The 144,179-nt window shown below is 37.3% G+C and overlaps 2 protein-coding genes across 12 annotated transcripts in view; both read left to right on the top strand.

Moving 5' to 3' along the window:
- LOC150086675 (G protein pathway suppressor 2-like) overlaps positions 1 to 26,785 on the top strand; it is a 152,268-nt gene extending 125,483 nt beyond the window's left edge. For 4 of the 7 annotated variants that reach the window (XM_090371514.1, XM_090371516.1, XM_090371512.1 and 1 more), the window contains exons 10-13: positions 3,698 to 3,786; positions 10,651 to 10,728; positions 15,219 to 15,386; positions 26,673 to 26,782. In XM_090371514.1, the coding sequence (XP_090227640.1) occupies positions 3,698 to 3,786; positions 10,651 to 10,728; positions 15,219 to 15,386; positions 26,673 to 26,744 (407 nt within the window). In that variant the 3' untranslated portion in view covers positions 26,745 to 26,782. Of the gene's footprint in view, positions 1 to 3,697; positions 3,787 to 10,650; positions 10,729 to 15,218; positions 15,387 to 26,672 lie in introns of all 7 variants that reach the window. The other 3 variants (XM_090371517.1, XM_090371519.1, XM_090371518.1) reach the window with 3 other exon arrangements.
- Positions 26,786 to 41,342: 14,557 nt separating this feature from the next.
- On the top strand, positions 41,343 to 141,974 carry mlt (tubulin folding cofactor E like protein mlt). Of its 5 annotated transcripts, none has more exons than XM_090372680.1 (6): positions 41,343 to 41,494; positions 84,428 to 84,703; positions 106,569 to 106,744; positions 121,448 to 121,790; positions 133,700 to 133,851; positions 141,184 to 141,974. In XM_090372680.1, the coding sequence occupies exons 2-6, from the start codon at positions 84,440 to 84,442 to the stop codon at positions 141,500 to 141,502; spliced, it is 1,254 nt and encodes a 417-aa protein (XP_090228806.1). In that variant the 5' UTR covers positions 41,343 to 41,494; positions 84,428 to 84,439; the 3' UTR covers positions 141,503 to 141,974. The 5 variants fall into 5 exon arrangements, with proteins under 5 accessions (XP_090228806.1, XP_090228804.1, XP_090228805.1 ...); XM_090372678.1 differs by having other exon boundaries at positions 41,343 to 41,516; XM_090372679.1 differs by having other exon boundaries at positions 41,343 to 41,528.
- Positions 141,975 to 144,179: the final 2,205 nt, after the last annotated feature.

The raw sequence follows: 144,179 nt of genomic DNA, 5'->3' as shown, positions 1-144,179 counted from the left end.
CCGACCCACCTAACACTGCCTCGATAGCATCAGCAAATATTCTTGCACCCTTTCTATTTAAGTGTATCCCATCCCTGTAGAAGCAATCTCTCCTGTTAACAAGTACAGTCCAGGCTGAAAAAAATTCTACCCCTTGAGCCTTGCACAATCTTTCCAGGGCCGAATTGATCGACAAGGCTCTCATCATATACTCCCTCCTATCGTGTCTGTGCAGAATTGCAGACACTTTCAATTTCAACCCTATTTCACGGCTTTTTTTCAACAGTGACCTGTACTTGTTAAGCAATTCTGCCGGTCTCCTACTCTTGATATCATTAGTGCCAACGTGTACAACTATATCACCTTTTGTGCCCTTAAAAGATGATATCTGCTCTACAACATCATCAACCTTTGCCCCTGGCAGACATACCCTGGCAGGGACCTAATACTGAACCTCTACTCAGAGTAAGAACCATTTATTTACTATTCTTAGTCTTCTATCACATAACCAACCCTTTATCTGCTTTTTTGTAGTACTTTCTAACAATGTGATCCCATTAATGAGGTGTGTGTGCTGCTCTGGCAAAGATTATAATAATAGACTGATAAGGATTCCATCCACTGCAAAACATGCTTTGTTCATCCAACAGAATATGATGGAGCAATATAGCTGCTGTAGATCTTGCACCATTAAACACTGTAACAACAACAGAACATGATCAAGAACCTAGTGTATTCAGTACAAAGTGTAATAATAAATAAATTCAACCAAATATCTTATTACAGGATTCTAAAAGTTGCAGTGTGAAAATCACCTTTGTTTTGTTAAGTTTTTTTATGATTATTATGAATAAGGAAATGATGTTTTAGAGTCCATAATCATATGGACTCCAAAACATTATTTTCCTATTCATAATAATCATTGCTGAACAAGGGGAAAAAATCAGAATATTGTGAACACACCACTATGCTAAAAGTATTTATATTTTGGGTAAAATATTAGCCCACTCACTCACTCTCACTCACTTTCGTTACAAAAGTTAATTTTTTAAAAATGTGCTGCTCTAAATATATTTATATGTGCTGTGAATATAGTATTGCTGACCTGAAAAAAAAAATCTGTTGCGTTATAAGTTTATAATCTTTAAAAATAATTTCTGCTATTATGCACATGACACTTTATTGATAAAATGCTAATTGTAGCATTGACCAGAGCTTAAACAATATTAATGAGATATATTTATAAACACTCACACTATAAGCATTTTCATTTTGCGATATCCCATGTGCCCCGTCATATTTCAAATTTGGAAGTACTGTACATGCCACCCCACCAGGTGTATACTTTACAACTTGTGTTGCTTCCTCTTTCAGATCTGATGTGCATAACAGCAAAAGTGAAGCTAGTTGGCTGGTAAGGTAAGGCATAAGGAAAAGGCAAATAGCACTGACATGCCATTCCAACTATGTGGAATGCAGGAATAGTGAACTATTAATTTATTCTGGCTACAACTTTGTGCTTCTGTGTCAAAAAGTATATTTGACAGCCTGTGAGTAGCTTTTTTAACTCGGATTTCTCTTGTAAGATCATCTCCCCGATGGAATGTACTGAATTAAGAGTCACCTTGTATTTTATTAAAATAAAGTGCTATTGTCATGTTTTGAATTGTTTTGCTGTTTAAGTTACCCATACGTTGACCACTTTTTTTTTTAATAAGCTAAACTAATAGCTGTGGAATGTAGATGGCATAAAGTTTTAAGGAAACTGTTTACATATTACAAGCTATGTCTCATACTAGAAATGGTCCAGTGAAGCAGCTTGATACAGCTTGCAGCACTGCTTGGATATTATTTGGGGGTGGGGGGACACTTCAAATTTTATTATTTTTTTTTTATGGGTGGGTTAATCAAATGGAGGGTTAAAAATAATAATAATAACAATAATTGATAGATATTCTGCTTGCTATCGCTTCAAAATCTTCCTGTCTAACTTCACTACTTGTAATTGCCCCTATCCCATACTAATTTAGGTTTTTCATAATTATTATTGAGTAATGTTTGATACATAATGTGGATAGACCCTTGATATAAAAACTATCAACTATTTTAAGCAAGCAAAACTTTGTTAATACAAAATTGAGGGTCATCAACATTTTAGAATTAATGTATTTCGTGGCTATATATTAATAGTAAATAATAATATAAACAAAGGAAATTATTTAAAAATACATTTTATTTTATTCGATAATGATTTGCATAATTTTTCCATTGCATTGTATGACATTCATTGATTTTTTTATTATATTATTAATTTGAAAGAAACATTCTCTGAACGTTTTTAATTTTGGTGCATTCTGGCTGATCTGTATCCAAGATTGCAGTTTCTAAAAATTGGCAGGTATCATTTTAATCCGTGCCTTTTTGACTCCAAGCTGACTTGGTTAGTTTTTGAAAATGTAAACTAAAAGTATTTTAAAAACTTATAAGTTCAGATTATTATGAAAAAATTGAAATAAAATTCTATAAAACTGTATACAGTAAACCCCCGCTATTCGCAGGGGTTACGTTCCTGAGAAATGCCGCGAATACTGAAAACGCAAATACTGAGTTATGGCTCCCATAGTAATAAAGGGGTTCCGTTCCAAAGTATGAAATATATAAGAAAAACTAATCTAAAATTTTGTCTATGTATGTATTATATGTATCTTCATAATATGACTATGTACATAGACAGTACGTAGTGAAATGCAAGCATGTGGCATCGAAATGAAAATAAGAAACAGTTTAATATTAAATGTAATATTTATTAGAAATTTCAAACAAATCTTTCAAACCAGTGCCTTTTCTAGCTAAAAAACTTATCCCGCCAGTGCTATCACCAGTTTCGCTAAAGTGTTGATAAAGGAGTTTTGCCTTTTCACGAATGATGAGTGAACTTAACGAAATTTTATTTTGAGTTTGGTCTTCTATCTACAGATTTAAAGCCTTTTCCGTTTTTTCTAATTTAACATCACGAGTTACAGAGTAAATTTTTGAAGCAATTAGCACGTTTTCACAGACACTATGCCGGATTTTTTTCTTCCGATTTCTAGATTGATCGTACCATTGACTCATTGATTCTATAATGTTTTGTCACTGAGTAGACACTTTCACCATTAGAAATTTTGTCTAATAACTCAATTTTATTCGCTAATGTCATCACCTTCTTTCATCTTTTCATATTTCCCTTGTTATTCGTAGCCATATTTTTGTACGAGTTAGAAAGAACTTGTCCACAGTAAAGTCACTTTCTTCCGTTAACACACTCGAAAAAGTCTGTTTTACACTGCAAAACAGTAGATTTATCACTTTTGTAAGCATATCAATTTATAAATTTATTCAATTTATAAGCATATAAATTAAAAGCAAACGACGAAACCTTCCATGACAAGCGCATAACACATACTGAACAAGGAATAGCGAGAAACATCCACGCCGGGATTTTGTCACCCCTCTCCCCCCACCCACTGAGCGCTGTTTTGACCGGGAAAGATAATTTTGGCCACGCCCAATTTTTTTTTTATGACGGAAAATATTCACGACGCTTTAAAATTCACATTTTTTTAGGTTTCATTTTATATTAAATCAGCAATCGCGAATAGCGGGGGTTTACTGTCTGTTTATTTGAAGTTTTCTGTATTAAAAAAATAAGTAAATAATAATAATATGATTTTTACAGGTTATGTGGGATCACTGCACCAGCAGCTGGAACATGCCAATCAGAAATCTGGATTTTCAGAAGAGAAATTTTTTGTTCAGCAGGTATATGTGTGTATATTTTGTTTGACTAGTAAGCTCTGTGATTTACTAATAGAGAATGATTATACACTCGTGAACCAAAACATTATGATTACCCCTGTTGCCATGAATGGATACATCTCTTAGCACCTAGGAGTGAAGTCACTGACTAGCACAGCATATATATATATATATAGTGACTGCATTGGTAGTCCCTGTCAGTACAAAACCCGTGTAATTCAATATGGAACAACCTGATGAAATTTGAACGGGAAAGAATGGCACTAGAATAGCAGGGAACAGCATCTTAGCAAACCACAAGCATTGCCATGGTTGTTGCTGTTTGAGAGCTGGCATAGTGAAGATGTGTCAGGAATAGTCTGAAGAGGAACACACAACCACCCAACATGTCTGGACAGGAAGACCACCATTGCTTGACAGTTGAGGTGAACAGCGGTTGACATGTTCTGTCCAGATGACTCACAACCCCTCAATTAATGGCAGAGAGCACAGAGAAACATTCCTGAGCACACCATACAGTGGATGCTCTTATGAATAGACTTGCAGAATAGGCAACTTGTTCATGTGCCCACGTTTACTGACTGTTATCACTACCTCTGCCTGAAGTGTGCAGAGAAGTGCTGTTCTTGGACATTGGATGATTGGAAAAAAATCACCTGGTCTGATGAATCAGGGTTTGAGTTCCAGCTCCATGCTGATGGATAGTTGGCACTGGAGTCCTTTAACAAGAGAATGCCACATATCATAGGCCCACATTGTGCAGGAATGGATCAAGGATCATGCTCCCCTTACTACTGAATTCCCCCTACATCAATCCCATTAAACATTTGTTGGATGTAGTGGAACACTGCATTTGCAACTCCACACCAGTGCCTTGCTCCATTGCCAAACTCCGAGACATCGTTTTGTCCAGATGGTTCGAGACATCTTTCACAGTCTCATGCAGTTGATGCGAACACCTGCTATAGGCAGTTATCAAAAAAAAAAAAAAAAAAAAAAACCAAATGAGCAATTAGATAGGTGGTCATAATATTTTGGCTCATGAGTACATACGTATTCCTTTAATGAGATTTTTTTTAATAATTTTAAAATATGGAAAATAAATATCAATATAACTATTAGAAACATTCCTGAGCACACCATCCAGTGGATGCTCTTATGAATAGACCTGCAGAATAGGCAACTTGTTCATGTGTCCACGTTTACTGACTGTCATCACTATCTCTGCCTGAAGTGGGCACAGAAGTGCTGTTCTTGGACATTGGATGATTGGGAAAAAATCGCCTGGTCTGATGAATCAGAGTTTGAGTTCCAGCTCCATGCTGATGGATAGTTGCATATTCGACAAAATATGCAACGAGACTGCATGGTTGGGTGAAAACAGGCTAGTGGTATCATGGTTTGGGAGATGCTTTCATAGACATCACTGGATCCCCTCATCCCCATTGAACATACCCTCACCTCCAGCTCTGGCATTGTTTTGGACCAAATTTTGTCCTGCATGATGACTGTGTATTCAGATGGCACTGAAGTCTTTAAACAAGAGAATGCCCCATATCGCAGGACCACATTTTCCAAGAATGGATCAAGGATCATGCTCCCCTTACTACTAAATTCCCCCTACATCAATCCTATTAAACATTTGTTGGATGTAGTGGAACACTGCATTTGCAACTCCACACCAGTGCCTTGCTCCGTTGCCAAACTCCGAGACATTGTTTTCTCCAGATGGTTCGAGACACTTTCCACAGTCTCATGCAGTTGATGAGAACACCTGCCATAGGCAGTTATCAAAAAAAAAAAAAAAAAAACCAAAACAAGCAATTAGGTAAGTGGTCATAATGTGTTGGCCCACGAGTATATACATATTCCTTTAATGAGATTTTTTTAATAATTTTAAAATATGGAAAATAAATATCAATATAACTATTAAAACAATGAAAATATAACTAAATAAATATTTATTTTTATTTTAAATTGTATACTGCTTAGATCAATATTATGTAGCAACATGATAAACACGGAATGTTGCCATTTTGGGATGAGATCTATCACCCAGTTACCTTCCATTTCATATGAACTGTTAACTGGCATTTTATATTGAATGAGTCAGGCTTGCTATTGCTGCTTTATTGTTTTCTTTCGATAAAGGTATGGCAATAAAGTTCCCGAATTGGTGCCATTGAGGCCAAGTTCAGTCACCGTTAAAATAAATAGAAGTGGTGTGTTATAAATAGATAATAAACAGAAGTGGTTCAAACTTTCTCCAACAGGTGGTGGTACAGGTCTTGTCCAGTAGGCTGACAGGTGCAAGTACAACAAGTTTCATTAATACCGTTAACGTTTCGTGTCATGGTTTTGCAATGGAGCAACAAACGAATATCAAATTTTGCTTTAAACTGGAAAAATGTGTGACAGAAATGTATGAAAGTTAGCAACTGTTTATGGTGATGAAATATTACATTGTGCTAGTTTCTTTGAATGGCAAGAGAAGTTCAAAGATGGATGTGAAGATGCTTGCGATGATCTAAGAAATCGGTATCTCTCAACTTCTCAAAATAAGGGCAGAGTTGGAAAAGTTCAGAAAATTGTGGCAAGAGCTTGTTGTTTGACCCTCAGAATGATGGGTGATGAGCTGGATGTGAATAAGGAGACAATTTGTCAAATCTGCACAAAGATTTAGGGAAAAGGAAAGTGTACAAAATTTGTGCCACACAGCCTCATGGATGAGCAGAAGCAACGAAGAATTAGCATTAGTAGAGGCATATGATTCAAGAAAGCAAGCTTATGCAGCATCAGCCAAAAAAAAAAAAAAAAAAAAAACACTCCCATTTCACCCCTCCATTCATTCAAATTACCTGTCCAGCTGAGCCTTAAATTTATTTAGACTATCAACTTCCACAACAAGGGATGGAAGTCTGTTCCACCAACCAACTACCCACTGGCTAAAGGCAAATTTCCTCACATCTACCCTACATCTGTCTTTCCTCAATTTGAATTTATGCTCTCTCGGGTGATTATTCTGAGCAAGAGGAAGAATCCCATCGGCATTCAGCATGTTCAAACCATTCAAGGCTTTATACACCTCTATCAGATCACCTTGCCGGTGCCTAGTCTCCAGACACTGTAATTTGCAGAACTTAAAACCTTTCTTCGTAAGAGCAACCCTTTGTTCCATTCACTAATCTTGATGCCCTTCTCTGTTCTCGTTCCAGTAGCTCTACATCCTTCTTGAAATGTGGCCTCCAGTCCTGTATACAGTACTCAAGGTGTGGCCTGACCATTGCCTTATACAAGGAAATAATCACCTCCTTATCCCTGCTAGAAAAATTCCTGTATATCATTGACAAGACACTATGAGCTACTATTGCAGCCCATCTGCACTGCTCAGAAAACTTCATATCTGCCTGCACAGTTACCCCTAGGTCCTTTTCATTCTCTACCACTGTCAGTGTAGTACCACAGAGTGATATGTTGCTCTGGGTTTACTGTTTCCGATATGTAGTACTTTACATTTGTCAATGCTAAACTTCATTTGCCACATCTCAGCCCATCTGCTCAACCTTTCCAGATCCTGTTGCAGCAGCATACTGTCAGTAGTGTCCTTAACAACCCTGCCAATGTTTGTATTGTCTTCGAACTTGGCCATTAAGCTTGATATACCATCATCAGTATCATTTATAAATACAGAAAACAACAATGGACCCAACACTGAACCCCGAGGGACTCCACTAATAACATTAGTCCACGATGAGCAGTGTCCATTGATTACCACTCTCTGTCTTCTCCCACTCAACCATCCCTTTATCGATAGCAGCAATTTGCCTCCAATGCCACACTGCTCCAATTTGTGTGGCAGTCTTCCATGTGCAACAGTATCAAAAGCCTTTCTAAGATCCAAATATATAATATCAAAGTTATTCCCTGCATCCAGTTCTTTTGTGACTGCATCATAGTATCCAATCAAATTGGTCAGGCAAGACTTTCCCTTAACAAAACCATGCTGTGTCCGAGCTATAACTGAAGTCGTGTCTAGATGATCCTGCAGTACTTCTTTAATCAGTGCCTCCATTAATTTTCCTGGAACAGAAGTTAAACTCACAGGTCTATAATTACTTGTGTCAGCCTTTGATCCTCCTTTGTGAATTGGGGGTCTCATTTACACATCTCCAGTCTATGGGTACCTCCCCTGAGTCCAAAGAAGCTCTCATAATTATGGCTAAGGGTTTGCTTACTTCCTTTGCTGCCTCCTTTAATATAACTGGACAGATCCCATCCACCCCGGGTGCCTTTTTTATGTTTATCCTCAATTTCTCCTCCACTTTCCTCTCAATTATTACAAAATCATCTAGCTCACTGCCAGAGTTTACTTCACCTCTGGCATTCCCCTTCCTGAATAACTCTTTATGTGTGAATGTAGATGCAAAATACTCATTTAGTTTGTTAGCCACCTGAGCAGAATGTTATCATATGAAGACTTCATCCAGACTTGTCAAAATTACCCTGATTTCCTCAACTCTATTGTCACTGTAGATGAGTGTTGGGTCAGTACAATCCAGAGACGAAGCATTAGAGCATGCAGTGGACTCAAAATTGTCACCAAGGCCCAAACAAAGTTTTGTTTCCAGTAGTCATGAACAGTAGATAATCTTGTTCATGTTTTTCAATAAATGGTGTGATTCACAAGGAATTTGTACCTGAAGGGGAGAGAGAGTCAATGCTGCATTCTATGTACAGGTATTTCAAAGACTATTGAAGCATATTTTCTGAGTGAAGCAGAAATTTCAAGAGTAAGACAGCTGATTCTTATTCACGACCATGCCCTTGCCCATTTCGCACTTGTTATGAAGACGTTTCTGAAAACATGGTGGTTGATCAGTACAATGCCATGTTTTCACATGGCATTGTACAGATCAACCATTCACCCTACTCTTCTGATCTAGCACCAGCAGACTTTTTTTTCTTTCCCAAGGTGAAAACTGCCTTCAAAAGAAATATTTCAGGATGTTGAGGACATAAAGAAAAACATAATCACTGAACTGAACATCTTTGTTCATTTCAGTGATTATGCTGACTGCCTTTGCTGACTTTTTTTTCAGAAATTAAATAGTTTAATAAGTGCAATTCCATCAGGTAGTGATTACTTTGAATAAAAATAAAACAATTTTTAAGTTCCTTCACTTTATATGCATCCCATGCATTTTTCTTCTCTGCTAAAAGCCTCATTAATTCATCTGACATCCATTTAGGCCTCAGACAGCTGATTCTAAACCTTGAACAGTATTTCTTGATATGAAAAGCCTAGTAGCCTCCAAGATTATGTCCCTGAAGGCTTCCCATTTAGAATTCACTGTTGGTAAAAATCGTCAGTTGATCCCACTTTACAGAATTTAAAAACTGTCTGAGAACCCTGTAGTCACCTTTACGAAAGCAAAAGCCCTCCCCCTTTAGCCTTGATGGTAGTTACATTTTTAAGTAAATCCCACATCAGTACACTGTGATCACTGTCATCCAGTGGTTCTTTTATCTGTAAATTCTTAATGCATGGATAATCACTGCTGATAATCAGATCAACAGTATTACTCTCTCTGGTTGCCTCTCAGATGCGTGGTTGGTGCATTATAACCTAGGTTGGTGTTGCACCAGTAAACCCAGAACCAAACCAAAACAAAAAAGCCTCTCAAACATGTTGCTGTAGAAAACAGTCATCCAATAAATCTGCAAAATCCTTGCTAGCGTGTGAGTGACCAATGCACAAGTTCCAGTCAATATCTGGAAAGTTAAAATCCCCCATTATAAAACATTGATTTACTGGCCCACTCTATTTCTCTGCACAATTGCTCATTATACTCATCAGATTCATTAGGCCTAACACACCCACTCATTTTCCCTTTCCCAGTGCTTATGTCACACCACACTGACTCAACATTGCATTGTCCACCCATGTCAGTTGGATGCACTTCCTTAGATTTTATGCATTTCTTAACTAACAGCATAGTTGCCACCCATTTGGAAAAGTAAATGGCGTTTGCCATAATTAGTAATTTTGTAATAAATTCATAAAAAAAGCCAGAATTTTTTAATTTTTTATATGAAAGCCGAACTTCTAGATCTATTTTCTGTGGTATTAGTCTGTGTATAGCCCCCTCCTTTCCATGGCATTAGCACAGAAGTTGATTTATTTGTTCTCATGCTTAATTGATATCCCTGATGAAATCATCTCCTGCTCTTTAAGAACTTGAGAAAATAATTTTAAAACTCAAAAACATTTTGTCTAAAAATTGCTATAGATTAAGTATACCTCTTTATAAATAGAATGACAAAGAGACTGGCTGAAGGACACTGAATTTGTCATACATGAGTAAGAAGTGATCACAGTCGAGCAATAGCAAATGGCATAAGTGTTGAATATTCTTGAATATATATAGTAAATGTCAAAAACTTCACTTCAAAGGGACTTGGAAAGCATTTTGAACTTTGATTTTATATATGGTAAATCCTCGCTAATTTAAATTGCATTGTTTTTTAGGCTTGTTAATTTGTTCTCATGCTTAATTGATATCCATGATGAAATCAGGGATGCATAATGAACCTGTTGTGAATAAATTTTGCTTGATTTTCTGAACTCAGTTTCAATATTTAGATTTAATTATATTCTGTGCTACTCCCTTACCCGGATTTTTCACTGATTCAGGCTACCCCTTTCCCTTATTAGTCCAAGTTACGGTCTAGGCTTTATTGTATATAAGTAATAGTTATATCATTTTCTTTAGTCTGTATTAAAGATTGTAAACTGAATATTATTTTCCATGTAGTAAGTGAAAAAATTATATATTTTTTATTCATGATTTATTCATAACTTTTATTTTACAGCCAGCAGTAGTTCCTTTGCGAGGAGTACCTGCCTTGCCTACAGTGCAACCTGTTATACCAGTTCAACAACAGTCTAAAGTAAGATAACCTTGTAATATATCTTAATGTTGCAAATGACATTAATATAATTATACCGATATACAGTATTTTGCAGGAAGTTTTGCAGTTTTCTCCAAAGATTTAATGTTAATTAGTAGAAAACCAAGCTCGATAAAAAAATAAATTGTGTTGCACATTCTTGAATGCCTTGAATAATCCAAATTTCTGGAATGCACTCTATACAGAAAGCCAAACGATACAGGGAAGACTTTATACCTCAATACTGGAGGGGGAATCGTGGGATGGTACATCAGAAGAAGCCTTACTGCAGTTCATTGTTTGGCAATTCTAGTTGTCTTGTGCCATTTTGAATTTACATTAGTTCTTTTTATAGTTGTTTTTTGACATTTTCCTTAAATGGTTTTTACCGCATTCTGTTTATTTTTATAGTTTTTTTTTTTTTTTTTTAATCCTTCATTAATTTTTGTTGGTTTATTTTATTGGTGTAATTCTCCTTCCCCACCCCAGGCTACCCACTCTCAGCAATCTGTATTCTCTTCTTTTACTTTATTTATTATTATTTTTTAAACTTAATTTCATCTATTTTTTTTTAAATTTAAATATTTAATATAGATGGTCACTTGTGGGGGTCATTTCTTCCTTCTCCCTCACTCATTCACATGGTTCACATAGCTTAGATGGGTATTTTATTTATTATGGTTAGACTTTCTATTGTTTCTTTTACTCAGTTTTCTAATTTAATTTTATGTGTACTTATTATTAGGCAGTCTCATTAATTTATTGTACCATATTTTATGGTTTATTAGAACTTAGGAAATTTTCAGCTGGTTTTTATTTACATTAACTTACTTTTTAGTATCTTAATTTTAATTCAGTTGTACACTCCTTATTTTGTATTAATTTATAGTTGTTTGGCCCTTTCACTGACTTTTCACCAGTGAATTTAAGGAATGTGTGGGCCTCCCCATAGTTAGTTTTTATAAGGCTCTGTGGAATGAGTTTCTGTGTGAAATTTTGTCAAAATTAAAACTTTCTACATAAATGCTTTTAAATATTAATTTATTCTTATTTTTACTACATTACCCAGAATTAGAATAAAATTATTGTGAAAAAACAGCGTAAAGAGATGGCAACACGTACTAGAATAATTTCGATACAGTTTGTATAAAGATGCATTATTTGAAATGTACATGACCTTGGAAAACATAGATCTATGTAAATACTTGTTAAAAGGGTTAATTAATTGGTTGTATTTTATATACCTATTTATGTATATATGGAAATGTTTAGACCCTCCTTTCCCCCAAACATTTGGGCAATCTGTGCACATGACTAATTTTCCAGCATTTATTTATCAGTTTAAATTAATTCTGATTTGTTTGGTCTTTTAACTGATCTGAATTTTTTTTAATATATTTATGGGCTTAAAAACACAAACAACCTTTAACCTTTATTAACCTCAGCCTAGGGTTAATAGTTTTTTTTTTTTTAAATTCCAAACATGAAAGGCATTAGAACCTGTGGTTATTTAAGCCTTGTAGAACCTTAGTACTGTGCATGGGTTGAAAGCTGAGAAGACAGAAGATACTTTTTTACATTAGATTTGAATTTATTTAGACTGCAGTTTTTGGGAAATGCATGTGAAGGTTGTTCCAGGCAACAGAAGTAGAAGGGATAGTTGAGAACAGGAAAAGTTGATTCAATGCATTTGGAGTTGAACAGTGTATGGATGCTGAGTGGTTCAGGCATACGTTTGGACTGGTTTGGAAGCAACTGAGGCAATTACAGATGCCAATTCAGAAGAATGGTGTGTCCATGGAAACTGAACATCTTTGAGACAGAAAGTGAAGAGACTTTGTAAAAGATGGCTCATTGATTAACCTGACTGCCTTCTTTTAAATAGAATCTAGAAGCTTGAGAGAGGTTTTGGGAGTACTACCCTAGATGTGGGAACAATATTCCATGGTAAAGCAGATCTGAGATTTCTACACAATGAGTAGCTGCTTAAAAGAAAAGTAATGCTGAGAGAAAAAATAGAACGCCAGGTTTTTTTTTTTTTTTTTTTTTTTATGCAGAAGTAGCAGTATTTATGATGTGCTTATGCCAAGAAAGATTAGAAGTTAGAGTAATTCCTAACAGTGATACACAACCTTGACTAGAAATTTCAGTGTCATTGAAGACAAGCAAGAAGCAATAGACTCTTTTTTTGTGAGGAATAAGACAAGACTGAATTTAGAAGGGTGAATTTATTCATAGTATTCATAACAAGAATATACCGAGCTGTACAACATGGCCTTGATAGTTATACATATAACTTAGACTCCCTCCAGTAATTAGCTGTCAGAGTAGAAGTAGCAAGATTATATACTAACTGATTTGGATCCTTTCTAGAAAGTTACCAATAGGCCTGACTTAGCTGAGTGAGTGCAGTAGTACACACTCTTTGAGTGAACCCTGGTTCAAGCCCATGACTGCTAAATACAATTGAGGATTGTATTCGTGATTTATTGTAAACTCCTGTGACCTGATGGTCATGCTGGAGTATAAACAAGATTCCACCCAGTGGACTCTAGCAGCCAGCCTACAAAATACCATTTAAGAGCCGTATCCTCAAAATGTGAGGAATGTTGGATCTTGCCACAATAACCTCAAAAGACATCACTCCTACTGCATGACGAAAGCAATGGGGTTGTTGGAGCTTTGCTCTGGAAACTGAACATGGTTTTTACCACTTTATTGGTGGCAAGAAAAAGCATATTTTGTAGTGCCATGTGGATTATTTTTTGTCTGTGTAATAGATTTATTAAATGGCAGCAAAGAGTAGAGTGGTCTCATCTATTTATATAGTTTTTTCCTAGCCATATCTCCTCAATTATAATTAAGCCATAAAAATGGCAATCATTTGTTTAAAGTTTTTGGGTAATGTGGTAAAAAATAGGATTTTAAAATCTTCATCTTACGTATAATCTTCCAAACTTTCGACAGTTTAAGTCCTGTTTATTGAGACTCATGGTTTCAACTACATTATGATGCCTTTGCTGTATACAGGGTATCTCAAAAATACATGGCATAACTTCAGGAATGAGTTCCTCATATGTAGACAATAAAAATATTTTATGTCAACATAGTTCCGGAAATGCTTGGTTCCCGAGTTATTAACCAGAATGTACGTCTGTACTTCAAATAGGCCTCTGGGGTTGGGTATACTCATACTATGATTTTTAGTGTTTTCCACCAACCATGGAATAAAACGAAAGACGAAAAAACCAAATTTTTAAAAATTTGGTTTTTTCGTCTTTCGTTTTATTCCATGGTTGGTGGAAAACACTAAAAATCATAGTATGTACGTCTGTACGCCTGCTCTGTGAGTTTGTTTGGAAATACGTGGGGCCCAAAATAACTTATCACCAAAAACACCCGCCCAGATGTTGAGGCCGAACCGCTGTTGGTGATGTGATGGAAGAATTGCATGTGGTCTTTCCTCAGCCCATACATGCTGATTGTGAAAGTTTTGGATTCCATCTTGTGTGAACTGTGCTTCATCTGTGAATATCACTAAGGCAGGAAAGTGAGGAGTTGTACCACATTGCTGCAAGAACCACTGGCAGAATATTACTCGCGCAGGGTAATCTGCTGGTGACAAGGCCTGTACTCGTTGCAGATGGTAAGGATACAGTTGGTGTTCTCGCAACACTCTCCAAATAGTTGAACGTTGAACAGTCAGTTGCATTGCTATTCTACGTGTACTGATTCCAGGAGTGGCATGCACAACATCCAAAATCATCTCCTCTACTTCAGGAGTCGTAGCTCTTGGTCGTCCTCTGTCGGCAACACAAGGTGTAAAGGTCCCATGTTCACAAAGGCGGCGATGGATACCTTCAAACGTTTTCCTGTCATTATTACCATGGTACAAACGACGAGCATCCAGACTATTGCTGTCTGCCAAACCGTACATAAAGTGCATATCCGCTTGCTCCTGATTTGAGTACATGGTCGGAATGGAAAACCACCAGATTCTGTCAGTACCTTGTGATGAAGGAAATCACCTGCGGGAGATAAGACATTCCAGTTAATAACTCAGAAACCAAGCATTTCTGGAACTATGTTGATATCAAATATTTTTATTGTCTACATATGAGGAACTCATTCCCAAAGTTATGCTGTGTATTTTGAGACACCCTGTATAATCTACCTCATTACACATTTTAGTTATTAACTTATATTTTGCTATTATTAGTCCATTGTATACATACCTCTCTGTATTTAGAATGGCCTTTTCCACCTTGCACTTCACATCTACTAATTTTTCTCATTTTCAGATAGTTTCTTAATATGAGAATGTTTCCCTAGGTAACTAACTTTATAAGAACTATAATTAGCAAAAACTATACTTGAATATTGTAATGCAAATATATCAATATTAAACATGCATTTTATGGAATTTAAAAGATGTAAAAAGATATAATTTTTTATCATCTTTTATCATCTACATTTTATCATCTATATAGCCTGGTGGAATCACATCTGGTTATCCAGTGAGAGCTCAGCCCCCTCCTCCTCCACCTCCACCACCGCCTCCTCCACCACCACCACCTCCTCCTCCACCTCCACCACCACCACCATCAGTTCCACACTTTCAGTCGCCAACCTCTGCTGCTGCCCCAACTCCTGCACAGGCAAGTTACGGCATATTCTAAAAGCAAATTATATCAGTTTTTATTGAAATAGTGGTGTTTATGCCCTCATCAGTTTGAAACATTATTGTAGAGCTTTTAGTTACCATAACTTATCTTTCACCTTTCTTTGGTTTCATGTAAATGAACTAGAAATTTAATGACATGTGTATTTCATGATTTGCTAAGCCTTTTGCTGCAAAAAAGACAAGATGATTAGCAGTCATACAGTACAGTACAGCAAAAGTCCTTTTATCTAGATCATTAAAACTATCCAATATCAGAATTTTCAAGATGTTCAGATGGATCACCCTACTTTCCAGTTTATTATAAATATTGTGCTCATTATAACCTTTTTTTTTCATAGGGGATTATATTTTATAGCTTGAAATATGAAATTAATATATGTATACCATTAAAAAATGTAATATAATTTATTTAAACTTATCAAAATATAAGCAAAAACTGGCTACGTAATTATCGTGTTAATGTTCACCTCCTTATTATACCATATAGTATATGTAGCTTAAAAATCGCAAACTCACATTGTAAACAGATGAACAATAAAGATGATGGTCTACAATGATAAATTACTACATAAAAATAGTGTACAACTGCTATATATATAACTTGTATGTCTTAATATCCTGGATTAAAGTTTAAAGTTCATTTTACAACAATTACGAATTAATCCATATTACCAACATATACAGCACATCCTGTTATAATGCACAATCTTACAATAAGCATTTCAAGTTGCATCATATTTATCTGTCACTTTGACCACCATTATGCATACTGAATTCATGTGCTGCCATTTTACACTCTTTCTCACTATATCATTTCAGATTATGGTTGCCCATGAGCATGTGTTGCATATTTTGATTTGTTATATATTTTGCATATAAAAATCTATACAGGGTGTCTCAAAAATATTGGTACAAACGTTTAGGGGAGGTAGGTAACATCTAAAGGAATGTGAATCGCATAGGAACCCATAACCGGAAACGTCACCATAAGTCGGTAGACAGCGCTGTTCATCGGTTCGCAAGAGGGAAAATTTCTGGTTTACTCATTCAAGCAGTAGTCGCCGCATGAAGAACATGCATCGATATAGGAACTGTGAGCTGGCAGACATGCACCTGTATGGATTAGCAGAGGGCAATGGACGAGCTGCTCAATGAATTTATGGAGAACGCTTCCTGGACAGACATGTACAGGACCACCGTTTGTTTGCCCCTATGCATCAACATTTGTGTGATTATGGGTCATTTAGAGGTAACAGGAGTAGTGTAGACAGACCACGTTCAACGCGAACTCCTGCCATGGAAGAAAGTGTTGAATGCCGTCCAGAATAATCCTACTACCAGCACACGTGTCGTTGCCTCTGCCTTAGAAGTGTCTCGTTGCAGTGTAAAGCATGTCTGGCATGACAATTCCTTACACCCCTTTCATCTCCAAAGGGTTCAGTTACTGCTCCCCCAAGATCATCCTGCACTTGTGGCTTTTGCACAGTGGTTTCTCCAAGAAACCACTGTGCAAAAAACATAGGTTGGAAAATTCAAGACTTGAATTTTCCAGCCTATGTTTTGTTCACGGATGAGGCTTATTTCACTTGGGAAGGCTTATTCAATCAGCACAATGCTCGTGTGTGGACTCACGACAACCCACACGGTGTGCGCCCCCATGCGGCACAACATCGCTTCGCAATAAATGTGTGCAGGTATGGTCGGTGACTACTTAATCAGCCCATACCTGTTACCATCCCACATGAACTCCGCTAAATATCAGATCTTTCTTGAACAAGTTCTACCAGGGTTACTTGACGATGTTCCAGCAAATGTGAGACGTAACATTTGGTTTCAACATGATGGGGCACCTGCCAATTATGGAAGGTGTGTTCGTGACCATTTGAACAGGCGTTTTGGGCGTCGATGGATTGGCTGTGGTGGACCTGTTGCCTGGCCCCCACGCTCACCTGATTTATCGAGCCTTGATTTCTTTCAGTGAGTGGCCCTCAAATCTATCGTGTATGAATCGCCTGTGGAGATGGAAATGGATCTCGTGGTGAGACTTGTCTGCGTTGCTGCTACTGTCAAAGAAACTCCAGGTGTGTTCGACCGTGTCCGCCAATCCATGGTGCGTCGGTGTCACGCATGCATCGCGTCTCATGGTGGAACGTTCAAGCATCTGTTGTAACATCATGAAATGCATCCATCTCGTACTCCATTGTTAATATTATGTCAAATAAATGTTTGCCACTAATTACTGTCTTGTGTCATTTCTGCTTTTTGTGCCTCTGCTACTACTTTCCCGTGACATTTCCGGTTATGGGTTCCTATGCAATTCCCATTCCTTTAGATGTTACCTACCTCCCCTAAACATTTGTACCAATATTTTTGAGACACCCTGTATACAGCTCCTCTATGTGCATATCCTACTACCCATAATAAGAACAATGAATACAAAAAAAAAGATGAAAATATTTCAAAAAAAAAAAAAAGAAAGCATTAAATATTGAAATAAATATGGAAGTTTTAAAATTTTTGCAAGAGTCGTTTCTGATATGGATCCAGACATTGAAAAGCTGCATGCTCAAAAGAAAATTGGATTATTTGGTGAATAGAAGAGATTTATATTAGAAGAGGAGAAGAGAAAAAAAAAAAGAAAAGAAAGAAAGAAAGCAAATTAGCCATCTAAAATCAAACAATATTGCTCAAATATGTTTTATTCCAATTAACTGTTGTTTAATAACCTCTGTGCTTTAATGTTATTTACTATTACAGCGTAATATGTATTGATAAAAATAAGTTTGAAAATGGGATAAGCATTGATAATTTATAGCCCTGGTTGCTGTATAAAAAAAATATGCATTCTGTAGCACGTATTTTTACTACAGTTTCTGTTGGTTTTTTTTTTTTTTTTTTGTTTTTTTTTTTGAACATATGTTGCACTTTATAACAGGATGAGGTGTACTAAACACAGACTGCTCACAATTACTTACTAACCATGTTGATCATAAAGAAGAGTCACTAGTAATATTTAATGTCATTGAAAATAAAATCAAAAGAAGTGCATCCAGTTGATATAGATGAACAGTGCACTGTTGAGTCAGTTTGGTGTGACATAAGTACTGCTAAAGCAAAAATAAGCGTGGGAGTGTGTTATAGACCTAATGACTCAAATGAGTACAATGAACAATTGTACAGAGAAATAGAGTGGGCTAGTAAATCAGAATGTCTTATAATGGGGAATTTTAACTTCCCAGATATAGACTGGAACTTATAGGTTGTAACTACTAATAATCCACACTAGTAAGACTTTTGTGGATTTATTGGATGATTGTTTTCTGCAGCAGCATGTTCGATAGGCAACCAGAGAGGGTAATACTCTTGATCTGGTTATCAGCAGTGATCATTCATGTATTAAGAATTTGTAGATAAAGGAACCATTAGATGGCCGTGATCACAGTGTACTGATGTGGAATTTACTTAAAGATATAATTACCATCAGGGATAAAGGAAGGGGTTTTTGCTTCCGTAAAGGTGACTATAGTGGTCTCAGACAGTTTTTAAATTCTGTACAGCGGGACCAACTGATGATGTTACCAACAGCAAATTCTAAGTGGGAAGCATTCGAGGAATTAATAGTGAAAGCTACTAAACATTTCATACCTATTAAGAAATATTGTTCAAGGTTTAGGCCTAAATGGTTGTCAAATGAACTAATGAGACTTGTGGCAGAGAAGAAAAATGCATGGGATGCATATAAATTATCAGGCGACACAGAAGCCTACGATATATATAAGCTAGTCTGTAATCAAGTCACGAAGGAGGTTAGGCAGGCGAAGGCAGATTACGAGAAATCTTTGGCAAAGGATGCTAAGAAAAACAGCAAAGATTTCTTTACTTGTATAAACTCTGAAAGGAAGGGGATGAATCTGATTGGTCCACTTGATATCGATGGTTCGACTATTGATGATCCTGCTCAGACAGCAAACAAACTGAATGAGTATTTTGCATCTACATTCACACGTGAGTAATTATTAAGGTTTGAAAATGGCAGAAGGTTAACAAATTGTAGCAGGGTACTTAATGATTTTGTAATAACTGAGAGCAAAGTGGAGGAGAAATTGTTGAAGTTAAACATAAGTAAAGCACCTGGGGTGGATGGGATCTATCCAGTTATATTAAAGGAGGTGGCAAAGCAACTAAACAAACCCTTAGCCATAATTATGAGAGCATCCTTGGACTCAGGGGAGGTTCCCACGGACTGGAGATGTGCAAATGTATCCCCATTTCACAAGGGGGATTGAAGGGCAACACGAGTAATTACAGACCAGTTAGTTTAACTTCTGTTCCGGGTAAAATAATGGAGTCACTGGTTAAAGATGCATGGCAAGATCATCTAGACAAGACTGCAGCAATAATTCAGACACAGCATGGGTTTGTTAAAGTAAGGTCTTGTCTGACAAATTTGATTGGTTATTATGATGTGGTTACAAAGCAACTGGATGCAAAAAATAATTTCAGAAAAGCTTTTGACTGTTGGGCATGGAAGACTACTGTACAAATTGGAGCAGAATGGTATTAAGGGTAAGTTGCTACAATGGATAAAAGGATGGGTGAGTGGGAGAAGACAGGAGGGTGGTAATCAATGGGTGCTGCTCTTCGTGGACTAATGTTATTAGCAAAGTCCAACAGAGTTCGGTGTTGGGTCCACTGTTGTTTTGTATATTTATCAATGATATTGATGAAGGTATATCAGGCTTAGTATTGAAGTTTACAGTTGATACAAAGGTTGGCAGGGTTGTTAATGACAGTAATGGCAGTGTGTTACTGCAACAGGGATGCCTCCGTGGGCAGGAGTGGCAGTGTGTAGCACACACTTCTTGATTAGACCGAGGTTCGAGCCCATGACCACTAAATACAGAGGATGCAGAAAGGTCAGGGAATGACCACCGCATATCCCCGGAGCAATATGGCCTTAGTTGCTAATGCTTCTAAAAACCAAATAACAACTGCAACAGGATCTAGAAAATTTGGGCTGAGAAGTGGCAACTGAAGTTTAACATTGACAAATGCAAGGTACTGCATATGGGTAGAAGTAACCCCAGAGAAACGTACCAACTGTGTGACTACATTTAAGGAGGTAGAAAATGAAAAAGACCTGGGAGTAATTGTGCGTCAGATATTAAGTTTTCTGAGCAATGCAAACAGGCTGCCAGTGCAGGTCATAGGGTGTTGTCAATGATATACAGGAATTTTGTTAGCAGGGAAAAGGAGGTGATTGTCCTTCTGTGTAAGGCAATGGTCAGGCCACGCCTTGAGTACTGTGTGCAGGTCTGGAGGCCTTATTTTAGGAAGGATGTAGATTTCCTTGAATGTGTACAGAGAAGGGCAACAAGATTGGTGAGGGGAATGAAGGGATCCTCTTACCAGGAGAGGCTTAAGTTCTGCAAATTGCAGCTGCTGGAAACTAGGCACCTGCGAGGTGATCTGATTGAGGTGTATAAGGCCTTGAATGGGTTGAGCACGCTGAATTCTGATGGGATTCTTCCACTTGTTCAGATTATGAACCTAAGGGGGAAAAAATTGAAATTGAGGAAGGACAGATGTAGAATAGATGTGCGGAAATTTGCCTTTAGCCAGCAGGTGGTTAATTGCTGGAATAAACTTCCATCTTTCATTGTGGAAGTTGATAGGTTAAATAAATTTAAGGAGGAACTGGACAAATATTTAGATTGAGTGTTTTGTAATTTTTTTTTTTTTTTTTTTGGCTGATGCTGCATAAGCTCATACGCTTGCTTTCTTGCATCACATGCTACTACTACTACAAACTTAAGTATGCTCCTGATTGCATTGGTCTCATATTGGAAGGTGCTTCACCACAAGTTGTCTTGGTATTGTACTATGCATATGGAATTGTCCAGAACATTAGTGTAGGATGAATCATTCACTGAGACCAATGGACCTAGCCAATATCACAAGGGACAGCCTCCCTAGTTATGACTCCTCCCAACTCTGTAGTTGGGGCAACCAACTCTGGTTCATAAGCATTCTTCACTCATCTTCATACACAAACATGTTCACCAGACTAGAGTAGTATATTAAGTGACTCCTCACATTCATGCCATGTTGCTCTCTGTGTTATGGAAACAGCTTCAAACTCAGGTGCCGACCGGGCTAGCCGAGTGGGTAAAGTACCTGCCCGGCAACCCAAAGGTCGCGGGTTCGATTCCCGCCTCGGGCTTGGATCAAAGTACTGCAAAAACCTTAGGAGGTGCAATATGGCCACAGAAGCCGATGCGCCAACAACTACCAAATCAAAAAAAAAAAAAAAAAAAAAATCAAACTCGGATGCTTTAGTGGGTCTGATGGCAAGATGAGGTAACCAGCAATCTTAAGGTACACTGGTCCCCTTAAGTAGGTATTTTTTGCCTACCTGGTTGTTTTGCAGGCCTATTGTCTCCCCTATACTAATTTCTTCAGTGCATTGTCAATTTTCAGCTTGTGAATATTTAATTCCTGAGCAGTAGCATGTATAGCCATGTTACTGCTCAGGAATTAAAGGACTTACAGGAATTTTCCTCTTGTGACATCTAACTGTCATTCTCCTTTAACTCTTTCCATATATGCATTATTTAGCACACATTTGAAAATTAAATTAATTCCAGGATGATCACTGACTGCCTTTATACCTAAAATATCTGTATATTTCGTAGTCACACATAATTTCTTGGGCTGTCCTTCTTTTGGTAGGATAGTGTACATTATTATTTAATTTTGTTTCCTTTGGCATCTACTGATTTTTATTAAGAAATCTTTCTTCTACTTTCATTTGTCTTATTTGATATCATGTTATTTATTACAGTTTGCATTTTTAATAAGATATGTCACTGGGCTTTTGCTATTTCATGGTTTTTATGAAAAAAGGTTTGTACTCTAAATTAATAACTAGTCCTTATTAATTCTGAACATCCAGTTTGACACTGCTCTCTGCTTACAGTGGCACTGCACTCTGTTTCATTTATTGAATAAACAAATTCACCAAATAAAACTGCTGTTATCATAGCAATGTAGTCATAAAGGCTTTTTGATTGCAGAAGAGTATTTTGTGCCGTCGTACTTGTTTTTAGCAAATGTAAGAGTTGATTACCACCATAAAAAGTTAGGTAATAGCTGATGTAAAACAGGTAACAGTGCCAAACTGAATGTTTAAAATTTTCAGATTTTGGAAGCCAAATAACCAGTTTTGTTGTATTTAATATTAAGGTGTAATATATCCACGTATTGATTAAAAATTTTGCAACCCAAATTTTCAGTTTTAATGTATCGTTGACAACTTAATGAAATTTAATTCTGATTGCTGTATTAGTGGCACTAGTCATCCCCATATGTCCAGAAGTTATACCTAACTTTTCATTCACTATCCTGTAGTGTTTCATTTACAGCGAAGGCGGCATATTATTTTATCAGGCACAGCAAATGTTCATAATTAAACATCCATGATCCTCAGATTTTTGTCTTTCAGACTGCTTTTACTGAGTGATGTACACTAACAACCTTCACATATTGGGAGAATTAAAAGAAGGGGCGGCTCGTCCATAGGCGTGAATTAGGGTTGAATTTGAAAGTGTCTGCAATTCTGCCTAGACACGATAAAAGGGAGTATATGATGAGAGCCTTGTTGATCAATTCGGCCCTGGGAAGATTGTGCAAGGCTCAAGGGGTAGAATTTCTTTCAGCCTGGTCTGTACTTGTTAACAGGAGAGACTACTTCTACAGGGATGGGATACACTTAAATAGAAAGGGTGCAAGAATATTTGCTGATGCTATCGAGGCAGTGTTAGGTGGGTCGGAAAACTGCTAGCTTGGGAGGATACAAGGACTAATAGATTAACAGAGCCACAGGCAGAGGAGAAAGTGATTCTTGCACTGCTTCTATTGGAAAGAGCAGCAGCCTGGAAAACAAGATGCAGGGTATTTCAGAGACTGCTGGGAGTCATTGCAGTACAAATAAACACATGGGTTGTGTTAGGGTAGCTAAGAATAGGAACAGGTGCATGTATACTTGCATGTACACCAATGCTAGGAGTTTGGTAAATAAATTTGATAAATTTGAGGTATTGTTCAAAATATCAAAGGCAGATATTGTTGGGATATCAGAGACGTGGTGTCACACAGATATAAGGAATGCAGAACTCGAATTTGGGGAGTACAATGTGTACAGAAAGGATAGACAGGATAGGAAGGGAGGAGGGGTTATACTATTAGTTATACTAATAGCATAACCCCTCATAGCATAAAATCCAAGGAAGTGAAACCAGTTGACATCACTGGACAGTGCATTGTCGAGTTAGTTTGGTGTGACATAAGCATTGGGAGATCAAAATTGAGAGTAAGAGTGTGCTATAGGCCTAATGACTGATGAGTATAATAAGAAACTGTACAGGGAAATAGTGGGCCAGTAAATCAGAGAGTCTTATAATGGGGGATTTTAATTTCCCAGATATTGACTGGAATTTGTGGGTTGGCCACTCGCACACTAGCAAGGCTTTTGTAGATTTATTTGATGATTATTTTCTACATCAGCATGTTCGGGAGGCAGCTAGAGGGAGTAATAATCTTGATCTGATTATCAGTAGTGATTCTTCTGCATTAAGAATCTGCAGATAAAGGAACCACTAGATGGCAGTGATCACAGTGTGCTGAAGTGGGATTTACTCAAAGAGGTAACTACTGTCAGGGGTATACCTATGTAAACTCTAGAAGGAAAGGGATGAATCAGATTGGTCTGCTGGATATTGATGGTAAAACTGTTGATGCTGCTTATGTGACTAACAAACTAAACGAGTATTTTGCATCTACATTCACACAGGGGTTATTCAGGAACGGGAATGCCAGAGGCGAAGTAAACTCTGGCAGTGAGCTAGATGATTTTGTAATATATGAGGGGAAAGTGGAGGAGAAATTGGTGAGGATAAACATAAAAAAGGCACCCGGGGTGGATGGGATCTGTCCAGTTATATTAAAGGAAGCAGCAAAGGAAGTAAGCAAACCCTAAGCCATAATTATGAGAGCTTTGGACTCGGGGGAGGTGCCCATAGACTGGAGATGTGCAAATGTGACCCCAATTCACAAAGGAGGATCAAAGGCTGACACAAGTAATTATACGTGCTTCTGTAGCCAGGTGAGAAGGAGCAGCAGCAGTGCATAGCACACGCTTCTTGATTAGACTGGGGTTCGAGCCCGTCACCACCAAATACGGAGGATGCAGAAAGGTCAGGGAATGACCACCGCATATCCCGGAGCAGTATGGCCTTAATTGCTAATGCTCCTAAAAACCAAATAACAACAACAACAAGTAATTATAGACCTGTGAGTTTAATTTCTGTTCCAGGAAAATTAATGGAGGCACTGGTTAAAGAAGCACTGCATGAATATCTAGACAAGATTTCAGTTATAGCTCGGACACAGCATGGTTTTGTTAAGGGAAAGTCTTGCCTGACCAATTTGATTGGATACTATGATGCAGTCACAAAAGAACTGGATGCAGGGAATAACTTTGATATTATATATTTGTATCTTAGAAAGGCTTTTGATACTGTTGCACAAATTGGAGCAGTGTGGCATTGGAGGGAAATTGCTGGTATGGATAAAGGGATGGTTGAGGGGGAGAAGACAGAGAGTGGTAATCAATGGACACTGCTCATCGTGGATTAATGTTATTAGTGGAGTCCCTCAGGGTTCAGTGTTGGGTCCATTGTTGTTTTCTGTATTTATAAATGATATTGATGATGGTATATCATGCTTAATGTCCAAGTTTGCAGATGATACGAAGGTTGGCAGGGTTGTTAAGGACACTATTGACATTATGGTGCTGCAACAGAATCTGGAAAGATTGAGCAGATGGGCTGAGAGGTGGCAAATGGAGTTTAACATTGAGAAATGTAAAGTGCTACATGTGGGAAACAGTAACCCCAGAGCAACGTATCAACTCTGTGGTACTACACTGACAGTGGTAGAGAATGAAAAGGACCTGGGGTAATTGTGCAGGCAGATATGAAGTTTTCTGAGCAGTGCAGATGGGCTTGAAGAGTATCTCATGGTTTCTTGTCAGTGATATACAGGAATTTTTCTAGCAGGGATAAGGAGGTGATTATTCCCTTGTATAAGCCTATGGTCAGGCCACAACTTGAGTACTGTATACAGTACTCAAGTTGTGGAGGCCTCATTTCAAGAAGGATGTAAAGCTGCTGGAACGAGTACAGAGAAGGGCATCAAGATTAGTGAATGGAACAAAGGGTTGCTCTTACGAAGAAAGGCTTAAGTTTTGCAAATTATAGTGTCTGGAGACTAGGCACCGGGGAGGTGAATCTGATAGAGGTGTATTATAAAGCCTTAAATGGTTTGAGCATGCTCAATGCTGATGGGATTCTTCCTCTTGCTCAATAATCACCTGAGAGGGCATAAATTCAAATTGATGAAAGACAGATGTAGGATAGATGTGCGGAAATTTGCCTTTAGCCTAGCCAGCGGGTATTTGGTTGGCGGAACCGACTTCCACCCCTTGTTGTGGAAGGTGATAGTCGAAATAAATATAAGTCTCAGCTGGACAGGTATTTTGAACGAACTGAGAGGTGAAATGGGAGTGGGTTTTTTTTTTCTTTTTTGCTGATGCTGCATAAGCTTGCTTTCTTGCATCATATGCCTCTACTAATGCTAGTAATGCTAATCGATATCATTTATAAATACAGAAAACAAAAATGCACCCAACACTGAACCCTGAGGGACTCCACTAATAACATTAGTCCATGATGAGCAGTGTCCATTTATAGTATGCTCCAAAGGGTATTAGCGAAATAAAAATCAATTGTGTCAAGTGAGTAGTTATTCCAGTAAATAAATACACAATTTATTTGAAATCATTATTGATGTCAAATACTCTATTATATCTCTTTTCAATTCATTTAGAAAGTAGAGTTTTGAAAATTGTAAATGAAAATGGACTCAATTCAGGTTGGACATCTTTTGTACCTCTTAAATGTAACTTATTTTTCCTAGGTTCGTGAACTTTTCAATTGTACGACCTTTATGATTAAAAAAAAAAAAAAAGGTACTTCTTGCTACATACCACTTCTTGACCTCCCTTTTGTCTTTTCTTTTGTGTAATATCTATGAATTTGTTATAATAATTTAATGTACTTGAATAACTTTACAATTACTAGTTTTTTAATAACCATGTTTTTTTTTGTTTTGTTTTTTTTCTTTTTAATATATATTCTAGAGTGGTTATGGTGCTCAACAAGCTGTTCCAAGACACTCCTATCAGAATCAGCCTACCACAAGGTTTTACTAAATTTCACATTGCTCTCCATAATTTGATTTTTATGGTATATGACTTATCATTATGTCGATGTTTTTTTGCCTCATGTGATAAGCAGTCTCATAACATCATGTTGGTAAATGATATGTATAAAAATTATCAATTTCTAAATTGACTTGTTAGTTGAATTATTCAATAAAATTTTGAAAATCTGAAAATTTTAATGTAGGAAATTTTTCATATTTCTCAGGCAAAATAAGCACATACAAAAAAAATTACAACCTGCTAAAATGAGATCACATGCACAGAATACAGTAATTTTGAACAATTTGTGCAACCTGGCTGAGAGCTGCCATTGCTTAAAAGTGTAAGTGCCTTTACCAACATCGCTGATCACTGCCCTTGTGGATAGTACTGTGGATAACTGTTGATTTTGTGCCAGAGAAAATTAAATTTTATGGGATTTACTATGTTCAGCTGTCTTGCTGGACAAGAAACAAGTTTCAATGAAGAGGAAAACCATGCACTACCTCACCTGACTCTGACTGGGCATACTGTGAAAAGGTTTGGGTTTGAGTCTTATATAGAAGTATTTTCCATCTAGATGGGATTCAAAACCAGGGTTTTTCACATGGTGTGGAAAGATGGTGATCATAACTGCTTTGCTAGCCATGAGGGCACACTGCATGGTATCACTGTCCTTCTACACTTAATGAAAATGGCCAGGGTTCAGCTCTTGTCACCAACCAAAATTTGAGAAATACTTCCCATTCAGGAGAAACTCATATGGGCTCTTTTTGCTCTGTAGCTGAGTGAGTGAATTTCTGGCAGCAGTTTGCATGGCTTTTTATCCTCAAAACTTGGGCTTTTCATCTAGCAACAGGCAAACCAACCACAACTATGTTTGTGGTTGGTTTGCCTGATAACCATAACACCTTATCAGGGATTTCTCAATGGTCTCAATTGTTGCAGTGTAGTATTGGGATTCTTCCCACGAAGTAACCAGTCATTACCCATTTAGAGAAGTCTGAAATTGGTTTCTGTTACTAGACCAGTGTGGAATATTCTTTTACTTTGATTAGACCTGCGATATCTCTAATTAGGGTAAACTGCAGCCATTATCAACCCACCGCAGGATGGAAGCCTCCTCAACAATTCATGCTGAGGGAAATTGACCATAATCTGCCATGCTGTTCCAGTGCGGGTTGGCAGAGCTGTATTTACCAGTAGGGGCTTGAACCCCGATCTACTCAAGGAGTGTGTGCCACACTCCCGCTCCTGACCACTTGGCTACGGAGGAGTGCTGAGTAGTCAGGAGTGGGAGTGCAACAGCACACGCTCTTTGAGTAGACCGGGGTTCAAGCCTCTGACTGCTAAATACGATCGATCTGCCAACCTGCACTGGACAAGCGTTGGCAGATTATGGTCCATTTCCCTCAGCATGAATTGTTGAGGGGGCTTCCATCCTGCAGTGGGTTGATAATGGCTGCAGTTTATCTCTAATTAAGACATGCACTTACCTCAGGATTTTATTCTGTGTCAAGCTGACCTTTCAATGGCCCATTTTCATGTAGAGGTGAGTAGAATTGAGTGAAGAGCCAATGAACACCTACAACATGTCTCTGACAGTTCACTTCTGTTAATTCTGTTCATAAGTAGCCACCATGCAATCCTGCTGGCATCAGTGGCTCCTACAACTCTCCATTGAACTTGATGATTTCTGGTTATTAAAGTGGATAAGTTGCAAGCACAATGCATACAAATACATCACAGATATGAGACTAAGCTACCAGAGTCAAAAATACATGCTTTTGCAACAATAAAAATGTTCATCAGGGATATGGTACTATGTAGAATCTAGAGTATTAAGTACCATTTGTGGGATGAAGAACCTGCACACAGTACTAAGTACCATAGGTTCTAATACCTTTTTTGTTTGGGATTTTTGTAAAAAAAAAAAAAAAAAAAAGGTTCCCTCTCCACAACATTAGAATCTGCTAAGTGCATAATCCCAGTCAGTCAGTCTTCTGCTAGATGTAATCAGTCTTCCCCACTTCCCCACACCATGTGGAAAAGACCTAAGTTGGAATCCCATCAGTGAAAAGGAATTTTTATATCCTTTTTTTTTTTTTTTTTTTTTTTTTTTTTTTTTTTTTTTTCCATAATGTGGCTGAATTAGGTGACCTCAGGTGAGAGGTGCATGGTTTATTTTGTTTGGTAATGAATAGAGGCTTGTACATTCCTCACTGGTAACTTTAACAAGCACTGATATGTGATAGTACAATTATATTATATAAAGAAAATGTTCTTCAATATTTTATCCCCCTAAGCTCCCCCTTGTAGGTATGCCTATGATATTCACTTTTCCTTGAACTTCAGAGTAAACCTATTAAAGCATTTTTGCTTTTTTTATTAGGTAGAAGGAAGTAATATTGTGACTACCTAACAAGAATAGCACCTATCAACATGAAATTCAACTGATGAAATATTACACAACTAAAACTCCATTACAGATAATACTGAGGGATAAAAATTTCAATTGGAAGTGATACAAATGAACTTGCATCTCATTTCATTAACATATGTCTTGTCTGATATATCTCATCCCCTGTAACAATTGTATATCCAATTACAGTTATGAACCGTAGTACGACATTCTGGCCTAATTGTATCCCAGATTGTGCTGTGCTTCATGGTACATTGTTTTTGTTATAGTGGCAATGAAACTGTGACTGTGGAGCATAAGTAAATTATCACTGAATGGCAGGTATTGTGTAATCTGTTTTGCTGGATAAAAAATCTGAGTTTCCAGAAGTGGGGGGGGGGGAGGAAGTAGGAATACTGTGCAGTCCTCACCCAAGATCAATTAACATGGCTATGGTATGAAAAGCTCACAAAATATTCCTCATCTTTACAAATTCCAACCCAATTTTTTTTTTTTTTTTTTTCATGATAAGTACTGTGACATGAACACTAAGGTTCAGTTCAGTTCACAACTATTCCCATGGTCGTACAAGGATTATGATCACCACCTTCCACATTGGATGGAAAAGGACTGATTTTGAATTTTGTTAATCATGAGCAAAATTTTTAGACTTCACAACTTGGCTAAAGAGTTGCACACATGGATTTATTTTCTGAAATGCAGGGTTCCTTGTCCAGTAAAAAGCAAACTAACCGAAGAATACACTGCCGTACCATTAATATTTGGACGCCCATTGATAGTCAGTCACATCCTACCCAGGTACTGTGTGTCAGACACAACTGTAAATATACTCATAAGCCTTTGAGGAGGCAATATGATTGTGAATGCAAGATGGCTTGATTAGTGGAGTTAACTAATCTCACAGAATAATAAGAGTGCCACATAAACAGTCAGTAAGTACATGACATTTCAATGGCATTGAAGATCCTAGTTTGAAAATTGGTGAGGTGACTGCAAATGGAAGCAGATATGTTGAAATTATCATGAAACAGCCTGGAAAACCTTTGAAGCTGAAAAGAACATGACAGGAGAGTCCTCCAAAGGATCATCTGATCAGAATGCATGTCAATGTTGCACTACACACACACACAGGCCTTCAGTGAAACAATTAGGATACATGTTAATCACCAGTACATTGCACTGTGATTACGTGTATCCTGGATGCTGATAATAAGGGTTACTACAGCAGTCATGCAGCTGTCCTCAAGCCATTAATCACCCTAATGCCAGATACCATCTAGCCTGGTGTAAATGATATTCTTGGACTGCAGACCAATGGAAAGCTGTGCTTTGAAGTGATGAGTTATGGTATATGGTCTACTAGTCTGGCAGTCATGCCTAAGTGTGGTAGATGCCCAGAGAAAGCTACCTACCAGACTGTTGTCCTGACAATGAACATTGATAGAACAGTGATGATCTGGAGGCTGATTTTCATGGTTACCTAGGACTATTGGAGGTTTTGGACAAAACCATGAGTGCTGAGGTCCATCTAGACATACTGGACAATAATGCAATACCTATATTATGGTAGCACATCAGATCTTCCATGCCACATAAACAATCAGTACGTACATGACATTTCAATGGCATTGAAGATCCTAGTTTGAAAATTGGTGAGGTGACTGCAAATGGAAGCAGATATGTTGAAATTATCATGAAACAGCCTGGAAAACCTTTGAAGCTGAAATGAACATGACAGGAGAGTCCTCCAAAGAATCATCTGATCAGAATGCATGTCAATGTTGCCACAACCTCTATTACCATGGCAAAGCTTGCTTTGTGATGGACTGGTTTGAGGATGTGGGTGTCAAAACGTTGGACTGACTAGCCCACACCATAATCCTATAGAGTGCCTCTGGGCTAAATAGGATCATCAGGTGAATGTGATGAGAGACTGCCCAAAAAACAGAACTGAACTGGTTGCCCCTTTGAAGGTCAAATGGTGGAAAATATTGCAAGACATTTACAAAAAAATGTGGAGTGTGTTCCACAGCCTAGAGGTTGTTATAATGGCTAAAGGTGGTAGTAGTAGTAGCAAATAATTAAAGCTTATATAGCATCAGCCAAAAACAAAAACACCACACTTCTCCCATCCATACTCTCCAAGAATTTGTCTAGTTATTCCTTGAATTTATTCAGTTCATCCACTTATTATTTTTTATTATTATTATTAGCCATATGGTGCAAGGAAGCCTGAGGCTTATGCTGCACCAGCCAAAAAAAAAAAAAAATTCCGCATTACCCTGAGAGAGAGAGAGAGAGAGAGAGAGAGAGAGAGAGAGAGAAGTAGAAGGGAATCACCAAAAAAGCAAGAAAGAGAAGAATGATGATATCCAGCTCAGGACCCTGGGTTTGCCAAGCCTATACTCACCAGATGTGAGCCCCTGGGGTTAATTTCACAACACATGGAAACTGTTCCAACAATCAACCACCTGACGTCTGAAGGAAAACTTCCACACATCTATTCTGCAACCATCCTCAACTTAAATTTACCCCATTCGTGTGTGTAGGCTTGGCAAAAGGAAATGCCATTCACATTCAGCTTGATCAAACAATTCAAGGCTTTAAACACAATCAGATTACCCTGCATGAGCCTAGTCTCCATAAGAGTAGCCCCTTCACCAATTGGGTTGCCCTTCTCTGCACTCATTCCAATAGATCTACAACCTTCCTAAAGTGAGGCCTCCAAACATGTATACAATACTCAAGATGTGATCTAACCATTGCTTTGCACAAATGATGATAATCACCTCCTTATACTTGTCAGCAAAGTTTCTGTATATCATTGGCAAAACTCCATGAGCTGTTCTGGCAGCATGTCTGCACCAGTCAGAGAATTTCATATCTGACTGTACAATTAACCCCATGTGGAAAAGATCCCAGGTTTTTTTCATTTTCCACTGCCCTGAGTGTAGTATCACACACTTAAGTTACTCTGGGATTACTGCTAACTGTTTGCTGTACCTTGCATATTTCAATGTTAAACTTCACTTCAACTGCTATTTCTCAGCCCATTGACCCAATTTTCCTAGATCTTGTTCCAGTAGCTTATCCTAATTACTGTTATTAACCCCCTGCCAACTTTTGTATCCTCTGCAAACTTTGACATTAAGCCTGATAAACCTTCATTGATAAATATTGAAAATTGAAAACAACAATGGGCCCAGCACTGAACCCTGGGGGGAACTCCACTGGTAACATTAGTCCACGAAGAGTAGTACCTATTGATAACCACTGCCTTCTTCCGTTTAACCATCCCATTATCTATTACAGTAACTTGTCCTTAATGACACATTATTCCAGTTTATATAGCAGTCTTTTATGTGTATCAGTATTAAATGCCTTCCTGAAATCCAAGTATATGACATCAAAATTGTTTTTTTCTATCCAGTTCCTTGGCCACTGCATCATAGTATTCTGTCAGATTGGTTAGACAAGACTGCCCCTTAACAAATCCATGCTGTAACTGCAGTATAATTCTATTCCTGTCCAGATGATCCTGCATTACTTCTTTAACCAGTGGCTTCATTAAGGTTATTACTATATTAATACCACCCATACACCATGGAAATTAATATAGTTTATTAGGCTGTTTGCCTAAATTTCCTGTTTTCTATTGTAACAGCAATCCAAACTTAGATTTTTAATTATAATACTAATTGTAATAATGGTAACGGTAATATTCTAAAACATTCAAATTTGTAACCCTTTCTATTTTCTTTTCCCCCCAACAGCATGGTCTGATGATGGGTATTGGTAAGATGCCTGAAACGTCACCTTAATGTATAGTGATTTAGGCAAACAGCTTAATAAAGCTTAATAAACTATATTACTAATTTCATGTGGTATTAATAACCTTAATGGAAAACAACCACATAGCATCCTTCCCTAACTATGTTAGATCTGGGTATGGACCAACCAAAGTCCGTTTGAATTACGACTTCCTGCTTCATAAAAATGTTCAGAGCCCTCAGCAAGCAATAGGAAACAGTGAATTCAACCCACAATAAAACAGAAGCATGAATGAAACACCAAGAAACAAAAATAGGCCCACATAAAACTCCCTCCAGTCCACCAGAACCAGCAGCATGGTCTGATGATGGGTATCAGTAAGATACCCAAACTAGCCTGCACCTTCAACCCTGATGTCCAGAATATGGGAGCAAAGATCACCCTTGGCTTTGACTACACAAGAACCCCGAATCCAGGATAAAAACGTGGCACAATTCTATTGGCCAGTGGATGTAATCTCTCACCTATAAATTAACTGCTGGCTGGCAGCACCTTTTGCCTGTATGCACATCAGGTTTCTTTATTTTCTTAAATATTAAGTTAAAAAATACACTTTGTGAGCCATGTGAAAGACAATTATTTTTGCACTTCAGGTTTCTATTTTCTGTTCCCCCAACAGTGTGGTCTGATGATGGGTATCAGTAAGATGTCTGAAACATCACGGTGTATAGTAATTTAGTCAAACAGCCCAATAAACTATATTAATTTCATGTTGTGTATATGAGTGGTATTGATATAGTAATAACCTTGATGGAAAACAACCATGTAGCATATTTTCCTAAGAATGACCATTATTTTCCCTGGAACAGATGTTAAGCTAACAGATGTGTAATTACTCATGTCACTAAAATTTTGACCCCCCCCCCCTTTATGAATTGGGGATACATTCACACATCTCGAATCCAAGGATACTCATAGTTATGGCTTGCCACCTCTTTAATATGACTGGAAAGATCCCATCCAACCCAGGTACCTTTTTTTATGTTCAACTTCAACAATTACTCTTCCACTTTCAGTTATCACAGTCGTTTAGCTCCCCATTGTAGTTTGATAAACTTCTGGCTCCCATTCCCCTAAAGAATTCATGTGTTAATGTAGATGCAAAATACTTATTCAATTTTTCAGTAACTTGAGCAGGATCATTGACAGTTAACCAATAGACATCAAGTGGCCCAATGTGATTTAATCCCTTCCTTCTACTGTTAATATGCATAAGCATAAAAATCTTTGCTGATATTCTTTGCCAGAGATGTCTCATAATCTGCCTTGGATTGCATAATGTCCTTTGTGATGTGAATACAGACTAATTTTTATCCAAAATAGTCTTCTGAATCACCTGATAATTTATATGATTATTTTTTCCCATACACTTTTCTTCCCTATCACCTGTTGTCATAGGTGTTAGTAGCATACACGAAAAAGGCCATACTGCTCTACATATACAGTATTGTCTGTAAATTGGTGTGTTGTGTGGTCGATTTTCTGTTTGCTGGGCAAAAAAACCTGACTTTTCCGGAAAACAACCATATTGCCCTCACCTGAGACCAACTAACTGAGCCATGTTTTGAAAAAATTCCATAAAATTTCTTCACGTCATTGATGGGACTCGAACGCAGGTCCTTTCCACGCGGTGTGGGGAGGACAGCGATCCTACCAACAGTGCTATCTACGGGGGCGCTATGTGTTCCAATAGTTCGTCCAACATCAATTTAGGTCTCAGCCTTGAACAGTATTTCTTCTTTGGTGTGAAAGGCCTAGTAGTTTTCATTATTTACTTCACTGAATTCTACCCATTTAGAATTATCTGTTGGTTCACTGCATAGAATTTAAAAACTTTGAGAACACTAGTCACCCTTGCAAAAGCCTTTCCCTTTACACTTGACAGTAGTTATGTCTTTATTAAATTCCACATTAATACTCTGTGATCGCTGCCACCAATTGGGTCTTTTACTTGGAAATTCGTAATGCGTGTAGAATCACTGCTGATAACCAGATCAAGAGTATTTATTCCTCTTGTTGTCTCTGACATGCTGTAGAAAACAGTCATCCAGGAAATCCACAAAGTCTTGCTAATGTGTGTGAGAGACCAACTACAAATTCCAGTCAACATCTGGGAAGTTAAAATCCCCAATTATAAGACATTCTGATTTACGCCCACACTATTTCTCTGAACTTTGCTTTCCAGGCTGCTGCATTTTCCAATAGAAGTAGTGCAAGAACACCTTCACTGTGCCTGCAGATCTGGTTAATCTATTAGTCTGTGTATTCCCCTAATCTAGCGATTTTCCTTTTACCCATCTATCACTGCCTCAATAGCATCAGCAAATGTTCTTGCAACCCTTCTATGTAAGTGTATCTCATCCCTGTAAAAACACTCTCCTGTTAAACAGCACATTCCACACTGAAAAAATTCTACTGCAGGAGCCTTGCACATTATATCCTGGGCCGAATTGATTGACAAGGCTCTCTACATGTACTCCCTCCTGTCTTGTTTGGGCAGAATTGTAGATACTTTCAAAAAAAGTAACTTGCAACTTTTTTCCATCGTGGCCCTGTACTTGTTAAATGTCCTTAGACTTCGTACTCTTAATATCATTAGTGACAACGTGTAAAATAATATGTTTTGTACCCTTAAAAGATGATATCTGATGTCATCTACCTTTGCCCCTGGCAGACATACACTGGTTCTATTTCATCTATCCTTGCACAATATATTCTCCTTTTCCCTGACAGTAGAGCCACTGACAATAGCCACCTCCTGTGAGACCAGTGCATTCTGCCTTGGAGATTTCCGCTGTATTGCTTGATTCACAAGTGTGAGCTCTGGCATTGAGTTGAGCAGCTGAGAGCTTGATGGGTCCCCGTTTTAATTCCTTCAAGGGCATCTACTCTACTCTTCAAATTCTCAAATGTCCATCAGAATGGACATTTGAGAATTTGGTGGCTAATTTCTTCATATTCTCTGCATTGAAAATGCACAAAGACATTTCCATTGGCTATATTGTGTCCTGTTCCAGAAATTTCGTCAAAGATTGCGCAAGTCGCGCATTTTGTTAGGCTGTGATTCTTAAGGCCCCCCCCCCTTCGGTTCTTCTCCGAGCCACAGTACTCTGGTACTTTGTGCCCATTTCTTTGCTATTCTACTCTGGGACGTGATTTCCATTTCATGATACCATTTCATTGAAAAATAATCAATTTAATTGATTAATTGACGATACTGCAATAAGCTAATGGATTCCTAAGTGCAGTGATACATAAACTTGGTGATTTGAAGTACTGATTAAGTCATCAAATGCAGACATTGTAGGGACAGCAGAGACATGATGTCACTCAGATATCAGTGATACTGAATTTCAATATGGGGAGTATAATCTATACAGGAGGACTAGAGGGTTATTCTCCTAGTTAAGAAGCATATTAAATTTAAGGCAGTGCATCCACTTGACATGGGTGACCAGTGCGATGTTGAGCCAGTTTGGTGTGATATAAGCACTGAAAAAACAAAATTGAGAGTAGGAGTGTGTTATAGGACTAATGACTGATGAATATACGAAACAGCTAAACAGAGATATAGAGTGGGGTGGTAAATCAGAATGTGTTATAATGGGGGATTTTAACTTTCCATATGTTGACTGGAATTTGTAGTTGGTCTCTCACACATTAGCAAGACTTGGAGGATTTCTTCTTCTTATTATTATTATTAGCCATATGGTGCAAGGAAGCCTGATACACCAGCCAAAAAAAAAAAAAGAAATTCGAAATTACCCTAAGAGAGAAAACAAGAGTCAGAAGTAAAATGGAATCACCAAGAAAGAAAAATGATGATATCCAGCTCAGGACCCTGGGTGTGCCAAGCCCATACTCACCAGATATGAGCCCCCGGGGTTGACTTTCTACAGCAGCATCTTAGAGAGGCAACAAGAGGAATCAATACTCTTGATCTGGTTATGAGCATTGATTCTACAAGCATTAAGAACCTGCAAGCAAGAGACCCACTTTGCGGCAGCGATCACAGTGTACTAATGCGGAATTTAATTAAAGACATAATTAATCTCAAGGGCAAAGGGAAAGGCTTTTCCTTTCGTAAGGGTGACTGCAGTGTTCTCAACCAGTTTTTAAATTCGGTGCAGTGGAACCAACTAATAATGTTACCAACAGATAATTCTAAATGGAAAGCATTCAGGGAAGTAAACATAGAAGTAAACTAAACCTTTCACACCAAAGAAGAAATACATTTCAAGGCTTAGAGGATTAGATCTAAATTGATGTCAGATGAACTATTGAGAACCATTCGATCGGATGATTCTGTCGAATGGAAAACCATTTTTACGCTATGCCGTTACGAACAAGTGATTAGAACCTTCAAGCTACTTATTTATCACAGTTGAACTCTACGGTTACACTGCAGCTAGTTACGTGTGGCGATATTCACCCCAAAACACCGATACAATAGCAGTACGAATAATAAGCTGTAATTTGCAAAATCACTATCTAAATTCAAAATTAAAATAACGAACGTAGTCTGTTGTTGGCTAGACAGCAAGATTAAACACCCGGATCTTCGGGTTTTTCACCCAGCAAACCAGGAAAATTTACCAGGGAATACAAAAAAAAAGCTTATTTTTAGGCCACCTAAATAATTGAATTCATCTGCCGTGCCGTGTGTCTTATGTCTGTTAATTGCGTGTGTTCTATGGTCGATTTTTCTGTTTTGTTGGACGAACAACAATAGTTTCTGGGGTAAAAACCTTGCTATCTACCCCTGAGATCGACTAACTCAGCCACGGAGTGAAAAAAGTCCATTAAAGTTCCTCGCGTCATCGACGGGATTTCAACCCGAGCCTTTTCAACCCAGTGTGGGGAGGCGGTGACGATACCGCTGTGCTACACGTGCAGACAACCACAAAATACACGCAATTTATGGACATATTACACGTGGGCAGATGAATTGGTTCTGGAGTGGACATATGACAATTTTTTTCAACTCTATATCGTTGCCAACCAAGTATACCGCTTCATGATGACAGTGTATTCAAATAACTCTGACGTCTTTCGGCAAGTCAACGCATTGTGCCACAAGGCCTAGCAGGTTGCTAACTACTTTGAGCAACATTACAATGAATTCGTATTCCACCCATAGCCAATCTCAATCCAAGTGAGCATGTTTAAGACCTATTGGAAATGTTACAACTATCCACTTATGCAGGAATTAACCCCAGGGCTCACATCTGGTGAGTATGGGTTTGGCACACCCAGGATACTGAGCTGGACATCATCATTATATTCTTCTTCTCTTTCTTCGTGATTCCCCTCTACTTTTGACTCTCCCTTTCTCTCTCTCTGGGTAACTCAGAATTTTTTTTTTTTTTTTTTGGCTGCTGCATCAAACGCCTTTGCACTATGAGTTTAATAATAATTACTGGACGATTGCGCAAAGCATGGTCGCACTATCACAGGACGCCCTGCAATACCTTGTGGAGACTATACGAAGATGTGTACGGGCTTTATTACGAGCAAATGTTGGCACCACGAAGTATTGTATAAGTGTTGCTATTCAAAGCAGAGCAGTGTACATACTCGAAAATTAAAAAAAAGAGATATTTTATTAACGAGAGTTCCGTTTCGTAAAATCTTTCATGTGTGGCAAGCGCCAAAGCAGCTAAGGCTATCAAGCTTCATTGTATTCTGTTTGTAAATTGGGTGAATTCTGTGGTCGTTTGCCTATCTTGCTGGACGAAAAATCTGAGATTTGCAAGAAAAGCCCTATAATACTTTCCGGATGCCCACTAACTCAGTCACGTTGAATAAAAAGCCGAGAAAAATTACCAGCGCTATTGGCGGGATTTGAACCCACACCTTCCCCTTCATCCGGTGTGCGGAAGTTGGTGATTGTAACCACTGCGCTACCGCAAGGAAGCAATCATCGTGTCTACGTTAAAATGGAAAAACTAAATAGAGAAACTATTAAATGGATATTGTCTACACGTGTAGCACAGTGGCATCGTCGCCTTCCTCCCCACACCGGGTGGAAAAGGCCTGGGTTCGAATCCCGTCGATGATGCGAGGAACTTTAATGGACTTTTATCCCTCTATGGCTGAGTTAGTCGGTCTCAGGAGTAGTTAGCAAAGTTATTTTCCCCAGAAACTGGGTTTTTTTCGTCCAGCAAATCAATCATAGAACACACGCAATTTACAGACATAATACATATACGGGCATATATAGGAAATTATGGGTGGCCATAATGTAACAGTTTGAATTTTTATTAAAAGGGTTACCAATATTATTGAGAGCGGGATGAAAACAGATATAAAATTTTGGCCGTCCCGACCAAACGGGAAAATGAAAAAGTCAGTTGAGAGAAGTGACTGTTTCAGATTGATTTTCCGAAGGGTACGAAAAGAGTGTTCGGGCAATGATTGAGTTGTAATCATCAAGTAACAGTAAAAAAAAATATATATATATATTATATTTGGGTTTGAGAGAAAGCACTTTAACCCTTATCTGCAACTGTCATTGATTGAGACTGTGTCTCTATTGGTTAACTAGAGTTAGACAACAATGCTAATTTAAGGAAGTAAAATAGATTATGAAGTCTGCCTCTGTATGAAGTATAAAAATAGAAAGGAACATCAGAAGTGAAAACCTCTAAAAATGCCTTTATTTTATTCTTTTTCTAAATTTACCGTTTCAGCTTAAAGAAAACTCACAATCTCATAAAATTTTTGGAATTTTTCATTTCTGGAATTTCTTTATACTTTATTTATACAGGGTGTCTCAAAAATATTGGTACAAACGTTTAGAGGGAGTAGGTAACATGTAAAGGAATGTGAATCGCATAGGAACTCATAACCGGAAATGTCACGGAAAAGTAGTAGCAGAGGCACAAGAAGCAGAAATGACACAAGACAGTAATTAGTGGCAAACATTTATTTGACATAATATTAACAATGGAGTAAGAGATGGATGCATTTCATGATGTTACAACAGATGCTCGAAGGTTTAACCATGAGACGCGATGCATGGATTGGCGGACACAGTCGAACACACCTGGAGTTTCTTTGACAGTAGCAGCAGCGCAGACGAGTCTCGCCACGAGATTCATTTCCGTCTCCACAGGCGATTCATACACGATAGATTTGAGGGTATCCCCACTGAAAAAAATCAAGGCTCGATAAATCAGGTGAGCGTGGGGCCAGGCAACGGGTCCACCACGGCCATTCCATCGACGCCTGTTCAAATGGTCACGAACGCCCCTTCCATAATGGGCAGGCGCCCCGTCATGTTGAAACCAAATGTTGCGTCTCACATTTGCTGGAACATCGTCAAATAACCATGGTAGAACTTGTTCAAGAAAGATCCGATATTTAGTGGAGTTCATGCGGGATGGTAACAGGTATGGACCGACTAAGCAGTCACCGACCATACCTGCCCACACATTTATTGCAAAGCGATGTTGTGCCGCATGGGGGAGCACACCGTGTGGGTTGGCCCTCTGCTAATCCATACATTAGGTGCATGTCTGCCAGCTCACAGTTCGTATATCGATGCATGCTCTTCGTGCGGCGACTACTGCTTGAATGAGTAAACCACAAATTTTCCCTCTCGCAAATTGATAAACAGCGCCTTGTACCGACTTACGGTGCCGTTTCCGGTTATGGGTTTCTATGCGATTCACATTCCTTTAGATGTTGCCTACCTCCCCTAAACGTTTGTACCAATATTTTTGAGACACCCTGTATAGGCGGACTTTATTTTATTTCTTAAAATTAGCCTTATGGAAGCCAAGGCTCACATTTGGTGAGTATGGGCTTGGCAAACCCTGGATCCTGAGCTGGATATCATCATTCTTTTCTTTCTTGGTGATTCCCTTGTACTTTTCTCTCTCTCTCTCTCTCTCTCTCAGGGTAACGACGCAGGAATTTTTTTTTTTTTTTGGCTGGTGCAGCATAAGCCTCAGGCTTTCTTGCAACATATGGCTAATAATAATAATAATAATACTAATAATGGAGCTACACCATCTTATTTGACTTTTTCAAGTTTCATTTCTCCATTTGGTCAGTTGCTTCACGAGTTTTATATATAAATTGAAAAGTATTATAAGCACAACATTTTTGCAGGTGATTTTATTTTATATATTTTATTAATCTTTGCTAATGAATAAATTGCTACTATCGATAATTAATAATTCACATTTATAATAAAAACAATATAATAACTGAGTTGATACACTCTTTGTTGTTATTGTTATAGTAACCACGGTGAGGGGTTTATTTTGGTCATAAATCTTTTTTTCTGATTTGATTTCTAGGTGGCGCTCCACTGACGCTATACGTTTTCCTGGTTAGCAGATCAGCTGTGTTTACAAAATATTTTAGTGGGTCAAGGTGTTACAATATATGTCTGAAAGGTGTTATTAGTTTTCAATAATTTAACATTGCGAAGACATTTACAGAATGTGAACTGTATGTCGTTCACATCGATGCTGTTACTTCAAGTACTGGTTGCGTAAGTTTTGTTGACGACTAAGGTATGGTGAAAAGTGCGTTTTGTTCAGCAGTCAAAATTTAGACCGTTTTATTATTATCTTTGCCATCAGAGTGTAAGGTGGCAGCCGTCTGAATCAAAACAATAAAACTTATGCTGCACCCATATACATATTTGGACAAAGACCATTAACTTTAGGGAATTTGCAAGCGTATGTTGATAATGCATTTGAGATAAAAAAAAAAAAAAAAGCACAAAAATAATTGGCGGTCAATATTACAATGACATTCAGCTTTGTGTAATGCGCATATTTCATTTTTTTTAATCATTAGAATCGTCATTATTTCATAATATATTTTGTAAATGTAATCTTTCTCAAATATAATTCATTCTACCATCTTTATTTTATAGATGATAGTCATTGGTCTTTGCTTCTTTTCTCCGAAACGGGTAACCACTGATCGTCTGCTTATATAATTACTGCTGTTAAACTGTAATTACGGTGTATGATATGGGATCAGATAGCGGAAGCTGACTTTCATACACATATACTTTTCGTTTTTTACTGTTAATTTCTTTAAATTTTTTTGGAGGCTATACGCGCGATCGCACTTGCATATAATAATTCTCAGATGTATTTACATTCGGTATATAGTGATGTGCATATACATTAGCGCATCCACGAATGTCTTTGGTGGGAGAGAAGTCCTTGACCAAACTACAACGGTTAATGCAACAGTTTTAGGAGGACACTTTCCATTTCGCACATATGTACTGTATCGGATGTTGGGGATGGAAATCCCCCATTGTATTAGTGAAATGCATGTGTGCGTTCGCGCGCACACGCACGCACGGTGCTTAAGCAAATTACCTACATGAATTATTTAAGTGGCCTTGAAAATGTTGGTTAAAAAGAATATTAGCAAAAGTCTTGGCCTTCACTTTGGAGTACCAGTAATCTTAGGTTAATTTATCATATAGACAGCAATAACCTAAAATAGTTAAAAATAAGAAAAAAGGTTGATACTGCTATAATCCAAATGGATTAAAGCATTGAACAGTTTTAAGAATTGAATAACACAGAGGTTCCTTTTTCCCTTTCTCAGGCATCACAAACAAGGGGACATAGATTTAGCCTATGATAAGATAATTACAGTCTAAAAAACTTTTTTTTAGCATTAGTAGAGTTATATGATGCAAGAAAGCAATACAGCATCAGCCAAAAAAAAAAAATCTTCCCATTTCACTCATCCATTCACTCCAAATGTTTGTCTAGTTCTGTATTTAACTTGTTTAAATTGTTGACCTCCACTACAACAGATGGAAGTTTGTTCCAACTATCAACCATCCACTAGCTAAAGGTGAATTTCCACACATCTATTTTACAATTGTCTTTCCTCAGTTTGAATTTATGTCCTCTCAGGTGAGTAATCTGAGCAAGAGGAAGAATCCCATTAGCATTGAGCTTGCTCAAACCATTCAAGCACCTTACAGGTGCCTAGTCTCCAGAAGCTGCAATTTGCAGAACTTATGCCTTTTTTTTTGGTAACAGCAACCCCTCATTCCACTCACTAATCTTATTGCCCTTCTATGTACTCATTCCAGCAGTGCTACACTTTTCCTAAAATGAGGCCTCCAGACCTGTATACAGTACTCAATGTGTAACTTGACTATTGCCTTATGCAAGGGGAAAATCACCTCCTTATCCCTGCTAGCAAAATTCCTGTATATCATTGACAAGACCCCCATGACCTACCCTGGCATCCTGTCTGCACTGCTTAGAAAACTTCATATCTGACTGCACAATTAGCCCCTGGTCTCTTTCATTTTCCACTACCCTGAGTGTAACACCACATTTCGCTGGGGTTATTGCTACCCATATGCAGCACTTTGCATTTGTCAATGTTAAACTTCAGTTGCCACTTCTCAGCCCATCTAACCAACTTTTCCAGATCCTGTTGCAGCAGAATACTGTCATTAACAACCCTGCCAACCTTTGTATCATCTGCAAACTTTGACATTAAGCTTGATATACCTTCATCAATATCATTGATAAATATACAGAACAACAATGGGCCCAACACCGAACCCTGAGGGACACCACTAATAACATTAGTCCACGTATAGCAGTACCCATTGATTACCACTATGTCTTCTCTCACTCAACCATCGTTTTATCCATTATAGCAACTTACCCTTAATGCCATATTGTTCCAATTTGTTCAGTAGTCTTCCATGTGCAACAGTATCAAAAGTTTTCCTGAAATCCAAGTATATGATAACAAAATTATTTTTTGCATCCAGTTCCTTTGTGACTACATCATAGTATCCAATAAAATTAGTCAGACAAGACTTTCCCTTAACAAACCCATGCTGTGTCTGAACTATAAATGCATTCTTGTCCAGATGATCCTGCATTGCTTCTTTAAGCAGTGCCTCCATTAATTTCCCTGGAACAGAAGTTAAACTAACAGGTCTGTAATTACTCTTGTCACCCTTTGATCCTACTTTGTGAATTGGGGACACAATTGCATTTCCAGTCCATGGGGATCTCCCCTGGGTCCAAGGAAGCTTCCATAATTATGGCTAAGGGTTTGTTTACTTCCTTTTCTGCAACCTTTAATAACTGGATAGATCCCATCCACCCCAGCTGCCTTTCTCATGTTTAACTTCAACAATTTCTTCTCCACTTTGCTCTCAATTATTATAAAATCATTAGGTTCCCTGTTGGAGTTTAATAAGCTTCTGTCCTCCACTTCCCTACAGAATTCCTCATGTGTAAATGTAGATTCAAAATACTCATTCAGTTTGTCAGCTACCTCAGCAGGTGCATCACCAATCGAACCATCAGTGTCAAGTGGACCAATCCAGTTCATCCTCTTCCTTCTACAGTTTACATAAGTAAAGGAGTCTTACTGTTTTTCTTTGCATCATTTGCCAAAGATTTCTTGTAATCTGCCTTTGCTTGTCTAACATCCTTTGTGACTTGATTACAGACTGTCTTATATATACCATAGGCATCTGTGTCTCCTGATAATTTATATGCATCCCATGCATTTTTTTCTCTGCCACATTTCTTACTATCTCATCTGATGTCCATTTAGGCCTAAACCTTGAACAGTATTTCTTATCTTGGATTTTAGGAAAGCTTTTGATACTGTGGCACATGGAAGACTACTGTACAAATTGGAGCAGTATGGCATTAAGGGCAAGTTGCTACAGTAGATAAAAGGATGGTTAAGTGGGAGAATACAGAAAGTAGTTATCAATGGGCGCTGCTCTTCATGGATTAACGTTAATAGTGGATTCCCCCAGGGTTCGGTGTTGGACCCATTGTTGTTTTCGGTATTTATCAATGATATTGATGAAGGAATATCAGGGTTAATGTCTAAGTTTGCAGATGATACGAAGGTTGGCAGGGTTGTTAATGACAATAATGATAGCACACTACTGCAACAGGATCTGGAAAAGTTGAGCAGATGGGCTGAGAGGTGGCAACTAAAATTTAATATTGACAAATGTAAAGTACTGCATATGGGTAGCAGTAACCCCAGCGTAACATATCAACTGGGTGGTACTGCACTCAGGGTAGTGGAGAATGAAAAAGGACCTAAGGGTAATTGTGCAGTCAGATATGAAGTTTTTTCAGCAATGCAAAAAGGCTTCAAGAGTAGCTCATGGTGTCTTGTGAATGATATACAGGAATCTTGCTATCAGAGATAATGGGGGTGATTGTCCCCTTGTATAAGGCAATGGTGAGGCCACACCTTAGTACTGTATACAGGTCTGGAAGCCTTATTTTAAGAATGATGTATAGCTGCTGGAATGAGTACAGAGAAGGACAACAAGATTAGTGAATGGAACAAAGGGTTGGTGTTACCAAGAAAGGCTTAAATTCTGCAAATTGCAGCTGCTGGAGACTAGGCACCTGAGATGGTCTAATTGAGGTGTATAAGGCCTTAAATGGATTGAGCAAGCTCAATGCTAATGGGATTCTTCCTCTTGCTCATATTATCCACCTGAAGGAGCATAAATTCAAATTGAAGAAAGACAATTGTAGAACTGATGTGTGGAAATTTGCCTTTAGCTAAGTGGGTGGTTGCTAATTGGAACAAACTTCCATCTGTTGTAGTGGAGGTTAGTCAATTAAATTATTTCAAGGCAGAACTAGACAAACATTTGGAGTGAATGGATCGATGAAATGGGAAGAGATTTTATTTATTTATTTATTTTTGGCTGATGCTATATAAGCTTGCTTTCTTGCATCATATGCCTCTACTAATGCTAATACTAATTGGTATGAAAAACCTAGTAGCTTCCAAGATTACTTGCTTGAATGCTTCCCATTTAGAATTTGCTGTTAGTAACATCATCAGTTGGTCACACTTTATAGAATTTAAAAAAATCTCTGCGACCACTGTAGTCACCTTTACGTAATCAAAAATCCTTCCCTTTACCCCTGATATAAATCCCAAATCAGTACACTGCCACCTAGAGGTTCCTTTATCTTTAGATTCTTAATTCATGAAGAATCACTGCTGATAATCATATCGAGAGTATTACACCCTCTGGTTGTCTCTCGAACATACTGCTGTAGAAAACAATCATCTAATAAATCCACAAAAGGCTTGCTAGTATGTGAGTGACCAACCCACAAACCATTTAGTCAAAGAATAATTAGCTACTGTTATCTAATCTTGTTTATGTAAATTTAAAGGAGAGTTAAATGAAGATTTAAGCAAAATTATTTGTTTAAACTAAAGCTTACAATTTTACAAAATTTTTAATTTTTATAGGCTGGTGTGATATAAGGTTTTTTATATTAATGCTATTACTAGCATTGTGTGACACAAATAAGCATATAATTTTTTGCTTGCAAAAGCAGATTTGAATCTGCAATTTTTGAAATGTAGTGCGTATGTTAAATATTTTAAACTTATGTTTTTATTGAATAGAACCATGTTTTTATTGAATAGAACCATAAGAAAATGTGAAATTTTCACTGATTGCACTTGCATATGCCTTTATGGAGGAGTCCAGGACATAACAGATTTTAGATTACTTAGAACAGTATAAACATACCTTCTTGGAGGCAGTGTGTGTTCTTGTGGAAACCAAAATTTCTCTGAATATTTCTTCCATTATTTGTCTGGACAGTAACTGATCAGGTCAAGAAACACCATAAAAAGAGAATATCATAGTCTTAGTGTAGTTAATTACATTTCTAGCTGTCTAATTAATTTCTATTACAGCAAACTTTATAAATGGTATTTTTAAGACATTGAAATTTTAGCTATTTTAATGGTGATAATACTGTAAAAAAAAAAATGGATTTACAAGTTTGAACCTTGTTTTTGATACAGGTATGCATCAGTTTTATCACAATATTTCAAGAAAGGATCCCAAAATGTTACTTTTATATCTAATTTAGTGTAAATAGGTCATAAAAGCTCTTAATAAACTATCTTTGAATTGTTCATAGGGTATAAGAGTATTTCATTACATAATTAATATTTGAAATTTTCATTGATATATAAGTCATAATTAGTTTATTTTAATGTACAGTACAGTTAAAAATACCTTTTTTTTTAGTTGGATTTTATGACTTCAGTGTACTTTCTAGGCATGAAAGTAACTTTCAAATAGTCCATACTGTTATGTTGTGTAGAACATATGCTGCATTTTCCACAGACCTTGCACATTTCTGTGATCATAAATAATTTTCGCTTTGACAAGTACACATTTATTGATTTTAGGTCAAGTGTAAGGGAGCTTGAATATGGGTACTCAATTCCTTCTGAAATAAGATGGTTTGCTATTGCTGCTGCAATAAATTTGGGACCTTTCTTACCATATGGGAAGTTGCACTGTCCTGTTGAAGCTTTGGTTTGTAGAGTGACAAAATCATTTCATTCATTGATGAATCTAATTATATTACTGTCATTTAACCCCAGGGGCTCACATCTGGTGAGTATGGGCTTGGCACACCTAGGGTCCTGAGCTGGATATCATCATTCTTCTCTTTCTTGGTGATTCCTTTCTACTTCTCTCTCTCTCACAGGGTAACTCGGGAATTTTTTTTTTTTTGCTGGTGCAGCATAAGCCTCAGGCTTCCTTTCACCCTATAGCTAATAATAATAATAATAATAGTGTTAATGCCCTTGGTTGAAAGTAAACGTATGCCTATTATCAATAAACCCCAGGGCTCACATCTGGTGAGTATGGGCTTGGCACACCCAGGGTCCTGAGCTGGATATCATCATTCTTCTCTTTCTTGGTGATTCCCCCCCCCCTCTCTCTCAGGGTGACTCAGAAATTTTTTTTTTTGGCTGGTGCAGCATAAGCCTCAGGCTTCCTTGCACCATATGGCTCATAATAATAACTAGGGACCAGTGATCTTGTGACCAGAAATATAATACTGCAGTTCTTTGTGACTGTGTATATATGTATTGTAAATAATTATAACCATAAATTAATTTACAAATGTGCAGATGTAAATGTAATGTAATTACAAATTTGTGTGTGTTTCTGTGTGTGTGTATTGCCAAAACAAGAAAAATATTAAGACTAAAACAAGGTGACATTATCCTTAACAGCATACCAGAGTGATTTACCTAAAAAAGTATTCCAATTAAATATACAATAAGGAAAGTAAAATATTTAAGTTAAGGTAGAATAATTAATTAATAAGAATTATGGAAAAAGTTATTCTTTTAAATATTAAGAACAAAAATATGCTTAGGAGCCATGTGAATGACTTATTCTTTTGTGGATAACCTTAAGCTCCGAGAATTGTTAAGTAAAATTGGAATACAGGTAACCCTCGTATAACACAGTAGTTAAGTTCCTATAAAATCTCATGTAGTGCGAAACTGTTATAAGTGACTAAGAACCAGTACAAAAAGGAGAGTTGTGTTCCAAGAACTAACAAAAATACGGTATTCTAGATTTTGTGTATCATCTGCTCTCTTTAAAAAATGATCTGCGTTTATTTGCTTTTGCTTGATAGATCTTTGTAATTTCATCATATGGAACTAAGCATTTTTTAAGCTCCCTTTTGAACTTCCGGTGCCTTTCAGTCGAAGAATATGAATTCAAAAAATAAGATTCTAATTGCTCAGCTAATGTTATGCCTTCCCGTATGCTTTTTAGTGTAAAATTTGGAAGTTTGGAATTTTAATATGTGCTATCATCCTCTGAATTTATTTGATTTGCTCCCAATGCCATTTCCACCAAATCTGCTTCACCAGCCTCTTTTTCTGCCAGTAATTCTTGAATGTCTTCAGCAATCATATCTTTTTTTTTTTAGAGCATTGGCGACTAAGGCTATGTTGCTCTGTGTGTTCAAATTGCATGTGTTCTGAGGTTGATTTTCTATTTTTCTGGACAGAAAACCCGAGTTCCAGGAGATAAAACCATGCTACCCTTGTCTGAGACCAACTAACTCAGCCATGTCGTGAAAAAGACCCATAAAAATTCCTCCTGTTATTGACGAGATTCGAACTTAGGTCTTTTTCACCCAGTGTGTGGATGATGGCAATTCTATCAACTGTGAAACCCACGAGGGCCTCAGTAATCATATCATCAAAACCTTCCCCTCTTACCAACTTAGCAAATTCTACTATTGCACAGATTCCGTTTTCTGTCAGTTTGACCATATTTCTTGAATGAACTGACTCTGGCCATACGTTTTTCCAACACACATTTAATGTTGACAGTTTTACTTTTTTGAGCAATAAAGCTATGATTGCAATACAGTCCACAATTGAAAAATGTTTCCATGCCTCCATTACTTCAATTTCCCATCAGTTCAATTTGGAATAATTTTTTTCCAAAATCCATTGTAATGATTTTCTGATGTAATGAGTTGCAAAGTTGATATATTGCCTTGATCTAATTAAAGAAGTTGTACTAGGTGGTAGGAACATTACTTTAACGTTTGGATGATTTAAATTTTTTGAATGGCCTGGCACGTTATCCAGTAGTAATAAAACTTTGAAATCTAGATTTTTCCACAAGTTCAATAGCACAGAACCTAATAATTTTTTTTTTTTTTTTTTTTGCATAATGATTAACGAGCCAAAAGTGGGGATTCACAAAAAAAAATTGAAATGTTGAAAAATTACATCTAACATAATAGCAGTTTTCCCCCGCACAAAAGCTCAAAAATACTGTGTTATGCGAGGTTTCCACAATTCTCTGCATTAGAGCGAAACCATGTTATATAAGTACTATGTTGTATGAGGATTGGCGCACTTTATCAATTGTGTTAGAGCGAAACCGTGTTATACGGCTGTTGCCTGTACCTTATTTAACAGAACTTACCTCAGATAAGTTCCATTAAATAAGGTATTCCAGTTCTCACTGAGTCATGTGATTTAATCACATTAATCACATCACATTAACATTAACTGAGTCAATCACATTAACTTGGATAACTTGTATTATCCAAGTTAATGTGATTTGAGCAAAATCGTGAGTTTATTGAGGTTTAATCATACATTACATAAATCACATTAAGAATAATATAATTAAAGTAAGTTTTTGGCAAGTCACCCAGCTACTCGACTTTCTGTGTTGTTTTTGATGTTCTGATTCCCCTTTAGATATCATTTTCAAGTATATACACTGGAATGTAACTGATTACTTTGGGAACAGAAAGAAACAATTTTCTTTGTGGCTCTCAAGTGCCCTTTTATATGCACTCACTATTTAAGAGTTAATCTGTGCCATGTATGCATTTGTTGTTTTTTGGTTTTTAGAAGCATTAGCAACTAAGGCCATATTGCTCCAGGGATATGTGGTGGTCATTCCCTGACCTTTCCGCATCCTCCGTATTTAGTGGTCATGGGCTCGAACCCCGGTCTAATCAAGAAGTGTGTGCTACGCACTGCTGCTCCTGCCCACCTGGCTACAGAGGTGCCGACCATGTATGCCTTTCATGCAATTTTTAATGTTATTCTCATGAATTATCATATTAAGTGCATTTAGCAATCAAAGATTCACACACAGTGGCTGAATGCCAATATAGTAAGTTTTCCAATTGCCAATCATTTGGAAAGGTTTGCATTCAAATCTGATTGGAGACTGAAGGATTTTTCAAAAAGGCCTGTTCAGTCATGGCTGTAATTAGTCAATCTTGGGTTTAGGAAATAGCCCCAATTAGTTATTCTGGATTTTTCAGCTCCATAATTGTGCATATTGGCCTGTGAACACATGCATAAGCACAGACATAATGCATGATAAACTATACAGGGGGATCTCAACAAGCTAAGTTAGATGCTGTAATTTTAGGAATTGTATTATTTGTTTGTTAATATATTCTAGCAACCAAATACAAGGTTTAAAACAAACCCTTGCAAACATTGTTTGAAATTCTTCATCCACAAAGAATGGTCATCGATAAGTATGAAAATTCTGCTGTTTGTGACATCTCATATGATTTAGATTTAACTTTCACAGTGAGAAATTTAATAGGAATATTTGGAATAGGTTATCTTGATGAATGATCAAATTTAAGTATGAAGTGAAACTGATTTTCCCTTGATTTCTTATATACCAGGGTTGGTGCACTTGTGATATCCCATTTTCTACAATAATTTTGCATGATACTGGCTTAGAGAAACACTAAAGTGACTTATATACATTTATGCTTTCTAGGCATTTCTACACTAGGAATGGAAAGAGTTTTTCAATCGGTTGTCCTTGAGTTGAATGAATGATTAGGAAAGTTGGAGTTCGGATTCTATCTATGTTAGTCTTTTGGCATTTTGCTGCAACAGAGCCAGGGCTCCTTTTGTTACCTTGTCAGGGTTTCATCTGTGCACTCAGTGGTTTTCTAGGTTTTGGGAAATGTTTGCTCCATTTTGCCCTGGAAGACCCTTTCCCTTCGAGGTTACTGGCCTCGCCATGCGCAGGCAGGAGCAGCGCCACATTTATGACCAAGCCATAGTGGTTAGTAATAATATACGAATAAAAGGGAAAAAGAAAGAAGGTTGCTTTTCCTCCTGATCAAGTAAAGTGATTTCTTTACTGAGGATTATTTAACTCATTGCTAGTGTAATGCTGAAAACAAGGAGACAGTTTTATTTCTTCAAGAGCGAATGCAAATTTACTGGCAAAGACACCTGATCACAAAATCGATTGGCACCTGGGACCAAACTGTATTAAATTCCAGTTGCTCATTATGTATGCACTGCTGCTCCCAATACTACAAAGTAGAAAAAAGGAAGCTGAAAAAATTTTTCAGCCTCCATTTACTCAGATTAAGCCTTCCTCTTCTAAATTTTGTGTTTTCCCACAATTTGTGTAGACTTTTAATTTGTAGCAACATAAGAAATTTCTGTTGATTCCTGGAGAAATACTGTGTTAATCAATGAATTCCTGATAAATCCACTCTACACAAATATTATGTAAGTTTGGTTGGTAATTCAACACCTCAGTCTGTTAACCAAGACATTGCTTACAGTTTTGTATGTACATTGTTGAGGTTCTTAATGCTAGCAGTAGATGAAACTACTGATGCATGTGGAAGGTTTATAATAGATATGACTATGGGAAAGTTGAGTGCTGAAGGGCAAACTTCTAGCATGCCAGAAAAGATTGCATGCCAGAAGTTTGACTTCTGGCATGCAGATTGCTAAAAATAACACATTCTGCAATTGATCAGCTGTAAATGATTCTCTTAAACTTTTAGCATTAGTAAAGGCATATGATGCAAGAAAGCAAGCTTATACAGCATCAGCCAAAAAAAAAAAAAAAAAAAAAAACCTTCTCATTTCACCCATCCATTCACTTCAAATGTTTGTCTAGTTCTGCCTTGAATTTATTTAAGCTGTCAACTTCTACAACTACAGATGGAGGTTTGTTCCACTCTCAACCACCCGCTGGCTAAAAGAAAACTTCCGCACATCTATTCTACAACTGTCTTTCCTCAATTTGAATTTATGCCCTCTTGGGCAATTATTCTGAGCAAGAGGAAGAATCCCATCAGCATCGAGCATGCTCAAACCATTCAAGGCCTTATACACCTCAATTAGATTGCCTTGCAGGTGCATGGTCTCCAGACACTGTAATTTGCAAAACTTAAGCCTTTCTTCGTAAGAGCAACTCTTTGTTCTATTCACTAATCTTGTTGCCTTTCTCTATACTCATTCCAGCAGCTCTACATCCTTCCTAAAATGAGGCCTCCAGACCTGTATACGGTACTCAAGGTGTGGCGTGACCACCCCTTGAGTACTGTGTGGCCTTATACAAGAGGATAATCACCTCCTTATACCTGCTAGAAAAATTCTTGTATATCATTGACAAGACACCATGAGCTACTCTTGCAGGCTGTCTGCACTGCTTAGAAAACTTCATATCTGACTGCACAATTACCCCAGGTCCTTTTCATTCACTACGACTGTCAGTGTAGTACCACACAGTTGATACATTACTCTGGAGTTACTGCTTCCCATATGCAGTAGTTTATATTTATCAGTGTTAACTGCAGTTGCTACCCCTCAGCCCATCTGTCCAACTTTTCTAGATCTTGTTACTGTAGCATACTGTTATAACTGTTAATAATAACTCTGCCAACATTTGTATCATCTGCAAACTTCGACATTAATCTGATATACCTTCATCAATATCATTGATAAATATAGAAAACAACAATGGGTCCAACACCAAACCCCAGGGGCTCGACTAATAACATTAGTCCATGAAGAGCAGTGTCCTTTGATTAGCATTCTTTGTCTTCTCCTATTCAACCATCCTTTTATCCATTTTAGCAACTTGCCCTTAATGCCATGCTGCTCCAATTTGTGCAGTTGTCTTCCATGTGCAACAGTATTAAAAGCTTTCCTGAAATCCAAGTACAATGATCCCTTGCATTTTGTGGTCTTTCACTTTGCGGTTTGAATTATTTGTAGAAGCCCCAGCATCTGCACAGGTCTGCTCAGGATCTGGCTTGCATGAGTCATGCATCTAGTCTCTTTCCTATGTACACACTGTGTTAACTGTGTGCACACACACACGCAGCTGTATATGTGTGCATGTCATCGTCGGTAAGGCACCAGCACACTCTGGTCTAGTGAAATTTTTTCGTCGGTTGGGAGTGGTTGCAAGATTGTTACCGTGATGTTTGTGTGTGTTGTCCTCCACTTCTTTTTTTTACCCTTATCTACTAAAAATGGGACCTAAACATGACAATTTTTGTGAACCCAAGAAAAGAAAAAGTTCTCACACTGGCAGAGAAAGTGGAACTTTTAGATAAAATTAAAGATCTGAAATCTTTCACGGCCATAGGGAAGATATACGGTATTAACAAGTCTACAGTGTGGTACATTTATAAAAAGGAGAAGGAAATCCGCAGTTGTTTTGCGGCTAGTGTGCCGGGAAGCCTGAGGCTTATGCTGCACCAGCAGAGAGAGAGAGAGATATTCTCGTGTATGTGAAAAAGGGTTTAGTAAAATGGAAAGAGCACTGAGTGTGTGGATGGAAAACAATATAAAATAGGGATTGCCAATCAATTTGACAATTTTAAGAGAAAAAGCAAAATCTCTTTATAACCATTATTACGAGGAACAAGGTGGAGAAGGATCATCTTCTGAAAGTTCTACAAAAACATTCACTGCCAGTAAAGAGTGGTTTGAAGGATTTAAAAGATTTTCTTTAAGAAATTTAAAGGTAATTGGCAATGCAGCTTCTGCTGACCAATAAGCAGCAGTTTTCCCTGAAGAATTTTGCAAAATAGTAATTGAGAAGGTGTATGTGCCAGAACAAGTCTTCAATGGAGATGAGTCTGAGCTTTACTGGAAGAGAATGCCTAATAGGTCCTACATTACCCAAGAGAAAAAACGGATTCCAGAATTTTAAGCAAGTGAAGACAGGGCGACACTTTTATTTTGGAAAATGCAGCAGACAATATGATCAAACCCACTATACTTTACCATTCCCAAAACCTGAGAGCTTTAAAGTGAAAAGGCAGAAATGAACTCCCTGTCTACTGGCAAAGTAACAAAAAAATGTGGGTAACACGAGAATTGTGTCTGGATCGGTTTAAGGATTGCTTTGTACCTGAAGTATAGAAGTACCTGCAGCTGAAAAATCTTTCATTAAAAGTTATGCTTATATTGGACAATGCACCAGGACATTCAGAGGAATTGAAACAACTAAATAAATAAAAACAGAGAAGTCATCTTTCTGCCACCTAACATGAGTTCTCTCATCCAACTGTTAGATCAAGTTATAATTCGGATTTTCAAAGCTCATTACACAAAATTGTCTTTTTGTCAAATTTTCAATGCAGTGGAAGAAAATTAAATGTTGGAGTTATGTAGAGCTGGAAAAAATTCAATATTGCAAATTTCATTGTCACAGTTAAAGAAGCAATGAAGGAACTAAAACACAAAAAACAAAATGATAATTGGATGGAAGGGATTTGTCACCCTTTTTAGGAACTGGCTGGATATGAGAAAATTTCCAAGCAGAAGAGAAAATACCTTTGGATTAATAAGTTGGAAAAAAATTAGCATTAGTAGAGGCACATGTTGCGAGAAAGCAAGCTTATACAGACAGCATCAGCCAAAAAAAAAACCCTTCCCTTTTCACTGATCCATTCATTCCAAATGTTTGTCTAGTTCTGCCTGGAATTCATTTAAGCTAAAATCTTCCACAACAACGGGCAGACGTTTGTTCCAGCAATCAACTACCCACTGGCTAAAGGCAAACTTCTGCACATCTGTTCTACAACTATCTTTCCTCAGTTTGTAATCTGAGCAAGAGGGAGAATCCCATCAGCATTGAGCCTCTCAATTCGTTCAAGGCCTTATATACCTCAATCAGATCACCTCGCAGGTGCCTAGTCTTCAGAAGCTACAATTTGCAGAACTTAAGACTTTCTTCATAAGAGCAATCCTTTTTTATCTTCACCAGCCTTGTTGCTCTTCTCTGTACTCGTTCTAGCAACTCTACATTCTTCTTAAAATGAGGCTTCCAGACCTGTATGCAGTACTCAAGGTGTGGCCTGACCATTGCCTTATACAAGGGGATAATTACCTCCTTATCCCTCATTGCAAAATTCCTGTATATCATTGACAAGACCCCGTGACCTACTCTTGCAGCCTGTCTGCACTGCTCTGAAAACTTCATATCTGACTGCACAATTACCTCCAGGTCTCTTTCATTCTCCACTACCCTGAGTGTAACACCACATATTTGGTACATTTCTCTGGGTTTGCTGCTACTGATCCATTCATTCTATATGCTGTCCATATGCAGTACTTTGCATTTGTCAATGTTAAACTTCAGTTGCCACTTCTCAATCCATCGACCCAACTTTTCCAGATCCTGTTGCATCAGCATACTGTCATTACTGTTATTAACAACCCTGCCAACCTTTGTATCATCTTCAGACTTTGACATTAAGCTTGATATACTTTCATCAATATCATTGATAAATGTACAAAACAACAATGGGACCAACACCGAACCCTGAGGGACACCACTAATAACATTAGCCCACGTAGAGCAGTACCCATTGATTACCACTGTCTCTTCTCTCACTCAACCATCCTTTTATCCATTGTAGCAACTTGCCCTTAATGCCATACTGCTCCAATTTGTACAGTAGTCTTCCATGTGCAACAATATCAAAAGCTTTCCTGAAATCGAAGATGTGATATCAAAATTATTTTTTGCATCCAGTTCCTTTGTGACCACATCATAGTATCCAATCAAATTAGTCAGACAAGACTTGCCCTTGACAAACCCATGCTGTGTCTGAATTATTACTGCTGTCTTGTCTAGATGATCCTGCAATGCTTCTTTAACCAGTGATTCCATTATTTTCTCTGGAACAGAAGTCAAACTAACAGGTTTGTAATTACTCGTGTCACCTTTGATCCCCCTTTTGTAAATTGGAGATACATTTGCACATCTCCAGTCCGTGGGGACTTCCCCTGAGTCCAGGGATGTTCTCATAATTATGGCTAATAGTTCGCACATAACAGTAGTAAGCTCAGAAGTACAGGTTTTGAGAACAAGTGGAGAAATACCATCAGGACCTGGAACTTTCTCAGCATTAAGATTATTCAAATTCCTTCTGACATTCTTTTGATAGAAGACCAGAGGAGGCATTGAATGAAATATACTGGGAATGAAGTGGCTTACCAAAGTCATATCACTGGTGGATTGACACCGACTGAATCTATACTGTCAGTCACTGAGTAGATGGAATGTTTCTAGACATTTGAATCATTGGTGGTTAATTGATTTCTGTATTAACTTAGAAAGTATAAAAGTAAGTGCAATGTCATTTGCCAGGAGCAGAACATAAGGCTCATGTGCAACAAAAACTTCATAAAATGGTAGTATTAGACACCGATGGATTACCATATGAACTTCCTTTACTGCCCCCCTCGTACATTAGTGGTTATACTTGATAACTGCTAATTTTGACATGTCCGATGGTCTAGTCAGCGGAACTTTAGGAAAATTGGAATGTATTGAATATGACAAAGAGACTAATTCTATTAAACGTCTTTGGTTGAAATTTCCAGGATCACCTGCAGTGGGTTGACTTGCTAGAACAAAGGCTCATCGGTTTGCTATATAAATCGATTTAGAAGCCCTACCAATCATAAGAAAAACTATGAGAGTTTTGTTGAATAACAACAGAATGATCTTGGCTAAACGAAATCATTTTCCACTAATATCAGCTTGTGCTATTACCATCCAGAAATCTCGGGTACTTTCGATTCCATAGTCTATGAATATGAGAAATGTCATGAACAACAACTAGTTTACTTTGTATTATCTCGAGTTACCGATATCAGTGGTCTTTACATTATTGATGCAAATGGAGAAAAGAAATTTTATCGTAGACTGAGAAACACTACACCCACCCTTGCACTTCAAGCTGAAATGACCAGGTTGTCGAGTAATCCTCTACTTACCATGCAAGACACTTCACACAAGTTCATCAGCAAATGACAAGGTCTTTCCAGTCTAACGTTAAATTGTCAATGTTTATGTGCTCGCAGTTACGATCTCACCATTGCAGTCAGCCAGAAAATATTTTCTATTTCAGAAAATAGAAAATATTTCTATTTTCTGAAATGTGCCTAAATAATGACAAAGAAGTAAGCATAACCTAACTTCGATTGTGCCGTTTAGTTCAAGTGAGATCAATAAGCTGGCGGTGTAGCAGTTCATCAAAAGAGAAAATCATACTCATGCTGTTACTCCTCATATAGAAGTGCTTTATCAGCAAACTGTTGGTATATCAGTGATTGTTTGACATGTTGGAGACATTTGTGCTGCTGAATGCCTTCTTAGCATTAGTAAAGGCACACGATGGAAGAAAGCAAGGTTATACAGAGTGTCTCAAAAATACACGGCATAACTTCAGGAATGAGTTCCTCATATGTAGACAATAAAAATATTTTATATCAACATAGTTCCAGAAATGCTTGGTTCCCGAGTTATTAACTGGAATGTCTTATCTCCCGCATGTGATTTCCTTCATCACAAGGTACTGACAGAATCTGGTGGTTTTCTATTCTGACCATGTACTTAAATCAGGAGTAAGGGAATATGCACTTTATGTACGGTTTGGCAGACGGCAATGCTCTGGAGGCTCGTCGTTTGTACCACGAAAGGTTCCCAGAATGAAGATGTCCAGACAGGAAAACATTTGAAGGTATCAATCGCCGCCTTTGTGAACATGGAACCTTTACACCTCATGCTGCCGACAGAGGACGACCAAGATCTACAACTCCTGAAGTAGAGGGATGGACCAACTGCCTGGCCTCCATGCTCAACTGATTTAAACCCACTAGATTTCTTCTTGTGGGGCCATTTAAAGTAATTGGTGACTCCGGTAGCTGATGTGGAAACTCTCTGCAATCAAATTGTGGCAAGTTGTGAGACAACACGAAACATGCCAGGAATTTGACATCGTCTTAGAGTCCATGAGACGTCGATGTGAGGCCTGTATTCAGGCAGAAGGTGGACATTTTGAACAATTACTATAAGGTGATGTACATAGACAGACCTTCAAAACTCGGAAAGCAAGCATTTCCGGAACTACGTTGATATAAAATATTTTTATTGTCTACATATGAGGAACTCATTCCTGAAGTAGTTTTGCCATGTATTTTTGAGACACCCTGTATAGCATCAGCCAAAAAAAAAATATATATATATCTAATTTCACCCATCCACTTGCTTCAAATGTTTGAAGCAAGTGGATGGGTGAAAGCCTTGATTCTATTTAAGCTATCAACTTCATCCTAATGGTCAAATGATATTGTCAGTAGTCATTTACATTTCGCCCAACCAAAAGATCAAACACATCATTGAATTCATCCATTTCATTTTACTTCCTTGCACGATTGAAGGAGCTGCGCTGCTACAACAATTTTCTCACAAATAATACAACCGAATACCTGTGATACTTGGTGGAGATTTCAATATTAATATCCAGTTGAAACCTCTGACTGATTTCTGAGTAAATAAATTTGGACTAATGTTCAATATTTCTTGATCTGTATCAACTACTAATCATGGAACAATAGCATTAGTACAGGCATATGATGCAGGAAAGCAAGCTTATATAGCATCAGCCAAAAAAAAAACAAAAAAAAAAAAAAAAACCTTCCCGTTTCACCCATCTGTTCACTTCAAAAGTTTTTCTGGTTCAACCTTGAATTTATTTAAGCTGTTAACTTCCACAATAACAGATGGAAGTTTGTTCCAGCTATCAACCACCTACTGGCTAAAGGCAAATTTTTTGCACATCTATTCTACAACTGCCTTTCCTCAATTTGAATTTGTGACCCCTCGTGTGTGGAATCTGAGCAAGAGAAAGAATCCCATCAGCATTGAACTTGCTCAAACCATTCAAGGCCTTATTCACCTCAATTAGATCACCTCGCAGGTGCCTAGTCTCCAGAAGCTGCAATTTGCAGAACTTAAGCCTTTCTTCATAAGAGCAATGCTTTGTTCCATTCCCAGTCTTGTTGCCCTTCTCTGTACTCATTCTAGCAACTTTACATCCTTCCTAAAATGAGGCTTCCAGACCTGTACGCAGTACTCAAGGTGTGGCTTGACCATTGCCTTATACAAGGGCACAATCACCTCCTTATCCCTGTTAGAGAAATTCCTGTATATCATTGACAAGACACCATGAGCTACTCTTCTGGCCCGTCTGCACTGCTCAGAAAACTTCATGTCTGAGTGCACAATTACCCCCAGGTCCTTTTCATTCTCCACTACCTCGAGTGTAGTACCGCCCAGTTGATACGTTACTCTGGGATTACTGCTACCCATATGCAGTACTTTACATTTATCAATGTTAAACTTCAGTTGCCATCTCTCAGCCCATGTGCCTAACTTTTCTAGATCATGTTGCAGTGGCACCTCTGTAGCCAGGTGGGCAGGAGCAACAGTGCGTAGCACATGCTTCTTTATTAGACTGGGGTTCGAGCCCGTGACCACCAGATGCGGAAAGGTTAGGGAATGACCACTGCATATCCCCGGAGCAATATGGCCTTAGTTGCTAATGCTCCTAAAAACCAAATAACAAACAAACAATCATGTTGCAGTAGCGTGCTGTCATTAACAACCCAGCCAACATTTTTCATTCTCCAATAACCTGAAGTAGTACTACACTGTTAGTATGTTACTCTGGAGTTTCTGCTACCCATATGCAGTACTTTGCATTTGTCAATGTTAAGCTTCAGTTGCCACCTCTCAGCCTGTCTGCCTAACTTTTCTAGATCGTGTTGCATTAGCATTAGTAGAGGCATTTGATGCAAGAAAGCAAGCTTATGCAGCATCAGCCAAAAAATAAAATAAATAAATAAATAAAAAATAACCACTTCCACTTCACCCCTCTGTATACCTGTCCAGCTGAGCCTTAAACTTATTTAGGCTGTCAACTTCCACGACAAGGGATGGAAGTCTGTTCCACCAACCAACCACCCGCTGGCTAAAGGCAAATTTCCGCACATCTATCCTACATCTGTATTTCCTCAATTTGAATTTATGCCCTCTCAGGTGATTATTCTGAGCAAGAGGAAGAATCCCATCGGCATTGAGCATGCTCAAACCATTCAAGACTTTATACACCTCTATCAGATCACCTCGCTGGTGCCTAGTCTCCAGACACTGTAATTTGCAAAACTTAAGCCTTTCTTCGTAAGAGCACCTCTTTATTCCATTCACTAATCTTGTTGCCCTTCTCTGTACTCGTTCCAGCAGCTCTACATCCTTCTTGAAATGAGGCCTCCAGGCCTGTATACAGTACTCTAGGTGTGGCCTGACCATTGCCTTATACAAGGGAATAATCACCTCCTTATTCCTGCCAGAAAAATTCCTATATATAATTGACAATACACCATGAGCTACTCTTGCAGCCCATCTGCACTGCTCAGAGAACTTCATATCTGCCTGCACAACCACCCCAAGGTTCCTTTCATTCTCTACCACTGTCAGTGTAGTACCACAGAGTTGATACGTTGCTCTGGGGTTGCTGTTTCCCATATGTAGTACTTTACATTTGTCAATGTTAAACTTCATTTGGCACCTCTCAGCCCATCTGCTCAACCTTTCCAGATCCTGTTGCAGCATCATAGTGTCAGTAGTGTCCTTGACAACCCTGCCACCCTTCGTATCGCCTGCAAACTTGGACATTAAGCTTGATATACCATCATCAATATCATTTATAAATACAGAAAACAATAATGGATCCAATACTGAACCCTGAGGGACTCCACTAATAACATTAGTCCACGATGAGCAGTGTCCATTGATTACCACTCTGTCTTCTCCCCCTCAACCATCCCTTTATCCATAGCAGCAATTTGCCTCCAATGCCACACTGACAGTAGCGTACTGTCATTAACAACCAACCAACCTTTGTATCATCTACTAACTTAGACATTAAGTCTGATATACCTTCATCAGTATCATTGATAAAAATAGAAAACAATGGTCCCAACACCAAACCCTGGGGGGGCTCCACAAATAACTTTAGTGCATGACGAGCAGTGTCCATTAATTATCACTGTCTTCTCCCATTCAGCTGTCTTTTTTATTCACAGCTGCAACTTGCCCTTAATGCCATACTTCTCCAATTTGTGTAGCAGTCTTCCATGTGCAACAGCATCAAAAGCTTTTCTGAAATTCATGTAGAAGATATCAAAATTATTTTTTGGATCAAGTTCCTTTGTGACCACATCATAGTATCCAATCAAATTGGTCAGACAAGACTTCGTTTAACAAACCCATGCCATGTCCGAACTATAACTGCAGTTTTGTCTAGCTGATCCTTCAATGCTTCTTTAACCAGTGACTCCATTATTTTCCTCAGAATAGAAGTTGAGCTGGCAGGTTTGTAATTACCTGTGTCACTCTTTGAACTCCCTTTGTGAATGGGGATATATTTGCACATCTCCAGTCCGTGAAGACAACCCCTGAATCCAAGGATACTCTCATAATTATGGCTAAGTGTTTGATTTCTTCTTTTGCTGCTTTCTTTAATATAACTGGATCGATCCAGTAGCATAGCCAGGATTTTTTGTCAGCAGGTACAAAAAAAAAGCTTCGATTGCGTAATGCTAAAAAGTGCACAATACCAGATTTTGGCGTCAGGTAGTTCAATGTACCTGCTGACCCTTCCCTGGCTATGCCACCACATAGATTTCATCCACCCTAGGTGCTTTTCTTAGGTTTAAATTCAATAATTTCTCCTCCACTTTTTTCACAGTTATTACAAAATTATTTAGCTCAGTGTTAGAGTTTGATCAACCTCTGTCTTCCACATTCCTACAGAATACCTCGCGTGAATGTCGATGCAAAATACTGGTTCTTTGTCAGCTATCTGAGCAGTATCATCAACAGTTGAACTATTGATATCAAGTCGGCCAATCTGATTCATTCCCTTCCTTCGACAATTTACATTATGTAAAGTAGTTTTCGCTGTTTTTCTTTGCATCCTTTGCCAAAGATTTCTTGTAATCTGCCTTCACTTGCCTAACCTCCTTTGTGACTTGATTACAGACTAGCTTATATCTACCATAGGCTTCTGTGTCACCTGATAATTTATATGCATCCCATGCATTTTTCTTCTTTACCATGAGTCTCATTAGTTCATCTGACATCAATTTATTCCTAAACCTTGAGCATTATTTCATAGTTGGTATGAAAAGCCTAATAGCTTTCAAAGATTAATTCCTTCAATGCTTCCCAATTAGAATTTGCTGTTGGTAACACAATCAGTTGGTCCCATTGTATACAATTAAAATAAAAAATAAAAAAAACTCTGAGACCACTGTAGTCACCAGGTGCACTATAGCCCTGGCAGCTTATGCGTCCCCAAACCACCATAACACACACACACACACACACACACACACACACACACACACACACACACACACACACACACACACACACACACACACACACACCTTTATGTAAACAACAATCCTTCCCTTTACCCCTGATATTAGTTGCATGTTTAAGTAAATCCCACATCGGTACACTGTGTTCACTGCCCCTAGAGGTTCCTTTATCTGAAGATTCTTAATGCAAACAATCACTGCTGATAATCAGATGAAGAGTATCATTCCCTCTCGTTGCCTCTCAAACATGCTGCTGTAGAAAACAGACATAAATCCAAAAAACTCTAGTGAGTGACCAATCCACAAGTTCCAGTTAATATCTGGGAAGTTAAAAATCCCCCATTGTAAGATATTCCGATTTACTGGCCCACTCTATTTCTCTGTATAGTTGTGCGTTATATTTATCAGAGTTATTAGGCCTATAAAACACACTCCTACACTCATTTTTGCTTTCCCAGTACATACGTTACACCAAACTGAGTAAATATTGCACTGTCCACCCAACTAGATGCGCTGTCTAGCTGACATCTAGATGCACTGCCTTAGAATTTGTTTCCTAACTAACAACATAATCCCTCCTCTCTTCTTATCCTTTCTGTATACTTTGTATGCTCCAAATTCCAATTCTGGATTCCTTATAAATGTATGACACCATATCTGTGATATTCCAGCAATACCTGCCTTTATCTTTATCAATAAGTATCTTGATCAGCACTTCAAATTCATCAAGTTTATTTACTATACTCCTAGCATTGGTGTGCATGCACCTGTTCTTATTCTTAATTACCTAAACATAGAGCCCATGCATTTACTTGTTCCATGATGGCTCCCAGCAGTTCTTTAAATCCCCAGCACCTTGCTTTCCAGCTTCTGAACATTGCAATAGAAGCCCTGTAAGAATCGTTTCACCTCTGACTATGGCTACTGTTAATCTATTAGTTTGTGAAACCCCCTGAAGCTATCAGTTTTTCAACCGAACACTGTCTCGATAGCTTCAGCAGATATTCTTTCACCCTTTCTAATTAAGTGTAAACCATCCCTGTAGAAGTCTCTCGTATTAACAAGCACAACCATAATGTGAAAAATTCTACTCCATAAGCCTTGCACAATCTATTCAGGGTTGAATTGATTGACAAGGCTCTCATTTTATACTCCCTCCTATTGTCTGGGGCGCCTCTGTAGCCAGGTGGGAAGGAGTAGCAGTGCATAGCACACGCGTCTTGATTAGACCGGGGTTTGAGCCAGTCACCACCAAATATGGAGGATGCGGAAAGGTCAGGGAATGACCACCGCATATCCCGGAGCAATATGGCCTTAGTTGCTAATGCTCCTAAAAACCAAATAACAACAACAATAACAAACCTATTGTCTGGCCAGAATTGCAGGCACTTTCAACTCTGACTCGTGACTTTTTTCAATGTTTCCCTGTACTTGTTAACTAAGTCTGCAAATCTCCTACTCTTAATATCATTATTACCAACATGTATAACAATATCACCTTTTGTTCCCTTAAAAGATATCTGTTCTACAACGTCATCAACTTTTGCCCTGGCAGACATATCCTAGTCCTATTCCACTTATCCTCTTTGCATAATATATTTTTTGTATCCATGACAGTTAAGTCACTAACAATTGCTAGCTCCTATGGGACCAGCACATTCCGCCTTGAAGATTGCCGCTGTGTTGCTTGATGCACAAGAGTGATGCACATATTAATGACTTTCTTTCATTGACTAAAAATTCTATCCATAGTTTTGCTGTTGATAGCACAGTGCAATGTGCTGACGATAGCACATTGCAAGTCCACCTTCCAGTTTGAGAAACCTTATACTGCACAAACAGCTTCAACTTCTGAAATATCCACTACCAATTCTCCAGTGAGGCAAAGATAATTTAGTTGATTTCAGTCCTTTTAAAACTCAGTCCTACATTGTATTTTGCATAAAGGATTTTCCTGTGCTTATCTTCAATGATACTCTGATTTCTAGGCAAGATCATATATCTCTGTTGGGGATTACCCCGACATAAGCACATTAGAAATATTGATTCCTCTTCACCTAAAACTCTGTGTATTCTCTTTTGCTCTTGGCATTACTTTTCTTCCAAACAGTTGTTCACTCTATACAAATCACAAATCCGCCCTACCATAGAATATTGTTCCCACAACTGAGGTGGTTCCCTAAAATCTCTCTCAGGCTTCTACATTCCATTGAAAAGAGGGCATTTGGGTTAATTAATGACGCATCTCTAACAAAGCATCTTCATTCTCTGTCTTATCGACATTCTGTTTCTGCTGCATGCTCTTTCTGTAGATACTTCTATGGGCACTGTTCTTCTGAATTGTGTTCGGTAATTCCCGCTCCCTTTTCCAAACTAGTCCGATCATGTGCTGCAACCAGTCAGCATCTTTTTACTGTCCAACTTCAAACTCACAGAACCAACTTTTCTTCTTCCTTATTTATTCCTTCAACCACCATTTTTTGAACAACTCCTTTTATACATATTTCCTGAAAATTACAATTTACAGAAATTCAAGTCTAATGTTAACAAGTATTTTCTTTCATCTTCTCAACTGTTAACCCATGCATGGTACTTATCTGTTCTAATACTTCACATGCTTGGGATTTTTATTAAAAAAAATTTTTTAAAATACACACATTTACCATTATATTCACACCACCATCTCAGCATTGATGAAAACTTTCCTTTTAGGGTAATGAGTAAAATAACTGTGCAGTATCTGTGACTTAAGTTGTTTAGGCACCTCCGTAGCCAGGTGGGAAGGAGCAGCAGTGCGTAGCACTTCTGCTCCTTCTTGATTAGACTGGGGTTCGAGCCCGTCACCACCAAATACGGAGGATGCAGAAAGGTCAGGGAATGACCGGCACATATCTGGAGCAATATGGCCTTAGTTGCTAATGCTCCTAAAAACCAAATAACAATTTAAGTTGTTTTATCCAAAATCATATTGTCTAATTTTTCTGAAATATCATTATTGCTTTTTTCATCAGAAAGCTTTCTGGTGAGAAACACCAGAACGTTTTATTCTATATATCGGGTTATGTTACTCAAAATGGTTATTGCCTGCAGAATGGTTTCCATGGAAGTTTTACAAGTGTTAGCTGGCAAAATACTGCTTGATTTACAGTTAGTATTTAGAGACCTGTACTTTTATTTGAGAAGAGGTATAAAATCTGAGTTTGATGGACATTGAAATTAACAGTTTAAATTACTTAAAAATGAAGAGAAGAGGATTTAAGATCTCCTTTTACATAAATGGCAGTGGAATTGTTTGAAGAAAGGTAGAATAACATTCACATTTTTCTCTTATGTGTTAATGGTGTAAATTATATTAAACTGATCTGGTTAGTACTTAATCTACATTGTACATTCTTATTAACAGGTCATGGATCATTTTTTGCTAAACTGCATCGCCGACCAGGCTAGCCAGGTGGGTAAAGTGCCTGCCTGGCAACCCAAAGGTCGCGGGTTCGATTCCCGCCTCGGGCTTGGATCAAAGTACTGCAAAAACCTTGGGAGGTGTATTATGGCCACAGAAGCCTATGCGCCAACAACTACCAAAAAATAAATAATAATAATAATAAACTGCATCGTCTTGGAATCATAGAAAGATGCAACTCTATGTGTAGTGATCTAGAAACATGGGAACATGTTTTTAGAATTTACATTTGAAATTACTAAATAATGTTGTTAATCTTGCTTGTTTGGTGAATGGGATTGAACCGTTGCTTGTTAAAACAAGAAAATTATTGCCTTTCAAAATTTTGCGAATTCAGTTTTCACAAGAAGGCGTATTCTTTTGCAATTAGAAGAGTTAAGATTAAACAATGGATGAATTAGTATTAGTATTAACAATGACCACATGGTGCAAGGACACCTATGACTTATGCCAAAAATATACCAGCCAAAAAATTAAAAATAAAAATGAAATAAAAAATAATAAATAATTAATAAGAGAAAAGGAAATAGCCAACCTATGCATTTCTCTCCTCCCGTAGGTAATTATCCAGTTGACCTTTCATGTAGTCAACTTATTCCAGTAATTTATAACTTGCCGGCTAAAATAAAACTTCATGCAATCCAGTCTAAACATCTCCCCCTCCATAACTTGAAATTATGGCCCCTAGTTCTAGAATAATTTATAACCATGAAAATTTCATCATCATTCATTTTACTTATGCCTCTCAGAGCCCTGAACACCTCAGTCAAGTCTCCTCTAAGGTGTCTAGTTTCCAAGCTTTCCAACCCACATATTTGAAGGCTTTCCTCATATGGATGCCCTTTTTGCTATCTCACCAGGTGAGTCTTTGGACCCTTTCAAGAAGCACAATGTCTTTCTTTAGGTGCAGTCTCCATACTTGGGTTTGATTACGGACTGTACCTAAAGAAAGTGGTCTAACAATAGCCTTATATAATGGGATTATGACGTCTTTATCTCTACTAGCAAATGTTCGACAAATCATCGATAGGACGCCATGGGCCTTCCTTGCAACCTGTCAACAATGCTCGGAGAACTTCATGTTTGACCGTATCATAACACCCAAGTCTCTTTCCTCCACTACAGGCTTTAGTTCAACTCCACCAAGTGTATAAGTTATTTTGGGGTGACTGTTCCCAGGTGTAATACTTTATAGTTTGCTGGATTAAAGCATAGCTGCCATTTTTCTGACCATCCCTGAAGTCTATCTAAGTCATTCTGAAGAAGCTCTGCTTGGCGGTGATCATTAACCACTCTACCAATCTTTACATCATCTGCAAATTTAGACATTAAGCCCTCTATCCCTTGGTCAACTGTACCCTTTTATTTACATGTAATAGAAAAATTTCCTTGCAGAAGTGGACAGGATGTTGGGACTCTTTCCTCCATTGGTGGATGTTCTCTTCTGCTCCTTCCAACACTGTTGGCAAGAAGCCCTAATTGTAATTTTTCTTGGGTTTGATCCTGCAATATCACTTTCTTCCAGCTTGGTTTTGCTAATTAATATGGCTATTACTGTGGGTTTCTGCTATGTGTTATAGCAATGCAATGATTAGTCTCTGGGATGTGATGCTCATCTGTGGACAATGTCTCTCAGGCAGCAGTTTCTGTTGTAACTACCAGTCTTGATTGATTATATTGAATGGCTGCTTCTAATTGATTGTGTTTGAATCCATACTTGATATTGACTTTGTGCACGTTGATTCTGTGCAGTTCCTTATACTGTGCTGCTAATAGATTAATCTCAATTGTATTTATGCAGCTTGTTGTGCTGCTTTTGAATTTATTTTGTGACAAATTTATAGTTGGTGATGCTGTAGCTTCGCTATAATCGTACTCAACTTGATTTTACATGTACAGTTTGTGCTACTGTAACTGTTGCTGTGCAGTTCCTTGTGCTGCCCAGCTATTGGAATGACTTTTGTATTTTATTTATCCTGCTTGTCCAGCTCATTGTGCTGTGGCTACTTTCGGGGCAAACGTTACGAAGTATACTTAGTTTGTCGTCAGTAATCATACTTCTTGTGCTACAGTGGAATCAGAAGAATGTGTTGCCTTGCTGTGCAGTTCCTTGTGCTGTGCAGCTGTTGGAGTACCTTCAGTATTCTGTTTGTCCTGCTTGTCCAACTCGTTGTGCTGTTGCTGAGTTCGGGATGACATTGTAAAGTATGGTTGGTTTGTCATGTTGGTTTGTCGTACTACTTGAATTCATTGATGTTGTACAGTGTATTTATGTATGTAAAATATTGTCGATAATTGTATATTGTACCATGTCTGTAATATGTATAGCAGATTTGCCAGAGTTTTTAACTAGGGGTGGGGGCTACTTTACTCAATAAATGAAAAAATATATCTAATTTCCCTGCTTTAAAAACATAGCATCTTATTATGCTAGTAATGCTAAACAAAATTCCTACTTTTAATCTAATGAGATTAAAAGTTAGTACTTTTGACTTGGATAATAATTTAGCATGAGACTTTAGTCACTTATTATTAAACTAGTTACAATGATACAGTATGATGATATTATAATGTACTTGATAATTATGAAGGGCAGTGAAAAAGTATGATATTCGAGGTATGTAATGATACTGTCCCATATTACATGATGATCGGAAATGAATAGTGCATAAGATTAAAAATTATAAATAAACAGAATACTTGTGTGCAGCAATATAACAATAAGCATACAGTTAACAAGCATAAGAAAAGAGATAGTAGTTCAAATTATCCATAATTCCTTTTTTATATGTTTGCTAAGGTGGAGTGATGATATAGGTTCAGGTCATTAAGTGATGATTCTGTCTATATGTGATTAGGATAACTTGCCAGTATAAGTTTGATGTAAGTAGGTCTAAAGAGGTTTCAATTGCAGTGATTGAAATATTCCTTTCAAGGCTGATGTAAAGCTGAAGCAAATGATACTCTATGCAGTCCAGTGTTTCAGGAATTTTTGATGGATCTTTCCCAAATTATCTGAAAAGGTAAAATCTGGTAGGAATTCTACAGGCATCCCTCACTTAACAGTTTTAAATTTGAGCTGTAAAAGTAGAGCACTAATGAATCCACATTAAATGGGAGAGATTTTTTCTAGGATGTAATCTAACTAATTTTAATTGATTGGCATGATCAGCATTTCTGACTGATTTGAAGATATCATTTCCCTATTTAACCATATGAAATGTAGCAGAAACATTTAAATCTTTAAATGTGAACGATGCAATTTAACTTTGTGCAATAAAACATAAATAGGATATGCTCAAGAAAATACAAGAAAACTTACCTTGGATTTACGGAACCTTGTATGTCAGGTCATTCAAAACCACTAAATATAGTGTAAATCTAGTGCCCTCTCAAATCCAGTCTTTTTTAAATGCCCAGTTTAGTTTGCAATGACAAGTTTTTCCAGTAGCTTTTCACCTTCAATATTAGCACTAATTGACTCATCTCTTTGAGGCCATTTAAAAAAAAAGAGAAGTTAAAACTACTTACATTGTAAACTAAAATCAATCATCAATCTTTTTAAAATAATTGCATAAGTTAGTATAAGGATGTGGTTGGAATGTAGCAACCTGATACAGTACTTTTCTTAATATTTAAAAATAGCAAAACTACAAGAGATGTTCAATAAATTATCTACCTAAGGTACTTCCCATAGTTATATTTCAGTGATTCATGGTTTATCATGTTCCTACATATCTCAACTTGAATCATACTAATTTTGATCTCACTATGTTTTTAGGTTGTGCTGCTGTAACAGAAAAAAAGAAGACACCTGTATCAAATTATGCATTTGCTGAGATTGGAGCACTGTTTAGTCATCAAGTTTCTCACCAAAGAAGGAAATGGGCCAAAGGCCATTCATGAAAGGATGATGGCTGTGTATGGCAACAGTGCACCTTCAGAGTACCAGGTGAAATTCTGGTCAAAAAAATTCAAGTGGGGTAGAGAGTCTATCGAAGATGATCCACGTCCAGAAAGGTTTGTGACAGTGACCACTCAGAAATGTGCCAAGCTCTGGAAACCCTTGTGCTGAATGACAGGCATTTAAAGGTGTCCCAAATCTCTAGGGAATGTGACATAGTAATAGTAATCGTGGCATGTGATGCAAGAAAGCAAATGTATGAGCTTATATAGCATCAGCCAAAAAAAAAATAATTCACACAACCATTCCCTCTAAATGTTTGTCCAGTTCCTCCTTAAATTTATTAACCTATCAACTTCCGTAATGACAGATGGAATCTTGTTCCAGCAATTAACCACCCGCTGGCTAAAGGCAAATATCCACACATCTATTCTATAGCTGTCTTTCCTCAATTTGAATTTATGCCCTCTTAGGTTCGTAATCTGAACAAGTGGAAGAATCTCATCATCAGAATTCAGTGTGCTCAACCCATTCAAGGCCTTATACACCTCAATCAGATCACCTTGCAGGTGCCTAGTCTCCACCCGCTGCAATTTGCAGCACTTAAGCCTCTCTTGGTAAGAGGATCCCTTCATTCCCCTCACCAGTCTTGTTGCCCTTCTCTGTACATGCTCAAGCAAATCTACATCCTTCCTAAAATGAGGCCTCCAGACCTGTATGCAGCACTCAAGGTGTGGCCTGACCATTGCCTTATACAGAGGAACAATCACCTTCTTTTCCCTGCTAACAAAATTCCTGTATATCAGTGACAAAATCCTATGACCTGCTCTGGCAGCCTGTCTGCATTGCTCAGAAAACTTCATATCTGACTGCACAATTACTCCCAGGTCTTTTTCATTTTCTACCACCCTAAGTGTAATACCACACAGTTGGTACGTTCCTCTGGGGTTACTTCTACGCATATGCAGTACTTTGCATTTGTCAAGGTTAAACTTCAGTTGTCACTTCTCAGCCCATCTTCCCAAATTATCTAGATCCTGTTGCAGTAGCACACTGCCATTACTGTCATTAACAACCCTGCCAACCTTTGTATCATCTGCAAACTTCGACACTAAGCCTGATATACCTTCATCAATATCTGAGGAAACAGTTATAACCATCCTCCATGAACATTTAGGGATGGCTAAAGTTAGTGCAAGGTGGGTCCCCATATTTCTGATCCCTGTGCGGGAGCAATTGAGAGTATGGTGTTGTGAGGAGAATTTAGAGTTTTATGGAAGGAATCCTGAAACTCATCTCCAGAATTGTTATGGGTGATAAAACATGGGTTCATCCCTGGGATCCCAAGACCAAGCAAGAATCAATGCAGTGGAAGCATGAGGGTTCTCCCCATACAAAAATTTCGGGCACAACCTTCAGCTAGCAAGATTATGGCCACCATTTTTTGGGATGCTGAGGGAATTTTGTACATTCACTACTTGGAACAAAAGCAGACAGTCACTGGAGAGTCATATGCATTCCTACTGCACAACCTAAGGGATATCATAAAGGGAAAACTTTCCAGATGTGTGCTGCTTCCTCAGGACCAGGGGTGGCTCGTTGGTAGGTATCATGGAACTGTAGCATTCCCATTTTTTTAAATCTAAATATACAGTCAATGGAGTTATATGAAATTTTGTGAAGAACAATTCAATGCAATGAATATTTTTATTAACAGGTCCCACATATAGTATACTCATCTTCTATTTCCAATAATAATTTCAATAAAAAACGAATAAAAACACAAAATCATTTTCAAATTTGAAGTTTAATCATAGGTGGAACTGTGCACTACACAGTTCCACATTTTGGCCCCAGTGATTGAGTCAATGCCTAGTTGGTAGGTTTGCAATACGCGTTTTTTAGATGTGATAAAAATGAGTCAAAGGAACTGCAGAGTGAGCAGTGCCGATTTGAACAGTGCACCAAACTTTAATGAAAAAGTTACTAATCTATTTTCAACAAATAAAAACCGAAAAATGGATTTTATTTTTAAATAAAATTTCAAGATTACTCAAGTCTGTTAATGATAAGTGTCCAGTTAATGTTTTGTAGTATTTTTAACTTGCTCATTATTATTATGACCATCAATGTCTACATGTCTTATAATCAAGGCAATTTAATGTAACTTTAAGAAGCAGCACCTCCATACATCAGAGTCATGAGCCACCACTGCTCAGGACATTGCACCAGTGCACAGGTCACATGCTGTTGCTGCTCTGTTGCTTTGAGAGACTGTGACTTTACAGAACTTACCCATCCACCTTACAGGTGGGATCTGGCCCCCAGCGACTATTTCGACACCTTAAGAAAAATGTACTTGGATGTCTCTTTGCTGATGATGATGAACTGAAGTCTGCTGTTTCTGTGTTCTTTGATGGACAGGCCAAAGAATTTTGTCTGTTATTTCTTCATTGCCAACAAATTGAAATAAGTGTATTGAAGTTCAGGGGAGTTACATTGAAAAATAAAACCAGATTTTTGCCACTGTCTCATTTCCTTCATAGGTAGGTAGATAATTTATTGAATGTGCCTTGTACATTTTTGCCATAAAATTTTAACTTTTTAAAATTCTGCAGATTTTTACTTCTTTTCAATAACAATTTGACTTCAGACTAGTTACATCTAGATTTACCATACTTTTTTTTACTATAAATACATAAATATACTATATTACACTCTTAATGATCCATGAATGGTCCTATTAATTCTGTTGAAATAAGCCTGAAAATGACCTGAACTAACAGAGGTTACCTTTGAGAACAGTAATGGTGTCTGTTCTGCATAGTTTTCTATCTCCAAAATAATATTTTCAATGGTGAGTGATCCTGTCTTTTTGACTTGTTTTGATCCCTTTTCTGTCTTGCCATTGTAACATAGTTTTAATCCATTCTTTTTTTTGCCAAAGAAATAACAGAATTAAATTGTTGCTATTAAATTTGAATTTTTTAAAAATTCTGAAAAATTAATTATTTTTGTTAATGACTGTCAGATCTAGTTGCATATAGCTTTATTATATATATTTGTTTTCGTGGTTCTGTGCTAATTAACAATGTTCTTCCAAAGGATGTCAAAGAAGTAAGATGTAATATTTAAGAATGCATTTAAGAATCTTGCAATTTAAGAATTGCAAGATTTTCTGTGTATTATAAAATCCAGAAAAGGTAGCATGCTTACCTTGTGGACTGGATTTACATGTGATTTTCCAATTTCAAGTGACAGGAAATGCAATATAATCAGTTATTTGTAAACAAATAAGCATAGGTACAATGTGCAGTGCATAGAAAGAAATACAAAAAGGGTGTGTCATTCCAGAATGAGGGTGTAGTGTTTTATATGCTGAATGTTTATTTGTATTGCGTATCATAGAATGTAATCTTCCTCTGAGCTGTGGTAATCATGAGGGCATATTGTTCAGAAACATGTTTCCCAGTAGTGAAATATCAAAAAAAAAAAAAAATAAATAAGGATATGGAAGAACAAAAACAGCAGGCATTGTTACTGGAATTGCACAGAGTTAGAAAGAAGAGATAATGACAACTTTGAAAATTTTGCCATTTTCAATTGCTACACAAAATAATTCCAATCTATATGCTATTGTGATCTTTCCTAAAAAAAAATGACAACATCAAATCAAAAGCAGCTTGCTCTCAGTGCCAGTATTGGAAGGCGACTGTACACAGTAATAATATTGAGGTCTTTTGAGTAACCTGAGAGCACATGAGTATTCCTTTAGAATACTGTCTGGCACTTCGCCAATACATAAAAGGAGTTCTAAGAGTGAAGTTGGTAGCTACAGACCGGTTAGTCTGACTTCAGTGGTAGGAAAAATCTTAGAGGCAATGAATAAGAGTGCAATCAAGGAACATTTAGATAGATATGGCATTCTGAAGGATACACAGTATGGCTTTGTTAAAGGAAAATCATGTTTAACTAACTTGGTAGGCTATTTTGACACAGTTACTCATGAGCTGGATTTAGGGAACAAATTTTTACATACTTTATTTGGATTTTAGCAAAGCATTTGACTGATTCCCTCATGAGAGGTTACTGTATAAGCTGGAACATGTTGGTATTACTGGAAAGATTCTAAGATGGATTGTTGGGTGGCTGCAGTGCAAAAGACAGAGGGTTTTGATTAATATTAATAATGTTAACCATCCCCTTATCCATAGCAGCAATTTGCCTCCAATGCCACACTGCTCCAATTTGTGCAGCAGTCTTCCATGTGCAACAGTATCAAAAGCCTTTCTAAGATCCAAATATATAATATCAAAGTTATTCCCTGCATCCAGTTCTTTTGTGACTACATCATAGTATCCAATCAAATTGGTCAGGCAAGACCTGCCCTTAACAAAACCATGCTGCATCTGAGCTATAACTGAATTCTTGTCTAGATGATCCTGCAGTGCTTCTTTAACCAGTGCCTCCATTAATTTACCTGGAACAGAAGTTAAACTAACAGGTCTATAATTACTTGTGTCAGCCTTTGATCCTCCTTTGTGAATTGGGGTTACATTTGCACATCTCCAGTCTATGGGTACCTCCCCTGAGTCCAAAGAAGCTCTCATAATTATGGCTAGGGGTTTGCATACTTCCTTTGCTGCCTCCATTCCTTTGCTGCCTCCATAAGGAGGCAGCAAAGGAAGTATGCAAACCCCTAGCCATAATTATGAGAGCTTCTTTGGACTCAGGGGAGGTACCCATAGACTGGAGATGTGCAAATGTAACCCCAATTCACAAAGGAGGATCAAAGGCTGACACAAGTAATTATAGACCTGTTAGTTTAACTTCTGTTCCAGGTAAATTAATGGAGGCACTGGTTAAAGAAGCACTGCAGGATCATCTAGACAAGAATTCAGTTATAGCTCAGATGCAGCATGGTTTTGTTAAGGGCAGGTCTTGCCTGACCAATTTGATTGGATACTATGATGCAGTCACAAAAGAACTGGATGCAGGGAATAACTTTGATATTCTATATTTGGATCTTAGAAAGGCTTTTGATACTGTTGCACATGGAAGACTGCTGCACAAATTGGAGCAGTGTGGCATTGGAGGCAAATTGCTGCTATGGATAAGGGGATGGTTGAGTGGCAGAAGACAGAGAGTGGTAATCAATGGACACTGCTCAACGTGGACTAATGTTATTAGTGGAGTTCCTCAAGGTTCAGTGTTGGGTCCATTGTTGTTTTCGGTGTTTATGAATGATATTGATGATGGGATATCAAGTTTAATGTCTAAGTTTGCAGATGATACAAAGGTTGGCAGGGTCGTTAAGGACACTACTGACGCTATGCTGCTGCAACAGGATCTGGAAAGGTTGAACAGATGGGCTGAGAGGTGGCAAATGAAGTTTAACATTGACAAATGTAAAGTACTACATATGGGTAACAGTAACCCCAGAGCAATGTATCAACTCTGCGGTACTACACTGACAGTGGTGGAGAATGAAAAGGACCTGGGGGTAATTGTGCAGGCAGATATGAAGTTCTCTGAGCAGTGCAGACGAGCTGCAAGAGTAGCTCATGGTGTCTTGTCAATGATATACAGGAATTTTTCTAGCAGGGATAAGGAGGTGATTATTCCCTTGTATAAGGGAATGGTTAGGCCACATCTTGAGTACTGTATACAGGTCTGGAGGCCTCATTTCAAGAAGGATGTAGAGCTGCTGGAACGGGTACAGAGAAGGGCAACAAGATTAGTAAATGGAACAAAGGGTTGCTCTTACGAAAAAAGGCTTAAGTTTTGCAAATTACAGAGTCTGGAGACTAGGCACCGGCGAGGTGATCTGATAGAGGTGTATAAGGCTTTGAATGGTTTGAGCATGCTCAATGCCAATGGGATTCTTCATCTTTCTCAGAATAATCACCTCAGAGGGCATAAATTCAAATTGAGGAAGGACGGATGTCGGATAGATGTGCGGAAATTTGCCTTTGGCCAGCGGGTGGTTGGTTGGTGGAACCGACTTCCATCACTTGTTGTTGAAGTTGATAGCCTAAACAAATTTAAAGCTCAACTGGACAGGTATTTCGAACGAACGGAGGGGTGAAATGGGAGAGGGTTTTTTTTTTTTTTTTTTGGCTGATGCTGAATAAGCTTGCTTTCTTGCATCATATGCCTCTACTAATGCTAATAGATATTCTTCAGATTGGTGTAACATCAAGGGTGGGGTCCCTCAAGCATCAGTTCTTGGACCACTGCTGTTTCTCATTTTCATAAATGACATCGACGAAGGGATAGAAGGTGTGATGTCAAAATTTGCAGATTATGTAACGGTTGGCAGAGTTATTGATCAGTGCTCCTTCAGGATGAGTTAAACAGACTTCAAAGGTGGTCAGAGAAGTGGCAGCTATCGTTTAATGCTGCTAAATGCAAGGTCTTACACTTGGGGAATAGCAACCCACAAATAAATTATACACTTGGTGGGGTTGAAATAAAAACAGTAGAGGAGGAAAGGAATCTGGGAGTTACAATACGGGCAGATATAAAGTTTTCTAAACATTGTAAACTGGCAGCCAAGAAAGCCCAATGTATCCTACCGATTATTTATCGACCATTATCTTTTAGAGATAGAGAGGTCATAATCCCACTGTATAAAGCAATTGTAAGACCACATTTGGAAAACTGTGTTCAAGTATGGAGACCTCATCTGAAAAAAGACCCTGAGCTTGAAAGGGTTCAAAGAGGACAACTTGAATAGCGAGATCGGCAGAAGGACGACCGCATTAAGAAAGACTGATTATGTGGGGTATAGAGCTTGGCAACTAGGCATCTCAGAGGCAACCTGATTGAGGTTTATAAGACTCTGAGAGGGATTAGTAAAATGAATGAAGGTGAAATTCTCACTGTTATAAAGAATTTCAGAACTAGGGGTCGTCATAAATTCAAATTGCAGGAGTTAAGGTTTAGATTACATTGTAGGAAGTTTTCTTTTAGCCAGTGAGTCATTGATTGCTACCAAGTTGTCCTCACAGGTAGTTGAGGCTGACAGTTTTTGAATAAATTCAAAGGTCAATTGGATAGTTACCTGTGTGAGGAGGGAAGCGTATAATTTGTATTTTCTTGTCCACTTGGTTTTTTTTTTTGTTTTGTCAATGCATCAAAATCCTGTGGCTTCCTTGCACTAAATGGTAAATACTGTTATTATAATGCCTCTGCTGTGTGGGCACTTAATGGTAACAGGCTGTTGTCATCTGATTAACCCTATGCTATGCTGTCTGAAAGATGCCACTTTTAAATTTTTTTTAAAAATTTATAAATGAAATCAAATCCTCTCATTACCTTTGCACACCAATATTCTCCTAAATGATTATGCAGTCTTTTCTGTTTTAATTTCAATATGATTACAAGAAATTAATCTTTATTTGGTTTTTAACAAATTCTAGGTGAGAAAAAGTGTTTCTTTTTTGTAATTAACTTTAATTTTTGTAGCATCTCTTAGACATCAGTGAGAGCTGTCTAATCTTGTTGTAGAGCTTTGGTTTCACTGACTAAACTGAACAGCCGACAAAAACACAGCCACTCACATGGCACCTGGCAGATATCATGTGAGATATCATTCAGAGATAAGTGGCTGAAAATTCTAAGAAATAGAATAAAAAAAATTATTTATTATTGGTTTCCTCATTTATTTTTATTCAAATCTTGTAATTGAGTTTAGGAAATCGTAATTAATAGAATACCATTTTTGATTCATTACAAAAAGCGGTTGGCGCACTATGGTCATAGTTGCCGATGCGCCCAATAAATCCCGAAACAAACAAACAAACAAACAAACAAAAAGCGGTAAAAATTATTTTTTATAATTAAAACCAAGCTTTGTGTCTCGTAGATGCCATGCAACTTTATTTGTTCTGTTTTTGGCATAAGTAATTGAGAGTTGATGCCACTGAATTAAAATAACTTTGAAACATGTATTGTATACAGCAGTTTTTGGGCAAATATTTAACTAGATTGGTAGAACAGTGGGCACCTACTGACAAGTCTATTTAAAGAAGAGCACTTTTCAAAATTACCAAATTGTAGAAAACCAGAATTTTCAAATGAAACAAGTGCATTAAAAAGGATGTATGGCCACAGTAACCACCCTCAAAGACATATCAAGAAATGGCTTCTGTTAGTTTTTTATGTGAGTGGGTTCATTGATGACACACGTATACACTTCAAATGAAATTATTTCAAATTGATAAGTGCAAGTGGTCACTTAACAATAGCACTGACTCATTTCAAAGTCCTGTTCAAATCCAAAAGTTTTGAAGAAAGGAAAATTAGTGAACTCCTCAAGGAAAAGAACTTGATATTTTAATAATTCCTTATAGCAGTGCTGAGTATATGACAGGATATTCAGCCAGATGAAAAAATCAAAAACTTACTTCAGATCTCTTTCTGGTGAAACTTTGGAAATGCTCTTGACAGCCAACTATAGACCCCAGGGCCATAAAGAAATATTTTACTCAACATGTTTGAAGAGGGCAAAATCTATAAGAGTATGACTGCCTGTGACCACCAAATACGGAGAATGCAGAAAGGTCAGGGAATGACCACCACATATCTCTGGAGCATTATGGCCTTAGTTGCTAATGCTCCAAATAACAAACAGACCACAACTCACAAATATTCTTTGAAGCTGTCATAATAATTTGGCATCTAAGAGACAGTACAAACAGAAATCCACTGGCTGAAAAATCCTAGACAAGCCAATGTTTGAAAGAAATGAAAAATGTTTGGTGGTGTCTTATATAAAATTATCTAAAATATTTTTCAAAAAATTTTTTTGCCTTTATTTTTTTTCCTAAATTTAATCAAAGAAATTGACACACTTAATATTTAACTGTAAGAAACAAAACTATTTTGGATATGTAAAGTGGAATCCAGTTCTGCATGAAGATAACAATATGTGTATTGTGCAGCCGCCGCCATTCCTGGTAGACTAGAAAGTAACTGCTGGCAGGCATCACGACGCAGCACAAAATACAATGTGGTAAATAGTGTTGTTGGTGAAATTTAATTTCAGATTCATAGTCTGAAATTTTAAAAATTTTCTGCTTTCCCTTGCTTTTCAGAAAAATCTCCAACTTTCTTCCTGCTTACAATTACCAAATTTACAGCTTCTTAAAAGTCAAAATTTGATATTTATGTACCAAGTCTCTCTTGTGTGGGTCTGTAAAATTACCTAAGTTATATTTGGTAGGATTTAATTGCAACTAATTCCTTTTAGAGCTGGAAAAGGAATTAAGATATTAGAGCTGGAAAAGGAATTAGAAAATGTGAATTGGAATATCATCGGTTTGGCTGAAACAAGAAGAAGAAATGAATCACTTATAAGTTTATCAAATGGAAATCTGCTGTACACCAATAGAAACAGTGAAAGGAACGAAGGTGGAGTTGGCTTTCTGGTCCATAAAGATATAAAAAATGACATTTTGGAATTCAAAACTACATCACCAAGGGTGTCAAGACAAATACTCGGTATTTCTAAGAGGTACACGCTAAAGGTTATAATGATTATGCACCAACATCGAGCCATGATGATGAAGAGGTTGAAGAAATTGAGACATTTGGTACACCGAAATTGAGAGTCTTCTAGGTGAGCAGAAAACCCACTACACTATCATTATAGGGGACTTCAATGCTAAGGTTGGAAAAAGACGAACAGTGCAGAAAGGGGAACTATAGGAAATTTTGGAATTGGTGAAAGAAATGAAAGAGGTGAAAGACTTGTGGAATTGCAGAATCTCGAGGATTGTCAGTAATGAACACTTTTTTCAAGAAAAGGGTGAACAGGAAGTGGACATGGAAGAGTCCAAATGGATTAACAACTAATGAAATCGACTTCATCCTCACTAACAGAATACAGAATGATGAAAGACGTTACCATCCTGAACAAGGTAAATGTTGGAAGTGATCACAATGGTAAGATGCACACTTGATATAGATGTAAGAAAAGAAAGGAAAAAACTGACTCGAGTAAATAATATGAAGGTCTTTGAGATAACAGAGGAGGAGAAAAAGCAGTATGTACTGGAACTTAAGAACAAGTTTGAGCTTCTGCAGACTGCTCAGGACCAAGATATCGACGAAGAATATTACAACTTTCTGAAAGTGATAAAGCCCAAGAAACCTATAGGAAAAAAGAAATCCAAAGAGGAAAAAATCAGTCAAGAAACACTTGTCATGATGAACCGAAGAAGACAAATGAAGAGCAAGAAAAACACTGACAGGAAGAAAATTGAGTATACTGAGCTTTGCAAAGCCATTAGAAAGAGACTCAGAGAGGACATAAGAAGATTTAACATAAGAAAAGTAGAACAAGCATTAAGGGAAAATAAAGGACTTAAATAAGCAGCCATGAGCAGTAATACAGAAAGACAAATGATACTGAAATAGCAATGGTGTACTTATAAATAGCAGAGAAGGCATAATTCAAATAGCAGAAGACTACTATAGAGAAGACTACTATACTACAAGGAGTGAGGGAAAGATAGATTGCAAATTAGTAACATGTATGACATACCTGATATTCTTCCTGATGAGGTAGAACATGCATTGAAGAAAATTAAGAATCAGAATGCTCCGGGGGAAGATGAAGAAGAACTGGGAAGACTCTTCACAAAATGCATTAGAAAAGGTGTGACGTCTAAGGAGTGGAATAATGCAATCATAGTTTTGCTGCATAAGAAAGGAGATAAATTGGAAATTATAGACCAATTAGCTTGTTATTCCACATCTACAAGTTGTTCACAAGGGTCATTACTAACAGATTAGAAAGAATACTTGATGAGAATCAACCGAAAGAGCAAGCTGGCTTTAGGACAGGATTCTCAACTATGGATCACCTTCACGTAATATCACAGCTAATGGAGAAAGCAAATGAATATAAAACACCATTATGCCTGCCATTTGCGGATTATGAAAAGGCATTTGACTCCATACAGCATAAGGCAATATTTTGGGCACTGGAAAGATAAGGCATAGATGCCCCATATATTATCATTTTGAAGAAAATATATGCCTTAATTAGCATTAGCATTAGTAGAGGCATATGATGCAAGAAAGCAAGCTTATTCAGCATCAGCCAAAAAAAAAAAAAAAAAACCCACTACTCCCATTTCACCCCTCCGTTCGTTCGAAATACCTGTCCAGCTTAGCCTTAAATTTATTTAGGCTATCAACTTCGACAACAAGCGATGGGAGTCTATTCCACAAACCAACTGCCCGCTGGCTAAAGGCAAATTTCCGCACATCTATCCGACATCCGTCCTTCCTCAATTTGAATTTATGCCCTCTCAGGTGATTATTCTGAGCAAGAGGAAGAATCCCATTGGCATTGAGCATGCTCAAGCCATTCAAAGCCTTATACACCTCTATCAGATCACCTCGCCGATGCCTAGTCTCCAGCCTCTGTAATTTGCAAAACTTAAGCCTTTCTTCGTAAGAGCAACCCTTTGTTCCATTCACTAATCTTGTTGCCCTTCTCTGTACTCGTTCGAGCAGCTCTACATCCTTCTTGAAATGAGGCCTCCAGACCTGTATACAGTACTCAAGGTGTGGCCTGACCAATGCCTTATACAATGGAATAATCACCTCCTTATCCCTGCTAGAAAAATTCCTGTATATCATTGACAAGACACCATGAGCTACTCTTGCAGCTCGTCTGCACTGCTCAGAGAACTTCATATCTGCCATATATGAGAAAGCTACCTCCTTTATTAGACTAGACAAAGACAGTAGCAAATTTAAAATTGAGAAAGGAGTTCGACAAGGAGACACAATATCTCCGAAGTTGTTTACCTCTGCCCTTGAGGAAGCTTTCAGAAGATTAGACTGGTCGCAGAAAGGAGTCAATATGAATGGAGAGTACCTAAACCGTTTACGATTTGCAGATGACATTGTGGTCATAAGCCACATTCTCAAAGAATTAGAGGAAAATTGTAATCAGTTATGCACATTTAGTAAGCATTTTGGACTAAAGATGAATATGGCTAAAACAAAAGTAGTGATGAACAAGTATGCCACAGAAAGGGACATAACAATTGAAGAAGCAGTAATTGAAAAGGTGGAGTCATACTTATCTGGACAAGTTATTAGCTGTAATAATGATAAATGGCTGGAAGTCAAGGGAAGAATAAATTTCGGATGGATAGCATTCGGGAAATATAGTTACATACTGAGGAGCATTATCCCAGTTTGTCTGAAACATAAAATAATAAACTAATGTATACTCTCCACGATGACTTATGGAAAGTGAAACTTGGGTACTCACCAAAAGAATGGAAGAGAAGCTGAGAACTACACAGCAAAGAATGGAACGAATTATATTGGGAATCAGACTGTTAGATAAGAAGAGAAACATGTGTATTAGGCAGAAAACTCGAGTAAAGGACGTTCTTATCAAAACTAAAGAACTAAAATGGTCTTGGGCAGGACACATAGATCGAAGACATGATGACAGATGGACTAAGAAAATAACAGAATGGTACCCAAGAGGAGCTAGAAAAAAATCTGGAAGACAACGGCGGAGATGGATAGATGAAATTCATGAGTTTGTGGGTAGTAAATGGATGGCCATTGCAAAACAGAAGAAACTTTAAAGTTGCTGGAGAGGCCTTCATCCTGCATTGGATTGAAAATGGATGATGATGATTTGCAACACCCATTTTGATAATATCAAAAGAGATTATTAATGAAGATCTAGAGATCTTCACAGTCATTACAAGACTGGATGATAGTGGAAGGATTCAGATAGCCTGCAAAGAGCATATGCTGGTCTGAAGAGGAGGGCAAGATTGGGTATATCATTTACATATTTGCAGAACAGCAGTGCACCATGGTTTTATTCTGAATTTTAGTAAAAGGAAATCGATAAGTGCCTTTCAGAGCAACAGATTTGAGTCCATTGTATATAGGCTGTCCTGAACTAGATAAGCTATCCGGAATAGATAGGTACTAACGGAGACTCCATCCTGTGCCAAAGTTGCCCAATTTGGGGATCAGAGGCCTCGAGGAAGTTTGCATAGAAGTATCATCCTTCAGACCCTTCTAATAGGCATATATTCAGGCTGATGTCCCCCCCTCATATTAATTAAACTTTTGTGTGTGTGCGTGCGCGCACACACACACACGCACTAACTGATCATTAAATTCCTGGAATGTGCCATCCCATAACTACTCAAGTTTTGCCAAACTGCCAGATGATAGGAGAGTGTATGTCCAAGAATATGCCAACATAGTTGCAAGTTCTAACACTGTTTAGTGGGTTGCAAAGTGGCTTTAAGTTATGTATAGTAAGTGTGAGCCACACAATCGAAGATTTGAAGAATAAGCAATGTTTTGTTATTCGCTATTTTGTTTGTTGTGGTATGAGTGCTACACAGACTGGGTAAAAATTATAAGAGGTTTACAGACACTAATGTCTGGAGGAAACTGAAATTTGCATCTTTTTAATCATTTTCTTAATCCTCTAGCAAAAAAAAATTAATACCTGTCAGAGCGAAGATCATATGAATCATTTCCATGAGTGTTATGGAAATGAACTAAATAAGCAACACTAATCTACTATGTGAAATACTGAGCTGTTTTACAGAAAATATTGCAATTAAATTGAACACACCTCAATAGAAACACTTAAACAGTTTGTTGGCGTATCAAGAAGTCATTGTTTATTGTTATTAGACCTGTTGGGTGGGTTCCTGGATTGATGAGGACTGAACTATTAGAACTGCAAATATATTTTTTGATATATTTATCTCAGTGGTCCAATTTTATTAGTTTAGTTTTCGTCAATCCAACAGGCCTGATGATGAAAAACAGTGACCTTTCAAAGTATTGTTGAACTTTTTGTGTTTCTATTGAGATGTATTCACTTTAATTGCAATATTTTCAATAAAACAGCTTAATCTTTTATGTGGTAGGTTATTGTTGTTTATTTCCATAAGGTGAATAACCATGTAATGCCCCTCCTCCAACTAATTTTTGTATTCCTTTATCGTTAGATTTGACTTTCAATCCTGCATCATTAGTTGTGTAGAAATTGGAAAGTCGACATAAAAATCAGAAAATTTGCACAAGGAGACATTTGCTATATAAAATATGCCATACCTGTTCTGTGATTTTTTTCAGCATGCCTGCTTGAGTGATAGTTATCTTTTTGATTACAGATTTTGAAAGACATGCCACATCGTTCATTTAGTGAAGCTCTCTACACTAAATATGGAGAAGAAGTGAAAGAAGAAGTCAATGGAGCCCTTGAAATATTTGTAGTGGGTAGTGCCCCAGGAAGAGCAAGTCCAAGTGGTAGACTTGTTTTACCAAGAATTTTAACGCTCAATCGATGTAATATAGACAGAGCTGGTTGCCAGGAATCTATTAAAGAGCTTTGCCATAATGTTGAAGAGTTGGATCTGGCACAAAATAGTCTTAATGACCTGTCAGAAGTAAGTATATAATTTGATATAAATTTAAAATTTCCTGTAATTTTGTTCTTTATTGATCTTTTTTTTTTTTTTTTTTTTTATAGGCTTCGGAGTGAAAATAAAATGTAACTACTGATCTGACCTTTTTATCCTTTTTTTTTTTTTTAACCTTGTGGCTTAACAGAAATTGTTTTCATTGTGTTTTACCCAGTTTATTTAATGGTTGGTGCACTAGATCCACAGTTGCCAACCTTTCGGACCTCATGGACCACTAAACTCAAAATTTTGAATCCCACAGACCACTACCATGATTTTTTCCATAAAAGTAACATTCTAAATATGAAATGGTACTTACACTTGTTTTTGCACTCCAAGTTATTTGCAAAAAATTGGATATCATTAATGTTAATACAGTATAATTAATAATATAATGGCCTTATAATGATAAACAAAAAATATAATAAATAAACACAGATATATTCATTATGAAAAACGCAAAAAAACATTTTAAATTTCATTTTATTAAAAAGGAATTAACAGAAACAATTAATATTAACAATTATCAAATATTGAGTGCACCTCGACATAGAGGTGTATAAAGGATTAATTATAGCAAAATAATCAGTGTGACATTTGTTGCTGCTTGTTTGAAATAAGCTGTTGGATTCTTGGCTCCAATGACGTTACTTCAACATGGAGAGCCTTTTGTATTTCTAGCCGACAGTGGTACTTGTTTTTAATTGCCATGACTGATGAAAATGTCTTGTCACACATATATGTAGTTGCGAATGGAATTAAAATTTTGATGGCCTTTTCACTCAGCACTCGATACTCACTTTTTACGGAAAGCCAAAAATGAGATCTTCTTAGGGACTAGTAGAATTTACCTTTGAGACTGTCATCGGATGATAGATCGATTAGGCTTTCTTTTTTTTTTCTTTCATGTTCAAATTACTATCCTTGATTTTCACCAAAAATGGATCTATTATCCACCTATTTCCTTGTCTGGGGTCCTCTTCCTTTGGGTAATAACGACCAAAAGAGTCAGTGAGCGACTGTAAGTGCAATCGAACAAGAGTTATTACCTGTCGGTTGACATCCTCCTGTTTCATATAATCATCAAAATTTGGGAACATTTGCAGATCTTCTTCAGCCAATCGCGTTTGCCACAGCAATATCTTCCTTTGAAATGCATCTATTTTGCCTTGCAGTGTGAACACGTCCGTAAGCTGTCCCTACAAGGACATGTTCAGCTCGCTTAACAGAGAAAAAATATCTGCCAGGTATGCAAGCTTGGCTAGCCAATCATTGTTGGACAAGAGCTCATGGAACCTAGAATTATTTTTCTGCTGGAAGAATAACTTGACTTCTTGGCACAGGTCGAACAATCGGGTTAGTATTTTGCCCCTCGACAGCCATCTCACCTCAGCACGAAGAAGAATGTGAGTATGCTAAGAGCCCATTTCTTCACAAAGTGCCTCAAATATTCGAGAATTGAACACTTTGTGGCGAATTTCGTTTACAATTTTAATTACATCAGAGAGTACTTCGTGCAGTTCTGGAGATAATCTTTTCGCCACAAGTTGCTCACGATGTATAATACAATGAGTAAACAAGATGTATGGGTGTCCAACGTCTTTCACTATTGCAACAACTCCTGAATGATGTCCAGTCATGGCGGTACCGTCTGTGCATATCCCAACACATTTCTTCCATTCAATACTGTGTTTCAGGAAATAACCATTAAGTGCATTGAAAATTTCAGAGCCAGTTGTTCTACCCGACAAGATAAGCGAACAGAGGAGTTCTTCCTTTAATTCTCCTTGGCAATAAAACCTCACAAAACAAAGAACTGCCTTGTTAGTTATGTCTGTTGATTTGTCAAGTTGAATTGAATAAAATGTAGAATTTTTCACAAGTGCAGTCACTTGATTTTCAATATCTTCGGCCATGTCTTCAATTCTGCGCTTCACAGTGTTAGTGGACATAGGAAGTCCTTTCAGTTCCTGGACAGCCTGTTTCCCCAAAACCTCTTCACAGGCTTGTAACAAGCAAGGCTTAATTAATTCTTCTCCAATCATATATGGCTTTTTACATCTCGCGATTCCAGGTGCTATCAAATAAGAAGATTCTATTAAGGACTTATCTTCAAGAATCATTGTTACTAATGAACTTTTTTGCTTTTGCAAATTTTCACGCATCCTCTGGAAGTATTCAACTGGCTTTTTTAGCTAAATTTGGGTGTTTTGACTGCAAGTGCCTGCCGAGTTTAAAAAGTTTCATGGCATCATTGGATAAACTCTCAGAACATATAATAAAAAGTGGCTGTGGATCCAGTTCACTTCCAGGTTCTTGAATAAATCCAAACTTAGCATTAGTAGAGGCATATGAGGCAAGAAAGCAAGCTATGCAGCATCAGCCAAAAAAAAAAAAAAAAAAACACGCTCCCATTTCACCCCTCTGTTCATTCCAAGTACCTGTCCAGCTCAGCCTTAAATTTATTTAGGCTATCAACTTCCACAACAAAGGATGGAAGTCTGTTCCACCAACCAACCACCTGCTGGCTAAAGGCAAACTTCCGCACATCTATCCTGCATCTGTCTTTCCTCAATTTGAATTTATGCCCTCTCAAATAATTATTCTGAGCAAGAAAAAGAATTCCATCAGCATTGAGCATGCTTAAACCATTCAAGGCTTTATACACCACAGTCAGATCACCTCGCAAATGCCTAGTCTCCAGACACTGTAATTTTCAAAAATTTAAGCCTTTCTTCGTAAGAGCAACCCTTTGTTTCATTCACTAATCTTGTTGCTCTTCTCTGTACTCGTTCCAACAGCTCTACATCCTTCTTAAAATGAGGCCTCCAGACCTGTATACAGTACTCAAGTTGTGGCCTGACCATTGCCTTATATAAGGCGATAATCACCTCCTTATCCCTGCTAGAAAAATTCCTATGTATCATTGACAAGGCATTATGAGCTACTCTTGCAGACCGTCTGCACCGGCCAACCAGGCTAGCCGGGTGGGTAAAGTGCCTGACTGGCAACTCAAGGTCGTGGGTTCGAATCCTGCCGTGGGCTTGGATCAGAGTAGAAAATTCCAAAACCTTGGGAGGTGCAATATGGCCACAGAAGCCGATGCGCCAACAATTAACAAAAAAAAAAAAAAAAAAACCGTCTGCACTGCTCAGAAAACTTCATATCTGCCTGCACAATTACCCCAGATCCTTTTCGTTCTCTGCCACTGTCCCTTTATACATAGCAGAAATTTGCCTCCAATGCCACACTGCTCCAGTTTGTGCAGCAGTCTTCTATGTGCAACAGTATCAGAAGCCTTTCTAAGATCCAAATATATGATATCAAAGTTATTCCCTGCATCCAGTTAATTTGTGACCACATCATAGTATCCAATCAAATTGGTCAGTCAAGACTTTCCCTTAAGAAAACCATGCTCTGTCCGAGCTATAACTGAAGTCTTGTCTAGATGATCCTGCAGTACTTCTTTAACCAGTGCCTCCATTGATTTTCCTGCAAGAGAAGTTAAACTAACAGGTCTATAATTACTTGTGTTGCCCTTTGATCCTCCTTTGTGAATTAGGGGTCACATCTGCACATCTCCAGTACATGGGTACCTCCCCTGAGTCCAAAGAAGCTCTTATAATTATGGCTAAGGGTTTGCTTACTTCCTTTGCTGCCTCCTTTAATATAACTGGATAGATCCCGTCCACCCTGGGTGCCTTTTTTATGTTTATCTTCAACAATTTCTCCATAACTTTCCTCACAGTTATTACAAAATCATCCAGCTCACTGCCAGAGTTTAACTCACCTCTGGCATTCCCCTCCCTGAATAACTCCTCATGGGTGAATGCAAAATACTCATTTAGTTTGTTAGCTACCTGAGCAGGATCATCAACAGTTGAACCATCAATATCCAGTTATTTATTTTATTTGTTATTTGGCTTTTTTTTAGGAGCATTAGCAACTAAGGCTATATTGCTCCGCGGATGTGCGGTGGTCATTTGCTGACCTTTCCGCATCCTCCATACTTGGTGGTGACGGGCTCGAACCCCGGTCTAATCGAGAAGCATGTGCTACGCACTGCTGCTCCTTCCCACCTGGCTACAGAGGCACCTCAATATCCAGTGGACCAATTTGATTCATCCCTTTCCTTCTAGAGTTTACATAGGTAAAGAACTCTTTGTTGTTTTTCTTTGCATCCTTGGCCAAAAATTTCTCATAATCTGCCTTTGCCTGCCCAATCTCCTTTGTGACTTGGTTACAGGATAAGGCTCCTCAGTATGTAACTATATTTCCTGAATGCTATCCATCCGAAATTTATTCTTCCCTTGACTTCCAGCCATTTATCATTATTACAGCTAATAACTTGTCCAGATATGTATATGACTCCACCTTTTCAATTACTGCTTCTTCGATTGTTATGTCCCTTTCTGTGGCATACTTGTTCATCACTACTTTTGTTTTAGCCATATTCATCTTTAGTCCAAAATGCTTACTAACTGTGCATAACTGATTAAAATTTTTCTCTAATTCTTTGAGATTGTGGCTTATGACCACAATGTCATCTGCAAATCGTAAACGGTTTAGGTACTCTCCATTCATATTGACTCCTTTCTGCGATCAGTCTAATCTTCTGAAAGCTTCCTCAAGGGCAGAGGTAAACAACTTCAGAGATATTGTGTCTCCTTGTCGAACTCCTTTCTCAATTTTAAATTTGCTACTGTCTTTGTCTAGTCTAATACAGGAGGTAGCTTTCTCATATATATTCTTCAAAATGATAATATATGGGGTATCTATGTCTTATCTTTCCAGTGCCCAAAACATTGCCTTATGCTGTATGGAGTCAAATGCCTTTTCATAATCCACAAATGGCAGGCATAATGGTGTTTTATATTCATTTGCTTTCTCCATTAGCTGTGATATTACGTGAAGGTGATCCATAGTTGAGAATCCTGTCCTAAAGCCAGCTTGCTCTTTCAATTGATTCTCATCAAGTATTCTTTCTAATCTGTTAGTAATGACCCTTGTGAACAACTTGTAGATTTGGGATAACAAGCTAATTGGTCTATAATTTCCAATTTCTGATTTATCTCCTTTCTTATGCAGCAAAACTATGATTGCATTATTCCACTCCTTAGACGTCACACCTTTTCTAATGCATTTTGTGAAGAGTCTTCCCAGTTTTTGTGTCATGTCTCTTCCTTCCAATTTTAACCACTCTACAGTAACTTCATCTTCCCCCGGAGCATTCTGATTCTTCATTTATAAGTATCCCATGCATTTTTCTTCTCTGTTACATGTCTTATTAGTTCATCTAACATCCATTTAGGCCTAAACCTTGAACAATATTTCTTAGTTGGTATGTAAAGCCTAGTAACTTCCAAGATAAATTCTTTGAATGCTTCCCATTTTTAATTTGCTGTTGGTAACATCATCAGTTGTTCTCACCATATAGAATTTAAATACTGTCTCAGACCACCGTAGTTCCCTTTATGAAAGCAAAAACCCTTCCCTTTATCTGCATTTTCTTAATGCATGAAGAATTGAAGAATCACTACTGATAATCAGATCAAGAGTATTACTCTCTCTAGTTGCCTCCCGAACATGCTGATGTAGAAAACAATCGCCCAATAAATCCCCAAAAGCCTTGCTAGTGTGTGAGTGACCAAACCACAAATTCCAGTCAATATCGGGGAAATTAAAATCCCCCATTATAAGACTTTCTGATTTACTGGCCCACTCTATTTCCATGTACAGTTCCTTATTATACTCATCAGAGTCATTAGGCTTATAACACACTCCTACTCCCAATGCTTATGTCACACCAAACTGACTCGACACTGCACTGTGCAGCGATGTCGACTGGCTTCACTTCCTTGGATTTTATGTGTTTCTTAACAAATAGCATAACCCCTCCTCCATTCCTATCCTGTATATCCTTCCTGTACACATTGTACTTTCCAAATTCCAGTTCTGCATACCTTATATCTGTGTGACACCACGCCTCTGATATCCCAACAATATCTGCCTGTGATGTTCTGAGCAATACCTCAAATTCATCAAATTTTTTTTACCAAACTCCTAGCATTGGTGTACATGCACCTGTTCCTATTCTTAGCTACCCTAACACAACCCATGTGTTTACTTGTACCGCAATGACTCCCAGCAGTCTCTGAAATACCCTGCATCTTGTTTTCCAGGCTGCTGCTCATTCCAATAGAAGCAGTGCAAAAATCACTTTCACCTCTGCCAGTGACTACTGTTAATCTATTAATCCTTGTATCCCCCCCCCCAAGCTAGCAGTTTTCCGACCCATCTAACACTGCCTCGATAGCATCAGCAAATATTCTTGCACCCTTTCTATTTAAGTGTATCCCATCCCTGTAGAAGCAGTCTCTCCTGTTAACAAGTACAGACCAGGCTGAAAGAAATTCTATCCCTTGAGCCTTGCACAATCTTCCCAGGACTGAATTGATCGACAAGGCTCTCATCATATACTCCCTCCTATCGTGTCTGGGCAGAATTGCAGACACTTTCAAATTCAACCCTAATTCTCGGCTTTTTTTAACAGTGACCTGTACTTGTTAAGTAATTCTGCCGGTCTCCTACTCTTAATATCATTAGTGCCAACTTGTACAACAATATCACCCTTTGTGTCCTTAAAAGATGATATCTGCTCTACAACGTCATCAACCTTTGCCCCTGGCAGACATACCCTGGTCCCGTTCCACCTATCCTTTTTACATAGCATGTTCCCCATTTCCCTGACAATAGAGTCACCAACAACTACTAGTTCCTGTGGGACCAATGCATTCTGCCTTGGGGATTGCCGCTGTGTTGCCTGATGATCAAGTGCAAGCTCTGGTGTTGATGTGGGCAGCTGAGAGCTTGATGGGCCCCTCAATTTAGATCCTTCGAGGGCATCCACCCTGTCCTTGAAGCTCTCATATAGGCCCATAACAATGCTGAGTTGTTGCCTCATTTCCTCACACTCCTTACATCGCGTGCACACAAAGACATCCTCCTTGGCAATATCATTAGCATTAGCATTAGTAGAGGCATTTGATGCAAGAAAGCAAGCTCATGCAGCATCAGCCAAAAAAAAAAAAAAAAAGTAACATAAATAAATAAAAATAACCACTTCCACTTCACCCCTCCGTTCGTTCGAAACACCTGTCCAGCCGAGCCCCAAACTTATTTAGGCTATCAACTTCCACGACAAGGGATGGAAGTCTGTTCCACCCACCAACCACCCGCTGGCTAAAGGCAAATTTCCGCACATCTATCCTACATCTGTCTTTCCTCAATTTGAATTCATGCCCTCTCAGGTGATTCCTCTGAGCCAGAGGAAGAATCCCATCAGCATTGAGCATGCTCAAACCATTCAAGGCTTTGTACACCTCTATCAGATCACCCCGCCGGTGCCTAGTTTCCAGACACTGTAATTTGCAAAACCTAAGCCCCTCTTCGTAAGAGAACCCCTTTGTCCCATTCACCAATCTAGTTGCCCTTCTCTGCACTCGTTCCAGCAGCTCCACATCCTTCCTGAAATGAGGCCTCCAGGCCTGTATACAGCACTCCAGGTGTGGCCCGACCACCGCCTTATACAAGGGAACAATCACCTCCTTATCCCTGCTAGAAAAATTCCTATATATCACTGACAATACACCATGAGCTACTCCTGCAGCTCGTCTGCACTGCTCAGAGAACTTCATATCTGCCTGCACCACCACCCCCAGGTCCCTTTCATTCTCTACCACTGTCAGTGTAGTACCACAGAGTTGATACGTTGCTCTGGGGTTGCTGTTTCCCATATGTAGTACTTTACATTTGTCAATGTTAAACTTCATCCGCCACCTCGAAGCCCATCTGCTCAACCTTTCCAAATCCTGTTGCAGCAGCATAGTGTCAGTAGTGTCCTTGACAACCCTGCCAACCTTCGTATCGTCTGCAAACTTGGACATTAAGCCTGATATACCATCATCAATATCATTTATAAATACAGAAAACAATAAAGGCCCCAATACTGAACCCTGAGGGACTCCACTAATAACATTAGTCCACGATGAGCAGTGTCCATTGATTACCACTCTCTGTCTTCTCCCCCTCAACCACCCCTTTATCCATAGCAGCAACTTGCCTCCAATGCCACACTGCTCCAATTTGTGCAGCAGTCTTCCATGTGCAACAGTATCAAAAGCCTTTCTAAGATCCAAGTATATAATATCAAAGTTATTCCCTGCATCCAGTTCTTTTGTGACTGCATCATAGTATCCAATCAAATTGGTCAGGCAAGACTTCCCCTTAACAAAACCATGCTGTGTCCTAGCTATAACTGAAGTCTTGTCTAGATGATCCTGCAGTGCTTCTTTCACCAGTGCCTCCATTAATTTTCCGGGAACAGAAGTTAAACTCACAGGTCTATAATTACTTGTGTCAGCCTTTGATTCCCCCCTTTGTGAATTGGGGTCACATTTGCACATCTCCAGTCAATGGGTACCTCCCCTGAGTCCAAGGAAGCTCTCATAATTATGGCTAAGGGTTTGCTTACCTCCTTTGCTGCCTCCTTTAATATAACTGGATAGATCCCATCCACCCCAGGTGCCTTTCTTGTGTTTATCTTCAACAATTTCTCCTCCACTTTGCTCTCAGTTATTACAAGATTCTCTAGCTTACTGCTAGAGTTGAATACACCTCTGGCATTCCCCTCGCTGAATAACTCCTCATGTGTGAATGTCGATGCAAAATATTCATTTAGTTTGTTAGCTACCCGAGCAGGGTCATCAACAGTTGACCCATCGATCTCAAGTGGACCAATCTGATTCATCACCTTCCTTCTAGAGTTTACATAAGTAAAGAACTCTTTGCTGTTTTTCTTCGCATCCCTTGCCAAGGATCTCTCGTAATCTGCCTTCGCCTGCCTAACCTCCTTTGTAACTTGGTTACAGATCAACTTGTATCTATCATAGGCGTCCGTGTCACGTGTTAATTTGTATGTATCCCATGCATTTTTCTTCTCTGCCATATGCCTCATTAGTTCATCTGACAACCATTTAGGCCTAAACCTTGAACAATATTTCTTAGTTGGTATGTAAAGCCTAGTAGCTTCCACGATAAGTTCTTTGAATGCTTCCCATTTTGAATTTGCTGTTGGCAATATCATCAGTTGATCCCACTGTATAGAATTTAAATACTGTCTCAGTCCATTGTAGTCGCCTTTACGAAAGCAATACCCCTTCCCTTTACCCCTAATGGTAGTTACCTCTTTGAGTAACTCCCACTTCAGCACACTGTGATCACTGCCACCAAGTGGTTCATTTATCTGCAGATTCTTAATGCATGAAGAATCACTACTGATAATCAAATCAAGAGTATTACTCCCTCTAGTTGCCTCCCGAACATGCTGATGTAGAAAACAATCATCCAATAAATCCACAAAAGCCTTGCTACTGTGTGAGTGACCAGCCCCCAAATTCCAGTCAATATCTGGGAAATTAAAATCCCCCATTATAAGACTCTCTGATTTACTGGCCCACTCTATTTCTCCGAACAGTTTCTTATTATACTCATCAGAGTCATTAGGCCTATAGCACACTCCTACTCTCAATTTTGATCTCCCAATGCTTATGTCACACCAAACTGACTCGACACTGCACTGTCCAGCGATGTCGACTGGCTTCACTTCCTTGGATTTTATGTGTTTTTTAACTAATAGCATAACCCCTCCTCCCTTCCTATCCTGTCTATCCTTTCTGTAGACATTGTACTCCCCAAATTCCAGTTCTGCATTTCTTATATCTGTGTGACACCACGTCTCTGAAATCCCCACAATATCTGCCTTTGATGTTTTGAGCAATACCTCAAATTCATCAAATTTATTTACTAAACTCCTAGCATTGGTGTACACACAAGTATACATGCACCTGTTCTTTTTCTTAGCTACCCTAACACAACCCATGTGTTTACTTGTACCCCAATGATTCCCAGCAGTCTCTGAAATATCCTGCATCTTATTTTCCAGGCTGCGGCTCATTCCAATAGAAGCAGTGCAAGAATCACTTTCACCTCTGCCAGTGGCTACTGTTAATCTATTAGTCCTTGTATCCCCCCAATCTAGCAGTTTTCCGACCCACCTAACATTGCCTCGATAGCATCAGCAAACATTCTTGCACCCTTTCTATTTAAGTGTATCCCATCCCTGTAGAAGCAGTCTCTCCTGTTAACAAGTACAGACCAGGCTGAAAAAAATTCTACCCCTTGAGCCCTGCACAATCTTTCCAGGGCCGAATTGATTGACAGGGCTCTCATCATATACTCCCTCCTATCGTGTCTGGGCAGAATTGCAGACACTTTCAATCATGTCCCGTACCTGATTGCTCCACAAACATCAAGCAAGCAGTGCATTTTAAAAGACTGCGATTCAGAGGGAAACTGTCCTCCTCAGTTCTCGACTGAGCCACAGCACTCCATTTAGCTTGAGCCTTTTGCTTTGCTTCTCTGGTCTGAGTCATGATTCTGATTCAATTTCAATACAAAATTATAACCCTAAACTTGTATCCCAATGCAGTTGTAACACTATATATGTATATATATATTTTAAGTGTCAAGTATTATCTTAGAGTTTCTTTATATAAGTTCCATATCAAGTTATGTATTAATTATGTTACGTTTGTAAAATCTAAGTTGTTATATGTATTTAATTAAAAGTACAATTTAATTGACAATGAAGTTCAACAAGATTAATAAATTTACTGATTAATTGATAATATTATATACTATACTATACTAAGCTAACGCTATCTAGTTCGGGATATAACATTGTATTGTATAACAATGGTGGCAAGTTATGAACGGTAAATCTACGGACACTTAAATATTAATTAACTTCCAAGTAGTCCGCATCATATTTTCTTGGAACTTTGAACTTTTTCTTCTCTCCGCCTCCAGTTCTAATGTCCTTCCTGATGATGCCCTGTGATGGCCGTGGAGGCTCTGATTCATTAACCAACTCGTGACAATGCGATGTTTTACCTAAGAAGTGCAAAATGCTTACTTGCTTTATCTCACTCATGGGGGTTATTTTATTTGAATCTAAAACCAAACAAGAAATAAGATAGTTATCAAACTCAAGTTCTTTGATGCCATTAAATATTACACTGTGCACAGTTAAAATAAAAATATCACTAGTCACTTACCTAAGAACTGCAAACTGCACCGTGCCCAGGCTAGGCCATCGATAAGAAATAGAAATAGCTTTCTATATTTTTTTACAATAAAAGCATCGCTAATATCAGATATTGCACTGGACCTTTTATAAACATACAATGTAATAAGGCGAAAATTGCAAAAAAGTAGAATCAGAATATAATGAAACATTTTAATAAACACGAAAATTGCAAATATATTCAGATTACTCTGCAGACCCAAAATTCTCTCATGGACCACTGGTTGCTGACCACTGTTCTAGATCGCTCTTTCTCAATTGCCAGTGTGTGGAAAAGTTTTGACAGTCTGCAAAACTTTTATGTCCTATGTCCACCTATTGGCTTATCTAAGCATTTGATTAGTGTAGAACAGTGTTTATTCATGAATATTGCTAATGCCATCATTAGCATTAGCATTAGCATTAGTAGAGGCATTTGATGCAAGAAAGCAAGCTTATGCATCATCAGCCAAAAAAAAAAAAAAAAAAAAAAACCCACTTCCACTTCACCCCTCTGTTCGTTCATAAAAGACATATTGCTTGAAATAATAATTTAAATCTTAATAAGTTCAATGAATCAATGCATCAAAAAGAAAGAAGGAAAAAAATGAAAAGTGGCATCCTGTCTTATCTTAGGAAAGATATGGATCTATTGGAACAAGTGCAAAAAAGAGCAACAAGATTATCCAGTGGCACAAAGGGTATGTTTATCAAGAACAACCTGAATTCTGTAAAATGCAGCATGTCTGGGAAATTATGCACCTGCAAAGAGACACCTAATTGAAGTGTTTATGGCTATTGAAAAAAACTAAATGCTCATGGCATCTTTATATATATCATCCTTATATGGCACACATAAAGAGACATAAATTTAAATTGAAAAGGGGTGGTTGCAGGATAGACATGCAAAAATTTGCTTTTGGCCTAATGTGGTGGTCTGAAATTTTTTGCATTATTGCATTTGTGGAGTGATGAATAAGGTAATAATTGAATGACAGCTTTGTCCATTCACATAACATGTCACAGGGCCTGTTTGGGTGTTTCCTTCAAAAAAAATATGGACCAGTAACAAATTCAGCATTGAGCACCTTCACTATACATTCACTGTATTGGCGCTTTATTCACTGTATTGGCGCTTTATGTATTGTATGAGAATTTTCCCTTGCCCAATTCTGCAGTTGTATGTATTTAATCGCCATGCAAATGAAGATACATTTTGTCTATCCATCTGTCTATTGCATTTCACAACATTTTTCTTTCCTCATCTGTGTTGTATGGTGATGCCCAGAATCTTCAAATTATCTAATTATTTTCCTTGAACCATTAGCTGTTAGTGGCCTCTCCTCAAATCTTTTATTAGCTGAAACTCAATACTGATGGTGTGGTCTTATTGTTATGGATTGTTGTGGTCTTATTGTTATGGTCTTATAGTTTTATGAATAATGCCCAATCTTCTGTAGAAAGAGCCATTGTTTGACACTTTCCAGCATGCATTAGTAGAGGCATTTGATGTAAGAAAGCAAGCTTATGCAGCATCAGCCAAAAAAAAAAAAAAAATAAATAAATAAATAAAATAACCACTTCACCCCTCTGTTCATTCGAAATACCTGTCCAGCTGAGCCTTAAACTTATTTAGGCTATCAACTTCCATGACAAGGGATGGAAGTCTATTCTACCAACCAACCACCCGCTGGCTAAAAACAAATTTCCTCACGTCTATCCTACATCTGTCTTTCCTCAATTTGAATTTATGCCCTCTCAGGTGATTTTTCTGAGCAAGAGGAAGAATCCCATCAGCATTGAGCATGCTCAAACCATTCAAGGCTTTATACACCTCTATCAGATCACCTCGCCGGTGCCTAGTCTCCAGACACTGTAATTTGCAAAACTTAAGCCTTTCTTCGTAAGAGCACCCCTTTGTTCCATTCACTAATCTTGTTGCCCTTCTCTGTACTTGTTCCAGCATTTCTACATCCTTCTTGAAATGAGGCCTCCAGACCTGTATACAGTACTCTAGTGCGGTCTGACCATTACCTTATACAAGGGAATAATAAATAAACCTCCTTATCCCTGCTAGAAAAATTCCTATATATCATCAACAATACACCATGAGCTACTCTTGCAGCCTGTCTGCACTGCTCAGAGAACTTTATATCTGCCTGCACAACCACCCCCAGTTCCTTTTCATTCTCTACCACTGTTAGTGTAGTACTACAGAGTTGATACGTTGCTCTGGGGTTGCTGTTTCCCATATGTAGTACTTTACATTTGTCAATGTTAAACTTCATTTGCCACCCTCTCAGCCCATCTGCTCAACCTTTCCAGATCCTGTTGCAGTAGCATAGCGTCAGTAGTGTCCTTGACAACCCTGCCAACCTTCGTATCATGTGCAAACTTGGACATTAAGCTTGATATACCATCATCAATATCATTTATAAATACAGAAAAAAATAATGGACCCAATACTGAACCCTGAGGGACTCCACTAATAACATTAGTCCACGGTGAGCAGTGTCCATTGATTACCACTTTCTGTCTTCTCCCCCTCAACCACCCCTTTATCCATAGCAGCAATTTGCCTCCAATGCCACACTGCTCCAATTTGTGCAGCAGTCTTCCATGTGCAACAGTATCAAAAGCCTTTCTAAGATCCAAGTATATAATATCAAAGTTATTCCCTACATCCAGTTCTTTTGTGACTGCATCATAGTATCCAATCAAATTGGTCAGGCAAGACTTCCCCTTAACAAAACCATGCTGTGTCTGAGCTATAACTGAAGTCTTGTCTAGATGAGCCTGCAGTGCTTCTTTAACCAGTGCCTCCATTAATTTTCCAGGAACAGAAGTTAAACTAACAGGTCTATAATTACTTGTGTCACCCTTTGATCCTCCTTTGTGAATTGGGGTCACATTTGCACATCTCCAGTCCATGAGTACTTTCCCTGAGTCCAAGGAAGCTCTCATAATTATGGCTAAGGGTTTGCTTACTTCCTTTGCTGCCTCCTTTAATATAACTGGATAGATCCCATCCACCCCAGGTGCCTTTCTTGTGTTTATCTTCAACAATTTCTCCTCCACTTTACTCTCAGTTATTACAAGATTCTCTAGCTTGCTGCCAGAGTTGAATACACCTGTGGCATTCCCCTTGCTGAATAACTCCTCATGTGTGAATGTTGATGCAAAATATTCATTCAGTTTGTTAGCCACCTGAGCAGGATCATCAACAGTTGACCCATTGATATCAAGTGGACCAATCTGATTCATCCCCTTCCTTCTAGAGTTTACATAAGTAAAGAACTCTTTGCTGTTTTTCTTTGCATCCCTTGCCAAAGATTTCTCGTAATCTTCCTTCGCCTGCCTGACCTCCTTTGTAACGTGGTTACAGATCAACTTGTATCTATCATAGGCTTCTGTGTCACGTGTTAATTTGCATGTATCCCATGCATTTTTCTTCTCTGCCATATGTCTCATTAGTTCATCTGACATCCATTTAGGCCTAAACCTTGAACAATATTTCTTAGTTGGTATGTAAAGCCTAGTAGCTTCCAAGATAAGTTCTTTGAATGCTTCCCATTTTGAATTTGCTGTTGGTAACATCATCAGTTGGTCCCACTGTATAGAATTTAAATACTGTCTCAGTCCATCGTAGTTGCCTTTACGAATGCAATAACCCTTTCCTTTACCCCTAATGGTAGTTACCTCTTTGAGTAAATCCCCCTTCAGCACACTGTGATCACTGCCACCTAGTGGTTCATTTACCTGCAGATTCTTAATGCATGAAGAATCACTACTGATAATCAAATCCAGAGTATTACTCCCTTTAGTTGCCTCCCGAATATGCTGATGTAGAAAACAATCATCCAATAAATCCACAAAAGCCTTGCTAGTGTGTGAGTGACCAGCCCCCAAATTCCAGTCAATATCTGGGAAATTAAAATCCCCCATTATAAGACTCTCTGATTTACTGGCCCACTCTATTTCCCCGTACAGTTTCTTATTATACTCATCAGAGTCATTAGGCCTATAGCACACTCCTACTCCCAATTTTGATCTCCCAATGCTTATGTCACACCAAACTGACTCGACACTGCACTGTCCAGCAATGTCGACTGGCTTCGCTTCCTTGGATTTTATGTATTTCATAACTAATAGCATAACTCCTCCTCCCTTCCTATCCTGTTTATCCTTTCTGTAGACAGTGTACTCCCCAAATTCCAGTTCTGCATTCCTTATATCTGTGTGACACCCTGTCTCTGAAATCCCCACAATATTTGCCTTTGATGTTTTGAGCAATACCTCAAATTCATCAAATTTATTTACTAAACTCCTAGCATTGGTGTACACGCAAGTATACATGCACCTGTTCTTTTTCTTAGCTACCCTAACACAACCTATGTGTTTATTTGTACCCCAATGATTCCCAGCAGTCTCTGAAATATCCTGCATCTTATTTTCCAGGCTGCGGCTCATTCCAATAGAAGCAGTGCAAGAATCACTTTCAACTCTGCCAGTGGCTACTGTTAATCTATTAGTCCTTGTATCCCCCCCAATCTAGCAGTTTTCCGACCTACCTAACACTGCCTCGATAGCATCAGCAAATATTCTTGCACCCTTTCTATTAAGTGTATCCCATCCCTGTAGAAGCAGTCTCTCCTGTTAACAAGTACAGACCAGGCTGAAAAAAATTCTACCCCTTGAGCCTTGCACAATCCTTCCAGGGCCGAAATGATCGACAGGGCTCTCATCATATACTCCCTCCTATCGTCCCTGGGCAGAATTGCAGACACTTTCAAATTCAACCCTAATTCACGGCTTTTTTTCAACAGTGACCTGTACTTGTTAAGTAATTCTGCCGGTCTCCTACTCTTAATATCATTGGTTCCAACGTGTACAACTATATCACCTTTTATGCCCTTAAAAGATGATATCCGCTCTACATCATCAACCTTTGCCCCTGGCAGACATACCCTGGTCCTGTTCCAAATGCATGAATGCTGGCTGCATTCATGAATTCCCACCCTTTTAACTTGTTCTTTATTTACATAAAGAAGCCTTTGCTGCTTTTCTTTGCCAGACACTTCTTGTAATCTGCCTTAACTTACCTAGCTTCCTTTGTGACTTCATTGCAGACTAGTTTATATGTACTGTAGGCTTCTGTATCACCTGATAATTTATATGTATCCTATGAAATTTTCTTCTCTGCCACAAGTCTGATGAGACTTGTGGCAGAGAAGAAATCATCTGATATCCATTTAGTTATAAGCCTTGAACAGTATCTCATAGTTGGTATGAAAAACCTAATCACTTCTATGATTAGTACCATGAATGCTTACCATTTAGAATTTGCTGTTGGTAACATCATCAGTTTGTCCCACTGCATAGAATTTAAAACTGTCGGAGACCATATGTAGTAACCTTCCTTTTGCCCTTGACAGTAATTCCCACAACAGTACACTGTGATCTCCACCACCTAGTGGTTCTTTTATTTGCAGATTTCTTAATGCATAGAGTTACTGCTCCATGCATTAAGAAAAGGAATATTTAGTATTGCTTTTTCTCGTTGCCTCTCTTACATGCAATTTGGGGGAGTGCAATGGGTATAGGAAGGATATACAGGATAGGAAGGATGGAGGGGTTATGTTATTGATTAAGAAACACATAAAATCCAAGGAAGTACAGCCAGTCAACATAGCTATACAGTGCAGTTTGGTGTGACATAAGCACTGGGAAACCAAAATTGAGAGTAGGAGTGTGTTATAGGCCTGGTGACTCTGAGTATAATAAACAACTGTACAGAGAAATAGGGTGGGCCAGTAAATCAGAGGGTCTTATAATGGGGGATTTTAATTTCCCAGATATTGACTGAAATTTGTCACACACTAGCAAGGCTTTTGTGGATTTATTGGAAGATTGTTTTCTACAGCAGCATGTTTGGGAGGCAACTAGAGGGAGTAATAATAATGCCGACCGGGCTAGCCGAGTGGGTAAAATACCTGCCTGGCAACCCAAAGGTCGCGGGTTCGATTCCCGCCTCGGGCTGGATCAAAGTACTGCAAAAACCTTGGGAGGTGCAATATGGCCACAGAAGCCGATGCGCCACCAACTACCAAATCAAAAAAGAGGGAGTAATACTCTTGATCTGATTATCAGTAGTGATTCTTCATGCATTAAGAATCTACAGATAAAGGAACCACTAGGTGGCAGTGATCACAGTGTGCTGAAGTGGGATTTACTCAAAGAGGTAACCATCAGGGGTAAAGGGAAGGGTTTTTGCTTTTGTAAAGGTGACTACCTAGGTCTGAGACAGTATTTCAGTTCTATACGGTGGGACCAACTGATGATGTTACCAACAGCAAATTCAAAATGGGAAGAATTCAAAGAATTAATCTTGGAAGCTACTAGGCATTTCATACTAAGAAATATCATTCAAGATTTAGACCTAAATGGATGTCAGATAAACTAATTAGACAGGTGGCAGAGAAGAAAAATGCATGTGATACATATAAATTAACAGGTAGCACCGAAGCCTAGGATAGATAGAAGCTGGTCTGTAACCAAGTCACAAAGGGGGTTAGGCAAGCAAAGGCAGATTACGAGATATATTTGGCAAAGGATGCAAAGAAAAACAGCAAAGAGTTCTTTACTTATGTAAACTCTAGAAGGAAGGGGATGAATCAAATTGGTCCCCTTGATATCGATGGTTCAATCGTTGATGATCCTGCTCAGGTAGCTAACAAACTAAATCAATATTTTTCATCTACATTCACACATGAGAAGTTATTCAAGTAGGAGAGAGCCAGATGTTTATCAATCCCTAAGAGTATTCGGGCCAGAACTCACTGGAACAACGTTCAGGTACTTTTTTCTAAATGTTTGTTGTTTATTAAACTACACAGTCCAGCATTAGAATTATGTAATCCAAATTTTTATATCCGAACTTGGTTGCAGTCTCATTGTTCTGCTGTTAACCAACAAACAAAAAGGACAGTCACACAAGAATATGTAATCGATCCTGTATTGTAATTTCTGTGATTCTTCTGAACAGTGTTTTTTATATTATTTTGGAATTTTTGTTTTTGTTTTTCTGATTTTTTTTAAAATTTTTTGCCTTTGTCTTTTACTTTTGAAATTTTTAATTAATAGTTATAAATACTGAACAAATATTCTAATCTTTGACTTATTTATTTTTGAAAATGAAAAAAGCGTAGTTAACTATTTGTTGTTAATCGATAAGCGTTCCAGCTATTTTTTTAGCAATACACCTCTGCCTAACAGTGAGTTAAATGATCTTGTAATAACTAAGATCAAAGTGGAGGAGAAATTGTTGAAGTTAAACATAAGAAAGGCACCTGGGTTGAATGGGAGCTATCCAGTTATATTAAAAGAGGCAGCAAGGGAAGTAAGCAAACTCTTACCATAATTATGAGAGCATCCTTGGACTTGGGGGAAGTCCCCACAGACTGGAGATGTGCAAATGTATCTCCAATTCACAAAAGGGGATCAAAAGGTGACACAAGTAACTACAGACCTGTTAGTTTAACTTGTGTTCCTGGGAAAATAATGGAATCGCTAGTTAAAGAAGCATTGCAGGATCATCTAGACAAGATTGCAGTAATAGTTAAGACACAGCATGAGTTTGTTAAAGGGGGTCTTGTCTGACCAATTTGATTGGATACTATGATGTGCTCACAAAGGAACTGAATGCCAAAAATAATTTTGATATCATATACTTGGATTTCAGGAAAGATTTAATACTGTTGCACATGGAAGACTACTGTACAAATTGGAGCAGTATGGCATTAAGGGCAAGTTTCTACAATGGATAAAAGGATGGTTGAGTGGGAGAAGACAGAGTGGTGATCAATTGGTATTGCTCTACATGGACTATTGTTATTAATCGTGTCCCTCAAGGTTCGCTGTTGGGCCCATTGTTGTTTTGTATATTTATCAGTGGTATTGATGAAAGTATATCAAACTTAATGCCAAAGTTTTCAGATGATACAAAGGTTGGCAGGGTTGTTAATAACAGTAATGACAGTATGCTGCTGCAATGGGATCTGGGAAAGTTGGGTTGATGGGCTGAGAAGTGGCAACTGAAGTTTAACATTGACAAATGCAAAGTACTGCATATGGGTAACAATAACCCCAGAGGAAGTACCAAGTATGTGGTGTTACACTCGGGGTAGTGGAGAATGAAAGAGACCTGGTTGTAATTGTGCAGTCAGATACGAAGTTTTCTGACAGTGCAGACAGGCTGTCAGAGTAGGTCATGGAGTCTTGTCAATGATATACAGAAATTTTGCGAGCAAGGATAAGGAGGTAATTATCCCCCTTGTATAAGGCAATGGTCAGGCCATACCTTGAGTACTGCATACAGGTCTGGAGGCCTCATTTTAAGAAAGATGTAGAGTTGCTAGAACGAGTACAGAGAAGGGCAACAAGGCTGGTGAAGGTAAAAAAGGGGTGCTCTTATGAAGAAAGGCTTAAGTTCTGCAAATTGCAGCTTCTGGAGACTAGGCATCTGTGAGGCGATCTGATTGAGGTATATAAGGCCTTGAATGGATTGAACAGGTTCAGTGCTGATGGGATTCTTCCTCTTGCTCAGATTACAAACCTGAGAGAGAGCATAGATTCAAACTGAGGAAAGACATTTGTAGAATAGATGTGCGGAAGTTTGCTTTTAGCCAGCGGATAGTTGATTGCTGGAACAAAATTCCATCTGTTGTTGTGGAAGTTGACAGTTAAATAAATTCAAGGCAGAACTAGACAAACATTTGTAATGAATGGATCGGTGAAATGGGAAGGGATTTTTTTTTTGGCTGATGCTGTATAAGCTTGCTTTCTTGCATATTGTGCCTCTACTAATGCTAATACTAATTTATATCAACATATCAGGGAAAGTACTATGGAAAAGAATATTCTAGACCTAATCATCACCCATAAACCAGATGACATAATAGGGGGTAACAGTACAGGAATCAGCAGTAGGACGTGATCACAGAGTTCTACGGTGGACAATGACAAGAGAAAGAGGTTGCAGTATTTAAAGGCAAAGGAATGGGTTATAATTTCAGGTAAGGAAATTACGATGGCTTAAGGTGCTACATGGCCTTTATTAACTGCATAGATATCTCACAGAGAGCAAATACAATTGAATTATGGTATACCTTTAAAACATTAATCACAGAAGCCTTGTATGCATAAATACCATTAAAAAAAATACTCCATGAGGAGAATTCCAAGTTGGATGAATAATTAAGTTGCCAGATTATTTGAGCAGAAAAAGACGACATGGAAAATTTACAGAGCAATAAAAAGTACTGAAGCCTATAACAGCTAGGCTGGTAAAGGCAGATTATGAGAAATTGCTGGCAAAGAGAGGGGATAAAGAATTCTTTGCATATAAAAATGCAAAGAAGAGAAGGACAAATCAGATTAGACCTTTATATAATGAACGTGGGATAGTATTAAGCACCCCAGCTGATGTTGCAGATGAATTCAACAGTTACTTTGCATCGATATTTACGGAAGAAAAACTCTTTATATCAATGAGAAATTATGGGAGTGAAGTTGAAAAATATGTAATTAATTTTGAAATTTCACATAATTATTTAATGAAAAAACTTTTGAGACTCCAGGTGAGTAAGGCTCCTGGGGTTGATGGCATATACCCTATAATCTTAAGGGAGGTGGCAAGTGAGTGCATTGAACCATTAAGGCTAATTATGAGAGCATCACTGGATTCAGGAGAAATTCTGTTGGATTGGAAAAGTGCTAATGTATCTCCAATACATAAAGCCAGAAAGCCTCATCAGTGAATCATGACTCCTATTCAAGGTAATATTGTTTATGCCCATGGCACGACAACAATGTCAGAGTTTACAATAAATCATGAATGCAATTGTTAATCATATTTAGTAGTCGTGTGGATTTGAACAACAGTGCACTCAAAGAGTATGTGCTACTGCACTCTTGCTCCTGAGCACTTGGCTATGTAATCAGAGTTCATATTAGTGAAACATCTCTATTTCAGTGTTTTGGCATTTACCTATTAACTTTCTTGATGACTGCTTGTCACTTTCTTGCAAGGTGGCTTGATTAAAAAAAAAATGTTTTGTTTATAAACCTGCTACATTAGTAATAACAGCAATTTAAAAATCTGTGAAACTAATTGATATGCTAACTACTGCTATTCCCTTTGAGACTCTCTCCCACTCTCAAATTTTGTGCAGAATAATTGAGTGATTCAGCAGTATCAATTTTCATATGGGTCACTTTGTTTTCTGTGGTGCCATAACAACCTCTCTGCATAATATGATGCTACTAAATTTCAGTAGTTTGTGAGATTTTCTATATTCTTATTTGTAGGTTTAATATTTTTTGTCCATAAGGTTCATATTAAGTTAAGATACTGATTATTATTTTCTAATTTTTCTCATTTTCAATTTTAAAGTTATTTCGAATAAATCACCTATGTTGCTGTATTCTTTATAAAGCTGAAAAATTTAGTAGCTTTTATTCAAAAACTGAATAACCTTTTACATATGATTCTAAGAAAAAGTTATTAATATTAAATATAGCATCATGAATAAACATCATGTATAAAACAACATGAATAAAAAAATTAAATTGATAATTAATCTGTGTGAAATATTTATTTATTAGGTAAGTAGCATCATATCTTGTATGCCAAACTTGAGGTTTCTTAATCTCAGTCATAATGACTTGGAAGATGCACCACAACCAGAAATGACAAAAATTGAAAGTCTTCATAGCCTTGTATTGAACCATACCTATTTATCATGGCCAGTTGTTTGTAGCCTCCTTGATTCCATGCCAAAGTAAGTAAGCAGAATTTTCTTATGTAGAAATAGAATCAATTAATCTAGTGGCAATATGCCAGGCTGTACAAGCCCACCTGAAAGATATCTGTCGTGCAATAATTGTCAGTTTGTGATTAGTAGCTCTTCTTCTGCATCCTAAATTGGCAAAACATAGTAATATGTGAGCATGCATTAGTTTGAATTTTTTTTGTGCTTTTATTAATTTTATAAACTTGAAAATGGAAGCAACAAATAGCTTAATGTTTATTTTTACATTTATATTGTTGTTTCAACAGAATTAATAAAATTTTTGATTTTTGAAAATAACGTGTAAAAACAGTTTTATATTTAAAATTTTCATTAGAAAAGTTACACTTAATAAGTATTTGAGTTCATTATGAAAAGGTTGAGTGGTGATATACTACAAGCAGAATTTAAAAAAAAAAAAAAAAAAAAAATTTCAAAAATAAAAAATGAAATAGGTGGATATGTCAGTTCTCCATGCCACCTGTAAAATGAACCTGAAGCATTAATAAGACACATTAATCACAGGGTGTCATAGGCTGAGTAGAGTTCAGGGAGGTAGTATGGGATATGAACTCTTCGATCTTCATGTTTCATATGCTTTTTTTTTCTCTTCATAAATTTTGCAATAAGCAACCTTGAACTTTTCTTTCTATTTATTATTATTATTATTATTAGCCATATGGTGCAAGGAAGCCTGAGGCTTATGCTGCACCAGCCAAAAAAAAAATTCCTGTTACTCTGAGAGAGAGAGCGAGCAAGAATCAGAAGTAGAAAGGAATCACCAAGAAAGAGAAGAATGATGATATCCAGCTCAGGACCCTTGGTGTGCCAAGCTCATACTCACCAGATGTTAGCCAGGTGGGAAGGAGCAGCAGTGCATAGCACACGCATCTTGATTAGACCGGGGGTTCGAGCCCGTCACTACCAAATACAGAGGATGCGGAAAGGTCAGGGAATGACCACCGCATATTCCCGGAGCAATATGGCCTTAGTTGCTAATGCTTCTAAAAACCAAATAACCAACCAACGAATCACCAGATGTGAACCCCTGGGGTTATTTTTTTCAAGAAACATTCAGTGTTTTCATCCATTCCATGAAACATAGACTTTCCTGAATTTTATGAAATGCTTCTGCCATTTCCTTTAATTTGAACTGCTTCTTGGGTTGCTCTGGTTCCTCAACTGATTTGGCTCTCTCTTGCTCCTCAACTATTTGTGTGTTCAACTGGGTGGTCTTCTGTTGTTAAACCTTCACCTTGTTCATCCACAAGCTCATCTACATCTTCATTCTCCAGGACTAGCTGGAACTTCTGGACTAAGTTTACAATTTCTTTGGTAACAGAAGACATCAGCTCATCTTTGTTGAAACCTTTGTTGTTAAGCTCGGAATTTTTTAGATTTTTCAAAACTCTGCTCATACAAGTTGTCATATGAATGATGTTGTCATATCATTCCAGGCTCTTGAAATGTTGCTTATTCCAACAAGAATGTTAAAGATCTAGAATGTAATTCTCCAAAGAAATAGCCGATGGGACACCATCCACGTGGCTTAAACGTTGTGGGGGTTTCTATGAAATGTTTCATCATAGTTTGCCTGTCACAAACATGTTGTTGAATATTTCTTCAGAATTTTTAAAGCAGAAAATGAAATTTATTTACCTAGATTCTAGTTACGCTGCAGGTTATTATCCAACATAGTTTGTATGGGAAAGAAAATTAAAACTTATACTTATTGTTCCTTTGTTCGACTTCACTCTTAAAAATTTTACAGAAAGTATCTTTATGATTTTACCAAAAAAAATTTATGTAAGTCCGAATATATGGGCTTACATAAATCAGGGACTAACTGTAAATCCAACCCTCTTATAATACAGCAATATGTTCTGAGAATGTTCCATGTAATGTGAATCTGTTATGGAAACTGGCTTTATATTGAGAAAGATAAATTGCATTTCATATCAATTCAGAACCAAAATTTCTTAAGTGATGTTAATGAAGGGATACAGGACATGATTCCAAAATTTGCAGATGATAAAAACTTAGGATAGTGGTTAATTACCAGCATTAAGTAGTCCACTTAATGTTGCAAAATGCAAGGTTTGACACGTGGGGAATAAGAGCACCAAAATAACTTACACACTTGGAGAGGCTTAATTTAAAAACTGCAGAGGAAGAAAAAAGGGATTTGTGGGATTATGAGACAGGCAGACATGAAGTTTCCTATGCAGTGCAGAAAGGTAGTAAAGAGGGTCCATGGTGTCCTATTGCAGATTTGTTGAAATATTGCTTGTGGAAATAGGGAAGTTATAATTCCACTGTATAAGGCAATTGAAACTGTACTTGATTTACTGTCTCCATGGAGACAGTGAATCAAGTACAACATATGTCGACACACAAAGTACAGGTATGGAGACCACATCTAAAATAAACTGCGTGTGTACCCTGTAAGCAAAAATTGTTTAATTTTATGTGAAAACATCTTTAACGAAAATAAAAACCATTTAAATTTTTAAAACCGAACAATTAGAACTGAAGTGATGAACAATGTAACATTTATAACTTCATTTTTTTGCTCCTGATTTTTATGCTCATGCCCACTACTTACTCTACCAAATCAATGTTAGTGACTGAGTTAGAGTCATTAGTGTTATTTAGGAAGTGACGTCATTTCCATCTTGCATTTTTATTACCAATCAGTTTTACTTCAATCCAAAATATTTAGTATGAATGATGTAACATTTTAAGCCCACACCTGCTACTTACTCTACCAAATAGATATTAGTGACTGAGTTAGTGGCATTTGCATAATTTAAGAAGTAACATCATTTCTGTTTTGCATTTTTGTTACCAGTCGGTTTTACTTCGGTCCGAAAAATTTAGTAGGTGCCACTAAAAATGCTTTCACATCAAAAAAAGAGGCATGAGAGCTTCTCAGATAGGTCAAAAAATGAGCAGTGTGCTTGATTAGACTGGATAAGGGATGCTTGTATGAGAAGAGACTGAATATTTAGACTACAGAGCCTGGTAACTTAGGGGATCTTATTGAGGTCTCTATGGATCTGAGGGAAGAGAGTAATATGAATAAAGAGAATGATGCTAGAAGCAGGATACATGAATCCACTAAGGGCGAAGAATTATAGTGTATTGTGGGAAGTTTTCCCTTTAGCCAGTGTGTTATTAATCATCATAGTAAGTTGCCTTCGTGAATAGTTGAGACTAATTAGGGTTTCTAAATTTTCAACATTTTTTTAATCTTTGGGAATGGAAAATTGCTATTCCCGAGAAGTCTCAAGAATTCCCAAAAATTTTATTTTAATGATTAAGTATTTGCTATCTCTTTGATAAGAATTTTTGTCCTTATTCTAGTCATAAAACACTATAATAATGAACTGTACAATATTACATCTCATTAAATTTTAGTTGTTTATAAGCAAACAACTGAAATTTAATGAGAATTAGATATTAAAAAATGCCTCATAGTTTGATGAATGTAAACAGAAAATTTTTTTATGTTGGTACAGCACACAGATAGGTAACATTATTCTATACATTTATATGAAAACACTAATTTTGAGATTAGCTAGAAGATTTTTTTATAGTTAGAACTTAAAGTTATATCTATTTTCTCATAATTAAATTATGGCAATAGCTTAAGTTAAACTTTAACTACATTAAAAAATTAAGGCTATGCCCAGGGGAAGAAGTGCGCTACCTTTTTCCCGATTGTCATCCATAAAATCACTGTGTAAACGAGAGGAGCCTAAAACATTCATAATTAATTTATAGCAATAGCGTAATTTGTCCAGTACTCATCTCTTAATCGGTATTTATAACTTGAAGTTTTAGGTTCTTCGTGTTTACACAGTGATTTTATGGATGACAACTAGGAAAAAGGTGGTGCACTTGTTCTTCCCCTGGGCATAGCCTTAATTTTTTAATGTAGTTAAACTTTCACTTTTATTTTTCTTTTTAACTTCAAGTTATAAATACGGATCAGAGGTGAGTACTGGACAAATTAAGCTACTGCTATAAATTAAGTTTGAGATTAGCATAAAAGAAACCTAAGTGAACACTAATACTGAAACAAAATGAATAATAGAGAAAACTAATATCATTTAACATTTATGATGATTGTTAAAATGAAATTTTAAAAAACACAGTGCATTATTACTTGGTTGGAAAGCCTGGATCTTTGCTTAGTTACAAATAAGCCTAAATTAGAAAAATTGCTTTCATTTTGGGTTGAAGTAGATCTAATTGTTAGTAGTGCATCTAATAAAATTTTTAGATTCGGTGCTAGTATACATGCTGCTTCATATAAATTCATCTCACTTCTTAACAATGAAAATACTTTGTTTGATTAGATTACTCTGCTTTTGCAATTGAAGTGGATATGTCTCTTGCTAACTCTGTTTTTAATCCGCTTCTAATTCCCCAGGTTCTGAATTTTACTTTTCTTTGAAAATTCATTCCATTATCGATTTTGCAGATCACATAATTTTATTTTGATTGCTTAAATATCTAATAAGGGACATTAAGACTTTATCTGGAATTTTTCCAAATTACAAAAATCTCAATTTCTTGGGGAATGATTTTGCTTTTCCCCCAGGAAATAGGAAATTATAAAGTTATGATTTTTTCTTGGGAAGAAACCCCAAGGTTAATGATTGAGAAAATTCAAAGGCCTGTTGGATTAGTATTTACAGGAAGAGGGGAAACACATAGGATAGGATAAAAGCTTCTGGCTTCTTTGCACTGTATGACTAATACTTTGCAGGTCTTGGGCATAACTGAACTGTAGATCCCCTGATTTTTACATTTCTCTTTATCATGTCATGATTGGCTCATTCATGCTCTGTAAATTCCCAAATGATGTAGTAGTCATTCCCTTTCTGAAATGAAAAATTTATTGAACACTAATAAAAGGCACAAGGACATGAATATAACCTATTCCTTAAAACCTTTGGGTGAAGCATTTAATCATTATTATTTATTTCATTGTGTATTGTGAACAATGCTTCCTAAATCAGCAAAACATAGTGATATGTGAGCATGCATTAGTTTGAATTTTTTTTGTGCTTTAACCAATTTTATGAATTTTTAAAATGGAAGTAACTAATAGTTTTGTCTTTATTTTTATGTTTATATTGTTTCAACAGAATTGAGAGGTTATTTTTACTTCGGTCCAACATTAGTATTAGCAGAAGCATATTATGCAAGAAAGCAAGCAGCTGATGCTGTATAACAGCGTCAGACAACAAAAAAAAAAAAAAAAAAAAAAAATACCATTTCACACATCCATTTGCTCTAAAAATTTGCCCAGTTTTTCCTTGCATTTAATCAAGCTGTCAACTTCCACAGATGGAAGTTTGTTCAGCAATCAACTACCTGCTGACTAATGGCAAATATCTGTACACCTATTCTACACCACCTGTCTTTCTACAATTTGAATTTATGCCCTCTCAGGTTCATAATCTGAGCAAAAGGAAGAATTCCACCAGCACTGAGCCTGCTAAACCCATTCAAGGTTCTATACACCTCAATCAGATCACCTTGCAGGTGCCTAGTCCCTAGATGCTGCAATTTACAGAACTTAAACCTTTCTTGGTAAGAGCACCCCTTTGTTCCCCTTCTATATCCTTCCTGAAACCGAGGCCTCTAGACTTGTACGGAGCATTCAAGGTGTGGCCTGACCATTCCCTTATACAAAGGGATAACACCTCCTTTTCCCTACTAGCAAAATTCTTGTATATCATTGACAAGACCCTATGACCTGTTCTTGCAGTTTGTCTGCACAGCTCAGAAAACACTTACCCACTTTTTTTTTTTATTCTCTACCGCTGTGAGTGTAGTACCACACAGTTGGTACCCTTCTCTGGAGTTACTTATACCAATATGCAGTACTTTGCATTTGTCAATGTTAAACTTTAGTTGCCACTTCTCAGCCCAGCTGCCGAACTTTTCTAGATCCTGTTTCAGTAGCATATTGTCATTACTGTCATTAGCAACACTGCCAACCTTTGTATTATCTGCAAACGTGGACATTTAGCCTGATATATCTTCAGCAATATCATTGGTAAATATAGAAAACAAAAGTAGGCCCAACACCGAACCCTGGGGAAGTCCACTAATAACATTAGTCCAGGAAGAGCAGTGTCCATTGATTACCACTCTGTCTTCTCCCACTCAACCATCCTTTTATCCATTGTAGCAGCTTATCCTTAATGCCATACTGCTCCAATTTGTACAGTATTCTTCCATGTGTAACAGTATCAAAAACTTTCCTGAAGTCCAGTACAAGTATAGGAACTCCCCGACTTACGTAATACTCGTCTTATGGAAAATTGAATTTACTTAAGTTTCTGCTGGCTGGTGCAAACTTAAAAAATCGTGGAAATGTATTTTGCATCCCGTAGGAATAAATAGAGGTATCATGAAAATATTATAATGTGAACCCAATAACACATTTTTTTTTTTTTTTTGTAATTCATTCCAAGCCTTTGGAGTTTGAAAATTTCACGATATTACTAAGCTATTTATCTCTCTAAAAGGTCATATTTATAATGGAAATTGCGATACACTTTCATCATTATCATATGTTCCTGTTATAAGAATCAATTTCGAACCCTTTTGATATTTTCTAAAGCACGTTTCTGGAGGTCATGACCATTAAACAATAAATACAATTTGCACCTTCTGGTTAATTGGGCTTTTCTGTTAGCATATCTAATTATAAACTGGTTGTAAACTCAATCTTATTGCATTTGCGATAATACCAATAACTACAATTGTGTGGGTTTTTACGCAATTATGGTGAAATTAAGGTGTGTTCCCCTTCACTGAAATCTTCAATCATATAAAAAACAAATTTTCAGAAACTTCTCTTCATTCCTATTTACATATTACAATGATGGAGGGAAAGCGACCAACGAAAAGTGCAAGTGGTGGCAGTGCCAGGAAATGAAACAAAATTGATTTAGAAATTAAGATGAAAATGTTAAGAAGTATGAAGCAGAACAAAGTTTATCATCTATTGCAAGGGAATTAGGTCTCGCTGCTTCAACAGTGAATACTGTTTTAAAGGACAGTGCACGTATAAAAGAACATGTCAAAAGATCAATGTGCTTAAGATCAACAGTGATCACAAAACAGCATTCAGCTGCTATATCGAAGATGGAACAGTTGTTAATGATATTGATGGAAAATCAGATTCAGAAGCAAGTGCCTCTGAGTCTAATGACCATTCAAGCAAAAGCAACAAGTATTTATAAAGATATTAAGGATAAGTATGCGAACCCCAACCCAGGTTTGTGGCAAGCAATGGATGGTTTAATAGGTTCAAGCATCACGCTGGTTTCCACAACGTTAAAGTATGCGGTGAAGTTGCCATTGCTGATTCTGCAGCAGAGAGAAATTTTGTGGTGTGTTGGAAAAATTATTGATAAAGGCAGCTATTCAACGCAGCAAATTTTTAACGATGACCAGACTGCTTTGTATTGGAAAAAAATGCCAGATCGAACATACATTGCCAAAGAGGAAAATACAATGCCAGGTTTCAAGGCCTCGAAAGATAGGGCCACGCTCTTGCTTGGGGCTAATGCAGCGGGAGATTACAGATTAAACCACTGCTTGTGTACCATTCTGGAAATCCTCGTGCATTTAAGGGCATCAATAAAGCCACCTTACCCGTGCATTTCCGATCTAACCAGAGAGCATGGATAACAATATCTCTCTTTGAGAATTGGTTTAAATGCTTTTTCATTCCCGAGGTTGAAAAATATTCTGAAGACAATAATGTTCCTTTCAAGATTTTGCTTCTATTAGATAACGCACCTGGACATCCTACACATCTAGATGATTTCAATTCGAACGAGAGAGTCATATTTCTACCGCCAAACGTGACTTCACTCATCCAACCTATGGATCAGGGTGTTATTTAAAAGCATACTATTTATGCACAACATTTGCTAAGGCATTGTCTGCAGTAGACGATGAGAAAAATTACGTTAAGAGACTTTTGGAAATCTTATAATATTTACCATACCATCATTAATAAGGCCTGGGCAGAAATTACTAAAAGTTGTTTAAATGGTGCATGGAAGAAAATATGCCCATGGCACGTAAAAGGCTTTAAAGGATTTGAAAAAGACCAATCGCATTAAGAGGTTATAGATAAGATTGTAAAGGTTGCAGAGCTACTTCAGTTGGAGGTTGATGCCAAAGATATGGAGGAGTTAATAGAGGAAGAAGAGAAGGAATTATCTAACAAAGAACTTATTGACTTGCAGGCAGCAATAGTGAAAGAAGAAAATGCTGATGAAGCTCAAGTTGAACCAAATGAAGAGCCAAGACGCTTCATCACCAGAGAAGATGGCAGTGGCATTTCGTGATATTTCATCGGCAATGGTGAGGTTTGGGAAGATGGATCCTGACGGCTAATGATTCTTAAAAGTTAACGGAGAGGTGAATGATATGCTTGCTTGCTACAAAGAAATCTACAATGAAAAGAAAAAAAAGCCACTGTCCAGTCAACCAGCCCCAGGGCTAATCTTGGGGACAAATTTTGCAAAGTGTGTTCTTTGACCGACTGACAAATTTGAGGTTAGTTTTAATTTCTGTTTTGTTGTGTTTGTGTTAAAAGTTACATATATTTGTTTGAAGAAGTTCCGATTAGCAAGCCTTACGTCCCCATCGTCTGGGGCGGGCGGTTAGGGGTGATACCCCTTTCCGGCTAAATAGGCTAGAAAGTTTTTGGTGGAATAGAGGGCTTTGGGAAAAGTTAATTTTGCATTTCCGTGCCCTTGAGCTCTTGTCCTAAGCCTTGGGACCCCAGTCCGTTTAACTTGGACTGGGGATTTTTGTGTTCTGTGCCTGAATAGATTTTCGGGAATAGAGCTTTTTGTTAGTATTGTGAGTTTTGTTAATAACTTGTTTGTACTAACTCTTGCAGTTTGACTCTAAAAAAATTTTTAATTGTAAATAGTTGTGAATTCTTTCACTTTTAAATTCTTTTGTGATGCCTGTGAAGTTAAGGAAGAGGATTGTCGCTGGCTCTCTTCATAATACTGATAGGGAAGATCAGGATATGGACACAACTTCTGATAGTACGGAAGTGGAGACAGATATGGATCAAGACTTTGCAGAACAGATTATTATTGCTGATACTGCTTCAAAAGAAACTCCTAAAGAACAGAGAAGGAGTTCTGCCTCAAAAAAGAAAAAGAAGAGTAAGAAAGTGCATTCTAAAAAGGAAAATGCTACTAAAGAGATTCATAAGTCTCAACAAGAAAGTCGGGGGAAATCCTCTAGTAGAAGGCCAAGAGAGGATGTTGATAGCTCAGGTGACTCTGATGTCTTAAGTTTACTGGGTCTTGACAAGATTAAAATAGCAAGAACCAGGTTAAGGAAAGTGTTGTTCCTACCTGGGAATAACATTAAAGGTTCTATTTCGGCAGAGATTTTGGAGATCTGGGATGATCTGGAAATGGCAATCCTGGATCTTCAAATTGATAATAAGATATTGAAATCTAAAGAAGAAGAAAGACAAGAAGTAGCGGCTCAAAGTTATGCAGGAGTGGCTGCCTAGAACAAGTTAAACCAAAAGTGGCTATCATCTCTACAAAGAGTGATAAGTACAAAACTAGCGAAGAAATGCGTGGTGACCTGTTGAAGACTGTAAGACCTGTGTTGAAAGATATTAAGGTTAAGAGTCTCCGAGCTATCAAGGACAGAAGAGTTTTAATTGAGGCAGAAACTCAGAAGGATATTGATGAAATTATTAAGTGCTCTCAAATAAAGGAATTGGAGATGAGGGTACAAGAAGTACGGAGAAGAAGTCCAAAAATATTGATTTATGATGTGGATCAGGAAATTAAAAAGGAGTCATTACTGGAACAGTTGTGGACTAGGAATTTGAAGCAGTATGGCATGGATTGAAAATTTTTCCAGGAGAACGTATCTGTCGTATCCGTGAACAAAATAAAAAACAAAAGTTTGAATAATTGGATAATTCAGGTGTCTGGAGAAATACATCGGCTTTTGACTGAAATCGGAAGAGTGTATATCGATTGGTTTTCATGCCGAGTTCGAGATATCGTTACAGTAACGCAATGTTACAAGTGTATGGGTTTTGGCCACATAGCAAAGTACTGTAAAAACGAGGTGTATTGTGGACACTGTTCCGTGAAGGGACATTCTTTCAAGAATTGTCCCTTGGTGGCTGAAGCTCCGAGGTGTATAAACTGTTGGAAGCTACAAAAATCTCTAGAATCAACAGTAGAGTCGCAGCATACAGCTGTAGACAGAAGCTGCCCGGAGTACAAAAAAGCTTTAGAAATGAATAAAAAACGAATTGACTATGAATAGTAATAATCTATGTAAATTAAAGATCGTGCAGTTAAATGCACAAAGATCTAAGGATGTGGCTCCCCAGCTTGTTCGGGAGATTGAGAAAAGGGTGTATGATATAGCTCTCTTGCAGGAACCTTACTCTTACCTTGGAAAAGTAAGAGGATATCCAGGTCAATATAGGATCCTGGCATGTGGCGAAGACCCATACGCAGCGATAGTGATTGCCAACCCAGATTTGGGTATAACTATGATAACATCGCTGTGTGGTGAATATGGAATATGCTGTGAGGTCATAGGCCCGTTTGGATCCTTGTACTTGGTGTCCCTGTATTGCAAGTTTAATGATATACTTGAGCCTTATCTGAGATACTTGGAAAAGGTTGAGAGTAAGTTGAGAGCAAGACCTATAATCATTGCGGCAGATACAAATGCCGGTTCCACGCTCTGGGGGGCGGGGTTGTCCGATGATAGAGGTTTGGATCTTGAGGACTTCCTTGCCTCTGTGGGTTGGGATGTGGCAAATGATTCAGCCCAATTGCCAACTTTTTCTTCTGTGGCTGGAGAGTCATATATAGATGTTACTATTTGCTCTGGGGCTTCTATATCTAAAATAAGAAATTGGAAGGTACACTCGGCAGCTACCACAAGTGATCATAGATGCATCTCCTTTGAGTATGTGGTTTGTGAACCAAAACGAACTTGGAGGGAAACAAATCGATATGCGGTTAAAACAGCCAGATGAGATTTTGTCCATAATGTAGTGGACACTGAGTTGCAAAAAATTAGTACCTGGGACAAAGTGAATGCCGAAAGGAAAGTGAATGTTATAACAAGTGTCCTACAATTGGCATCGCAAAAAGCTATTAAAAGGACAAAGAAAAGTGTCAGAAAGGTTCCATGGTGGAACAATGACTTGGATAGTTCCAAGAGGTTGGTGAGAAAGGCGAGGAAACGTTTTCAGCAAGAAAGAAGGAATAGTGCTACAAGTCAGGAGCTGAAAGATAACTATTTACAGTTGAGAAGGACATATACTCAAAAGATTAGGACTTACAAGAATCAAGCTTGGCAGGATTATGTAAGAATACAGGGTAACCAAGACCCCTGGAATCCTATTTACAAAATTATCACGGAAAAAATATATCTTGCAGATGTCTCATATAGTGTTGATGAAGAGAGTCAGGGAGAAACCTTGACATGGAGTCAAACTGTTAAGGAAATTTTAAGAAGCCTTTTTCCAAGAGAAGGTGTTTTAAATTTTTATCAAGAAAGTATTTTAGAAGAAAATTTGATATACAAGTCTGATGATACTGAGAGTCCTTTCACTCATGAAGAGTTAAATTTAGCCTTGGATCAGATGAAGGATGGTAAGGCACCCGGTGTGGACTTCTTGGAGGCTGTGGTCATAAAGCAATTCTACTCCAAGCATAAAGATATTCTGCTAGACATGTATAACGCTTGTCTAGCAGAAGGAACATTTCCCAAGTCTTGGAGAACAGCGGTTCTTAGGGTTATTCTGAAAAGTCCAGAAAAGTCCCTGATTTTGGGAAAAATTTATGAAAGACTTCTCTCGTTCAGATTGAGAAGTAATTACGAGGCTCAGGGACTGAGTTCTAATAAGCAATTTGGATTTAAGAAAGGATCCTCAACTGAGGATGCTATTAGAACAATGATGACCCATGTAGAAGAAGCACAGACTCGATATGTGTTGGGCTTGTTTGTGGACTTCAGAGGTGCATTCGACACTCTGTGGTGGGGTAGTGTCCTCCGCAGAGTTAGAGCTGCACTCTGTACCATGAATCTGTATAAAGCTTTTCAGAGTTATTTTTTGGTTCGCTGTGTGCAAGTAAGAATGAGCTTTGAACAAGAAAGTTATAAAGTTGAACGCGGCTGTCCACAGGGTTCTATCCTGGGTCCTTACGTCTGGAACATGGTCTTGGATGAATTTTTAAACTCTGATATGGAGGATGTAAAAGTTGTGGCTTATGCTGATGACCTTGTTTTCATAATTAATGGAAACTCAAGGAAAGACTGGAAGAAAAATCAAGTAAAATTTTAGAAAAATTACTGACATGGAGCGAAAAGCATAAATTGGAAGTGTCCTCAAAGAAAACTGTAATAATGCTGTTAAAAGGTAGACTGAGTCTCACAAGGCCTCCATTAGTGAGGAGTGGTGATGTCACTTTAAAGTATGTTAAGACTCTGAAGTATCTGGGGTTGTTCCTGGAGGAGCGATTGTTTTTTATGGAGCACGCAAGATTTCTGAAGCAGAAGGTTAAGCTCCTGTACGCAAAGCTCCGCAGGGTTGTACGAATTAAATGGGGGATTAAGGGCCGAGCCCTTAACATGTTATATGAGAGTGTCTTTGTACCCATTATAACCTATGGAGCTGGAGCTTGGTGCAGTAGAGCAACCAACTCTGCAGTGATGAGACAACTGCTGTCAGCTCAACGATTTGCTCTTCTGGGGATAACCCGGATCTGCAGAACAGTCTCGACTGATACTGCACAAGTTATTGCTGGCAAAATGCCGGCGGACCTTTTAGTGGTCCGTCCTGGCCTATATTATTGTTTGAAGAGAGGCATTGCCAAGGAGATCCTCGGCATCCGGTCCTGTGCGGTTGGCGAAGTGGTGTCTGAGAGGCGACTGTTAGCGGTCGAGCGGAGGCGGATTGATGATGATATTGTAAAACTTTGGCAGAATAGATGGCTAAATTCAAATAAAGGCCGAGAGACATATCATTTTCTCCCCTCCGTTCAACTAGTAAATTTTAGAACAAGACCTTGGCTGCAGTTCGGTCTACAGGCATGCTTCGTTTTAACTGGTCACGGATTATGGGCCAGGCTGAGTGAGCTTGGATTATCTGACACAGCTTTATGTGCTTGTGGGCAATTGGAGACTGGCCTCCATGTCATGTTATATTGTCCTATCTACTCTGATTTTAGATTGATGCTTGAGGTGGCTCTCAGTATTAATCAGAGTACCTTGTATACTTTGTTTTTAACTCAAGAAAATTTTAAGGCTTTTAATGATTTTATTGATAAAGTGTTTGTTAGAAGACTTGCTAGTCTTGACACTTAAGTAGTGGTCTTCCTCCCTGTGGAAGGGGCGGGAACTGGAGCCATAGGGGATATTGAATTATCTCCCTATGGTGACAGGCTAAAGACCGATCAATTGTAAATCATACGACAAAAGAGTTAGAAGTTTTTAGGATTTTAAATGTTTTATAACTTACTAACAAATTTGTTTGTTGTTTAAATAATAAATCTTTTGGAGAAGAAAATTTTCAAAATTTTAAGTAATAATTTGTGCATATGGGCATATTGCCCAGGTGGCACACACAACTAACTCTGTTGTAATATGACGATGTCCAGTCAACCATTAATATGTTCTTTTGTAAGGTTGAGCGGTCAACCCCTTCTAAATAAACAAGTGGCTTGCATCTTGCTCCATTAAATAAGACACTTTTAGCTTCTAAACCTGAAATCATATTTTTTCTAATGATGGTGTGTCTTCCTGTTCTGCAGTTTGCAATTTAGAAATGGACACCCATTAAAATCAAAATATGTATGTGTTACATGTGTTTGATTTTGATCGTGGACAGACTTTCTGTACTTGCTGAAGGCTGAGGGCCATGTATTTGACCTTATGGCTTGAGCTTATCTTCAACTTAGAGACAAATACCATTATCCACAGTTCTGCGTAATTTGCTAATAGCTTTTGTAATTGTATTGCATTACCTGAAAAGGTGATTTAATTCACTATACATATATAAATCTGAGACTGCCAAAAGTTAGCTGTTCTCGAAGCTACTGGCTTCTCATCAGCTGGCAGATGGACTCTATTTGCAAACCTGTGGTGAACTATGAATAATGAATTATGTTTACACGAAGAGAATTAATGTGAATAATGAGAATTTGTATCATAAGAAGCTGAGTATATTAAATTAAATTAACATATAGTAATGGTAAGTATGAATAGTCAAAATTCAAGATCAAAAATTAAGAGCCATCAAACTGGTATGCAGCCTAAGTTAAACAGACTGGGTGGAATTCTTAACAATGCTTTCTGTTCAAGAACAGTTGTTGGTATTTAACATTTTATATACATATTGGCATGTATGGTAAATGGAATGAGGTACAACAGTGAAATATATTGTAATGTTAAACTTGAATAAAACTGTAGTGGTAAATGGGTACTTCCATAAATGGCAGTGCTCATTTAATATTTTAGAAAAGCATTTACAATTTGCCTAAGGCATTTTAACATTTCACTCAGGTTTGTGAATAAATAATATATAAAATATATCTCTTTTTTTTTTTTTTTTTTTTTTTTTTTTTTTTTCAGTATTCAAGAATTGCATTTGAGTTTAAATGGATATAGAGAAGTAGAAATAGATTCTGGTAAACGTTATCCTACTATCAAGAATCTGTATATGAGTGGCAATCCACTTTGCACTTGGAAAGAAGTTACTGAACTTGGAAAAGCCTTTCCACATCTTCAGACCCTCGTACTGGCTGATACGAACATAGAATCCATTTCAGAACCAACAACCTGGAAGAGAGAATTTTCCCAACTAAAGAGTGTTAATATTAGTAATTGTCTTATGACAGAGTGGGCTAATGTGGATAAATTGAACAACTTTACAAAGCTTGAAGATCTTAGACTTCAAGGCCTTCCATTACTGGAGGTAGGCAGTTTATATTTTAATGGAACTACTACTTATTGCATAAATTTTTAATTGATTTGAATTTAAAATTACATATACAAAATCTGTTTTGTATTATCAAAACTATTACAATCTCAATCTAAGATTTCCCCACATTTTGCATTTATTTTGTGGTCTTGGCATTATATTGGATTATACAATATAAATAATGTATAATCTCCCCTGAATTATTGTTACCCATTAACAAATGCAGTTCCTAATCCAGTTAGTATTCACTTGATAGGTACTTGTATATGCACTGTTGTTTGCAAATGAACACTCCTGGCTGGCACAGTGATCATTAGACATTGGATAATATGCTAAGAAGTAGATGAAATTTTTAAATGTGATCCTTTGTAAATCTGTGACATTTATCATTTATGATCTTTCCATATCAACAAAAGTGACAGCTAAATTTAAAAATGTGTCTTCAAAGCATTTACTTGTAATGGAGCGCATTATAGCCTTAGTTGCTAATACGCCAATAAAACCCAACCATCCAACTTGTAATGGAAAGTTCCTGTTCATTTCCATTAACAACAATACCTATTTTCCTTAAATATGAAATCTATAGGGTTTTTTTTTTTTTTTTGGAGCATGATCTGTTTTCCTTAAAATGTGAAGTCTGGAGTTATTTTTTAAGACATTATCAAATTTATTTCTTATTTTCTCTCCTATGTCTATGGAGATGGTTGAAATTTCTAACAGAACTTTACTTCTTCAATTGCACTGTTCAAAGAAAGTCCCCATGTTTCAAGTTTAGTTATACAGTTTAGTTATTTTGTAGATTTAGATAACCAAGCAGAATGAGTCATGATGAAGAACAAATGTTTTCCAACCAAAGAATTGCCTTAGCAGTCCCAACAGCTACTATGCAGAGGCCTACAATAGGTGCAGACTGATCAGCAATGTAGTTAGGCAAGTAAGGGCAGATTATGAGGTCTTTAGCCAAGAATGCAAAGAAAAGTACTAAAAGAATTCTTAGCTTATGGTAACATTAGAAGGAAAGAGATGAACCATATTGGCTCACTACAAAAAAATGGCATAACTATTAATGATCTTGTTCAGGTTGCTGACAAAATGAATAAATATTTTGCATCTGCATTTTATGCATGAGGAAGTCTTTAGGTATGGGAACACCGAAAGTGTACCAAATATAACTGAGAAGAAAGCGGAAGAGAAATTGGTGAAGCTAAAAGTAAATAAGGCACCAGGGGTTGATGAAATCTATCCAATTATATTAAGAAGGACATGGATCATTTGGAACAGGTGCAGAGAGGAGCAACTGTATTTTGAGAATTTTTTTATAACTTAGAATCAAAATTTTTAGCATAAGACAATGCTGCATGTAAACATATTTGTTTACATAACCATCTAGCATTGCTGAATGGTTATATATCTCTGTAAATAGCTATGTATATATGGGTTTTTATGAACATCTTTTTTATACAAAAAATAATTTTATTAACTTAACCAAAATTTTCCTGAATTGTTTCTGTATACTGTTTAAGCCATGAGCTAAGCAAGTAATATTGATCAGGTTTGGATAGAAAACCTGTAATACAGAAGCTATTATTATCATATTTAGAGAACAGCATCACTAACAGAAATACAGACTCTCACTGCAAAGAATTATTAAGAAATCTGAGAACCAGATGTGCAACATAACAACCACATGCATCTGTCATTTCATCAGTGGACATCCAGATGTACTTTTCTTCAATATATATTGTGAATTTTGTAAAAAAAAAAAAAAAAAGAAGAAGAAAAAAAAAGACCATCTTTAATAGCAAGATACTTGGTTAAAAGCTATTGATGTAGCAGTTTTTCCTTAATTTATGATTATTTTTTTTTCCCACAAAAATTACAAATGATTGCTGTCATCTGTAGTAAAATCTTTACCCTGATTGGCCATGAATCCATAAATTTAGTAATAATTTGATGTTTGGCATTTTTAATGAAAATTAAACTGCCTATTCTGCAAATTTTTATAGCAAACTGAATTGTCATGAAAATACAAAGAATGCACTTTCATCCATTGTCATCGATTGAATAAGAATTAAAGCAAAATGCAGTCAACATTTTCCCTGCTGATTGTTATTATACTATTTTTGGTATTTGAAATCATGATTTTGAGTTTAATAATTATCAAAAAAAACTGATCAAAACAATGAAATATGTGGCTTTGGATTTTAATCCGCTTGGAGGGGGGGGGGGGGAACCACCCTACTTTTAGAACTTTTCCTTCCAATTTGACAAGAAAATCTTGATATTTTTGTTAAGCAAACTTCATTGATGGCTGATTAAATATGCAAATGCATGTAATCTTGCATGTAAATGCAGGTAATCTGATGTTTAATGATTACATTCAGCTATCCATCAGATATGACATTTTTGGGTTATGCCAGTGACCTTCCTCCCTGTGAATTGTATTAACAGATTACAATTACTTTATCTTAGCCTGATAGGGAGCAGGCTGTGGTCCTGTGATAATGTATATCAGAACACTGTAGTGTACATTGCAAGATCAAGCCCATATGCTTCTACAAATAGTGCATGGCTCATTGTTATCTGTTGTGCTGATAAGTTGGCTGTAATAAAACACTTACAGTTAAACTGTAAACTCTTTCCACCATGACTGTCCAGAGAAGCCCTCTCACCGGTGCCTCCGTAGCCAGGTGGGAAGGAGTAGCAGTGCGTTGCACACGCTTCTTGATTAGACGTGGGTTCAAGCCCGTCACCACCAAATACGGAGGATGCGGAAAGGTCAGGGAATGACCACCGCATATCCCGGAGCAATATGGTCTTAGTTGCTAATGCTCCTGAAAACGAAATAACAACATAACAACAACAGAAGCCCTCTCAACCTTTTTACCCTGGAGGTACCGTTGAAATAATTTTTTCAGGTCTCAGGGAACTTTTGCATAAAAATTATTATGTCTACAGCTTACAGTATGTTAGTGTGACAGTAAACTGTAGATATAATAATCCAATGATACTTGTCAGTGCTCTTTTGAGTAGAGAATAATATTTTTCTGTGGATCCATTTATTTTGGCCAACTTATTATCTACTTTTTTGTGTGGTCAGTAGTGTAAGTAAAGGAAAGTTCAGTTTTTTTCTTTTGTTTAATTTCTTACATGATTTTTTTACCTTATCCCAGTAGGCCTAAAAGTCTTATCACAATTTCTACTATAGATGCTAATGAGGTTTGGTATGTGCAACAGTAGTTTTTTCCCCCTATTTGAAACTAAAAATGACTTTTTAGCCAACCTTTCTTAAAACAAAACAAAACAGGTAGATAAGCTTAGCTTACCTTTCTTGAAATTAATCTCTTTCTTTCCTTTTCATAAATTTTAAAAACTTAAGGCAAACGTGTTAAATAACTGGCTTAAGCCAAAATGGATTTAATTTTTCTAAAGGTAGGCTCGGTAGCTTTAATTTAAATAAAGGTTGTAAATTGATTTTAATTAATGTTATTTACAACATGAAAATTTATTAACAATGTTGAACAGTTAACTAAAGCCATAAACCAAAGCAATATAAATAAAAATATAGTCTGATACAAATTTATACAATACTTCGAAAAAACATTTTCTTACTAAGCAACATGATCAGGCTCAAATATAGGCCTAGCAATTACAAAATTATTATGCACATGTGTTGGTTTCTTGATCTCTTTTATAGGGCTATATATGCATAAAAAGTTATTTTTTGAACTAAAAATAAAGAATGAAATTTACCTCTTTAATGTGAAACCTGTGTTTGTTTTTTTTGCCGCACAAATACTCAATTCTGGATCACACACGATATTTCATGTCTGCTTATCTTGACTTTCTTGAGATATTTCATCTTCAACTGGAATGAGATGATTTCTGTCCTTGCTCTTGATGCTTGCTAAACAAGAAAAAGCTTGCTCACATGTGTAAGAAGTCAAAAACTGCAGCAAATTGTTCATTGCTTTCCTATGAATGGCAGGATACTCTTCTTTCAAATATCGTACACTCAAATCTCGTTTTGAGTGTATGATCAGACTGCAGCTTACAAAGTTCTTCCTCTTCTCTCAAAGCCAAGTTCTCGCCTTTGTGGGTAGCACAGCTGGTAGGATTGCCGTCCTCCCCACACTGGGGTGAAAAAGACCCAAGTTAGAATCCTGCGGATGACGGGAGAAATTTTTATGGGTCTTTTTCACAAGGCTGAGTTAGTCGGTTTCAGATGAGAGTAGCATGGTTCTTCTCCCAGAAACTTGGGTTTTTCGTCCAGCAAACAGAAAATCAACCTCAGAACACATGCAGTTTACAGACAGTATACATGGAGCAATGTGACCTTAGTTGCTGATGCTCCTAAAACCCAATAACAACAAAAAGTCAAGTTCTCAGGCTGAGAAGATTCACTAAGGTCCCTCACCCAGTCATACACTTGTGTTGAAAGGGAGGGAAAATACTGTTCGATTTTGTTCTGCAGTTCTTCCAGGTGGTTTTCAATAAGACTTGCTGATATCCTTCCTCATTCTCAAGCCCAAGCAGCAGTGGAAACATTTCAAGATTTCATTTTGCAGCATGGTTTTTCCAAGAATCTTGTCACTTGAAGTCAAAACAGCCTTGCATAGAATTTTTCAACTGATTCATATGATGAAACATGTCTGTTAAGTAGGCTAGTTTCTGCAGCCATTCTTCATCTTGAAAGTACTCCTGAAATTCACCCTATTGAGAACTTTTCCTCTTCTAAGCTGCCAAATTTCTGTATCTAGCTACCAGATTTCTGTACCTTTACTTCAAATGGCTGTGATTTGTAGTTATTATTATTATTAGCCATATGGTGCAAGGAAGCCTGAGGCTTTTGCTGCACCAGCCAAAAAAAGAAAAAAAGTTTGAGTTACCCCTGAGAAAGAGAGAGTCAGAAATAGAAGGGAATCACCGAAAAAGAGAAGAACGATGATATCCAGCTGAGGACCCTGGGTGTGACAAGCTCATACTCACCAGATGTGAGTCTCTGTCTTTTAAATTTTGCTGGAGCCATTGCTGCATTTGTAAGTTGTTTGCCACAGACGACGCAGAATGGAATAGGACAACTTTGATTACCAGCTGATGCAAAACCCATTGATTAGTAGCTTTCATTGTAAAGATGGACTTTTTTTGTGTTCCTTATTGCACTTAGGGCAGTGAAATGACTCAGAAGGTTGTAATTCTTCATCAGTAACCTCATCGGGATTGTCCGTAGGCTTCAAAAATTGCCACATTGGACTGTCACATGTTTGTAAAACACAAAAGCTAATAAAATATAAAACAGCAGGACATAATAAATAACTAAACTAGAAAATCGGAAAAAAATATGAAAACTTCACAATACAATACACTTTTAACCTACACAATCCACATTTTGCAACATTTACAACAACAGCAGTTGGGGAGGTAATTCAGGAGGGAGAGGCTGACATAATCAGCCTACCGTTCTCCCCTCTGTGCAATACAGTGCTCAGTATTATCAACGGCCTCCTCTATCTTGCGTAAAAAAACTGAGAATTGACTCAACCAAATGAACACAGTCCTCCTGCACACTGCCATACGGTACTGAAAGACCTCTAACAAAATTGCTAATGGGGCTGCTCAGTCACTGTCCATCACTGCGAGCGCTAGCATCACATGGCGTGCAAAGTTAAAAAAAACTATATATTTATTTATTTATTATTATTTTTTTTCAATCACGATCTCTCGTGGAACCCCAGTTGAGAAACCTTGGTCCAGAGTATAAGCAGAATGCAGTCAAACTTGGTTATAATGAGCATTGAGGGACCGACCAAATTTCTTTGTTGTAACTGTTACTCACTATATCTGATGAGTGATACATCCTATTTATTTAATTCTCAATAACTTGATAAAAATATAATTCAAATAACAAAAGAAATATTAGAAAAAAATAATATTAGTAGATACCTACATATTATTTATATTAATATGCTTGTATTCAGTTCATTAAATTTGATTCTGTTAAATCGATCCAACCAACCATTGTTACATACAAAATCGTGTCTAAATTGTTTAGCAAATTTTTCCACTCAAGATTGGGCTGTCTATTGAAAATCCAGCACTTCTTTGTGTAGTGAACCATTGAAGCAATGCTTCATAGACATCTGTAACCTCACACTTTCTAAATTTTTTTTTTTTTTTTATTTTCGGTTATGTTATTTTCAGTGCTGATATGTAAACATGTTTATTCTTCCACAATGTCAATACTGTTGAAAAGGATAAAGAAAACTTTTTACACACTTCAACAATTTTTGCACCACCCTCTAACTCATGAATAATTTCAACTTATTCACAAATTGAGAGAAAATTTTTGTTAGTAGACATGTTTCCGAAGGAAGAGTTTGTTTCTAATTGATTTTACTTTAAAGTGACAGTAAAGTGATCTGCATAAAAAGTTCTTAGAAGTCCTGAAATTAATTTATGGTTCAGTGGATACAAGACAATCTGTAAACAGGGTAATGCGATAAGCAGAATGCCAATACACTATTGTATAGCCCTCGTCCCCAAAATGACAAGTTCATAAACCAGCTGCTAATCTGATGCAGGTGGTCATAAAAGCTAAGTCGCCCCTTTTCATTTTTGTCTATTCCAAGAATTGGGTTTTTTCGACTACCTGAGCAATTAATAATGTTTGCATAGTTACCAAAATTTGTACGGTTTACCCGTGTAGTACGCTCATTATAACAGTGAGTGATTGTATGGGAATAAGCATAAATTAAAATCATTATGGCTTTTTGCACATTACAGCCGTGATCTTGTTATTTCTGTGCTCATTATAACCAAGTTCAACTGTATTTATTTATTTGTGTTTAGTGATACCCAAATGTTGAATTTAGTTCAGAAGTCAATTGCTTCCTCTAAAAGAAAGGCTGAGCTGAAACTGAATGTCCTGCAAAAATTGCATATAACAATAGCTTCCTGGATGTAATGAGTTCTGTAACAATTACTGTTTCACAAAATATCACTTCGACTTAGTACATATGAAAGATATAATCAGAGAGGAAGGCTGGAAGAAAGCTACCCCATTCATTTTTTAATTTGTTGCAGTCTTGCTGCAAAGTCACGAATAGATTGATTGATGCTGTGGCATTCTGTGAGGACTCTCTATTGTAAGTTGCTAAGCTCAATGTCTTGACTCGTCTTACCATATTTTTTTGATATGCTTACTCTGTGTGTGTCAGAATCTGTTTTGTTAAAACCATTACTTAATTTTGCCTTCATTCAGTAAAATTGCTAAACATTTACTTGTGACTCCATGACAAAAAAAGATAGATTCAAAAAACAAACAAGCTAGAGAAGTAAATATAGAAGAAGTTTGGCCATTAAAAAAAATAATAAAATAATAAAAGGAAAGGTCTTAAGGATGAAGCCAATTTTTGCACATAATTATCAAATTCTCTAAAGCAAGAATTTAAAATTAGTGGCATCTAGCATCCTATAAAAGACATGCATTAGTGCAATTCTTTGATCTGAAGCAAACATCTTGGTGATGTCCAGTCACCACCAAGGCACATGGTTTTTTGGATTTTTGTTTCTTTCAAGTTGCACTCATTGGCAGTAAAGATAACACTCAAATGCAGGTGATAAAAACAATCTTACGAAAATTGCCTGTGCAAATCATTTCAAAAATGGGGATTTCATTTTTAAAAAATGTTTTAAATATAAAAAAATAGATTTTTCAAATTTGTGTTCATAACAGATTGAAAATAAAGGTTGCTTCAAAAAGTGAACAATTTTTTTTTAATTATTACATGCCTGCTAACATCATACTTTTAATGGGCATAGTAAAAGGTTAACAACAAATTCAAAATTTTCAGCTCAAATATGACAAAAAAAGGTTCAGACAACAAATAGCCTAAATCTAAAAATATGCAATGCCTTTTAATTGAAACACCCTGTATACTACATGTGTTACTCAATTTTAATTTACTTACAATATAAATTAAAATTAAACAAAGAATAATTAACTTAATAAGAAAGATATTAAAGAAAAGAAAAATAAATACAATTGGGAAGACAAACAACAATGGATGCAGAACATCCATGTTATCATAGTACAATGTAAATTAAGATCAAGTTAGTTCATGTAACGTTTAGGTATTTTCAATTACTTCAATGAACTAACCATGCAATTAACCTAACAGTGGAAAAGTTTGGCGAAACACAAGCAGTTGCCCTTGACATCTCAAAGGCTTTTGATCATTTTTAGCATAAAGGTCTTCTAAACAAGCTTCCATCTTATGGTTTGTCAACTGTTTTTTGTAATTGGTTATCCAGTTTTCTCTCTGATCACTCACTGGGGGTGATGGTAGATGGCTGTCTGTCTTCTAACTTCTCCACTAATGCTGGTGTCCCCGAAGGTTCAGTTCTTTCCCCCACTCTTTTCCTCTTGAATGTTAATGACCTTCTTCCATTGACCGGAAATCCTATCCTTAGTTTTGCCAATGATAGCGCATTGCATTCCGTTTGAGAAACCTTGCCCTGCTCAATCAGCTTCAACTTCTCGAATATCCACTAGCAATTCCTTAAATGCCGTTCTCCAGGTAATTCTCCAGTTGGGCAAAGACAACTTAGTTGATTTTAATCGTCTAAAACTCAGTTCTGTCTTATCTCGCAAAAAGGATTCTTCAGCTCCTATGCTTATCTTTGGTGACACTCTGATTTCTAGGCAATATGACATATCTCTTTTGGAGATTACCCTGACTTCTAATCTCTCTTGGCACAAGCATATTACAAATATTGCTTCCTCTGCTTCTAAAAAACTTGGTTTTGTCTTTTGCTCTCATCGTTACTTTTCTTCCAAACAGCTGTTCACTCTGTGCAAATCGCAAATCTGCCCTACCATGGAATATTGTTCCCACATCTGGGGTGGTGCCCCAAAACCTCTCTTGGGCTTCTAGATTCCATTCAGAAGAGAGCAGTTAGGTTAATTAATGATTCATCTCTAACAGTTTCTCCACTCGCTGTCTCATAGACATACTGTTTCATACTGTGTGCCTTTTCTACAGATCCTTCCATTGGGGGCACTGTTCTTCTGAATTGACTTCTATAATTCCCACTCTCACTTTCAAAACAGTCCAAACACGTGCTGTCACCAGTCAACATCCATTTACTGTCCAATTTCAAACTCACAGAACCAACTTTTCATCTTCCTCATTTATTCAATCAACTGCCGTTTTCTGGAACAACCTTCCTTCATATGTTTTTCTTGAAAATTACAGTCTACAGAAGTTCAAGTGAAATATAAAGTGAAAAAGCAGGAACCAACTAATAAAAAAACAAAATGAAAGTATGATGACAGTTATTTGAATTTCGGCTTTGCATGTGTTGTAAATAAAGATGCTCCTGATGCACAGTGCATCGTATGTAATAAAATATTAGCAAACAGTTCTTTGGATTCTGCTAAACTTGTGTTCTGTAAATATATTATGAGATGAAAAGTGTTCCGTGATTAAAAAAGTTTAAAAGTTTTTAAGTTTTTGGGAAGCGCTGAGTTAGATAGAGGTGACATATAGAGGATAAAGTTAGATAACTTTAGAGGCCCTTTGGATTTAATGAGATCCAAAGGACCTCTAAAGAAGTTTTAACATTGACAAATTGAGTAAGCGCAATGCTAATGAAATCCTTCCTCTTGCTCAGACTATACACATGTGGAAGCATAAATTCAAATTGAGGAAGGATGGTTTCAGGTCAGACGTACGGAAATTTGCCTTCAGCTACAGGATATTTGATTGTTGTAGACTAGGCACCTGTAAGGGGATTTGATGGAGTGTTTAAAGTCTTGAATGGATTGAGTAAGCTTAGTGCTAATGGAATCCTTCCTCTTGCTCAGACTAACACAGCAGCTGTACTGGATACTGGAATATTATTTTGGTGATGTTGGAGACTTGATAGAGCACTGTTATGTATTAAGTTATATAGAGGTAACATATAGAGGATAAAGTTAGATAACTTTAGAGGCCCTCTGGATCTGATGAGATCAAAGGACCCTAAAGAAGTTTTAATATTGACAAATTGAGTAAACTCAATGCTAACTGAATCCTTCCTCTAGCTCAGACTATGCACATGAGGGAGCATAAATTCAAATTGAGGAAGGATGGTTTCAGGTCAGATGTATAGAAATTTGCCTTCAGGGGTGTTTGATTGTTGGAACAAAATCCCATCTGGTAGAGGTGGGTAGTTTGAATAAATTGAAGAAAGAACTAGATGAACAGTTAGAGGGAATAAACACGTAAAATGGGAAGTGTTTTTTTTTTTTTTTTTTTTTTTGCTGATGCCACTGTTATTAATACAAGGGCTGTTCAATAAAGTTGATCATAATTTTTCATGAATAACCATTCTTGCTATTTTTAGCTGAGCTGCAGAATTTAAGACCAAACTAAGCTGCATCACATGGGCAGCTGTGCAGTTGACTCATTCGCACATGTGACCTTGGCAGTCAGGCAAGTTTATGCCTGTTCGGTGTTGCCTACATAATGATGGACATGACATGCAAGGAATAGTATGCTGCTCTCAAATTTTGTTTCACTCCCAAGAAAAGGTCAATTTGAAGCATATGAAATGTTAAAAGAGGCTTATGGTGAATCTGCACTTCCGTATAGCACAGATCACAGGTTGTTTAGAATGTTTAAAGATGGACATGATTCGATCACGAAAATTGGCAGTCCCTGGAGCTCCAACCATTACTGTCAAGACAGAAACCAGAAACACTGCTTTTGTAATCATGAGAGTAGATCATCATATAACAGTAAGGCAACTGTCAGAGATATTGAGAATATCAGTAGGAGGCATGCACTGTATTCTCCATGACTATTTGCATATGACACGTGTTTGTGCATCCTGGGTTCCAAGACTACTCACCTGAGCAACAGCAAGTTTGCATGGAGGTTTTTCAGGAGCAGAAATGAAGATGGTGAGATTCTGTACAAGGTGATAACAGCAAATGAGACATGTCTTCATCATTTCAACCCAGAGAGTAAGTAACAAAGCTCTGTTTGGAAGTCTGCATCATTGCAAATCCCAAAAAAAAAAAGCAAAGTTATGGCTTTTGCAGGAAAGGTTTGGTCATCTCTTTTTTTTTTGGACATTCAAGGAATGTTTTACCATCATGTTGTACCATGTCATATGACTGTTACAGGACCTTACTACAGAACTGTACTGCGCACTTTGCAGGATCACATTTGTCACAAACTACCACATCTGCACACAGATGGGTGGACTCTGCATCATGACAGTGTGAGACCTCACATTGCTCATACCGCCATTGAGTACTTAGCCAGCATTAATGTCAAATGTGTTCTGCATCTGCCCTACGGCCCTGACCTTGCACTGATTTTTTTTGATTTTTTTTATTTTCTAAGTTAAAGAAGGAGCTGTGAGGAAAACATTTCCAGTTGTCAGAAGCTGTAAAGACAGAAACAATTCTCAAACATGTGTTAAAAAATGGTTTCCACTATGTTTTTGAAGAATGGTGGAAACATTGGAGTATGTACATTTCATCAAATTTGGACTACTTTGAAAAGCACCCTCAAAATATGGATGATTAATAAAGGTATGTTGTGAAAAACAAATTATGATCATTCTTTATTGAAGACTCCTCATTATAATAGTGTGTTGGGCCATTTCAGAAAATACCGTATTCTTGAAAATGTTAACATGAGACCTTGTGTTGATGATCCTTCATGTAGCATATCAATATTATTGCATGTAGACAAGTGCAACGATCCTGGAGCTGATTCAATTAATTTTAATATGTTGTTAGCATAGATTTGTAGGGGAAAGAGGATGTGCCGCTCAGCTTAGGAAAACTTCCTTGAAAATAATATGGTTTAAACTTATATTTTCTCTGTCATTTATTTTATTTATAGGAATTTGATGAAAAAGATAGGAGACAGCATCTGATTGCTCGCTTGCCGTTCATATCAAAGCTTAATGGTAGTGAGATATTGCAAAAAGAGAGAGAGGATGCTGAAAGGGCTTTCATTCGCTATTTTATGTCCAGAAGAGATAAGCCACAAAGGTAATAAATTGTAGTTGTAATTTGATTAACACTGCCTGAATCATAAATATAAGATACAAAAAGAGTTGGTTGCATTTTGGTTGTACAAATAGTTTTAAATGTTGGTTTTTTACTTCATTTCCTCTCCTAAACCATTCACTCATCTACATCCCTCTCCATAATACACAAATATTTCTTTCCATTTATCTGACCTACTGCAACATCCATGCTCTCACATAGTCCTTCTACCTCTCTCCACATACCTTTTTTCATAAGTTATTTTAAGTCGAAAATAACTTAGTTTATTTAGTTCACTAGAGATAAAAAGTTAACATTAAAGTTTTGTGGTGTGTTGTACTTTCTGCACTTTGTTTTCAAAGATGCCATAAAACTTATTAACTCATTGGTAAAAACTTAGAAGTTAGTGAAATTTAGTTTAAGTGCATTAGTATAAAAGTTGTGTAACTTTAAAACGTTTTATTAATTTATTGCTATTATTTATCATTTTTTTTTTAAGTTGTTTCAGTACTTTCTGGCAAAACACACATTTTAACCTGTTAGCTTGTTACCAAAGAAATAATTATTACACCACAAACTGTACAATGAAAGTGGTGCCAAAGAAAACGAAAGGATTTCTGAAATCTTTTCATCTGTAATGAAGTATCATGATAAATTTAAATATTTAAAAGTTATGAAACATTTAAGATGCATATTTATAGGTATATTTAAAATACATATTCTTTAAGAATACCATATATCATATTGAAAAGTATAGTGTGGTAGTGGAAAATTTAATAGCAACCAAGTTAAAAATTTTGGCCCAAGTAAAATATTTTTGATGGATAATGAAAAATACATTTGGAAATTACTTTAGTAAAGAAGTGGGATATTATTTCAATGCATATATTGAAATAGTTTGAAAAAATAATACTACTTTGCATTATGTTTTTCTGCCTTTACAGTCTGGGGACACTATTGTCACCTCCAGTTACAGGTGACAGAGGTTGGACTTGCAATCTTTTGCAATGACTACATTTGTGCACAAGTTGACGTAAAGTTACTAACTTTGTTTTTAATTGAATAACATCAAAAAGGTGAATATGTTATTCATTAAAAACTCAAAGGAACTCTTATATAACCAGTTTCAGACATATTTGGTTTCCATCATCAGATAACAAGTAGCTTCAGTTAGCAACCTTGCATTGAATGTATTGAATCTAAATGAACAGCCAAGTAGTTTATAGAAGAAAACTTCTAGTTGAAAATTTAATCCCTATTACTGGACTTCATTAGCTCAATTCAGAAGTTTAGTGAAGGAGCATGGTGCTATTTCAATGCAAGTATTGAAATAGTTTGAGAAAATAGCACTACTCTGCATTGTTTTTCTCTCTCTATTATCTGGATACACTACTATCTCTCCAGTGACAGGGTTTGGGCTTATGCTCTTTAGAAATGATTGTTTATCCACAAGGAGTCAACCTAAAGTTACTAACATAATTTTTAAGCAAATAAAATCACCTAGAAGGTGAATCTGTTACTCAATAAAAACTCAAAGATACTGTTGCCATGGGTTTTTGAACTATTTGATTTACTTGTTAGACAACAGTAGCTTCAGTTAGTGTCCTTGAGTGGTGAATAAATGTACTGCTGTCACTGGTGGAACAATAGTGTCTCCAAATGGTGAAGTTAGAAAAATATAAGAAAGTGTATGATTATTTTTCTCAAATCCTTTGGAAAGCAATGCAGTCTATATATTTCCTGCAAGAAAGTACATTTAATTATCTTTTTTATTATATATAATATGTTTATTTAGAAATACATACAAAGGGTACTAGGAAAGTTTTGCAATACAGCTTTGTTTATTTAATTTTTTCAAAGTAATTTCCTCTACATTCAATACACCTCTCCATCCTCCGAAACCAATCTTTAAACCAGTTCTGCCAAGTTTCACTAGGGAGTAAAGCACACTCGTTGTCCCAAGCCCGTAGAAGGTCCTCATCACTGGAAAACCGCCTCCCTTTTAGCTTCATTTTCACATGCGAGAACAGTGCAAAGTCGCAGGGAGCAAGGTCTGGACTGTAGGGAGGGTGCTCGAGAAGTTTCAGTCCTGTCGTGGTCAAATATTCGGTGCAGGCTTTGGCACGGTGAGCTTGGAGCATTATCGTGATGGAGGTACCAGGTGTCCATTCTTGACTTTGGCCGCAGGTTCTTCATAGATCCAATGACTTTAGGCAGGCATTGTTCAGTATACCACTTAGCTGTGACTGTCTTCTGCGTGTCCAAAACGACACGTTCCACAATTCCACTCGATTTGAAAAATACAGCTATCATTTTCTTCTTTACAGATCGGGATTTTCTGACAATTACGGGTGTGTCGTCATCATCAAAGCCGACCGGGCTAGCCGAGTGGGTAAAGTACCTGCCCAGCAACCCAAAGGTCGCGGGTTCAATTCCCGCCTCGGGCTTGGATCAAAGTACTGCAAAAACCTTGAGAGGTGCAATATGGCCACAGAAGCCGATGCGCCAACAACTACCAAAATCAAATCAAATCAATCATCATCAAAGACCCAAACTTTGTTTTGAGCCTTGGTTGGCAGATCGTAATAGTACAGCTAAGTCTCGTCACCTGTCACGATGTTGTTCACATACCGAGATTGTCCCTTATCAAACTTTTTTTAACATCTCCCGGCACCAAGTCACACGTCGTGTCATCTGCTCTTCAGTCAGTTGATGCGGCACCCAGAGAGAACAAAGTTTCTTCACATGCAAATGATCTTGCAGAATCGAACGAATTGCTGGTGCATTTAGGCCCAAAGTATCCTCTATCTGTTGGTAGGTCACTCGCCTGTTTTCGTCAAGCATTTTCCTCACAGCAGTAATGTTTTCCTCCGTAACTGACGTTCGTGGCCTTCCCGGCCTCTCAGAATCCTCCAGAGTGAAATTTCCCCTTTGGAATTCTCTATACCACCTGAATATCGTTGTACGATGTGGACAATCATCATCTAGTGCAAGAGTCATTTCTTCTAAGCACTGGTCTATGGTTAAACCACGCACGAAATTATACCGCAAAACTGTCCTTATCTCATTTCGTGACCACGATGCCATCGCAAGCACTTTACACTCTCACTACTAATGAATAACTGAGCCCATCGACTTGGCACGGCTGCTACTATGCACGTATGAACATGTCTCAAAATGCAGCAACAAGCAGCTTCCTGTGATTCATTGTTGCGTCATATTGCAAAACTTTCCTAGTACCCTTTGTACATTACCTGAGATAGCATTTAATGATGGAAAAATGAATACCAAAAAGATTTTGGTGTATCATTTTGTCAGATGGGAGTGGTGCATTGTTTAAGTTCCTTCAGTGTTAACAAATGTCTGTTCAGTAACTGTACAGGCTAATACATGCTTCTTTTGCTCTCAGTAGTACTGTAGTATCAGTAGCACATTGTCGCTCTTGTGAAGCTGCTGTAGTTTCATTTGTTTTAAATAAACTCCTGGCTGTGGAATACTTATATCAATGTGGGTAGAAGTTGTGATACAACACTAAGGAAAGCTAGGGTGTAACATAAAGTGAAAGGGGAAACATTAATAATGAGATTGCATGCATTGTTGCATGTATATAAAAGCACAGTTGGTCAACAATTGACTAAGATTTGTGGGAGGATTAAAGAAGTGGAAAAGAGGATAAATTCAATATACAAGTGCAATCTTCAATGAGGACTGATAATACTTTCTGTCATTTATGTCTAAAAGAAAGATTTGCTTTCTCACAAGCTCTTACAAGAAAGTATCAGGAAACATCAGGCATAGATATTTATTCTTGTACTGTCGGGATGAAATGTCAGGATTGTGCAGTACGAATTTGGTATCAAAAAAGCTGTGTACTAAAGCAGTAGCATATGATGGATATAGAATAAGCTACACATGCTTGGCGCCTCCATAGCCAGGTGGGAAGGAGCAGCAGTGCGTAGCACACGCTTCTTGATTAGACCGGTGTTCGAGCCCATCACCACCAAATACGGAGGATGCGGAAAGGTCAGGAAATGACCACTGCATATCCCGGAGCAATATGGTCTTAGTTGCTAATGCTCCTAAAAACCAAATAACAAACAAATAACTGCAATGCTTTATCCAAAAAAATTCAATGTTAACTGTAAATTCCTTCTACCAATTAGGACAGGCCATCATGTGACACAGAAGCCCATGGTATATATAAACTAGTCTGTGATTGTTATAAAGGTGGTCAGGCAAGCAAAGGCAGATTACGAGAAAACTTTGACAAAGGATGTAAAGAAAACAGAAAGGGGATGAATCAAATTGGTCCACTCAATATCGATGGTTTAACTGTTGATAATCCTGCTCAGGTTGCTGACAAACTAAGTATTTTGCATCTGCATTCACACATGAAGAATTCTTTAGGGAAGGGGATGCCAGAAGGTTATCAAACTCTAATAGGGAGCTAAATGATTTTGTAACAACTGAGAGGAAAGTGGAAGAGAAATTGTTGAAGTTACACATAAGAAAGGCACTTAAGGTGGATGGGATCTATCCAATTATATTAATGGAGGCAGCGAAAGAAGTAAGCAGACCCTTAGCTATAATTATGAGAGCATCCTTGGATTGAGGGGAGGTCCCCACAGACTGGAGATACATGAATGTATCCCCAATTCACAAAGGGGAATGAAAGGGTGACACGAGTAATTACAGACCTGTTAGTTTTCCAGGGAAAATAATGGAGCCACTGATAAAAGAGGTAATGCATAATTGTTTAGATCAGTGCTACTCAACATGTCGTCTGCAGACTGGTGCCGGTCCATGAACTATTTGTTACCAGTCCACAAACAATTGGAAATTTGTCACGGAAGGTTATCGGTCTGCGGCAATTTGTATTTTACAAAAGTATTGATCCACGATGGATTGGAAATGAAAAGAAACTGGTCCTTCACCACAGATAGTTTGAGAAGCACTGGTCTAGACAAGGGGAAATCTTGTTTGACAATTTGATTGGATACTATGATGTGGTCACAAAGGAACTGGATGCAAAAAATAACTTTGATATCATATACTTGGATTTCAGGAAAGCTTTTGATGTTGTTAAACAAAAAAGATTCCTGTACAAATTGAAGTAGTGTGGCTTAAAGGGCAAGTTGCTGCTATGGATAAAGGGATGGTTGAGTAGAAGACAGGGAATGGTAATCAATGGACATTGCCCTTCATGAACTAATGTTATTAGTTGAGCCCCCGGGGTTTGGTGTTAGGCCCATTGTTATACTGTCATTATTTATCAATGGTATTTATGAGGGCAGATTAGGCTTAATGTCCAACTTTTCAGATTATACAAAGGTTGGCAGAGTGTTAATGACAGTATGCTACTGCAACAGGATCTAGAAAAGTTAGGAAGATGGGTTGGGAAGTGGCAATTGAAGTTTAACATTGATAAATGTAAAGTGCTGCATATGGGTATCAGTAATCCCAGAATAATATACCAACTGGGTGGTGCTATTCTCAGGGTAGTGAAAAATGAAAAACACTTGGGGGTAAATGTGCAGTCAGATTTACAGGAACCTTGCTGGTAGGGAAAAGGAGGTGATTATCCCTTTATATAAGGCAATGGTCAGGTCACACCTTAAGTACTGTATACATGTCTGGAGGCCTCATTTTAGGAAGGATGTGGAGCTGCTGAAATGAGTACAGAGAAGGACAAGATTGGTGAGAGGAACAAAGGGGTGCTTTTACCAAGGAAGGCTTCAGTTTTGAAAATTACATCATCTGGAGAGAGACTATGCACCTGTGAGGCAATCTGATTGAAGTATTTGAATGGATTGAACAAGCTCAATGCTGATGGGATTCTTCCCCTTGCTCAGACTACACACATGAATGGGTACAAATTCAAATTGAAGAAGGACAGTTGCAAAATAGATGTGTGGAACTCTGCCTTTAGCCAGTGGCTGGTTGATTGCTGGAACAAACTTCCATTTGTTGTGGAAGTTGATAGCTTAAAGAAATTCAAGAAAGAACTAGACAAAATATTGTAGGGAATGAATAGGTGAAATAGGAGATGTTTTGTTGTTTTTTTTCCTTTTTATTTTTTTTTTGGTTGATGCCGTATAAACTTGCTTTCTTGCATTATTCATTTGCCACTGCTAATGCTAATTACCCATCGACTAAATGCACGCTCGTTGAGCACTCATTTATCGGCTCAGCACTCGTTGGTTTGTTGCACAAGGAGTCATCTTCTTCAGAAATGCTTCAAGAGGCGTTTATTTCCAAGATAATCTTCTCTTTTTTTTATAAATTTCAATAACATGCATAAGCATTTTTTAACGGAATGCACAAATTGCAACTAACACGATTTGTGCGGAGTAACAAGTTTACGAAGCTTAAAAAAAAGGAATGAAGAGAATATTCGGAAAATTTATTTGTTTTTTATACGATTAAAGATTTCAGTAAAGAGGAAACACATTTCAACATAATAATGCAAAAAACCACACAATTCCAGCTATCGGTATTTACTACCCGTTTATAATTGCAGTAACAGAAAAGCCCAATAAACCGGAAAGTGCAAATTGTTTTTGTTTTATGGTCGCGATCTCCAGAAATGTGTTTTATAAAAATATCACAAAGCCGTTTAAAATTGATTCTTATAACCGAACATATGATAACGATGAAAGTGTAGTGCATTTTAGTGATTTAAATTCGTAACTAATACAATTTGCACTATAAAAACATAACTAATACAATTTGCACTATAAAAACAAACCTTTTAGAGAGTTATATAGCGAAAATTTCAACTTCCGAGGTCCTGGAACGAATTACCAAAAAACAATGTGTTATTAGGTTCACGTTATGATATTTTCATGATACGATGGTGTCTCTGGAACGGATGAATATCGTAAAGCTGGGTATACTGTATTGTATAGCTACGTGCGTGTGGTTTGAAATGTGGTATTTATGAATGTTTAATGTTCATATTTTTGATTTTGTTGTAACCTGATACTTGGAAAAAAAAACTCATAAACCCAGAACTCGTAAAGCGAGAACTGCCTGTATTTGAAAATTAATATTCAAATTTAATGTCCTCAGTTAATGTTTGTTCGTGTCATTATTTCCCACATGAATAAGCATACATTTTATTTTCCTATTCTTCCATACTTACTGTTGTTGTGTACCTATATTGTTGCTATTAAAATGTTTTGTGACTACTTTTGAACATTTGTACCACTGAATTCAAACAATTGTTGCATCAGCAGTTTGCGTCACTAAAATTTGAATTTTTATTGAAAGTTGACATCAAGTTTATCATTATTATACTGCTTAAACCTAAATGGTCATGATTTTTATTTATAGGTTTTATGAATTAGAAAGGTTGCATGGGAAACTAGATCCTCTTGTTGATGTGGACTTATCACCTAAAAAAACAGCACAAGTTGGCATACGTTACCAGGAGTTGCAGAAGACATGGGTTGTAAATTTACAACACTCTGTCCAAGATTTAAAAGCCCAGTTGAGTCAACTCTGTGGACTGTCACCAACAAAAATGAGAGTTTTCTATATAGATCATGAAATGGCTGGAATTCATGGTCCTGAAGAATTAAAGTATAACAGCAAAAAGTTATATACTTATAAGATTCAAGATGGGGACGAATTTTTGGTTGATGTCAAATGAACTGTTTCTACAAACCGGTGATCCATTTTATTACTTGTTCATTTGAATTCTTATGAAGATGCCAGATAAGAAGTAGGCAAACGAGGTTTATATGGATTTGTAATTTTATGGAGAGAAGTTTATTTATGTGTAGCATGTGAAATTTTAAAACTACACCCAAGCCTACTTATAATGAAACATAGCGGAATCAAAATTTCTAAATTTTCAGCATTTTGCTGAAAATAAGCTGCTGTGTACTTTTACATCTATGCTTTTGTAAAATACTAAAATTAATATTCATATTTAAATTGCCACTTATCTGTGAAAAGAGAAAACGTTTTGAGCAAACCCAAAATGTTTCCAATTTGTCAGCATCCAGTATATTTCTGGATCAGCTTCGATAATGTTTATATCTTTGCAAGTTATAGGCTGACAGCATACCGGGGGCTTGTTGAAGAGTTTGGAATTTCACTGACTTCTGTGCAAGTGCCGAAGGTATTTAAATTTGGTGTTTAAATTTGAAGACCAATTAGTTTTGACCCAGAATGTATTTTTCAGCTCTCATCACTGTATTTTATCAGATAGCTTAAAGGATTTAGCATGGTGACACTTGTTCATTTAAAACATTACAACTGTATGAATAATCGTTTCACCACATAATTTGAAATTTATACATAACAATGAGATGAGATTAATTTTTGTTATGAAATGTTTTTAAATGTTTACTTACCTCTCAAACAGTATCTTTTTTTCTTTCTGTTAATTTTCCTCTTGTAAACAAGATACCACTGTGTTCAATTTTAAAGTCTTCCAAAGTACACAGTATGTCAGCTCAGAGAGTGTATTATACAAAATTTAAAGTATGCAACCATAAATTGATTAAGTAATATTATATATTTAGGGTTGTTGATAATTCCTGTTAGTTCCTATAGTATTCCTTCCTGACCACTACACAAAAACTTTCATATTCATTGCAATGTATGACATAATAGCCAACACTGTCATGTTGCATAAGTCCTGGTTCTTATCTGTACCTTAACTATTATCACTAATGTATGTTGTTTGAATTCATTCAGCTGGAAATGAGCATACAATTTGCATATTATAAACATTGATTACTTCACAGGATTTGCAGTGCTCTGCCTGAATAAATTGTATATTCCATTAATTTACTGCTGTTTCCATCATTGCATTGCCAAAAAATGCAAATAGGTGGTTTAGTGATTGCAGTCAGGTGACTTCCTGCCTAATATGAGATTTAGTTTAGAAAGCTTCCATAGTCATGTGTTTCATATTATATTACTATCTTAGATTGCAAATGGTGGGAAAGTCTTTATTGTGTCATGTTGTCAACACAGGTATACTTTGTTGCATACCCTGTGTTTTTAGTGCTGTTCCTTGTGTGTTCTGGTTTACATTTGTCGGTGCAATGTTTCTATTCCTCTAATATAAATCAGATATTAGCATTTGTTGGTCATCTGTGTGGCGGCAAGAACTAGCAAATATATGGTGTTTGTATTTATTTTTGTATTGTGTAACTGTGCAACATTGACTAAAATACTGCAATAAAATAGCCTTAAGCCAGCGTATTTTTTTAGGGTTAAATATTCTCTCTTTTTTTATAGTTTACAGTAATTCTTGTGTTACTCTGGTGCTACAGAACACAACATAAGCTACACAAATCTTATTAATGCTTTATAAATGAGTAGTTAGTTGCCATTACAAATAGACAATCCTTGGCAGATTCATATTTTAAAAATATTTAAACTGTTTAATTTTTAAATCTGTGGAAAAGGAAGCTGTATCTTTTTATTGTAAGTGGGCTTTGTGTGTATTGGTCGTGTCAGATTGTTTTATTTTATATTTTTCACGACAGCACACTTTTTTTTTTTAGCTGCAAATCAGTTCCCTCCTTTAAAAAAAAATATGCAGGGATAAAAGTCTCTACACTGTGAGCTCCATTTAAATATTCTACTGATACATTGGCAAATTATGGATATTAAAAAAACACTTCTCTCATTTTTTGGGCTAAGATGAATTCATTAAAATTTACAGTTATGTATAATTAGCATTGCTCACATTACAGGGCCAAAGTAACATATAGCAGTGTTTAAAAAGTGTTTTTACTTTTAATAAATTTGTCTTAGCTCAAACTGCAGAAGTGTTTTTAACACATTCATGCCAGGACAACCCGCCAGTGGGTCCCACAGTGATTGTCCATCTGGCAGTGAGATCTACTGGTGGGTCACTGACTGTGTAGTCCTGTGGGCACAGCAGTCCTCTGGTGGGGGTTGCCAAGTACTAAGATGTGTTTTTTTTTGTTTTATTTACTGGGTACCTGAAGAAAAATTTTCATCACACTCCCACCTTCCAAACAAGTTGTAGTTTATGTAAGGTGCACAGGAGGAGCATATAATTTTTTATTACAAAACTTGATTCCAAAATCAGCTTAGTTCAGTATCTACCTATTGAGTGGAGCAACCCATTCATGGGCTGCTAAATGCTTCAGTAGAATGAAATTCTTGTGAATATGACTGAAATATTTCCTTTCTGTGCTTCATGTTAATTATATTTGATATTACCATATTATTAGGACAACATAGCTTGTTTTCTAACAACTCAGACATTTCCCAACTGAAAAATAAGGTGTAGTGGCATGCAAAAATGAGTGGAAAATGCAGTAATATCTAATATCAAC

The sequence above is a fragment of the Mastigoproctus giganteus genome, chromosome 4 (genome assembly GCF_048544385.1).
Source record: "Mastigoproctus giganteus isolate SK-2022 chromosome 4, ASM4854438v1, whole genome shotgun sequence".
NCBI lineage: Eukaryota > Metazoa > Arthropoda > Arachnida > Uropygi > Thelyphonidae > Mastigoproctus > Mastigoproctus giganteus.
This window is presented reverse-complemented; position numbering and strand designations above follow the sequence as displayed.

Excerpts from the sequence above, each read along its gene's own strand:
- mlt (XM_090372677.1), top strand. The coding sequence starts at position 77,798 with ATGGCACCTGGCAGATATCAT. Across the intron at positions 84,704-106,568 it reads GTCTTAATGACCTGTCAGAA|GTAAGTAGCATCATATCTTG; the intron begins GTAAGTATATAA and ends TTTATTTATTAG. Across the intron at positions 106,745-121,447 it reads CTCCTTGATTCCATGCCAAA|TATTCAAGAATTGCATTTGA; the intron begins GTAAGTAAGCAG and ends TTTTTTTTTCAG.